The following is a 140,958-nucleotide window of genomic DNA, read 5'->3' as shown; positions in this document are numbered from 1 at the left end:
TGGGCTCCAGAGCGTATGGGCTCTGTAGTTGCAGCACACAGGCTCTCTAGTTGTGGCGCGTGCTCAGTAGTTGTGGTGCGCGGGCTTAGTTGCCCCGCGGCATGTGGGATCTTAGTTCCCCAACCAGGGATCGAACCTGCGTCTCCTGAATTGGAAGGTGGATTTTTAACCACTGGACCACCAGGGAAGTCCCCAGGCTTCAGGCTTTTTTGAAGTAGATTTATCTGTCTTTTTTACTGCTGAGTCGCCTGGCTATAGATTTGAGCCCCTATTGTGTGGCCAGGCCTATGCTGGGTTCTGCTCTAGGGGAGACGGGAAAAAGCTCTTTAGGAGATACAGCCTACCTTGTTTTCTGTGTCCTCCTGGATTAAGATCCTGCAAGAATGAGAAGAGGAAGAGCACTGAATAAGGAATCTAAAGATCTAGGTCCACGTCTTGTTACCTGACTGTGGGTGGGCAAGTCACTCTTCCTTTCTTGCTTGTTTCCTCTTCTGTAAAATGAGGGTATTAGGATGGATGGTGTACCTAACATTGGTTACTAGCACTGGCGCTAGAGTATGGAGCACTGGCTTCGCTACCTACCAGTGGCGTGGACTTGGGCAAGTGACTTCATCTCTTCCTTTTCTCACCTGTAAAACAGCACCAGTAATAGCATCCGTTTCAAAGGGTTGTTTTGAGAATGAAATGAAGTAACACACGTGGAATGCTCGGCACAGTGCTGAGCACATAGTAAATATTTGGTAAATGGTAGCAATTGCTACTGTTATGGCTACTCCACAGTTCAACGTTCTTGAATGCCTTTATACTGGGCCCTACGCCTACAGTGACAGCAATGAATACAACAGTGTTCCCAGGCTGAGTGTGCGGGGCAGACCTGTAAAGATGAACAATGTACAAGGTGGCAGGGTATGGCTGTTCATGGAGGAGAAGGTGGTGTTTGGGCTGGATTTTATTTTCCAGGTAGTTGGAGCAGCATGTGCAAAGGCACCATGACTTGTTAGGGGAAATACAAATAGTTCCATGTGGTTGGAGCAGAAGGCGGTGAGTGGTGGGGACAGGTGGGGTGAGTGGCTGGAGATAAAGAGGAATTTGAGGCCAGATCTGGCACAGGCTGAAGAGCCTGCGTCCTACAGGTTGTGGGCAGTTAGGGAAGAAGATTAAGCTAGCCAGGAAGGATCGAATTTGCATTTCAAAACCACAGCTCTCCAGGTGGTGGTAGAGGCTGGCCTGGGTGGAGGGGGAGGATGGTCCATCTGGAGTCCGGGCTCAAAGGGTGCTTATGTGCATGATGGAAGGGCCCAGTGGGATGGCTAGACACCTGGGACATGGAAGAAGCCCAGCTGATGGACTTCAGGCCAGCCTGAAAACAGGGAAGTGAAGAGGAGATGAGACGGACTCCTCCATGGGCCCCAGGCCTCCATTAACCTCCAAGGCTGCCTAATGAGTGGGAATCTGAAAAATGGAATTTAAGAGTCTCAGGTCTGCTGCTCAATGGACTCACTGTGTATTAATTTCCTAGGGCTGCTTAATGAAATACCACAATCTGGGTGTCTTAAAAAAGCAGAAATTTATTCTCTCGCGGTGTGGAGCTAGAAGTCAGAAAGCAGGGTGTCGGCAATGTTGGTTCCCTCTGAAAGCTCTGAGGTGGGGTGGCAAGGGCATCTGTTCTGTACCCCTCTCCTAGCTTCTGGTGGCGGCCAGTAATCCTTGGAGCTCCTTGGCTTGCAGCTGCATCTGCCTCTGTTGTCACATGGCTTTCTCCCCTTTCTCTGGTGTGTCTCTGTGTCATCTCCTCTTCTTCTAAGGACACCAGTCATCTTGGGTTTAGGACCCACCTGTATCCTGCATGACCTCATTTTATTTGAACTAATTGCTTCCACAAAGACTCTATTTCCAAATAAGGTCACATTCTGAGCGTCTGTGTAGACATGAATTTGGGGGGACACTATTCAACTCAGTACATACAGGAAGATGGAAAAGAGTGAAGGTCTCGGAGTCCCACAAGCCCAGGTCCCAATCCAGGCTTTGCAATGGAGCAGCCATGAGGCTTTTTCTCAGCCTCAGTGTCCTCTTCTCTGAAACGGGGACAGTAGCACCTGCAGTGCCGGGTTCAGGTGGTGAGACTCGGTCAAGGTAACAGATATGAGTGAGCCTAGTGAGGTGACGTACAGCAGGCACCCCGTAATGACTGCTTCTGCTTTGGCTCCCCCTTCTCTACACTTAGGAACCTGGACAAGCCACTTAAATCTTTTTTTTTTTTTTTAATTAATTAGTTTATTTGTTTTTGGCTGTGTTGGGTCTTCATTGCTATGCGCGGGCTTTCTCTAGTTGTGGCGAGCGGGGGCTACTCTTCGTTGCGGTGCGCAGCCTTCTCATTGCGGTGGCTTCTCTTGTTGCGGATCATGGGCTCTAGGCATGCGGGCTTCAGTAGTTGCGGCACATGGGCTCAGTAGTTGTGGCTTGCGGGCTCTAGAGCGCAGGCTCGGTAGTTGTGGTGCACGGGCTTAGTTGCTCCACGGCATGTGGGATCTTCCCGGACCAGGGCTCGAACCCGTGTCCCTTGCATTGGGAGGCAGATTCTTAACCACTGCGCCACCAGGGAAGTCACAAGCCACTTAAATCTTGCTTCACTTTCCTTATCTGCCAAATATGAATAATCATCGTCCAGCTCTACTTAACTCACCAGATTGTGAATCCCAGGGGATAATGAGAAAGCTCTTTGTAAACTGCTTTAGAGTTTGTGGCTGTGTTTTTAAATTATAATCGTCATCTTCATAATAACCCTTGGCCGTTGCCACATCCATGGCACTCTCAGCAGAGCCCAGCTCGGCACACTCCTCTTTTGAGGCAAGTCCTCTTTGCCCCTTTGTGCTCCAAGGTATCCTACCAGCAGGATAGCTGCTGTCAGAGGTGGGAGAACCTTAGAGAAGCTCCTCGTCCTCCGTTGCCCTCATTAGCCAGAGGAAGGAAACATGCTCTGAGGGAAGTGACGCCCCGCAGGTCACACAGCTGGTCAGTGGCAATTGGAACACCTCGTTTGTGGTTCCTGTTTAGAGTCTGAATGGTGCTTTTTCTCTAGCTGCAACTTCAGCCCCCGAAGCAGGACCTTGGGGCAGGTAGAGGCCTGGAGAGGGCTCTGCATGGGACCCGGAGGTGGGGACCCAGTGGGGAGAGTCCTGCTGAGTCAGGATCAGAATCCACAAGGGGGTCCCTGAGTCCTAAGTGAGCGAGTAGTGCCTCTGCAGGCTGAATGGGCCGGTGGTTTTGTTCTCAGCCTGGCTCTGGCCATCTCTGCCTGCTCCAGGGGAGGAGGCCGCCATGGGCAGGCAGCAGCCGCATGGGGAGCCAGAGCCTGGAGGTAACCCAAGGCTTCAATGTCCCTACTGACAGCCAGGGCGGTGCTTCTCAGCAGACTGTGTCCCTTTAAGCCTTGCCTTGGCGGGCCTAGGGAAGGCTCTGGAAAGGAGAGAAGGCTTATCCTGTCTTGGCAGTTTCCCTGAAGTCATCTTCCTTTCCCCCAAGCTGGGGAAGCCAGGCCGCTCCTCACCCTTGATTTTCCTTTCCCTTCCTCCCTCCTCTTCTCAGTTTTCTTTCTCTCCCTTCCCCTGCCTTCCCCTCCTCTCTCTCCCCATCATCTCTCCGGGTTAAAGTTCTAAAGATAAAGCCTCCAGACCCAGTTCAGGTGGGTGCTTTGGGGGTTGCTTGAGGCCACCTAAGAATTAGAAAGCCTAGAGTCTTCCTCGTCAGAGGCTCACTCTGGTGACTGATAAACAAGTGCTTACGTTTATTGGCTCACCATGTGCCAGGCCCCATGCTCAGTGCTTTATGTGCCTTATGTCTTTTAATCCTTGCAACTACCCAGTGAGGCAGAGATTACGGTCCCCATTTTATTAAAGGAGGCTAAATAACTTGCCCAAGGCCTACCCAGTCCTCAGCCAGCAAGTCGCACAGCTGGGATTTAAAGCCGGATCTAGCCAAAGCCCACAGGTGGTCTGGAGTCTTTCCTATACTGCCCCGGATGGAGCCTGTGAGAACGTTTAGGGGTCCACAGAGGGATGCACACTTGCTCAAATTTGGAGAACAGATTCTTGGCTCAGAGGGTGGGGTCTCCTGCTTCTTAAACCTATGCTGTCACCCCATCAGGGACTGGTCTTCCTACCAGGAAGGACAAGGCTCTGAGCCCCTCTGGTTCTAGGCAGCTGCCCACCTGTTGGAGAGATGCTGCATCAAGAGCAGGTAACAGGGCAGGACTGAAGGCATTTGGCTTTTTCTTTAGATGTTGTTTTGTCACTGGCCACCTTAGTTCTTCATTGATTATCTTGAGTCTCCCAATTAAATGAGCTTGTCATCTGCAAAGCATGATAGTTTTATCTCCTCAGAAGGGTGCTTGGGGGCTTGGAGGTCTTCTGTCAGGCTCGGTGATGGAGGGGAGGGAGGCAGAGGCTGCAGCCAGGAAATGGGGATTCAGGAGCAGAGTTGTGTTAGAAAGGAAAAGGAAGGGAGCCGGACCTGGCTGAGGGCCGGAGTGAGAGTCTGGAGAGAGGAAAAGAGCCTCTAGGCTGGGGTTGATAGGAACCCTCCTCCCACCCCAAGTGCAGCCCAGGAGTCCGGACTCCCTCCCAGGCAGGGCTGCTGATCTCAGAATGTCAATTCAGAATCTAGCCAGCTGCAGTCAGCTTGCTGGGCCTCCACTCACCCCCACCATGACCATGACCATGACCAGGGCCAGCTTGAGCAGCTGGCTCAACCAGAAGGGACCTTGATTAATGAGCAGTGGCTTTAAAACTTCTAGCCACGGAGCCCTCTCTGTGTTCAATCTGCGAACCAGCTAAAAGGAGAGCGGCTGAGCACCCCGTGGTGGGGGCCCTGGAATCAGCCTGTTTTAATAGGTTCCAGTCGAGGTGACTGGGACACAGAGGGTTCTCAGACTGCCCTCGGGGAACGCTGGTCTCAGATGTTTGTGAACTTCCGAAACGGCATGCACAATTCTCAGAGTGTTCCCTGTCCTCGGAAAAGGATCCACAGGCACCACGTGAGTCTTTTGAGTCACGACCCATAAAAGTTCAGAACTGCCGACTTCAGGGCTGTTTTGTTGAGTGGGAGCCTAATGACTGGAGAAAGGTCGCTGGGAGGTCATGGCAGAGTGAAGCATTGAAGGCAGATTTCTCCTGCCTCTCAGCACATGGCTGGTTCTGCTGCGAAGGGTCTGCAAACCAGTCTCTTCCCTTATCTGGGCCTCAGTTTTCCCAGCTGTAAAAATGAGGGTTGGACAGGATAAGCCCAAGGTCCCATGCAGCTTTGATCTGTAGTTCTGGAAGCCAGGTCTCCTGCTGCCCAATTCACAGTCTTTGCCCCTTTCCTTGTTTCCTCCCCAGCGTCACCCACTTCTGGTGGGACCACCTCCTCCCTTCAGCATCTCCCATCTTGAGAGAGTCTGTACAGAGCCTGGATTCTAGCCCCTTGAGCCCCTTCTGGCAGACCATGTGCCCAGGCACTCAGCCCTCTCTCCCTTTCCATGCCCGCTTACCAGAATGAATCAGCTGCCTGGGAATCTGGGGACGCTCATGGTGGCCTCTCTTCAGGGCCGGACACCTGGGACCAGTGCCAAGGGAAGGGGCTTGGAGAATGCATTTGCTGTGGCTCCTGGGACACACCCAGTGCTTACCTGTGTCTTTGCCCTAACTTCCTGGGTTCATCTCTGCCAGGAATGCCACACCCCGTCCTTCCTCAGTCACTGTTGAAATCCTGCCTGCCTTGTCAAGGCTCAGCTCAGATGCCAGCCTCTGTCCCCCAAAGCCTTGTGAGCCCTCCCGTCCCCAACCCCACAGGGAGATTTGTCTTTCTGTCCTCTGCATTCCCTTAGCACCTTATCTGGTCTCCTCTGGGGACAAGTTCTGCTTGCTCTTGGCTTTATCCTGGGACGTGGCTTGTCTCTCTTGCTAGATTGTGAGTTCCAGATGTCTCATGTAATATTCTGTGCTCCCAGCACCTAGCATAGGGCTTTGCACAGAGTAGGTACGCAACAGAAGGTTGTGAAGTTTTATTTACGGAATCTGCCTCTGGCCCTGGGCTGGGCTGGTTTCTGTGGGGCCCCCATGGCCCCATCACTGGCAGGTCACAGCTTCTCACATATCCCCTCCTTTATGTGTGGATTGGAGGAAGGCCAAGTAGGGCGGTGGATAAGAACTTAAATTCCAGTCTTATGACTCTGCCATCTCCTGGCTATGTGACCTTGGGCAAATCATTTCACCTCTCTGAGCCTCAGTTTCCTCAGTTGAAGACAAAGGGGTAGGAATGACAAGTCTACGGGGGGCTTGGGAGGATGAACTGAAATGATACATGTAAAATGCTGAGATCTGAGCATTGTAAAGAATAAATGGTCAATAAGCAATTATAATTCATTATTTTTCAGGTAATGGTTATTATCATCGTTGTTTTACCAGGCACCTACTGTGTTCTCACGGTGCTGGGGGGCAAGGGTGAGGGACAGAGAAAAATAATTGCGGGAGTTCCTGGTCTGCAGGGTCTTAAGGTCACATAGGGCTGGTAAGCCTCTCCTCCGGGGAGCAGTGTCTGGGAGAGATATGGCTGAGTGACTTGAGGAGTGAGTGATCAGTGTAGACTCCGTGCTGGAGGTTTGAGCTGGATGGGCAAGAAGCGGGAGGGGGCCGTGGGGAGCAAGGAGACAGGTATTCCCTGTGGAGATAAAGGAGGCGAGCGCCAGGCCGGGCATGGGAGAGTGGGGCGCATTCTTGGAGCGATGCGGGCAGGATGCAGGAAAGGGCGGGGTGGAAGCCGAGGCAGCTCTAGAATCTCCACTTAGAAGGGCCTTAGGGTCAGCACCTCAGATGGAGGGGGAGCTTCAAGCTTTGTTTCACCAGGAAGAAATTGGGGGAATGGTAGCTCATGATGCCGCTACTGAGAACGACAGAGAGAAGACTGGAAAGGTGGGGCAGAAATAAAAAGTTGGGGCTTTATGGTGGAGGTAGGAGAGCCCAGTGAGCCTGCAGGGCCTTTGTCCCTCTGCCCAGGCTTGAGCTGAGAATGCTCAGGGGTGAGCTGCAGCTCCGGGCCTCTGCAGGCCTGTCTCAGAGTCTTTCTCATAATATCAAGGCTGCCTGTTTCCCTGGCCAGGATCTGAACTCTGGTCTGTCTGAAGTTAAAACGCAAACTGATCCCAGAAATGTCAGAATCTCTAAATATCAGGAGAAGCGATCTCTTAATCCACGCCCCCTCACCTCCACATTACACAGATGGGAAGCAGAGGTCCAGAAGCGGGAGCCCCCGCCCAAGAACGCAGAGTGAACGGGCCACAGTGAGTTTAGCGCCAGCCTGGTGTAGGGCTTTTGTCATTTGTAGGCCTGGGTTAGGGGTTGGGGGAAGAGGGTGAGGAGGGGGCCCGAGGAGGGGGCCCAGGGAGGGGTGTAAATGACAAACAAATGCCAAATTAGGAGCTATCTGTTGCCAGGGTGTGTGTGTGTGATCCCAGGTGAGTGGGATGTGAGTGGGCTGGAGCCATCATCATCCCGGGCTTTCCTTCCCGGAAAGGAAAAGGGCCACATAGGTGGGATCCAGGGGAATATCGGGATGTGGGGGAGTTCAGGGGGTGGCCTGAGAAGAGGAGTCTGCTGCCAAGCAGCGAGGGACATGGCTGAATTACAGCGGCACAGAGCATCCCAGCCTCTTGGGCCTGGCCTTGTACAGCCCTGTAGGTGATACCGTAGTGTTATCCGTCACCCCTTGTTTATGGGGAAGAAGGAGGGCTGCAAAGGTCACAGCTAGGAAGAGCAGCATCAGGGCTGGGGGACTTCAAAGCCATTTCCCGGCATGTCCTGGGTGGCTCCCCTCCTGGTTCTCAGCCCAGCTTGGTCTCAGCAAGGACCCAGGACAAGTGAACTTTTGCCTTCCTTCATTTCTCCTCCATCACTCCACCCCCTTATTTGTTAATTAGAAATATTTATTGAGCACCTACTATGTGCCAGGCGCTGTCTGTGACCTTATAGAACTTATGCTGTCACGCCTTAGCTGCCCCACACTGGTAGGTTGGGACCGGAAGGAGGAGGTGGGTTGCTTCACTAACCACCCCTTTCTCCCTTCACACCAAGCCCTTCCCCTCTATCCCCTTCCAAGTCCACCTACCCCAGATGGGACTTTTTGCTGGAACTGCCTCCTGCTGAAATGGAAACCAATCAGAGTTAATTGTTAAACCTAATAACTGGTGAGAGTTTCACCTGGTTAGGCTGGAGGGAGGGGGCTGAGTGCTAGCTGTGCTCCCCAGGAGAGGGGTGGAGCTGCCCAGGTTTTTCTGGCCTATACCTGCCACCCTTTCCCTACTCTGGAATCTGCCGCCAGGGCCTGTTCCTCCCCTCCTCCCCGGGGGGGGGAGTGGGGGGTGGACTGCCTCTTGGATCCTTTCCCTTGACTCCAGCTGAGGTGACCCTGGGAGGTGAGTACAGGCTCTGGCCCTAGTCCAGGGGCCTCTGGGTGAGTGTTCTTGGGCGAGATGTGGGGGAGGGCCTGGCGCCGAGCCTCGGAGACCCAACCCAGAGGGCAGGCGGCCAGTGGACCTTGCTGGCTTTGCCTCCTGCTGGGTAAGGGTGGGGAGGGTTGGGAATCGTACCCCAGTGGCCTAAGCCCCGTGTGCAGGACCATCACCCAGTGCAGCCCATGCCACTTCCTTCCCTTTTCCCCTCTTCACTGGGTGTCCTGTTAGGGACCATTCTTTGCCATTTAGACTGGGACAGGAGGGAATTTAGTGGCAAAGGCTAGAAGCCTGAGCCCCAGACCGGGCCCCTGCCAAGCTTTAGGGACAGAGCTTAGGCTTCCAAGTCAGACAGGCTGTGGGTCAAACCTGGGGGACCTTGGAGTGGTGGCCCATCCCTCGGAGCCATAGTGCCATCTGAGCAATGGGTACTCTGTCCCTTTGTCACCAGCGCTGTAAGTATAAAGGCACCAGAGGTAAATATTAATATCAGGCTCCGTAGGGGGTTGGAATGAGTAGACACCATTCTGTTGACATTCAACTTTATTTTGGGAGGCCTAGCTCTGGCTTAGGGCCAAGGAGGCCACAAGTCCCGCCCTCTAGGACTTGACCGTTAGAGCTGCCCCATACAGTAGCCGCCAGCCACGTGAGACTACTGAGCACTTGAAATGTGGCTGGTGTCACCAAGGAACTGAATTTGTAATCTTATTTAATTTTAATTAATTTAAAAAGTAGAAAGAATACTCCAGTTATTGGAAAACTTCTATGTATGTCTGTGAACTTAGATTTGTACAAACACTTTTTCAACTGTAAAGGCGAAGAGACTCTAAATATCTGATGAAAATTTAGTGTCAGAATTGAGATGTGCTGTAAGTGTAAGGTGTACACTGGATTTAGAAGATTTAGTATGAAAAAAAAGATTGTAAAATATTTCAGTAATACTTTTGGATTTTTTCTTTTTTTGGGGGGGTGGGTCTCGAGGCTTGCGGGATCTTAGTTCCCCAACCAGGGACTGAACCCGGGCCCCCAGCAGTGGAAGCACAGAGTCCTAACCAGTGGACTGCCAGGGAATTCCCTCAATAATACTTTTGATATTGATTACATGTTAAATAAATATACTATTAAAATTAATTTCACCCATTCCTTTGTACTCTTTTAAATGTGGCTACTGGAAAATTTTAAATTACATATTTGGCTTGTATTATGTCTCGATTGGACAGCGCTGTTCTAGCCTAAGTTGAGTTGGACATATTTGAATAATCATACAAGAAAATAGAGCCTAGTTATTTGGGGAGGTTTGGGGGTGAAGGTGAAGTCGAGATATTCCCCCACTCACCACCCCCCATACCTGGGCCACACTCCATGGTGGAATGTTACGCAGAATAACTCCATAGCCTCAAGGATAAAATCAGGGCTTCTGGTGTCAGACGAAGAGCCCCTGTCTGGGTGGCCATGCTATGCACTTGCTCTGTGGGTGACCTTAGGCAAGTCACTGCACTTTGCTGAACCTTAGTCTATCATCTGTAAATCTAGATTAAGGGTGGGATTTATCTCGTTGATGGAGGGGATCACCTGAGATATAATCCAAGTGCACGCTTAGCACAGTGCCTGCACATTTGCACGGCCGAGTCTTAGCTGTGGCAGTGGTTACTACTACTCGTGGTTGTGGGAGTTGTTGCTACTGCTGTTGCATCTGTCAGCTTGGATTCAGTTATTCCATTTGTCCAAATGGGACATGGGTCAGAGGGAAAGGAGAAGTTAAAAGAGCTTGAGGGTGGGAGCTGCGATGGGGATTGCTTGCCTTTAGGGGAAGCTCCTTGGATCTTCTGGTTCTATAGGTGATCAGGCAAAGATGTGTGCCCATTTTATAGATGAGGAAGGTGAGGCCTGTTGAGGGGAAGTGACCTGGCTATATAGCCAGAACCTGAATGCAGGACTTCCCTTGCCTATTGTAGGAATATTGGAGCCAGCGTTAAGAGGCCCCCTCTGGGGCTCGTGAGAGCAGGGCCTGACCAGGAGTCTGGCGCTCATGAGAAATGGTTATGAATAGTCTTCTATAACTGCAAGGGATCTCGACACCATTCATTACAACTGTCTCATTCTTGAGTTGAAGAAACAGAGACCTGAGTGTGTGTATGTGTGTGTGACCTCCCTAGGATCAGCCAGCAAGTTGGTGGCCAAGCTGGAACTGTTTCTGTTTGTTTAGATCCAGCCCTCAGCTCGGCCCTGGCGGGACGGATGGCCCTGCTTGTCAGCCCCTCCTCTCCTGCCCAGTCCCCAGTGAGTGCTGAGAAAGAGGCTTTTGTTTCACCCGCTCCTTCTGGTTTCCTCTCAAGGTAGCTTCACCGCCACCCTTACTCCATCTGCCCAGATTTGCATTTGTCCCTGTTCCAGGTTTAAAGGGCCCCGAAATCTGAAGCTTCTCCACACACATCTACTTTCTGAATAGCCGTGGGGGAGACCAGGGGCTTTTTCATCAAGGAGGCCTAGGTTCAAATCCCTCTTCTACCATGAATTCCCTCTGTGGCTCTGGTCGAGTCACTTGTAATTTTTTCGTCTCAACGTCTTCATCTAAAAAAGAGGAACCCAGGGGCTTCCCGGTGGCGCAGTGGTTAAGAATCCGCCTGTCAATGCAGGGGACACAGGTTCGAGCCCTGGACCGGGAAGATCTCACATGCCGCGGAGCAACTAAGCCCGTGCGCCACAATTACGGAAGCCCGTGTGCCTAGAGCCCGTGCTCCGCAACAAGAGAAGCCACCGCAATGAGAAGCCCGCGCACTGCAACGAAGAGTAGCCCCCGCTCGCTGCAACTAGAGAAAAGCCCGCACGCAGCAACGAAGACCCAACGCAGCCAAAAATAAAATAAATAAAATAAATAAATTTTAAAAATAAATAAAAAAGAGGAACCCAAATGGTTAGCGTATAACCTGGCAGTTAAAAACCTGAGCTCTGGGTCTCACCCCTGTGCTGATTCTCTAATGATCTTCAGTGAGTCATTTCAACTCCCTGGGTCCCAGTGTTCACATCTGTAAATGGTGGCTCCTCCTGGATTGTTGTGTTAAGGAACTGTGCTGAGTTCTCCACATGTAGCATCTCATTTAATCCTCCCGTTAGCCCTGGAAGCAGACACTACGACTCCTGTTTTCCAGATGAGGAAACCGAGGCTCAGAGAAGTGAGGTGACTTGCCCCAGGCCACTTTGCTAGAGAGAGGTGGGGGCAGAATTCAAACCGGTCTGCGTGGCTGCAGAGCCCCAGCTTAAACCACTGTCCTGCACTGCCTCCCGGGTCCCTTGGTACCTGGCCCCCAGGGTGAGCCTGGGCTCTGGGAAACAGCGGATGGGGAACCAGGTTGTAAGCTGCTGGGTGATGGATGTTACAGCTGCAGTGGCAATGTCCTGAGGCCCCTGCCGGCCTCTGGAGCAGGGGCAGGAATAAGTTGCTCGGGCACACAGCTTCTGCTTCTGCTGTTCCAACCTCAGCCCAGGTGGTCTTCCTATTTGCTCAGTTCTTGTGTTCTATGTGAAGCGGAAATACTTCATCCCACCTGGAGATTACTGTTCTAAGTGTGTGACTCCAGGGACCCCGAGGTTTCTCCCTCCAACGATCCTGCCCACTGTGTACTAGGCCAGGCCTGCAGTTGGGGCTTAAAGATGATTGAAAAGGGGCTTAAGTACTCTGTGAGTGAATTAGACCAGAACAGAACATTAATGCTAAGAAGACCTTAGGGACCCCTGAGTCCAACCGTGTTTATTTTATTTCACTTTTTAATTTTTTTTTTAATTTATTTTTTGGCTGCGTTGGGCCTTTGTTGCTGCGGGCGGGCTTTCTCTAGTTGTGGCGAGCAGGGGATACTCTTCGTTGCGGTGCACGGGCTTCTCATTGCGGTGGCTTCTCTTGTTGCGGAGCATGGGCTCTAGGCGCGTGGGCTTCAGTAGTTGCAGCACGCGAGCTCAGTAGTTGCGGCATATGGGCCCTAGAGCACGCGGGCTTCAGTAGTTGTGGCACGCGGGCTCAGTAGTTGTGGCTCATGGGCTCTAGAGCGCAGGCTCAGTAGCTGTGGTGCACGGGCTTAGCTGCTCTGCAGCATGTGGGATCTTCCCAGACCAGGGATTGATCCCATGTCCTCTGCGCTGGCAGGCGGATTCTTAACCACTGTGCCACCAGGGAAGTCCCCAACCATGTTTATTTGACAGATGGGGAAACTGAGTTAAGGATAGGCCAGGTTGAGAGAACAATGGGTGTGTCTCGTCCTGGGTGCTGGAGACCAGGGGACTGACATGAAACAGGCGCCTGAGGGGTTGGCAGACCTCTCTCTCCCTCATCCCGCCAGATCTGGTCCACCGCCGAAGTCTGGAGATACCACCGCTCAAAGAGCTCTGGAATCCATCCACCTCATCCCAGCTCTGCTGTCCCCACCCCAGCCTGGGCCCTTGTCACATGTCCCCAGACAGCCACAACAGCCTCCTAACTCACATGCCTAAAGCTACTCTTGCCTGTTTCCAGTACATTCTCGACCCTACAGGTCAGTGGTTTCTCATTGCTCTTAGTCTCAAGACTGAATTCTTTACCTCGGCCTCCAAGGCCCTTCATGGCCTGGCCCCTCCTGGCCGCTCCAGTTTCATATTTGTTACTTTCCCTTTTGCTCTGCATAGTCACACAGGCCTTTCTGTGTAACAGGTTCAGCAACTTCCCAAAGGTTCCTCAGAGAGTCAAATGCCAGCCTCTCAGTTTCCAGCTCCACGCTGGGTCCACGAACTCAGTTCGGCGGTGCTAACACTTTCCTCCTTCCAGGTGCCTGACTGCCGTCCTTACCCCCAGGGAGCTGGTGTGGTCGCAGCAGGGGTGAGTGTTACAGAGGCTCAGCCTCATCTTGGCTCTTTTGCTCGGGTTGGACAAATTTGGTCTTTCAGCCCTCAGGCTGTTTTAATATATTTTACTGCTGGGGAGGCGAGAGGGTTTGTCTAGGCCACAGATTCCTGGTGGGTTTGAAAAAGCGGGACAGTGCTGAGGGTCATCTCTGGTTTTGGCTTGTTTTGAGGAGGGACTGCAATGGGTATTCATTAAGCACCTCTGTGTTAGGCAGCATGCTTTGCCCAAATTGCTGATCCATCCACCATGGCTGGGGACGGATGGCCTTGGACCTGGAAGCCGGATCTGCTGACTTGCAGACCTTGTTTTCTTTTGCTTAACCATTGTGAGGTCGTAGACTAGATTCAGAAGAGGGTGTTTTCATTCTGTTCTGCCACTGACTCCTGCGTGACCCGGGGCAGCCACCTCCCTCTCTGTTGGCCTCAGGGTCATATATACATTGTCAGGGCGGGGAGGTGGGGTCAGAGTAAATGAGTTGCTTTCAAACTTTCCAGCAGTGAAATCCCCTTTTCAAATGAACCCCAGAGAATCTCAGTGTACAAAACAGTAAAGGGGTGGGATTGCAGCTGTGGTCAAAGTTGCAGTGGGCCGGGGGACTCTAATTGGCTAACTCCTCAGCACCAGCAGCCCTCAGACAATGACGGAAACCCATCCTGGGCTCTGTGCAAGACACTTTGCAAACTGCTGGCCTGGGACATGTCAAAGCCCCTTTCCACCTCCCGGGTTCCGTGACACTGGCAGGGTGAGGGTGTGGAGAGGGAACCGGGCCAATGAAGTTATACTGATTGGGAAATTGCGAAGTATTATGCAAATGTCATTGTGGGGTTATTAGTAAAGCACAACTGCCAGGGCTGTGATGTTGTCATTCTAGAATCCTCTGGTTTTTACTTTTGATTAGATGTGAGGCACCTCTGTACCTAGGGGAACTCTCCTGTGTGTGTGCGTATGTGTGTGTGTGCGTACGTGTGTGTGTGTATGTGTAGGGAGCAGGGGCTATGGGCGTTGAGGTGGGGCTGAGCCAGGCCAGGGCAGGTAGAATAGATGCCAAACAGAGCTGGGAGCATGTTGCTCCTGGGGGTGGTAGGGACAGAGGTGCTTTAACGCCAGTTAAAAGGAGCGATTTGGCTCTTTCCTGCCAGCGCATGGGCCCCACAGAGATCTCTGGGCAGGAAGCACTGCGAACAAGTAATCCTCTGTCCACAGTCACGGAACAGCCAGGACAGAGGAGGTGGATTAGGAGTTCCCAGGAGGGGGCCTGCCAGGCTTTCCCTGACGTTTGGGCAAATGGGTGGGGAGAAGGGGAACTAAGTGTATGTGTACATGGTAGGGGGAAGGTCGCGGTTGGTTCATACATTTATTCCACAAGTTCCTTGAGCTTCTGGAGCCCTCCAAGGAGCCAGGCTCAGAGGCAGCTAACTCTGTAGGAGTCAGAGCTGAGAAAGGTGAGACTCTAGATATTAACCACCATCAGTCTACCGGAGGAGACAGGAAATGTGAGAGATGATAGATTTTCACAGGCAGCCTGGTGCAGTGGAGTTCATTTGGCCTGCGAGTCCAGAGCCCTGCATTCAAGTGCGTGCTCTGACACTGACTTGCTCTGTGGCCTCGGCCTCATCACTTCCCCTTTCTGGGCCTCAGTTTTCTTTTTTGGAGAATGGGGGTAGACACAGCAGTCTTGGTTACTTCTTAATACTCTTCTGAGTGTCCATTAGAATAAGGTATTTCAAATCTTTTGGGGCAGCAGAATCCTGATACGTATGCATTTGCAACAGAACTGCTGTGGTTGAATTGGCAGCAATTTACACAGAATCTTGTTGCCCTCCTTACTGCCCTTCGTTCTGTGGGTGTTTTTGGAGGTGCCTCTGCAGATTCCCAGGACTCCGGGAAGCAGTGTGTGAAGGCCATTGGGTCAGGATGATTCTTTAGAACATGCTTTGCGGACTGTCCTTTGCAGCCCAGATGACAGGGATTGTGCTGGAACACACAGGAGCAGTCATAATACTGCCTCTGCCCTGCCCTGCCCATGGCCAGCACAGACTATGTCTTGGTCAGAGCCTGTATAATTGGGCCTGGATTTTTCAGAAACAAGTGACAAAAACTCTATTCAAAGTGGCTTTGAACTTCAAAGTGGACTTCAGTGGATCCTGGGGCAGTTCAGAGAACTGAAGGATGAAGAATCAGATAGACTCTCCATCTCTCTCCCATCACAGCTTGTCTCTCCTCTCTGCCCTTATGAGGAACTGGCTGTCCACTGCCCCAGCTTAGCAACCCAAACAGAAAGAGGGAACTATTTTTCTTCTAGGATCTACATATCAACCCAAGGGAAGGACTCTGATTGGTTCAATCATTGTTGCTGGGGGATAGGGACATTCCCTATAGTGGCCAGGCCTGGGTCAAGTGTCTACCTGTGTAGCAAATGGAGGAGCAGAGCTAACACCAGAAGAAGGGGGAGTGGACAGAGCCATGAGAACATATGAACATGTTAGTGGAATCTTGGGTTATAGGAGAATGAATAGCTTATAGGCCTGCAAAGCGCCATAACTCCTCTCTTCAGTAATAGTAATACAAATATCAACAATGATAACAATAGGTAATGTTTACTGAATTACTCTCTCTATGCTGAGCATGGTCTATTGTTTTTCATGTATTATTTCATTTAATCCTCATGACAATCCTTTGGGTAGGTGCCATTACTCTCCCCATTTTATAGATGGGAAAACCGAGGCATAGCTAGTGAAGGTCACACATTGACTAAGAGGAGAAGCTGGGGTTCAAGTCCAAGGAGTCTGTCTTCAGAGCTCACGCTCTGATCACTATGTCTACTGCCTTCTGTCAGCAGTTCAAGTGGATCCTACATCTACTTGCATGCTGCTCCGTGACACAGAGCTCATGACCTGCAGAGACAGCCCAGGCCCAGGTTATTCTGCTCTGGGAGTAGAGAAAGCCTTCCTTATGTTGCACACAGATCCACCTCCATAGATATCCATTCATCCGTTGTGTGGCTCTGTGGTAGGCTTTTCAGGAGATGTAAAGAAAACTCATCTGTGGGACTTCCCTGGTGGCACAGTGGATAAGACTCCATGCTCCCAATGCAGGGGGCCTGGGTTCGATCCCTGGTCAGGGAACTAGATCCCACATGCTGCAACTAAGAGTTTGCATGCCACAACTAAGGAGCCTGTGGGCTGCAACTAAGGAGCCCACGTGCTGCAACTAAGGAGCCGGTGAGCTGCAACTAGGGACCCCGTGAGCCACAGCTAAGGAGCCCATCTGCTGCAACTAAGACCCGGTGCAACCAAATAAATATTTCTTTTTTAAAAAAAGTGCAGGTTATTAAAAAAAAAAAAAAAAGAAACAAAGAAAGAAAGAAAGGAAGGGAGGGAAGGAGGGAGGGAGGAAGGAAAGAAGGAAGGAAGAAAGAAAGAAAACTCATCTGTGAACTTGCCTGAAGGGTCACCATAACAAATAAGTCACGTTACTGAGCTCTCAAGCTGTGCCAGGCTCTGTGCTGAGCACTTAATGTGCATTGTCTCATTTAATTGCAACAACAGCTCTGTGGAGTAGGTATTATTATTGCCCCCATTTTCCAGAGGAAACTGAGGCTCAGAGAGGAGAAGTGACTCTTCCATGGTCAGGTGACTAATAAATGGCAAAGCTGGCCTTTGAGTTCAGGTTTGCCTAGCTCTGAGCCTGTGCCAGGAACCACTGCAATCACCTGTGCCCCCCAGAGGGGAATAAATAAATGTGTGCAGGTGTTGGCTGTGACACAGCCAACAGTGCACATTGCCACTGGAGAGGGACAGGAAACTGATGCTCAGAGAAACGGGGGGGCAGCGTGGGGCACAGCAGTCAAAATGTGCTTCCGGGAGGAGGGGACATTTGATCTAGGCCTTGGACGGAGCTGGATTGGGACGTTTGGTTCAGGGAGGGCTCTCCAGGAGGAGGGAGCTGCCTGGGAAAAGGCGTGGAAGGGAGAAGCAGGAGTGGTTCATTTTGGCCAGAACTAAAGAGCTGGGGTTGGGGAGGGTGACTAGCCCATCTTTCAGGCTTCCCAGAAAGACCCCTCCTTCCATACTATTCTCTTCAGAGATGTGAAGAAGTTTGATCGTCTCCAGCTGCGCACAGGTGCCCAGATCCTTCACCTTTTATCCCACATAGATGGTGGACAAGGGCATCTGGGCACCAACAGGTGTCAGTCCTTCATTCCTGGTGGCGAATGATGGGAAGAGTGCTCCCCTGTGGTCCATTGCCCAGGGGTCAGCCTTTCCTCCAGGCAACACAAGCTCAAGGAACCAGGATTGTTTCTAAGAGCCTTGGAGAGCGGTAGGATTCCCCATCCCCTCCCCAGCCAGCAGGCTGAAGCATGTACCTCTAACCCACGGAGAGGCCCCCTTTCCTTCCCCCCGCCCCTTCCACACACAGCGGATCTCATCTACCTTGTCAGGAGATGGATAACGCCCCCAGGGCCTGGGCTCTGTCCTGAAAGTGCCTTCAGATTTTTTCTTTAAATAACTCAGGTGGAAAATTGGGGGAAGAAGATGTCAGCACTGGGAGCCTCCCAGGTTTCACAGGATGGGAGAATGACAGGCATGTTTATTGAACTGGACTCACGGTGTGTCAGAGGCTTTATCACCCCCATTTTACAGAGGAGGAAAGTGACACAGGTACAGTTGTCACATGAAAGGTGACATCATTGTCTCTTGCAGGAGGGGTGGAGGTGGGGGAGACTCAACAGGGGAGCACCTCCCACCCCCAGCAGCCTCCTCCCTGCTCTTGCCCAGAAACTCCTCTCACAGTGGTGGCTCGGAAATGCTGACTCTGGCTCCCCTGTCTGTTGCCCAGCCTCTCTCCCACGTGGATACTGACCATTTCCCCTGGCTTGCTGCCTGCCTGAGAGCTAGAGGGGCTGTCTCGGGGACGGGGGGGCCAGGCTTCACAAATGTCATCCAGACAAGACGCAGATGTCCAGTATTCCTTCTGTGACCCCTCTTGTCTCTGGGATCCCTGGATTTCTCTGACCCTTCTTGGAGGGATTCCAGCATTTCTGTAGGGGGAAAAGAGGTAGAAAAGGGCAGGGGAATTTTTTTCTTGGGGCGGGTGGGGTGTTCTTCATCGCCATGGCTCTTATCACCTGGACCAGAATCAAAGTCCCTTATATTTTTCCTATAAGGGCTTTTCTATTCGTCATCTCATCAGATTTCCCCCATAATCCTGAGAGGTAAGGCAGGGAGGATAGAATTATCCCCATTTTGCGGAAGGGTTAACTGAGGCTCAGAGAAGGTAAGTGACTTCTCCAAGGTCACACAGCTAATGAGTGGCAGAGCAGAGCTAGAAGATAGAAACCAGTGTCTGGAATCCTGACCTTTCTTCCTGTTGCTAATGGCTACAAGGACAGCCCCCTTTCTGGCCCAGTATGTGGGGGTCATGTCCCCAGTTCAAACTTTCCCAAGCTTCCTAAGGCCTGCAGAATAAAGCTTCATCACCAGTTCTGAATTTGATCATCCCCTAACCCAGCCTGAGCCTACTGCTCTTGCCAATCTCGGCTGACATAAGAGGATGGCCTTTATCTTCTGATAAGGTGCATGAGATTAGACATTTGTTGGGGAGGATCCCTCTGTGGAATGTTGGAGGCACATGTTTCAGCCTGCTGCCCAGGGAGCAGATGGGGAAACTGAGGCCAGGGGCAGCACAATCGTTGCATTCAGGGCAGCTACAGAGGCAAGGCTGGGAAAAGGCTTGGGCTTGGGCTGGCCTGATATAATGGGCCCCTTTCCCAGAAAATCCACAACTTTGTTTCACTAAGTGGAACACAGTGTCCACTGAGTGTTTACATTTTGCTCCACTTCTGCCCCAGAGAAATTCTTCCAGGGGCACCCTGGCCTTCTGGCATCTGGGCCAAACCGGGGAGGAGCCCTGTGTTCCTAGGAGCGTTGGGGCTTGAAGCTCAGCACTTGCTAAGTATAAATGGGGTTCAGGCAGGAATTAGTGGTGATGGTTGCACAACTCTGTGAATACAGTGTGGGCACGTTCTCTACCTCCAGACCTCCCTGGATTGGGGGCAGCAAGAAGCAAAGGCGCTGAGACTGGCTTCCTGGGCTTTATGGGGGTCTGGGGCAACTGTGTTGGCCTCTAGAACTCTTTGCTGACCAAGTTAGTTTCCGCATTTTTAAGTTGGGGACTAAGACTCAGACTAGGAAAGTAATTGGCGTCAGTTGCTGGCCCTGGATGCAAAGGGGGTGGGGCAGCTAGCAGTGGAGTGGGGGGCAGCATTATAAAACTAGAAGAGCAGACACTGCTTTCTTCATATGTGTGTCTCACATATGAAGAAAGGTCTCAGGAAAGATCTGAATGAATGACCTGGGCAGGTCACTTTCCCTCTCCAGGCCTCAGTTTCCCCCTCGGGATCCACTCTCCACAGTCCTTTGTATTCCTGCTCTTCTATGATCAGTGAGTTGAGATACATGGTTGCCAAGTTTTCCTGGGGGTCAGTTGCCTCATTTGTCAAACAAGGACGACAAAATCAGCCAATCCTACCCATCTCAAGGGTTACTGCTGCAAGGGTCAGAGAAGTGACCATGTTGCTTTGGGCCACGTCAGGCTTTGGCAAATGGGGAGTTGCTTTAGCAAGGTGACATGCTCCCACAGGGCAGTGGAATGAGCTGGAGCTCCAGACTCAGACAGACTTGGGTGTAGTCTGTCCCTGCTCCACCACCTATGGTGTGAATTTGAATACTTCATTTCTCTATGCCTCAGTTTTACCATCTGTAAAATGGACACAATAATAATTCTTGCTTCAGGGGTTATGGAGCCCAAATGAGAGAAGTCAGGCAACCTGCCTGGGACAGATTCAAGTGTTTAATAACTGATAGATTTTGCTGTCAGTTTTTGGTGGCCATAATGATGATGATCATTGACCTTTAGAGATTGGGATTCTCTGGGGGCCAGCTGGGCTAGTGGTGGCAATGTTATTGTTATGAATAATCTCTTATGTCTCTTTGGCACTTTACAAAGCATGTTCACATGCATCACTGTATGTGGCTTTCAGAGCATTCCTTAAGAAGGCGTCACCATCTCCATTTTATTTATTTATTTATTTAAAATTTTATTTATTTTTGGCTGCGTTGGGTCTTCGTTGATGCATGCGGGCTTTCTCTAGTTGTGACGAGCGGGGGCTTCTCGTTGTGGTGGCTTCTCTTGTTGCGGAGCACGGGCTCTAGGCGCGCGGGCTTCAGTAGTTGTGGCTCATGGGCTCCAGAGCGCAGGCTCAGTAGTTGTGGCACACAGGCTTAGTTGCTCCGCGGCATGTGGGATCTTCCCGGACCAGGGCTTGAACCTGTGTACCCTGCATTGGCAGGCGGATTCTTAACCACTGCGCCACCAGGGAAGTCCACCATCTCCATTTTATAAATGCAGTTGTGAGTCTTAGGAGAAGTGGCGTGCCCCTGATTTTAGCTCAGGTCTTCATGCTTTGGGAGCTCAATTCCTGGCCAAATGTGCTACGGGGATCAGCTCTGGGTCTGGCAGCACCGACAGGGAAGTGGGGGACGATTGTTACTGACCCTCATTTTTACTGCATAAGTTTTGGAGAGTGAGGGAGCAAGTGACTGAATTAAATGACAGAGTGGCTGGCTTAGTGTCCTTGCCAAGTCACAGAAACACACACACAAGTCTTTTATTTTGGCCGTGCCGCGCAGCACGCGGGATCTTAGTTCTCCGACCAAGGATCGGACCTGTGCCCCCTGCAGTGGAAGTGCAGAGTCTTAACCACTGGACCGCCAGGGAAGTCCCTCCCCCACAGGTCTTTAAGTCCATACATTCAAGGTGATTGGGGGCAACCTGTCTCTCACTTTGGGGCCCAGGATTTCTGAAGCTGTGGGCCAGCAGTGTTCCTGCTTGTTCAATGCAGTCTGCCTGGATCCTCTTCCGTTTCTCGCTTCTGTTTCCGGCTCCCCACCCCCATCCCCAGGGCTGGGGCCTAGAAGTGGATTCTGCCTCCAGTCAATCCTCCACTGAGTCTTGATTTAGTCAACCGGTGTGCATGGAGTTCCTGCCGTACACCAGGCACTGCCCAACGTGCTAGGACACAGAGGCGAACAGAGCAGGTATACACGTGATCCGTATTGAGCGGCAGAACTTCGTAGCAGTCTCTGGCAGTTTCCAAGCAGTGGCGAGGACGGTGTCTCTCGACTCCTCCGTGGGATGCATGATTTTGAATTTGGGAAAATGTGCTGTGGGAGGAAGCAGGTGCTGGAAACCCTGGGCTGAGGGGTTCCCCCTCTGCCGTGGCCTTGCTGTGTGACCTTGGGCCGGTCCCTGCCTCTTTCTGGGCCTCCTCCTCCCTGTCTACCAAGGGAGGGGATTGGTTGAGATACGAGAACAGTCTCTGACGTTTGTGGGGCACCTGCCTGGCCCATGTGTCCCAGGCTCACAAAAGCCCAGACTGATGCCAGGGTCCCTTCCTGCCAAGCGGTTGGCTTCTGGGTCTTGCAGGTCTTGGGAGTGGTCTCTGAACTGGGTTCTGAGCACTTGGGAAAAGTTGATAGAATCATCAGCCCCCCAAATAGTCTGGCCTGTGGGCCCCGTGTCCCCGGCTGGCACTAGTGCTGACAGAACAGGTTCCGGCAAGGCAGCCCCTGACACAGAAGCCCTGTCCAGCAGGGGCCCTGCATACTGGTGGGTGTAACCTCTTATGCTTTCCTTTGGGCAGGAGGTGGTGAGAGGTGGAGTGGAGGTGGGGTGAGAGCAAAACTTAAAGGCTCCCTGAAACATGGAGTTGACCTAGCACCTCCAAGGGAAGGGTGGCGAGATTGAAGACTGAGAGGGCAGGTTTTCCCAAGTCCACACCGAGTGTCGAGTGCTGCAGAGCTACCTAGGAACACCGATCTCCTGCCCCCCTCCTCCAACAGTCACATCTTGTGCTCAGCTATTTCCTGGGTCTTGGTTACTGAGGTTGGGGTAGGGCAAGGGGTAGAGCGTGTGTGTCCCCAACAAAGCAGAGAGGGTGGCGGGACTTCATCCTGATGGCTGTGGTTGGGAGAGGAGAAGTGTTTGTGTGTCATTTTTGTCACATTTCCCTGCCTCCTGTCACGTCTCCCAGATAAGTTCCTGGGTCTCTTGCCCTGCTGGCACTGACAGCTGACATGTTGAGAGTCCAGAGGGGGAGGGGAAGCAGAGGGCAGGCCCTTGTGCCAGTTGGCGACAGGAGGCCTGGCAAGTCCCAGCTGTGCCTGATTCCGGGTGACGGAGCAGTTCAGCACTGAGTGCCCACACTGGCCCTGGGGCAGTGCCTGTGTGTCCTCCCTGCCCCTTAGCTCTTGGTGTCTGCAGCCTACTCACGCCCCTGTAGCTCTGGGCTCTGCCACCTACACCCCTGTAGTTCTGGGCTCTGCCCCTTGGCCTGGGCACAGGCACTGGTTTGGCAGGTTTTGCTGCACCCATGAACAGTGGGAGGGTTGGGAGCTGGAGCAGGGCCGGCTGGAGGAGGCAGTGCTGCCCTGTCCTTGCCTCCCTCCCCACCCACAAGGCCAGCCTCACCTCTGCCCCCTTTGCCATCTTTCTCAAGGGAGGCTGCACGGGGAGCTGGAAAGCAGAAGCTGCTCAGACTCCTAGTTCTTTTTTTTTTTTTTTTTAAATTTATTCATTTATTTATTTATTTTTGGCTGCATTGGGTCTTCGTTGCTGCGCGTGGGCTTTCTCTAGTTGTGGAGAGCGGGGGCTACTCTTCGTTGCGGTGCGCGGGCTTCTCACTGAAGTGGCTTCTCTTGTTGTGGGGCACGGGCTCTAGGTGCACGGGCTTCAGTAGCTGTGGCTCGCGGCCTCAGCAGTTGTGGCTCGCGGGCTCTAGAGCTCAGGCTCGGCAGTTGTGGCGCACGGGCTTAGTTGCTCCGCGGCATGTGGGATCTTCCCGGACCAGGGCTCGAACCCGTGTCTGCTGCATTGGCAGGCGGATTCTCAACCACTGTGCCACCAGCGAAGCCCTAGACTCCTAGTTCTGACTCTATCACTTACTCAGCATGTCACATCTCTTTCCCATCTTGGACCTTAGTGTCTTCATCTGTACAACAGGGTTTTCAGCTCAGTAATCCTCAAACAGCCACATACTATGATTCTAGTTCAAGCTCTGCCATGTTCTTTCCATCCTTAGGCAGGTCATAGCACACTGAGTGCCTCAGGTTCTGAGTGGGTAGAATGAGGGCCACAACCCTTGTCTGTTTCCTGGGGAAGGTGATAGGATCAGCCAACATCCTAGCAAGCAGCCCATCTCCATCTATAGTCCGGCCTGCCCTTATCTGGCTCAAGCAGAGGGAGAGAGTGTACCTAGACTGGGGACTTACTCCAGGGCGCCCACCACCCCGCCATCCTGAGCCCATAATTGCCTGGGAACCAGGCTTTCAGAGCTTCTCCATGGAGAGGTTGGGGGAGAATCTAGGGGGAAGGCCTTAGCACTTGCTGCCTCCACTTCCTCCTGACTTTTACATCAACTGGGGGTCCAGTTCCGGGGAAAGAGAGAAGGCAGGAAAAGTCCACCACTGCTGCAGCCCCGCTATGTGACACTGGGTACATTGCATCCTCTCGCTGGTCCACATCTATACAGATCATTATATCCTCAGAAAATTCAAATTATGACAATGTATAGGTCAGAAGAAGCAATAGGAGTTAAAGAAGACATTTCCAGCCTGGGAAGGGAGTAGAGAGAGAGAGAAGGAAAAGAGGATTAACATTTACAGTGCCAGTTACTTTGCATACATTACATACATTATCTGTATTCTCAAGTCTCCTTTCCAAGTGGCAGGCAGAGTGGTCTTTGTAAAATACAAATCAGACCATATCACTCAGGGTCTTTCCTCTCCTCCTAGAATAAACTCTTAACTCCTTACCATGGCTACAGGGCCCTGAATGAGCCTGTCTCTGCTTCCCCCTCTCCAGTCATGTATCTCCTCATTGGTCATTTATTTCTTCTCTCTGTTGATTTAACAAATTTTTCCCCACCTCAGGACCTTTACCTGTGCTGTTCTTTCTGCTTTGAATTCTCTTTCCCTGGCTCTTTGCAGTCTAGGATCCTTCTTATCCTTTACAGCTCAGCTTAGTTAGACACCTTCCTTGCCGGCCCCACTGCACTGCTCTCTACCTCTGCCTCGATTCCTCACAATGCTTACCACAATTTGTAACCATTTGTCTTTTATTTTTAACAGCACGTTCACTCCACATTGCATGGCACCTAGTAGATATTCAGTAAGTATTTGTTGGATGAATGAATGAATGAGTTGTAGGGAAATGAGATGCTAGTTAAGTGCCTGGCTCAGGGCATGGCTCTTAGTAGGTGCTCAGTAAATGGCAGCTTTTAATGAGAACCAACATGGCTGGGATGGTAAATACTCACCAATTTATTGTGGCTAGAGCACGCATGTATGGGGCCAGGGGATGCAGTGGGAAATTAAGGTTGAAAAGATGAGCCAGGGGACTTCTCTGGCTGTCCAGTGGTTAAGACTCTGTGCTTCCAATGTAGGGGGCACGGGTTCGATCCCTGGTTGGGGAACTAAGATCCCACGTGCCGTGCAGCATGGCCAAAAAAAAAAAAAAAAAAAAAGAAAAGATGAGCTGGTACCAGATCCTGGTGATCCCTTGATGCTAAGCCAGAGAGTTTGGACTTCCTGAAAGACATTGCTGGGAGTCACAGCTGGGCCGTTTATGGGAACTGTAGAGCTCTACTTCTGAGCTGGGGGCTCAGACTCTTTGTACTTGAAGAGGTGGTGCTGTGTGGTTGGGGGAGAGCAGGGTTGGAGGCAACCTCAGAGGAACAGGCTGGGCCCTCTCCGGAGGCTCTCTGAGGCAGGCTATTCCCAAAGCCCAGAAAGAAAGGGCACTACCGGGAACAAGCTGTGTTTTCTGATACCACGTTGCCACTGCACTGTTCCTGGGGGCGCAGAGGACTGGTGCCACCTAAGAGCCCAATGCTTGGACTTCTATTCTGGCTCCTCGCCTTATCAACCATGTGACTTCTGCCAGCTTCATTCACATCTCTGATCCCATTTCTTCAGCTGTAAACAGGCTGCGTCAAGTACCTGCCTCGTAGGGTCTTGGCGAGGATAAATGAGATGGTGCCTGCACAGGGCTTAGCAGAGAGCCTGGTGCATACTGAGCACTCAGTAAAGGTGAGCTATCTCCATCCAACAGTGGGGGGTTCAGAAAGGGCATTCCAGGCAAAGGGAACCACAAGTGCAAAGAAAAAAATGCACAGGCATGAAACAGGAGGGTGCTTTGGAGTGGTGGGAGTTTGCTGCGCACGCTGGGGATGACAAGAAAAGAAAAGTGGACCACAGGCCGGTCCAGGTCCTGCAGCACATGTGTACTGGGCCAGGAGCTGGAACTTGTCTGGAGGGCGATGAGGGCCACTGCAGGGTGTTAAATTGGGAATGGTGTGATCTGATTTCTGGTGGCGGGAGGATGGGTTGGAAGGGCAAGGCTGAGGCCTGGAGGCCAGTGGGCAAGCTGTTGGCGTGGCCCTCACCACTGTTGGCAAGCTGCAGTGGTGGGAAGTGATGGGCCTAAAATCGGGCATGTGGAAGGACAAAAGGGAACAGATGAGAGAGTGGGTGACAAGGGTGAGTGGATGGAGCACAGGGCCTGATGGGTGTGGGGCTGGGGTGGGGAGAGCAGCCGTATCCTGGATGGCTGCAGGGTTTCTTTCTTTCTTTTTTTTTTTTTTTTTTGTGGGATCTTAGTTCCCCGACCAGGGATTGAACCTGCACCCTCGGCAGTGAAAACACAGAATCCTAACCACTGGACCGCCAGGGAATTCCCTTTTCTATCTTTTTTTTCTTTTTTTTTTAGGGTTTCTTGATAGGTGCCTGAGGGATCGTAGAGCTGAAAGCACGGCTGGTGCATGTGGGTTTGGATGTCAATAGGTTGACTTTTCTGGGAATTGAGAAGCTTCCTAAAAAACCTTTTTTTTGTTCTGACTCTCTGTGTGGAAAATCTTTCTAAAATCTGAATGATTGACTCCTCCCTGAGTGACAAGAGAGCCTTCTGTGGGGATACTGCGCACACCTCGTCCCTGCTGGGCTAGGGACTCGGCAAGGGAAGGGGTGCTGGCTTGGCCTGTAGGTGGCCAAAGCTGGGGGTTTTATCTGGAAGCGGTTTTTCAGAGTCCATCCGTTTTCTTGTGATTTTCTTCCTTCTTCTCAAAGTGTGTACAAAGAGGTAATTCCGGGGAGTGGAATGATTTATGTATTCCAAGGCTCTGGACCAGCGGCCAGGCAAACTTTCAAAAGTGGTATAAGGGGGACTTCCCTGGCGGTCCAGTGGTTAGGACTCTGCGCTTCCACTGCAGGGGGCACGGGTTCAATCCCTGGTCAGGGAACTAAGATTTCGCAAGCTGTGCGGTGTGGCCAAAACAAACCGAAACAAAACTAAAAAATAAAACCCAAAAGTGGTGTAAGGTAAGCTCCTGCCTACGCCCTGCCCTCGGTAATTTTTTTGGTGAGTGTGGACTGGGAGCTGTCCTTCCAAAGAACCATAGGTCTTAGATTTTACACTTTACAGATGGAGGAAATGAGGCCCCAAGAGGAAGCGGATGAGACTTGCTCAGGTCCAGTTGTGAATGAATGCCGGAGCTGGGCCTGGACCGGGCGCCGCCCTTCCAGCTCCAGGCTCTCCTGTGGCTCTGCGGCTGGCACGGCCTCTCAGAGGAGGATGGGGCTGATGAGCTGACGGACATCCACACAGGCCCCCAGCCCAGCTCAGGGGCACACACCTGGTGAGAGAGGACCCCCGCAGACAGGGCAGGACTCAGCTCTTGTCCTAAGTCCCCAACTAAGAGGTCCATCCCTGCCCCTCCTCCTGATCTGAGATGGGTCCAGAGGCCTGGCTGGAGGTCGGAGGCTAAAACCAGAAGGATCGGGTTGGTTCCCTCCTTATGAGAAAAGGAGCAGAGAGCCCAGTCTGAATGGGGTGGAATACAGTCTGCATCCTACTTCAGCTGATTGCTGTGCTGAGCAGAGGCCTTTGTCTGCGTTGCCAGGGGAACCAAAGCTTCTGCCTCCTTCCGGGGCTGTGATTGGCTCCTGGTAGAGCTTGAGCTTTAGTGAATGGAGGGGCTTCCCTCCTGCCTACGTCTTCCATGGAGGTGAGAGACTAGAGCGAGGCTGCGGTCCCTGTGGAAGCACCGCATAGGTTTTTGTGCTCTGCTCCTTTAGCTCTAGCGGCGATGGGTCCCCTTGTTCGTTCACTCTTTCATTTATCCCAGGCAGCATCCGCTCCAGGCCCTTCATTCTTCCAGGTCTAGGAAAACTAACCTATGAGTCAGAGGACTTGGCAGAGCCACAGACTCACTCTTGGCCTTGGGCGGTTCCCTTCCCCTCCCTGGGCCTCAGTTTCCCTACTTGTAAAAACAAAGGCATTGGGCTAAACTCTCCGGTCCTTCCAGCTCTGACTTCCCTGACCATACAGCTCATATCTTCTCCTTTCTGACTTCCCATCCTCCCATCTGGCCTCTTGTTGAGCTCTGATCATGTTCTTTTTCGTAGGTGCCCATGCAAGATACAGGGCAGAATAGGGAGTTGCAACCAGCTCTTAGCATTGTTTCTTTTTTTTTTTTTTTCCCTAGGAAAGTTTTGTTCTCTGAAGCCTCTCCTAGAAGCCCCAAATCCTGCAGCCCCTCTTGTCTCATCCCTTTCACTTGGACTCAGGCTCGGGGTAATATGCCAAAGGAGTAGCCAACGATGGATGCCCATCTCTGCTCAGGGCGGGGCGGAGCAGCAGGCAGGGCAGAGCGGGCTGGGGCGGGCGGGGATGGTTGGAAAAGCCCTGGGGCTCAGCAGTCCTGGGTTCCAGGCCTAACTCAGCTACATGCTGGCTGGGTGACCTTGGTCGGGTTGCTCAGCTTCAGTTTCTGCATCTGGGACACAGGAGTGATAATGCCACCCTTGGGGTTTTGCAAAGGTTGAACGTGATGACATGCCTGCCCAACAGGAGGCACCGAGTCCCCTTCCCTGGTCTCTCCCCTAAAAAAGGTAGGGAGCTGGGGAAAGTCCAGACTGAGGAGGGCTGGGGGTGGCAGGGCCTGTGGTGCCACGTGGCAGACTGTAGCCGCTGCTGTTTCCTGGCAGTGCCAAAAAGCAGGGAGCAAAGTGTTGCCTTGGGCGGCTGATGTCTGAGTGGGGGAGGCCGCGTGTCAGAGCTAATGTTTGAATAACACTTTTAAGATCCTCCAGGGACCTCAGATAAGGATTTTTCAGATGAGCTGAAAATGGAGCAAAGTAATAAGGCTGAGCTCACTGGCAGGAAAGGGGGCAGCCTAATTGGTACTGGCCTTGTCTCGCCCAGCCATGCCCATCACCACAGGCTGACTGGGAGAGTGGCCTCTGCATCTGGACTGTGGGCTGCAGCAAGGAAGGTCAGTTTTCTCAGAACGAGGGCGTAATGGGTGACTCGGCCCTGCTTCTTGTTGACTCACTAGATTGATGGTCAGAGGTGGCTTCTTAGGTCACTGGTCTTCAGAGGCTGGTTTAACGTTTAGCTCTGTGACCCAGCCTCGCTCCACCACTGGCCTGTGGGAGCTGCCGCCTGGGCTGGGCTGCCGCCTGCCCTGGGTGTGGTGGGAGGCTGGGATGGGACAGTGAAGTGGGATATGCGCACTGCTGGGGGCCCTTCCCTCCTCTGCTCAGGTCTGCCGGGCTCTGTGGTGAGGTGGGTGGACAGAGGAAGGGGCTTCTCAGGCAAAGAAAGCAGGCTGGTGGTGTGACTCTGGGCATGCTGGGTCCCTGCTTACACCACGGAGGCCCAGCATCTACGGGATGGATCTCAAAGAGGCTGAGGAAAGGCCCAAGAAGTGACTGTGTGTGTGCGTGTGTGTGTGTGTGTGTGTGTGTGTGCAAATGCACCCACATATGTGCTTGTGTAGAATGTGGTCCCCACGGAAACAGGTGGCAGAACTGGTGAGTGGTTATGGACCAGGAGTGCCATGTCCTGAAGACAAAGAAACTCCTGACCGGGCTCTTCTACCTGAAGCCTCCTCTGCTTTGCTGGGCCTGGGCTGGGAGCGGATGGCCTTGGGGCGGCATGTCTCTGCTTCTCCTGGGTGCCTGGCTTCCACTGGAAGTGCTGCTCCTGGGACACTGGCCACTCTGAGACTCCTCAGTGGGGAACGTGTGCGGGTCGATGACTGATTCTTCCTGGTGCCTGGGTTGCCTTGTGAATGCTGTTGGGGACATAGGAATAAGCATCTGGTCACCAGCACCTCCCAGGTGCCTCCTGGGGATCCCCACTTCCTTCTCTTCCCTCATCTCCGGGATACCACTCCCTTCTTTCCAGCTTCCCCACTACCTCCCTGGCCGGCTCGAATTTGCCTGTTCCCCCTCCTCTCCTTGACTGCTCAGTGTGTGGCGTCCTCAGGGCTCCATTGCAGTTGTTTTTTGTTTTTTAATAATCCCTTTTTTAAAAAAAATGAGCAAAGTAATCACACTACAGAGATTTTGGAAAACAGGAAGAGGAAAAAAATGACTCCTGAGTATTGCTGAGAGTTTGGTTTCCTTCCAGCTCTTTTTTTACACAGTCATCGTCTTCCCCAGTTCATCTTCAGGGCTGTCCTGCGTTTTTCACTTAACGGTGGATGCGGAGCCACCTTCGGTGTCATTACAGAGGATTCCATTAAATACGTGATCCATTTACCCCTTTTCCTGTTGATGGATAGTCAGGTTGTTTCCAGTTTATTCTCTTGTAAATAACATGGCAATGAACATTGCCTAAAAGTGTTTTTTCTTTATTTCAGATGGTGTCTCTTAGGGTGGGGTCCCAGAAGGGGAATTCTGGGTCAAAGGCTGTGGATGCCTTTCAGGCGCTCAGTAAATCTTGCCCAACTGCTGTGCCACTTTACAGCCCCAGCGTCCAGGGTGATGGGACAGGAATTGCTCTGGATTCCTTTCAGGTCTGAAGAGCCTGTTCCTGGTGTCCAGCCCCTCATTCACTCTACGATGGGGGCAGAATAGGGCTGTGGAGTGAGGCTGCCTAGGTTCAGACCATGCTCCCCTCTTGACCTGCTTGAGTCTGTTTCCTCGCCTGTAAAATGGGCATGATGGGAGTGACCGCCTCGCAAGGTCATCGTGGGGCTTTATCAGTCCGTGGAAAGCGTGGAAGCACCCAGCCTGGCACTTGATAGATGCTGAGCCATGGTGACAGTGGCTCAGAGAGAGGAAGCTACCTAGTGACTCAGACTGAGCTGAGGCCAGCACTCAGGCTTCTGCCTTCCGGGAAGTCGCTTTCCCTGAAGCCAGCCTACCCCTGCAGATGGTCTGCCTTATGGGGCTCAGGGTCCCTTTGTTGGAGAATGTGGTCGAGGGGCTGAGTCCGAGTGTAGCTGTAAGGTAGCGTCTCCCTTTCCTCCCAGAACCATCCATTTTTCTGGAGTGCTGTTTCCACCAAAGGTGTCTCTCTGGCCTATTCCCTAGGGGTGATTCAGGGTATGTTCTGGTCCTAGGAATCTCCCTGGCTGGCCCTTGAGAAAATTTCATGGAGGGTTTCAATCTTGGAGGGAAAAGTGGGCTCCAAGGCTATATTAATTTTCTTTTTTTTTTTTAAGGGTTTTTTTTTTTTTTTGATGTGGACCATTTTTACAGTCTTTATTAAATTTGTTACAATATTGCTTCTGTTTTATGTTTTGGTTTTTTGGCCACAAGGCGTGTGGGATCTTAGCTCCCTGACCAGGGGTCCAACCCACACGCCCTGCATTGGAAGGCAAAGTCTTAACCATTGGACCGCCAGGGAAGTCCCAAGGCTATATTAATTTTCTATTGCTGTTGTAACAAATTGCCAGGGAAGTATTGGCTTAAAACAACCTGAATTTATTACCTTATAGTTCTGGAGGTCAGAAGTCTGAAAGTGGACCTTATGGGGCTAAAATCAAGGTGTTGACAGGGTTGTGTTCTTTGTAGAGGCTCCAGGGGTGAATCCGTACCTTGCCCTTTCCAGCTTCTAGAGGCCACCCACATTCCTTGGCTTGTGGCCCCCTTCTAGTAATGACATCATTCCAACCTCTGCTTCCATTGTCACACCTCCTTCTCCGACACTCACTCCACGGCTTCCTTCTTTTACTTATAAGGACCCTGTGGTTGCATTGGACCCACTTGGATAATCCAGGATAATCTACCCATCCCCAACTTATTAACCTAATCACATGTACAAAGTCCCTTCTGCTATGTGAAGTAATATATTCACAGATTCTAGGGATTAGGATGTGGTCATCATCGGGGGGCCATTATTCTGCCTACCACAGTGGCCAATTCTGGGGGCATCTCTGGATTAGTGGACCCCCAGGTACTGCTGGAATTGTACCACCAACCTCCACGATGGAGGAGAGGTCAGGGGAACCCAGATCTAATTATGGTGCAGTTGGGGAGGGGCCTAAGAGACCGTATCACCAGGTTCTCTGCGGTGGAGGCCCCTGAGGGGAAGCAGTGTACCCTGCTGCAATGTGACAAAGGTGTTCCACAACGTAAGCATCAGAGAATGTAGCCCCTGGCCTTCACTGATAGGTGTGGGCCTGCTGTGAGGCACAGGAAGCCAAGCAGCCCCATCCAAAAAGCGCCATCACTGCCATGTGTATATGTGTTTGTGTGTGTGGTTGGTCACTCATCTGCGTCTCTGCAGCAATACTCTTGGGAGGGGCCAAGGAACAACTCTTTAGAAAGGCTCTTTCTGTTCTTGTTCTAAGCAAAATAATTACACAAGTGACTAATTTTATCCCTAATCCCGTAATTACTTTATTATGTAACTGGTGAGAGGACTCCGAGCTGTGCCTATAGGGCCACTTTGGCTGCTGGCCAAGCTGGCCTGGTCCGGCAGCACGGAACCCCACCTTGCTTCTGCCCTGGGCCTTCCATGATGCCAGGGTTGCTGCTCTAGTTCCACTCTGGCTGAAGCCAGCTCTACTTTGGTATTTGGGGTCTAAAAGACCATCCTCCCTTTCCCCCAAATCCACACACAAACACAGCTGCCTGGAGAGTAAGAGCTTGTGCTTATGGAATTAAGTCCGTAGGAGTCAGGAGATCTGGGCTCTCATTCAGCGTTCTCATTAACTTGCTCCATGACCTTGAGCTAGTCATTTCCCTCTGCGTCTCGATTTATCTGTAAAATGGGGCCCTTGCCAGCTTTAACATTCCATGATTCCATGAGGGGAGCTGAGAGAGCAAGAGCTTTGAGACGGAGGTACCTTCTTGCTACCTGCTGGCAACATGCTCCAATCATAGCATTAAAGATCGCAGTACTGACAAGAGACATCATTTATTGAACAAGCACTGTACCAGGTCCTTTCTTAATATTTTTCTCATTCTATATTCAAATGACTGTACGAGGCAGGCTTTACAGAAGAGGAAATGGAAGCAATGATTTTATAGGGACTTACCCACCAGGAAGTGGCAGAGCTAGGACTGTAAGCTCTGCTCTTAGCTGCTGCCCTCCCATTCAGCTGGGAAGTGGTGGAGCGGGGGTTTGAACCCAGGTATGTCTGTCCCCAAAGTTCTTGCCTTTCCCATAAAGCCAACATCCCAGAGTTAGACTTATAGGGGTGACTAAACCTCTTGAAATTTGAATATTTAAACAAAGTTGACACAACAAAAAAATAGGGAAGGCAAAATAGGAAACTCCAGTAGACCAGGGAGACAGGCGCCTCAGGATTGTGTTCCAGCTTTGCCGCTGGCTCACATTATGGCCTCAAGCAGGTTCCCACTTATCTCCAGGCTTCAGTGTTCCCATCTGTATGACGAGGGGTGGAATTAGATGGTCTCCAGAGGCCTTCCTGGTGTTGAGGCTCTGCGACTGTAGGTCACCTGGTTCCGGAAGTTGCCGTGGGGTGGGGGTCAGCCCATGGTGTAGGCCAGCGGGTAGGTGAGTTGGCAGCCCTGGTAGTTTCTATTATGTCCAGTCCCGTGAGAACGGAGACTGCTCAGATTTCATCCCACTGGGCGTCTGCAGAGCCACTTAGGCAGGTCACGGAGTCAAGAACACAGTGGAGGAGGTCCTTTCCTGCTGCTCCTACATGGTTCCTGCCCAGCTTGGGCTCTTAGCGCTATCTGGGGTCTGGGTCTGGCCTCTGCATTGCTCCAAAGACTGCACTAGACTCAGCCAGGGACAGACAATGGCTGCAAGTCTGTGTGTGGTTTCTGTGGCGGGTGCCTAGAGGCCTAAGCATAATGAATAATAAAAGCTACTTTGTGTTTCTTAGGATGACCGCGTGCAAAGCACTTTTCTTGCGTTACTATGTTTGATTCTCTTAAAACCATATGACGTAGGTACTATGGTCATTCCCACTTAACAGTTAAGGAAACAGACACGCAGAAGGTTGAGTAATTTTCTCCACATCACACAGCTAGTGAAGGATAGAGTGGGATTCGGGATTCTGACTGTAGAACCCATGGTCTTGGTCTTATGTCCTGGTATCCCATGGGCTGAAGGAATGAGCATGAGGTTAGGTATCAGCTGGGTTTTAAATCCCTACTCTCTGTTCACCATCCATGTTTCCTTGGGTAAGTTACTTTATCTATCTGAATTTGCATTTCTTCCTCCATAAAACGTTAATACCTGCCTCTTAAGATTAAAGGTTACTGCGATGATGATGTAGGACAATGCCCAGCATGTGGTAGGTGGTCCGTAAAGGCCTTTTACCATTTGCCCCACTCTCTCCTTCCCACTTTCCTCTATTATACCAGAGGCTCTTGCCACCCTGGAGTGCTCCCCACATGTAGCACATAGCTCAAGGCCTTTGCACATGCTGCTCTGCTGCCTGGAAGTTGCCATCTCTACACGTTATTCCTTCCTTCAGTTCCTCTGGGCTTTGATCCTTCCCTGTTTCTCTGAGGATTCTGGGCAGCGGTAGAGGAATGAGGCTAGATTTTCCCACAGGCTTGTGCTTCAGTGATGACCAGAACCACCACGCGGTGGGGACAGAATTGAAGATAGAGAGCCGGCCCTGAGCATCCTGGAGGTGCAGGTCCCTACTGAAAATTCCTCCATTTATGCTCGACGGCTTTGCTAGGGTGTGCGTGCAAAGTGTGTGTTTCCTATTTGGGTCACCCCATTTCTGTATTACGATACTCTTCACTTTTTCAGTTCTTTCTCTAGCTTGGTCTCTTAGTCTTTTACTCTCTTTCTTGGTTTTCAGACTGGCACTTTTTGTTAAACATTTTTTATTGTGGTAAAATGCTCATAACTTAAAATTTACCATCTTAACCGTTTTTAAGAGTAGAGTTCAGCAGTGTTGGGTACGTTCATGTTGTTTTGCAGCCGTCATCACATCTCTCACCAGAACTTTTGTCCTGTAAAACTGAAACTCTCTACCCATCAAACAATAACTTTCTCTTCTTCTCTCCTCTCAGCTCCTGGTAACCACCATTCTACTTTCTGTATCTACGATTTTGACTACTCTACATATACCATACAAGTAGAATCATACAGTGTTTGTCCTTTGTGATTGGCTCATTTCACTTAACATAATGTCCTCAAGGTTCATCCATGTTGTAGCATGTGTCAGAATGTCCTTTTCTTTTCTTAAGGTCGAATATTCCATTGTATGTATATACTGCGTTTTGTTTATCCATTCATCTGTTGTCGGACACTTGTGTTGCTTCCACCTCTTGGCTATTATGAATAATACTATGAACAAGGATGTACAAACATCTCTTTGAGACCCTGCTTTCGATTCTTTTGGGTGAATTTACCCAGAAGTGGAATTGCTGGATTAGACGGTTAGCACTTACTTTGAAAGCCACTGTTTATTGTGTGCTTACTATGTGCCAGGAACTGGGTTAAGCACTTGACATGTCTTGCCTCATTCAGTGCCTACATTCACTCTGTATTGTGAATACAATACAGTGATAGAATTATCCGCAATTTGCAGCGGAGACAATAAAGGCTCAGAGAGGCCAAGTTATTTGCTCAGTCTCCTAGCTGGGCAGCACTGGAGCAGGGCTTGGAGCTCTGACCTGCCGCCAGTCCTTGACCATCGTGCTGTACTGCCTCCCAGTGGCGTCTTATTCTCCACCTGTCTGTCACATTTTCTGCCTCTGCTGTGTAGTTTCTCTCTGGTTCATGCTCACATTGTCATTCTCCTGCTTTGTGTGTGTTCACCCTCTCTGGAAACTTTGAGCAACTTGAGTAAAGCCCCTCTGATTGTTAGGAAGTTTTTGTGACTTGGAAACCTACAGAGAGAGGCCTGTAAATTGCTTTCTAATCATGGTTCTCTGTTTATAGCTGCCTCTCTCCCAGTGGCCTATGGGATCTCCTTCTGCGTCATGTGGTTGTGGATCCACAGAGAGCCTGCCTGGTAGGGTCAGTTCCCCCGGGGGCAGGGGCACTGTATCCCCCAAAGGGGCAGTGTGGGAAGGGAGAAGGCCCAGCCAGTCAGAGTGGGATTCTCCTGTCTCACTGGTTTCCTAGCAACAACACAGAGGAGGAGAATTTTATAGAAGGATGGAGGAAGAGAGGCTATGATGTGGGTTCCAGCACACTTGCCTTTTCCTGAACTTCAAAACAATCAGAGTGGACTTCCCTGGTGGTGCAGTGGCTAAGAATCCGCCTGCCAATGCAGGGCACATGGGTTCGAGCCCTGGTCCGGGAAGATCCCACATGCCGCAGAGCAACTAAGCCCATGCGCCACAACTACTGAGCTTGCGCTCTAGAGCCCGCGTGCCACAACTACTGAGCCTGCGTGCCACAGCTACTGAAGCCCGCGTGCCTAGAGCCTGTGCTCCGCAACAAGAGAAGCCACCGCAATGAGAAGCCAGCACACTGCAACGAGGAGTAGCCCCTGCTCACTACAACTAGAGAAAGCCCGCGCGCAGCAACGAAGACCCAATGCAGCCAAAAATAAATAAATAAATAAATTTATAAAATGGTATAGCCTGGTTAAAAAAAACAATCAGAGCAAAATATCCCCAAGTTTGGGTGATTTTACTGATTATCTAGTCCATCTAGACTTAAAATTTACATATTCATCATCCATCTTTCTATAGTCCTTTTAAAACTGTTTTATTATGGAAAATTTCAAACATGAAGAAGAGTACTAGAGAGAATATTATAATGAACTTCCATGAACCCATTGCTCAGCTTTGACAATTTTCAGTAAATAGTCACTGCTCATCTACCCAACAGTGTGGAATTGAAATAGTTTATTATTCACATTTCTAGCTCCATGCATCACACACAGTAGTTGCTCAGTAAATAAGTAAATGCTGGATGATTACAAATCCTTTCCCCTCTCTGGGTCTCAGTTTCCCTATCTGTGTGGTAAGAGGGTGGGACCAGATGATTTCTAAGATGCGGCGTGGTACGGTGGTCAGAGCATACGCTTTGGTGTTAGACACACTTGTTCAAATTTCGTTCATTCCTTAGCTGAGTGTCTTTAGGCAGATTACATCTCAGGTTCCTCATCTGTAAAATGGGGGTGCTAGCTCCTGCTTCTCAGGGGTGGTTTTGAGCACTGAATAAAGTAACTCTTTTGTGGCTAGTACTTATTACTGCTACTTTTAATATTAATATTCAGATGGGAAGATTCCATGTATTTCAAAAATGCAAAAGTAAATTGGAATTGACCAGAATTCAAACCCTAGGATTCAGCTTCTTTTTTTGTCCCAGTCAGCAGATAGTCAGGAGCTCAAGAAAAGGGCAGTACAGCCAGAGCCAGTGCCCCAAATGTGGAGCTGGGAGCAGGCCCAGAGTGGGGGCCATGCAGGCTGATGCCATCTCCTCCTCTCCCTGCCCCTACCACACATGGGTGCCACAACCCCTGTGAGAGGAGCCTGCTGGCTGCCCCCTCCCTCAGTGAGACAGGCCCAAGCTGGAGAGCACAGAGGTGGAGAGAGAGGCGCCACAGGATGTCTCGTTGCTAGGAGACCCGAGGAGGCAGCAAGGACCTGTTGCCAGAGCTGGAAGGGAATGATGGACTGGTGTGGAGATGCAGGGCATGTGGCCCCAGAGGGCTTTTGTGGGGTTCTGGGCAGGGGGTGGTGGTATAGCAACTGTGAGCTCAGCTGGGAGGAGGGGCTCTGTAGAATTCGGCTCCTTAGAAGTGGGCTCAGGGTAACCTGTTCAGTTCTTCCATTTAACTCCTTCTATGTCGAACTCAGACCTGCATTTGAATCCTGACTCACTCTGTGACCTTTGGCAAATGCTGTGCAGCTATACTTGCTGGGCCTCATCTGTACAATGGGTATAATAATGCCTGTCTCACAAACCTTTGGGAGGGTTCAGTGAAATGTGTATAATAAAGTGCTCTATGAAAAGGAAGACAATATAAATGTGAAGATTCACTACCACTCTTATCTTTATTATAATAATTATTATTTCTCTTACTGTAAAATGAGACACACTCTCTCTGGGATTGGACTCTCCCTGTCTGGATGAGATTCACGAACAGGGGGCCTTGGAGGAGGGGACTTCCCCTGTGGAGGCCTGTGTCAGGGGACTCTGGGGAATGGCTGGATGGGGCCCCCAGTTAGTGAAATCCCCGGGGGCAACTTGAGGAAGGCAGCAAAGTTCAAAGCCAGACGGAGACTTGATAAGAGTGGTGGCTGAAGGGGGGCGGGCTCTGCTGAGATTCCAGGAAGGGCTATGATTCTGGTTCAGGCCAGAACCTGTGAGTGAGGTGAGGGTTATGGGCCTTTCTTGTTGCCTCTCTCGTATAAATAATATATGTCCACACACATACACACAACAGAAAATAAACAATGAAATAAAACCAAACCCAAACAAGCACAAAAGAAATTCCGCTATCATAAAACAATCCCTGGGAACATTATGTTTTGAATATTTCCTTCCAAGTTTTCTTTTTTCTTTGTATGCATGCACATACTTTATAGAAATTGGGTCACATGTCCCATATGCTTTTAAAAACTCTGTATTATGTTATGAACATCATTACATAGAATCATATAGATCCATGACACTATATTTTAACAGCTATATAGTATTTCAGGATATGTGTTATCACTATTTATGTAAAATACCCACTATTTTTAGACGTTTATATTAATTCCAAATTTCCACTTCACTCTGGTATACAAGACTCCTGTATACAACAGACAAATGTTCTTATGGCTACATCTTGGAGTATATCCATTGGTCTCACAGATAAATTCATAGAAGAGGAATTTCTGGATGAAAAGGTATGCACATTTTTAAGGCTTATCATGCACTTTTGCAAAGTGCCCTCCAGAGGGGACTTCCCTGGCGGTCCAGTGGTTAGGACTCTGCACTCTCACTGCCAAGGGCCCCTTTCCTTCAGAAAGATGAAACCAGTTGATGGCTGCATTGACACTATCCAAGTCTGCCTGGTTAACTGGGTGCCCATTCATAACCAGATTGCAGTGGTGTGGGAGTGGGTGGCTTACAGATAGACTGGGGAGGGGAAGAGGTATCAACAGCCACTCTAAAAGGACTTGTGCAGAGAGAGGCCCCTGGTGGCCTGGTGGCATAGGCTGGGCTGGGCTGGGCTGGGCTGGGCTGGGAGAGGCTGTCGGTCTGGGTCGGCTGCACTGACTCAGGCTGGGCGTCTTGCCCCTGGTGTGATCCTGGGCTCATGCTGGTGTGATCAGCATGGTCACCAATCCAAGGCATTCGTTCCAGAAGCCAATGCAGCCTCTCTGGCCATGCTGACAGACGTGGACATTCGCGTAGTGGGTAGTGATTCATCGGAGCTGGTGGTGGCAGCGGGAGCTCTGACAGAGTGGAACTGCTCTCACCCGTCCTGTCACTCAGCCTCTAAAAATAGCCCTCACCTGTTCCAAGTGGCCGCACCACCAAGTATCTAGAGGTGCAGTCTCTTGGCTGTGGCTGTGCGAGGGAGGGCATGCGTGTGGCACTGTGTGTGTGTGTGTGTGTTTTGGGGGGTTGGAGGTGGCATCTTGCAGCGTCTTTAGTGATTGGCATCTGAGCCAAGGACTTGGGGTGGGGGAACAAGAGGCAGGCCAGACTCCTCCTCTTCTACCTTCTTGTGGTCGGGGACAATCTGTCTACTCTTTGGGAAGTGCCAGAGACAGCTGGTGGGGCAGGGGTGTCTTTCAGGACTATGTGCTCACTCTCTGCTGAGTCGGGGGGGGACAGTGTGGGGAGACTACCAAGGCCATATGACAAGGGCGGAGGTAGGCTCTTGGAGGGATGCATAGCATTTAGCCGATCAACAACTGAATCTTATGAAAGCCCATTTCACATCTCATCTTTCTGGTGAAATTTTTAACATAGGGTTCCTTTAAATTAGATACAAGTATAGCTGACTTCTTATCATGATGACTAGTGACCATCTAGCCAAGGTTTCTTAACCAAGTGTCCATGGACCCAAGGGGTGAGCTATGCATGGGTTTCATGCGGTTTCTTGATGCCTGAAATCATAATAAGGTGTGTGTGTGTGTGCACGCGCACGTGCATGTGTGTGTGTGTGTCTGGATGTGTGCCCATGTGCATTTTTCTGGGAGAAGCTCTGCAGTTTTTATCGCATTTTCCAAGGAAACCATGACCCATAAAAGGTTAAGAACACACTAGTCCAACACCCTCACATTAGAGGCAAGAAAATTGAATCCAAAGAGGAAAATGACTGCCCGAGATCTCACAGCCAAGATCAGAAACCAGGTTTATTGACACTGTCCTCCCTGGCTAGTTCCCCGAGTCAGGATTGAGCTACCTGCAGTAGACAGAACCCCAGGTACCATTTCCTATGCCCTTTTGGCTGGCGTGGATCCGAATGAACAGGCTTGAGGCTTTCAGTGGCAGCGGGCAGCTGGGTGCTCACCTCCAGACATCCTATTCCCAGGTGGTCTTGTAGGGGAAGACTCCTGGGGCATCTCCTGACCTGCTTCCTACCGGGACATCTTAGCTCAGGACATTAAATCTGCCCCTTTTGCCTTGACATTCTCCCCTGGTGGAAATGCTCCCTTGACACAGGAAGTGCCCCTGCCTTCCGGGAGAAGAACTGGCGCTCTGGGCCCGGAGAAAAGTAAATGGTGGGACGGGGAGTGGGCCTAGGAATATTGTATGATGGACAGGCAGGTAGAGACAGATGCTGGTCCATTGTCTGTGGGAGGAATTCAACTTTGTACCATAGGAGTATAGATGAAGTGGCCCATGAGGACTAAAAATAATTAACATTCATTGAGCACTTCCTATAGGCCAGGCACTCTTCTCAGACAAGTACATGTATTAACTCCTTTAATCCTTATAAGACTGAGGCACAAAGGAATTAAGCACAGCTAGTAAACAGCTGAGCCAAGACACGCAAGACATGGAGGCAGGTGTTCTGACTCCAGGTTGTAGAGTCTGGAACCAGAGTGGGCTCCTAGCCTCTATGCCGGGAGCACGCATCAGAATCAGGAGAGGGCTGATAAAAGCACAGGCTGCTGCTCTGAACCCCCAGTTTCTGACTTAGTAGATCTGGGATAGGGCCCGAGGATTTGCATACCAAGAAGTTCCTGGGTGATGCTGCTGTTCCAGGGACCACACTTTGAGAACCATGGCTCTCTGCTTTCCTGCTTCCTGATAGGAAGAGAGGAACCCAGGGAATAGACGTGGTTATTGATCTCACCTGGATTATTGCAATGCCTGCCCTGGGTCCAGGCCTCTCTTACCTCCAGGTACCTACCCTTTACCTGGGACAAATTAGTCTTCCTAAAGCCCAGCTCCGATCATGTCGCACCTCTGCTCAAAGTCTTCTGGATTCTCTGCTGTGTGTACCGGCGCTGTCCAGTAGAACTGTCTTTGGTGATGGAGATGTTCTACATCTGCACTGTCCAATATGGTAACCATCAACCACACGTGGCTATGACTTTTACATTTTATCCCATTTTAATTAATTTAAATGTAAATAGTCACGTGTGGCTACTTGCTGGACAGTGCAGGAAACCCTTGGTGTGCCATTTGAGGCTCCCATTGGCACTATATGCCATTCCAGCCCCAGCCTCAACCTTTGGCATCCTTGGTTCTGGGTCATTCAAGGCCAGTTTCCTGGGAATTCCCTGGCAGTCCAGTGGTTAGGACTTGGCGCTTTCACTGCCAGGGCCTGAGTTCAATCCCTGGTTGGAGAACTAAGATCCCGCAAGCCACGAGGTGTGGCCAAAAAAAAAAAAAAGGCCAGTTTCCTGAGTCTACCCTGTACTTCCCAACCCTGTGCCTCGTTTTATGCTACCTCCTCCATCTAGACTGTCCTTCTGGTCTGCCTTTAATGCTCAACCTAAATGCTACCTCTGCCTTGAAACTTTCTTTGACACCTGCTCCTCTCTCATTTCTTTCTCCTCTGAACTCCCAAAACATTTTTTCCCTTTCTGACAACCTTTAGTATTTTAACCTTCTATTGCGGTTGGCTGATATTGGTGTTTCCTCTCTTTCCTTAAACTTTCAGCTTCCGGAGAACGTGACCGTGTTTTCTAGCGAGCCCGCGCCCCCGACACAGGTCCCTCCAGGCACACAGAGGCACTCAATAAATCCCACAAACCTTTGCCCTGGTGCCTTGGGGAAACAGAGACGGATAACGTGCCCTTCCTGTCTTCAAGCTGCCACAGGCTCTCATGAGAGTCTGATTTGTGCCCAGAGAACCACTGAAGCCAATGGTTATTTTGGGCAGGAAGATAAAAGCCACAGAGGGCCCAGTTGGCCAGGAGAGTCCGGCAAGAGCCGCCCAAGCAGAAGGCTGGGTTTACATACACAGACGACTTCTCTGCCCAGCCTGGCCTGGTACGAGGAAATGGGAACATCCAGACGTGGCTGCCTGGCCATCTCATGAAGCTGGGGATTAACAGTGATGCAGCGGCTGGTCTAGCTGTCTGGGGCAGATGGGTGGATGAGGAGAGGATTGCAAAAACTGCAGAGCAGTACCAGCTTCTGGAAGTTGAATATTGGCTAGGTGGCACCTGGGCTGGGAATGTAAGTGCAAGAAAATGTTTGTAGTCTGAGCAGCGGACAGACAGCAGGTGAAATTTTGCTGGTCTGGCTTGGGGGTTTATGAGTTCTTTAGGACAGTCCCTATTGAAATGGAAAGATGGATGAAAAGAAAAAAAACAAAACCCAGCTTTCTAGCTTCAGACTCTAATACTAAGAGTATTTCACACCCCCAAAGTCTCTAGCATAGATTCATCTCTGGGACAAAAACATTAAAAAAAAAAAACCTTATTGAAGTTATAATATAAATGCAGAAAAGTACACAGATCATAAGTTTACTCATATTTATGTAACTACTTCCCAGACAGGAACTAAAACATGGCCAGCATCTTTAGAGTAAATTTGTGTTAAATCAAATGTATGCAGGATTAATGGTGGACAAACAAGCTCTCGAGTCAGGCAAACCTAGAATTGAATCCTGGCCCCCTACCTACTAGCAGTGTGACTTTGGACTAGTGGCTTACCTGCTGTGAGCTTCATTTCCTCCCCTGTAAAATCAAGGTGGAATATATAATCTCTGCCTTACAGAGAAGTACGAAATTAAAAACTGAAAATGTACGCATATTGCTAGACACAGTGCCAGCACGTAGAGGAGTCCCAAAGGCTCTCTGCGATGCTGATGTTGATTGATGGTGTCGCTGCAGCATCTTCTGGCACAGGGGACCACAGACAAACACACATAGCCTTTCTCCTGTTGCCTCCCACTGCTCCCAGCCTCAGTGTGATCCTCTCCAAGGTCTCTTCTGACTGCAAGAAATCTGTGATGCTGTGATGATGCAAACCTCAGCTGACACTTCAGGCACCCGATGGGAGGCTGGGTGGATGTCTGAATCCAGTGGGAACGTGGCCAGATCTTTTATGTTCAGGCCCCAGGAGTATGGCTCCCAGACATCTTAGGGGAGGGCTGATTTCCCAGGGACAGCAGGAGCATGGAGATCCATTAAGAAATGTAGCCGAGGTGGAGTCTGGGTCAGCAGGACTCAGCAGGGTCCTGGCATCCGGGGTGAACTCCTGACTCGGGCTTGCTCCCTGGCCTCTGGCTCTGAGAGTGCAGATGTGTCCCAAGGGACATACACCATGCACATATTTTGAGCTGGGCACTGAGGGGAGAAATTCACACATCCCAGGGCTAGAGGGCAGAGTGTAGGAGGGAGGGGAGAGGCCAAGAGGTTCCTCCTAGCTGGGAGGGGTTATTGTAAAGAGGAGGGGATCAGGAAGGACTTCCTGGAGGATGGCTGAAAGAATGACCGTGGGAAAGGGAAAGAGGGTCTCCCAGGGAGAGAAAAGAACCCCTGCAAAAGCAGAGAGGCCGTGCCAGCACCGCCATGCCCTGGGGGCCCAGAACCATTCAGTTTGACTGAGCTTCCCCGCAGGGACCCTGAGGATGAGGCTGAAGAGGCAGGTGAGGCCAGGCTGTGAAGGACTGCAGAGTCAGGCGGAGAGATTTGAGTTGCTTCATCAGAGAATGTGTGGCCACTGAAGGTTCTTCCCGCGAGGGAGCAGAGCGGGACCAGCTCCTCAGAATATGCACAGTCATCCGACCCACATTGTTTTTGGCCAAAGATAGTGGCCAAGTGTTCAAGCCACTAGAGTGGGCTGTGAGAGCCTCTGGGATGCGCAGCCCTGTGCAGGGGCCTGGCTGTGGGGGAAGTGCAAGGAGAGGGGGAGGGGGAGGAGCGATGGAAAGGAAGGGACAGGCAAGGTTCCCACCTTTGACAAATTCAGTCCTGTTGGAGAGGTCAGAGAGCCTCATCACAACTGAACCCCAAATTCAGAAGTAGAGACAAGAGATGTGTGGCCCAGCAGGCTAGAGAAGGGACAGACTGGGTGGCAGAGGCATGGAGGGTGAACTTCCTGGAGGAGAGGTGACCTTTGGAGGCTTTGGAGGGACTGAGGGTACCGCAGGGGCCTGCTAAGCCCTTCCTGGGTATTCTCTCATGTCATGGGAGCTTGAAGAGGTGGTGCTGATATTACCCCCATTGTACAGAGGTGGGAACTGAGGCTCAGAGAGGTTTAGGCCCTGCCCAAGGTCACACAGCTCCTGTACTATTTGTTTTTTGTTTTTTTTTTTAATTTTATTTATTTATTTATTTATTTATGGCTGTGTTGGGTCTTCGTTTCTGTGTGAGGGCTTTCTCTAGTTGCGGCAAGTGGGGACCACTCTTCATCGCGGTGCGCAGGCCTCTCACTATCGTGGCCTCTCCCGTTGCGGAGCACAGGCTCCAGACACGCAGGCTCAGCAATTGTGGCTCACGGGCTTAGTTGCTCCGCGGCATGTGGGATCTTCCCAGACCAGGGCTGGAACCCATGTCCCCTGCATTGGCAGGCAGACTCTCAACCACTGCGCCACCAGGGAAGCCCTCCTGTACTATTAATGTAACTCCCCTGTCCTTGCCCCTGACCCCCACCCCGGAGGTAACCACTGCCCCCAGGCTCTTCACCACACTAAGGATGGAAAAGTGCTTCGTGCTTTGTGACCCTCTGTGCAGCTTCATCATCATTCCAGGCCAGAGTATGACCGAAGGCAGGAGTGTGTAGTTCCCACGGTCTGGGCTGGAAGGTTTGAGAGGATGGCGAGGTCCCTGGGGACTGTAGTGCTTTGGGAGGCTTCTTGGAGGAGACTGAAGGAGAGGCGGTAGGGGCAGCTGGAGCCGGGAGGTCCCTGTCAGGTGGGCATGGCTGCCCATCCCTCCACCTGCTCCCTACACCCGGACACAGCTGCCCTGCAGGGCCTTCCAGAGAGCACCAAGGATCAGTGAGAACAGCCTTGTCAGGCAGAACTTCCCAGGCCCGTAGATCACGCTGATCTGGAAAGTTTGGCTCTGGTAACTTCCTCCACGAGCTGGCCCAGCTCTCAGCTCCTGGGGCTGCAGCACAGCCCACCCAGGCCTGGCCGCCCTCTGGGACCAGAGCCAGAGGCCCTGCAGCTCTCTTGCCCTGGCATACCTTCCTCCCCATGACCTTGCCTTTAACCCAGTTCAGTTTAGGTGTCCCCTCCTGCAGGAACCCTTTTCTGAGCCCCACGGGCTGGGCTAGGACCTCAGAGAATCTAAACCTGTGCTGACCAAAAGAAATATGTGAGCCGCACATGCGAGCCACATGTGTGATTTTAAATTTTCTGGTAGCCACGTGAAAAAAAAAAAAAGCCAAAAGAAACAGATAAAATTATTCTAATGATATATTTTATTAAACCTAATACATCCAAAATATTATAATTGCAATACAAAAGTTATTGAGATACAGTACAGTTCTTTTATTAAATCTTCAAAATCTAGGGACTTCCCTGGCGGTTCAGTGGTTAAGACTCCGAGCTTCCACTGCAGGGGGTGATAAGGGTTGAAGCTCAGCGCTTGACATCAGACAGATCTGGCAGTCACATCCTGGCCCTGCCATTTATTAGCTGGGTGAACTTTGGGAAGTCGTTAACCCCAAGCCTCAGTGACTCCAGCTATGAAAGGAGTTAATAATTTCCATGCCAGAGAATTGTTATAAGGATTAAACAAATGTGTCACTGGTGCCAGGCACAGAGCTAGTACTCAGAAAGTGGTGGTGATTCATCTTACTGTACCCTCTGACGTGCAGGTTTGTGTGCCTTTGTCCTCCACTGGACTGACGGTGAATTCAAGGACAGAGGCTACCCAATTCCTCTTGCCTTCCCCAGGCTCAGTGTGCACGTCACTGATTGCTGAATGAAAGAGTAAATCCTTGCACTATGAGTGCTTGCCACCCCACCCTGCCGACCCAGGAATCAAGGGGCCCCTGGTGTCTGGGAGTCGTGAGACCATTGACTACCTGGGGTAACCTTGGCAAGGTGCTGCTTTGCTCTGGGCCTTGGTTTCCTTATCTGAATGATAAAAGGGGAGGGGTGGGAGGGGCCTGCCGGAGTATTTTGTTTGGTCTCTGCCCCACCAGTGGCCTTGGGGGACTGTAGCGGACACCATGAGTTTTGCCTTCCCAGCCAAGGGAGAGAGCATCACTTCCATCCTATTCCTGGCTTTCCTGTATCCTAGCACTTTTGCGCCATCAAGTACCCTCCAGTTAAAATTTAAGAAGAAAGACTTTCTCCTGCTTCCCAGGCAGACCCGAGAGGGGATGAGGGGTCCTGTCCTTTCTCTTCTGCCAGCGTCTGCTAACCCATCACAGCAACTCAGCGACAGAAGTAGGGCAGGAAGAATTTCTCCCACTTTATAGGTGAGAAAACTGAAGCTCAGAGAGGTCAAATCATCTACCCAAGTAACATAGAAAGAAGTGGCAGAGCCAGGGCTGGAAGCCGAATTCAGAAGAGCCCCTCTTTACGGGGGGTGGGGTGGAGGCTCCTCATCCTTCACCTGGGGCCCTAGCATTTCTCCATGGGGGCATTCACAAGATGTGGTTCTGGGTTGGTCCTGTGCCTCAGTTTCCCTGCCCTGGGAATGAAGGCAGCCAAGTATCTGGGGTAGTGATTTCAACTGATGCCTACAGGGGGCCGTGTGTTCTTCAGAGAGTTCCCCCACCCCACCCCACCCCCGCCCCACCACAATCAGATTTCTCTGGACAATGTTATTGTGGGGTGAAGTGGAAGATGTCTGGTCCAGACAGTCAGTGTTATAGTGCAAGTGTGACCTTGGACAAGTCACTCACCGCTCTGGACCTCAGACTGCCTGTTTATAAAATGGCGGGGGGGGGGGTGACAGTATGTCACAAGATGTGAGGATGGAACATGAAAGTACTTTGCAAACTAGAAAGTGCTAATAGAAATGTTAGCCAATAATAATAATAGAAAGAGAAATAATGATAACAGTAAAAGAAGCCCAGTTTTCTGTGTGGTCCCACTGACCTGAAGGGAATTGGGCCCTTCGGCTATAAAACCAGAACGATGGCTGGGAATGTTCTGCCTTGGTTTTTGGAATGTAGCCTGGATTCTTCTGGGAAAGTGAGAGGCTCCATCTAGCTGAGGAGGGTGGGAAAGTGGTCCTGCCCCAGGGGAGGGAGGGGAAGGCTCCTGCCTGGGTAAAGAAAGGAAGGGGAGGACGGTTGAAGGAAGGAGAGTTGAACTAGGAGGAATGGAGGGCTCTGGCTTGGCAGCTCTGTCCTGCCCACAGGAACCCAGGGTTGGGAAAGGCAGCAAGCAGAGGAGGCTAAGAATCAACTTGGAATAAAAATACTTGAAGCAGGCAGTCAGAAATCTCTTAGCAGATGTGTGTATGAAACAATAAGTTCATCTGGTGTAACTCCTAAGTTTTACTGGTCCTTTCACTCATTCATTTGAATAAATGTGTGGTGAATTGAATTCAAGCAGAGCACCCCAGAGTGGCAAAGTGACTTGCCCAAGGCCATACTCCTGAGGGCCTGGGGAGTTCCTGGGAAGAACTGAATTTTGGAAGCTGGGGAACGAAAAGTCCAAAGGCAAAGGAGAACATCTACAAGGAAGTCCGCCCAGCAGGACTCTGGTCCTTCTGGGAATTGGCCCTGTGCTGGTTTGTCCGTCTTCCTGTCTCCTGTCTGGAGGGAGGGCATGTTCTCTAGGACTGGGAGGATCTGGTTTCCTTTGGCTCTCTGCTCTCTGACCACTCCTGAGCCTAGTGGGCAGCAGAGAGAGTGAAGGCACCGGAAGCTGTGTCTTGGGAACATCTGGTGAAGGAGTGCGTGACGTTTAACTTGGAGAAGAGAAGGCTTGATTTGGGGGTGGGGAGAAGGGACATGGTTGCTATCTTGGGTTCTCTGAGGGGCGCTGGGGAGAGGGCATAGCCTTGTTCTGTGGAGGCCCTAGGGTTGGTACTAGGATCTGGGGTGGAAGGTCACTGTGATGTAGCATCCACCTTGGGAGAGAGGAGTGGAGGGAGGGGGCTGCCTGTTGCTGGAGTGTGGGAGTTCAGATGGATACTGGTGAGGTGGACACTAAGGGACACAGCCCAGTGGTGAGGCTGACACTGAAGGAAATGCAGCCTGCCATGGGGAGGGGGTGGTGGTGCGGATGGCTTGGTTCACACCTGGGTGGCGTCCCAGCTTTGGGCCTCTGTGATTTCCAGTGTGGTGGATTCTGCAGTGCCTAGAACAGTGGCCGGCACATAGTAGGTCCTCAGGAATGATTTGAAGAAGGAAAGAATAGATGTGTATGCCTGGGATGGTGGCAGTGCTGGCTAGGGAGTAGGGGTCATGTGGGCTGCAAATGTGGACCCATGGGCAGAAATCTTTGGGGATCATGTTGTGGGTTACACAACCATCTTTCAGGACTTCCCCACAAACTGGGACCCGGAGAGATAGGTACATCCACCCTTTCTTTCACTGTTGGCAAAGTGAGGCCCAGAGCAGGAAAGCAGCGTGCCCAGAGGTACTGGTTGACCCATGACAGAGCTGGACTAGAAGCCAGGCCGTTGGAGGTCCTCGCTGTGGATCTCCTGAGTTGGTCTGGAGGGCTTTCTGAGACAGCACTGCTGGAGAGGAGCAGGGCTTCACTTGGTTTTGAGCCAGGACCTCAGTGCCACAGGCCAGCTGGCCACCCCCCAACCCCACCTTCCTGGAGCCTGGATGCACACCTGGCACATCCAGAAACATCTGTACACAGGCCCACTCCCCACTGTTACGCTTATGGTCATTGTCACCGAAGCACATATGAACAAATGCACACATACACACGCGGGATCCCAGGAGACATTTGCATGACCTCCTCCCCGGTGGGGGAGGAGCGCTGAGTCCCAGGGAAGTTCTGACCCGAGCTCTGAGCTGCCGGGGAGGTGAAGGTATTCGGCTGGGCTTGGTGGGCTGAGGCTGAGTCAGCCCTTCTGAGTCAGGGATCCTCTCCTCTTCCTCTCCCCTCCGCCCCCCCCTCCCCCGCCGAGCCCCCAACAGGGGTTGGCCCGAGCGGGGACAGGGGCTGTCCAAGGCCAGGGTGGGGTCAGCGGAGGCGCCGGACTTGGCTGCCGATGCACAGTCCCGCGGTGGTCCGGTAACTGCCGCTGTGGCAGCGCCCGGGAGGAGGTGGCCTGGGAGCCTGAGAGAGAGGGAGAGGGAGACCGGCAGGGAGGAGGCGGAGGCAGGGGCAGGGCCGCCGCGAGGGAGCAGGCAGGCGCGCGGCGGCTGCCCCAGGGCTGGGCGCAGAGGCCGGGCGGGGGCGGGGACTGGCCGCGCGACGGGCGCCAGGCCCGGGGCTGTAGGCACGGTGCCCAGCCCCCGGCGCACGCCGAGCCGCCGCCGCCGCTGCTGCAGTCGGCATCCATCAGCGGGCGGGGGTGTCGCGGACCAGGCTGCTCCGCAGAGCCCAACGCGGCCCGTCGCGCCCGCCCCGCCCCGCGGCCTGCCGGCCCGCAGGAGCCGAGGGGGCGCCCCCCGCCCAGCCTGCCCGAGATGGGGACCCCCAGGCCCAGGTAGGCACGTGCGGGGGATCAGGTGGCACGGGGGGCTAGGGGCTCGGTACCCGGAGGCCCAGCCTCCAGCCCTGGGGGAGGTCGGGACCGACCGGCAGGAACTGAGTTTGCAGGCTCTTGGCCCTCCGGCCAGTGCGGGGGAGGTCCTTGCAGTTCCTCCCTACCTCCCAGGTCTGCAGCCTCCCAGAGGCCTGGAGAGAGAGGTGGGCAGGCGAGGGGGCTGACGCTTGCTGTAGGGATGAACGATTGTGCTGGGTGCTGGGCTGGCCCGCTCCGTTCTCCGAGACCACTCCTGCCGCCTCCGTGGAGGCCGAGAGCGCTCTGGATATCTCCGTCCAGGCTTCCGATGCTGCAGGACAGTCTCTTGGCTGAAGATTGGGATGCTGGGGAGCTCTCGCCCTCACCTTCACCCTCTGGTTACAGTCTTTTCCCCACTCGGGGCTCACTTCCCATCCCACCTCCCTTCCGAGTCTCCCAAAGCTGGGGGGATAGAACTTAGCCCTAGGACCACTGAGGTTCTGGCCTGGTGTTGTCCTGACCAGAGGCTTCCCCTACCCGTTAGAGGGAGAGGACTTGTGGGTCCCAGTTGTGTCTGGCACCTTCACACTTGGGGACATCCAAGGGCCCAAGAGGCTGGGATCTTGGGGGCAGGCATGGTTGTGGTGGCGAGTGACTGCAGCCACCGGGGTACTTACCAGATGCTAAGGCCACTGTCTGGCAGAGCTATGGCTGGGGGTGGTCCATGGGGACCGTAGGAGGCTGGACAAGGACGAGGAAGGAGTACTGAGGATACTGGTCTCCTTTGTGGCACCGGCCGTGGTCCTTGCTTCCCAGCTCCCACCCCCACCCCCTCCCACTCCAGAGCTCTGAGAACGCATTGGTGAGGGAGAGACACTGCCATGCGTTCCTGCCTTCACTTCTGGATCCTCATATCGCCTCCTCTGCACCCAGAGGTGGGAGTGTAAGAGGGCCGGGTTTAGGACCTCTCTGAGGCCCTGTGGGGTTCAGCTGCTCCATCTCTCTGCCACCTCCCAGCATTAGGAGTCTTCCAGATTCAGTAGCAGCTGGGCCAGGTTGAGAGCTAGGGACGCGAATGATGCCCTCAGAAGCTCCTGGAAGAATCGGTGCTGTCTGTCCCGGACAAGGGTGTGGAGAAGAGAGGCGACTGTGTGCCCGCCTGCCCACCCATTCCTCCATATGGAGCCTGCGGCAGTGGCGGCCTGTGCCAGCCTCCTCTCTGAGCCACTGTGGCCCAGGGAGGCTCTGCCAACTCCGTGCAGAGATGAAGCTGGCTTCTGCTGACCAGTCTGAGGTCATGCCTGCCTGCTGACCCCATGTACCAGATTTGTGTGTGTGCACATGGTTCCTTGAGGGGCCCCTCAAGGCAGTCCTGGAGGAGATCAGTGCAGGGGGCATTATTCCTATTAAACCCTTCCTGGGCCACATGGCCGTTCCCTGGGCCCAGTTCTGTGAGCTTCATGGAAGACTGCTTCCCAGAACCAGCATGAGTGGAATGCTTGGTCCTGTAGTCCTCACTCAGTAAATATTGAAACGTTGAATGAGGCCTAGAGAGGAAGAATGACTTGTCCAAGGTCACAGGCAACTGGGTGAGAGAGCCAGCACTAATGTACCCAGCTCTTCTAACTGGTTTGGGGTTCTTGCAGCCCAAATGCCTGCTTCTCTGCTGCCGCGGCTGTTCCATACACAGGACTCTGATGGACTGGGCATTATAGCCTGGAGCCTGAGTCTACCTCTTAGGAGGGGCCTTACATTGGTCTCCCAGCCCTTGCCCCCAAAAGGTGAGAAGGAAAGGTCAGGCTGCCTCACAGATAATGGGCCAGGGCTGAGGCATAGGTGGCTGGTAGCCCTGGTCCCTCTTGGGAGTATCCAGAGCCAAGAGGATGCTGGTGCCCAGGCAAGTTCTGGGCCTGAGCGTGCGGGGGCAGTAGAGAGGGTCTCCTGACTAGGCTGGCTGAGGTAGGAGGTGCCTCTGTGTTCGCTCCAGCATGGGTGTCCTTGTGAGCCTCTTGGACTTCTGTGTCCCCATTTATAAAAAAAAGGATAATAATCTTTATCTGGAGTAATACCAATGATTACACAATCAGAGTGAGGACATTTACTGAGCACTTACTGTATGCCATGCACTGGGATGGTAAGTGCTTTGCATTATCTCACAGCAACGCTGACAAGTAGGTGCTATTATTATCTTCTTTTTACAGATGAGTAACTAAGGCTCAGAGAGATCGTGTTACCTGCCTGAGGTTACACAGCTGGAAAGTGTGTGGTTGAGTCCAGAACCCCTCTCTCTACCATGGCATTGTACCTGGGGCAGTGTCTGGGAATACCAGGTTGGTGTCCAGCAGAGCCAGACACCTGATGTGCCAGGGCTGGTCCAGGTGGAGAGGTCTACATGTTGGATCTTGCGAGGCAAGGGCGGCTCTGTGGCCCGAGTGCTCCTGTGGTCCTGAGGGGTAGGGGCAGAGAGGTACTGGCTGGGAGCCTGAGAGAGGGGTTGGCTGTGGCTTTCTGCTTCCCGGCCAGGATCCCCTGGAAGTGGGGAATGCTCTGGACTCCCTGCTCCCATTGGCTATGAGGGAAGACCGGTTGGCTCTGAGGCCGGTTGGCCCTGACACTCACCCCTGCCACATTTGATAGGAACCCAATGACCAGAAAATACAAGGGAGGGAATGCAGGGGCACCAGCTAGGACTGTGAAGAGGAGGCCCTGAGGGGAGGGGACGGGAGCGTGGGTGGGCGGGTGGGGGTGGGAGCACGCTGGAACCGCTTCCTTTGTGGGTGGGAGGCTTGTGGGTAAGAATAGTAGCAGCCAACATTTATCGAGCACTTACTACATGCCAGGTACCTGCTTTAAGGGCTTAACTCACACAATCTTCACAAAACCCTTTGAGGTAGGAATTCTTCTTCCTCCCATTTTACAGATTGAGGGAACTGAGGCTTAGCAAAGAAAAGACAGTTGCTCAAGGTCACACAGCTCGGTCGTTGGGGAGCCAGGATTCAAATCTAGGCAGTGTGAGTCAGAGCCACATTCCTGATGGCAATGCGAGCCGCCCACAGTTTCTTCTCAGAGGTCATACTCAGTTTTGTTCAATTTGAAAAATATTCCCTGAGTACCTCCTGCAGGTCGTATATGTCCTCTGGGGAAGCATCCTCTCCTCAAGGGTCGCCCAGTCTAGCCTAGAGAGACACGGACATGACACAGGGGAGGTAAAGGAGGTGCTATGGCCTATGTCAGCGTGGATTCCTATTCTGGTGATCAGCGGAGGCTTCAAGGAGATTGGGGCCTTTGTGCTGAGCACCAAAGGCCAAGTGGAATTTTGATAGCTGTGGGGGTAAGGGCACCCACTCCCCTGGATCAGAGGGGAGGGAAATAGGGGCGTCTTTGAAGAACGGGCAGTCTGGTGTGCATGCAGCAGATGGTGCAGGGAGCTGGGGGTGCTGGGAGGTGACTCAGAGAGTCAGCTTGTGTTTGGGTCTTTGTCAAAGCTCTGGAATCCGCCGGACCTGAGCTCTAGTCCCAGCTCCACTGTGTACTAGCCACGTGCCCTCAGGCTATCACTTAGCTGATCTGAGCCTTGGCTTCCTCATCTGTCAAATGTGGACAAACACACCTATCTGACTGAGACCACGTTAGGGTTGTTATGTAAAGGACCTAGAGCAGTGCTGGCACACCACAGGGGCTCAGCTAACATCAGTTCCCACCCCCTTTAGTCTCTCTCAAATGTCAGACTAAGGTGTTTCCACTTGACAAGGAGCCTGGAGGCTGCCAGAACCTTTGCGGGTGTTTGGTCTGCACGGGGCACGCGTTTGGGGCATGACAGAACCGTGTCTGGGAAGGTCCCTTTGGCAACTGTAAGGACCATAAGGAACGGGTGGGCTCGGCCTTGCAGGAAAAACATCTGCACTGTGGACCTTGAGGGCTGGCGAGGAAGGAAGGTGGAAACTGCACTGAGATGTCCCCTGGAGTGGTTGGGGGAGGAGCAGCTTGGGGTGGGGGGGCGTGCATTTGGTTTGCAGCCTCATGAGTTTAAGATGAAGGACTGGTCTCCCTTCAGTCATTCCGAAGGTTGTGCAGCGTCTTTGTGCATCTGGTTTTTTTTTTTTTTTTTTTGCATAATTTCCTTTGGATGAATCCCCATCAGACTTCTCCCATAATAGTAGCAAATTGGGACTAAGTGCCCGACAATAGGAAGATGATTGAGAACGTTTGGGAACATCCAGTGGATAAAATAATATGCAGCCGTGAACAGCCACAGAAATACTTATACTTTTTCATTCTATATGCTGACATCTTTCCGTGTCAGTGTATATGAAATCCATCTCAAAAATGTTCACAATAGATATGTAATACTTTTGTAATTCATTTTTCTTTTTTTAAAATTAATTAATTAATTTATTTATTTTTGGCTGTGTTGGGTCTTCATTGCTTCACGCAGGCTCTCCCCAGTTGCGGCGAGCGGGGGCCACTCTTCTTTGCAGTGTGCGGGCTTCTCATTGCGGTGGCTTCTCTTGTTGCGGAGCTCGGGCTCTAGGCCTGAGGGCTTCAGTATTTGTGGCACGTGGGCTCAGTAGTTGTGGCTCGTGGGCTCAGTTGTTGTGGCTTGCGGGCTCTAGAGCGCAGGCTCAGTAGTTGTGGTGTACGGGCTTAGTTGCTCCGCGGCATGTGAGATCCTCCTGGACCAGGGCTCGAACCCCTGTCCCCTGCATTGGCAGGCGGATGTCTAACCATTGCACCACCAGGGAAGCCCCTGTAATTCATTTTTCAATGGATAAATCCTAGTTCATTTGGCCATCAACAGGGGGTTGATGGACATGTAAAGTTGTTTCCAATTTTACTCTATTCTAAAAAACGCTGACAATGAACTTTCCTAGTGTTTAAACAAAATCAAGTGAGAGAGATTCAGAAACTGCGAGATCACGAAGCGTTGCCAGGGAAGGTCTGCTGCTTCTCCTGACTTCTTTCCCCTCCTTGCCTCCCTTCTCAGCGGAGCCCGGAACCCGAGGGGGCAAGGACACTGCTCCCAAGCCCATGTTTGTAACTTCAGTTCCGTGCTCCCTCTCACCAACTGCTGATTGGTGAGGTCCAAGGGAATGATGATAATAAACGCATCCTTTAGATTGTAAAGCACCCTGCATGTGGGAGGGGTTGATACTGCTGTCATTATTTCTACATCCAGAGCAACGGTAGCTTTGGTTACGTGGTTGACAGCAAGTCGGAGGTGGTGGGATGTAGCAGGATCGAGGGGGAAGAGCATGGGGCTGTGAGTCAGCAGACCTGGGTCCAAGTCCCGGCTCTACTCAAGCTGAGTAGCTGTGTGACCTTGGCCAGCTGAGCCTGCCTGGGGAATAAACCTACCTATCTCGTGTGACCCTTGTGGAGCTCAAAGGAGACGAAGCCTGGAAGGCAGCTAGCTCATTGTCCGGCTCTCAGAGGATGTCCCGCCAGAGGGAGGTCTCTGTCTGCCTTTGCAGTCGTCAGTGTGGTCCAAGCGGGAGGCACTTCTCCTTTCTGATGCTGTTACTCTGCAGTTCTGGGCAAGTCACGTGGTCCCCGGCCTACAACTGCACATCAGTCTGTGGCTCCGCGGTGGCACGTGAAACCTTTGGGCGAGAAGCCAGTGCTGACGGGTGGCAGCCTCTTCACACTGCTTGGTTTTATTTAATGCGGTGCCCATGGGTACCGCAGGCCTCTGACAAATTGCCGTCTCCCCACTGCCGTGTACGGACCTGAGCAGCAGTGGGAATGACTGCAGGCCCAGCTCCTGTTTCCACCCCTCTGACTCCATTAGGGGCCCGGCTGGGAGGGCGGCACAGTCCCCCTCCTCCCTCCTCACAGGCGGTCATTTCATTCATGTCCACCTGGAGATTGTCACTCAAGGAAGTGAATGTTCCGTACTGGGGAGATCCCGATGGCAAGTAACATCATCCCCAGAGGGGAAGAATAGCAGGCTCTCTCTCTCTCTCGCTCACGGCGTTTTTTCTTCTAATTCTTTTCTTCTTCTTTTCTGACTCCTCTAAGTAATACATGCTCATAGTAGAAAAATTGTGTAACCCAGAGAACCCCCTTTAAAAAGCCAAAAAAATTCCTGCTCTAAGGGAATGGTATTGTTAACATTTGAGCCTTTAGACTCAGAACTCAAGATGAGAATTTCTAATATTTCTTGAGCACTAACTGTGGGTTTTGGCATGTAAGTGCTTTACGGGCATGGTCCGATTCTGTTTTCATAGTAAACCTGTGAAGTGGGTAAGATTATCTTCGTGATTTTACAGATGAAGACACTGAGTCACAGCGAAGTTAAGGGAGTGTTCAAGGTCTCCAGTCTACTAGTTTATCCTTAACCACTAGACTAGACTGCCTCTTCCCAATTTCTCCTCCCCTCCCTCTCTAATTCGTATATCTATTTAGGGTCAGGTAGTGTATCAGTCAGATTCTGGCAGAAAACAGAATTCCACTCAGATGCTTCAACTTGGAGAAGTTAATAAAGCTGCGAGCAGGGTTAAGGGAACCCACAAGGGGTACCTGCAAACTCACAGTGACAGAAGCTATTACCTCCCTTTGGCCTGAATGAACAGAGGGAGGGAATAGTGTTATTACCAGAATTCAGCGATGGCTGGGCCTGTGCAAGGAGCTGTCCCAGAGGGGGTTCAGCCACCACCAGAACCACAGGGAGGGCAGTTGGGAAGATACACCCCTGTCCCTCTCTGCTTCCACCCTCTGACCTCCTGCCAGTGCCTCCCATTGGCCAAAGGCAACCAGAGGTTAGCAGGCAAGGGAGTTCAAAGGATAGTCCAAGGGCTCATCCTCCCGCTTCTTTGAGCAGGGCATGGTTCTCGGGGTGCAGATGAGGACCAACAGCCCAGGAGATGGTTGGAGAGGGACGGGGAAGATGTACTCCCTGGTTTCCCCAAAAGAAAGAAGGATTATCCTGGTAACTCTGATCATTGAAAACATCATTCAGAACAGAAGAATCTCACTTTCTGCCTAGCATTCTCTTTGTTTTGGTGTTTTCCACACCCTGTCCATTTCTTTCTCTCTCCACTCCTTCCTACCATTAGTTCCTACCTGGTTCAGCATTCCCACAAACACCTGGGTAGAAGTCGTCAGTGTCTCAGATTTAGAACAGAACCTTCCTGGCTAGGGAGTGATTGTTCATGACCATGGGCACTCGTGGCTGTGTGTGCCCTCATGCTGTTCCATTGCTATGTGTATGTATGCAAAGGCAGGCTTCCGGTACACATGTCGTAAACATCTGTGATATACTCTCCCTTGTCTTTAGCGTGACTGTAACTTTTGTATTTCAAAGTCCTTTTGTTCTCTGAAACATCCTTTCTCTACACAGCCCTGCTCTGAAGTGGGAGGACAGGAGCTCTCATCCTTATTTGACAAATGGGGAAACTGATGCTCAGAAAGGGGAAGTGACTCACCCAAGGCCCATCAGATAGGAAGTGGCAGAACTGAAACAAGAAACAGTGGTCCTGATTTTGAATTCAGCTCTTCCAAGTGTATTTGCCTTTCAATCTTGGGAAGTTTTTCCTTAGCCAGCTTCACCCCTGGGAGAAATTATTCAGCACGAACCCCCTGAGGCTGCTGAAATGTCATGTAGTGGGACGGACTTTGGAGCCAGAGAGACTTGGCACACCTTATGACCTTGGGCAAATCGGTAGACCTCTTTGGGTCTCTGTGTCCTCATCAGTAAAATCAGGCGGATAATAATCAGGAGTTTGGATGGAAAAGTCAGCTGCGTAAGGTCTGATAAGTTGTCAGGACAGGCTGGCTGGCTGGTAGCCAGAAAGGCTCCCGAGGTGAATGCAGCCCAGGTCTCTAGACTTGTCTCATTGGTGTTCCATCCACCCATCACCCATGTGTTTTTCCATTTATCCATCTACCCATCCATCTGACCCCAGACTCCCTGGGTTTGAATTCTGACACTGCTATTTACTGGCTGTGTGATCTTGGGCAAGTTACTTCACTTCTCAGTGCTTTAGTTTCTTCTTTTGTAAAATGGAGATATTAAGAGCACCTATTATAGGTTATTATGAAGATTAAATGAGTTAATTGATGTAAGATGCTTAGATCAGTGCCTGGTAAATAGCAAACTCTATAAATGTTAGCTTTATTATTGTTATTTATTAAGAACTGCGCTAAACCCTGGGGAAAATGACAAATGAGACAGATAAATTTTTTCTTTTTTTTTTTTTGGGCCACACTGCACAGCTTGTGGGATCTTAGTTCCCTGATCAGAGATCAAACTCAGGCCTCCTACAGTGGAAGCTCAGAGTCCTAACCACTGGACCGCCAGGGAATTCCTGAGATAGATAAATTTTTGTCTTTGTAGAGGAGGAATAGAAACAAGTAAGTAAGTCAGTCAATCAGTATAAGTTCCGTTTGTGAACTTATGAAAAAACCAAACCCGGCATGCTTGCTTCATGGGAACAGACTTTCTGTTTGAGGGGCGATGAAAAATTTTGGAAATAGATGGTAGTTGTTGTTGTACAACATTGTGAATGTAATTAATGCCCCTGAATTGTTACACTTAAAAGTGGTTAAAATGGCAAAAACAAAATAAAGCAAAACCGAAAAACCAGCTATAACCAAAAAAATAGAAGGAGGGACCCACTTTAGACAGAGTGATCAAGGAGCACATAGATTGAGATCTGAAAGGTGAGAGATGTCAAGAGACAGGGGACAAGCCCACTGTCCCTGCAGAGGGACCATTAAGGGCAACCCCCAAGACAGGGGCAAGCCTGGCGTGGCTGAGGTGCAGACAGAAAGCCAGTGTGACACCATCATCACAGTGATGGTGGCAATAGGGGTGGGGAAGTGGTGGGAGCTGAAGCAGGGGCTGTGTGCAGGGACCTGGAGCTTTGATAAAGAATTTCTGTTTTATTTTGATGGGAGATCATTGGAGGTTTTAAAGAGGGCATCCAATGGAGTTTTGAAGAAATCCCTGTGGCTGCTCTGTGGAGAATAAACCCTAAGAGGGCCCGAGTGGCTACAGGGAGGCCATGGAAGAGATAGGCCAGCCATGCAGGCAGGAGCTGAGAGTGGCTTGGACCTGGATGGAAGTGGGGATGGAGAAAAAGAACAAATCCAATTTACTGGGCTCAGAGATGCAGAGTCATGCTAACCCTGGTGGGACAGCTTGATGTATAAACCGGTCGATTCATTTTTAATGAGAGGTACAACTGCAGGCCAAGTGGATATTGCCTCTTCTGGGCAAGGACACCCTCTCCCTGCAGGCCACCGAGATGGAAAGCCACAGCGTCTGAAGGCTGCTTAGTGACCCCGGAAGGCAAACCCGGGGAGCCGGCCAGTGGTTGCAATGTTGAAGAGCATCAGAGGCTGACAGCCTGCTGAGCTGGCCCCAGAGGGGGCCAGGCAAGCATGCTGGGCCTCACTGGGCCCCTCTCTTCCAGACAGGGCTGGCGCAGGCACTGTCAGTATTTACTTCTCTGGCTGACCTTTCCCTTTTCTAATCCTGTGCATTTGGGTTTTCATATGTTAGTGTCATCAGTTAGGCTTTGCCGGCCTCTGTCTCCCTCTATCCATCTGTTCTGGGTGGGCACTTCTTTTTTGTTGTTTTTTTCCTGGCCGCGGCATGTGGGATCTTAGTTCCCCGACCAGGGATTCAACCCGTGTCCCCTGCAGTGGAAGCGTGGAGTCTTACCATTGGACCACCAAGGAAGTCCCTGGGTGGGCACTTCTAAACTCCTGCTTCGCAGACCACTCCCTACTCTGGCTTCCCATTACTGCTTGTAATTCTGGACCTTCTCAGGGTTGTTTTATTGGGTGCCCTCTTTATGTTATTTTCCTGAATCTCCATCACCCCCCCTGAGAGGGAGGGAGGACTATCTCTGTTTTATAGGTGAGGTGACCTTGGCTCAGAGGAGTGAAGTCACTTGCCCAAGGTCCCAGAGTGAGCTAGTGGTGGAGCCGGGCTCCGTGTCTAGGTCTGACTGACCTGGGTCTGCCCCCTGCCTTGCTGCCCTGCATGGAGGGGTCCGTGAGATGACTGTGTACGGAGTCCCGGACGCTGGGCCTGGCCCGCAGTGGCTCAGCAATGGGAGTCTTGCCCTTTCCAGCAGAGTAACACTTCTGACTCTTGCAAAGCTGCCAGCCCCCATCCCCCCACCCCACTCCTTCCCTTCTCCCTGACTGCAGCCTGTCCCTCCTGCCAGGCTGGGTGGAGCTCACCTTTATAGGCTTCTTGTTCCAAGAAGTCAAGATATCAAGGCTCCTCCCTGTTCTCCGCACAGCCCTACTTATTCCCACATCTGGGCGTTTGCCCACATAGTGACTCAGCCCAAATGCCTTCCCTGCCATCACCTGTCTAGATTCTCCCTTTTTTCAAAACCTAACTCCCTCACCCTGCACTCCCTACCCTATAAGTCTTCTTTGGGAACGCCAGGCCATACTCCTGATCACCAGGTCCTAGAATCTTCTAGAGGCTGAAATGTACACTGGCAAATCTAAGTCACATCCTGGGTGAGTATCATCCTCCCGTGTTGCAATGAGCTCCACAGGAACCAGCACATGTCCCTCTGGGTCCCCTACAGTGCCTGGCCGGCTTGGCCGCCCAGCGGGCTCCATCAGTCTGTGCTGACCTGGGCCTGGGCAGAACTGTGCCCATGTGACTGGTTGTGGCAGAAGCCAAGGCCAGGTTCTTGGCTCACTTTCTGTACCCCAGTGAGAGAACCATGCCATTATCCCTGGACTTGTGAGATAAAGAAGGATCTCATCATAGGTTTAAAAAATAATAATGTGATTTTTCTTTTTAATTCATAACTTTTTTTAGAGTTTAAACAGATTTTATTTATCTCTTTCTCATCCTGTCATACCAGGCCATGTGCATTGGAGAAATTTATTTTTTAACTTCTAGTTTTTTTAAATCATTCAAGAAATCTCCAAGTATAGTAGAAAAAATGAGAACTACAGTTAAACAGAAAGAAGAAAAAAATAATTTGTATACCTGCCTTCTAGAAACAACCATAGTTAATACTTTGCTGAAATTTCTGTAACTGTATGTGTGCATTAATCAAAATAGGGTCAATCTGTACAAACTGTTGTGTATCATGCTTTTTCACTCAGGTGAAAATTTTCCATGATTCCATGATTTAAAAAAAAAAAAATTATTTATTTGGCTGCATCGGGTCTTAGCTGCAGCACACGGGATCTTTCGTTGCAGCACATGGGCTTCTCTCTAGTTGTGGTGCACGGGCTCCAGAGCTCATGGGCTCAGCATTTGGGGCACCTGGGCTCTCCAGTTGTGGTGTGTGGGCTCTGCAGGGCGCAGGCTTAGTTGCCCTGCGGCATGTGGGATCTTAGTTCAGGTACTGAACCCACGTCCCCTTCATTGGAAGGTGGATTCTTAACCACTGGACCAACAGGGAAGTCCCTTCCATGATATATATATATATTTTAAAAATATATTTATTTATTTATTTTTGGCTGCATTGGGTCTTTGTTGCTGTGCGTGGACTTTCTCTAGTTGCAGCGAGAGGGGCTGCTCTTCGTTGCGGTGCACAGGCTTCTCATCGTGGTGGCTTCTCTTGTTGCGGAGCATGGGCTCTAGGCGCTCGGGCTTCAGTAGTTGCGGTACACGGGCTCAGTAGTTTTGGCTCGCAGGCTCTAGAGCGCAGGCTCAGTGGTTGTGGCACACGGGCTTAGTTGCTCTGCGGCATGTGGGATCTTCCTGGACCAGGGCTCAAACCCGTGTCCCCTGCATTGACAGGTGGATTCTTAACCACTGTGTCACCAGGGAAGTCCCACTCAAGCCTCTTTTGCTCTCTGGGTCTCACCTGTAAAAGAAGAGGAGAAGACTGAATTATCTCAGAAGGCTTCCAGCTCCTTTCCCCTGAGGTTCTCCCAGCACCAGGCAGTCATGCCAGCAGCCTCTGCTGGAGACCTGGGTGGTGAAAGACTGGGATATTTATTTGAGATTACTCTCCTGGCTATTTCCAAGAGGATGCAGGCCCAGGGAAGGTTCAGAGAGTACGGGCTGAAATCAGACTGAGGCAGAGGTGGGAGTAGATGTGCTGGAGTCTCTGGGGCTCCCTGGACCCATGAGGGGCCTGTGGATTCTGCTTCTCCCTGCACAAAACATACAGATTAGTCTATGGGTTCTGGTTTTTTTTTTTTTTTTGAAGCAAAATTAAGCAGGCATTTATTTTCAGCGTTCTTCCCTGTAGGCCTTATCTAGCATTATGGCTGATATCCTCCAGTGAGGGCTTAGAAGTAATCCAGAGCCAGGCAGATACGTCTCAGTTTGACACCACGAGGCTGTGAGACCCCCTGGAGCAGCTCTTCTTGCTTTGAGCTCTGGCACAGAGTCAGCACTTAGTGTCATATAAGCAACAGAGAGCCTTTATTTAACTGTGGCTTTAAATTATACCCTTAAAGCCCGGGGTAATGACGTGAGTGGAAAGCATTTTTGGGTGGGGATGAGGCAATGTGGACCAAGGTCTTCCCTTCCTCCTCATCTTGTTAACAGCGGCATCCGTAACAACAGACCCTCTCATTTGTGCTATGAGCTCCAGCTTACAAGGTGTTCTACTCATTATCCACGAGGTGGGAATTGAGGATGCTCGTGACCTCTCTAGGGCCCTAGAGATGTTGGGTGGCTGAGCGGGGTGCTCAGGGCCCCTGACTTTCTGTCCAGTGTCCCTTGCTTTGGGTGGGACTGGTGGCCCCTGGAAGGCAGGGGGAGAAACTGAAGAATAAAAAGGAACCGTGGGGCTGGGGCTTGGAGCATGTGCACAGCCCAGGGTGAATCCCGTGTCTGTCTGTCTAACTGCCCATCCAAGGCCCCAAGGTGGGTGGGGTGAGGGAGGGACCTGCCAAGTCTCATCTGGATCTTTCTCATTTAGTATGATGGATTCAGAGGAAGGCTCTAGACTCAGGGGTGAGGGTTCCTGCTCATTTCTCTGTTACCCGGTTTTAGCTCCAAACTTTTTTTTTTTTGAGGGGTTTGTTTTCACCAGTGGGGGTCAGAAATGGGTGCTTTTGCCTTCCTAAAAACAAACAAACAAACAAACAACTTGTGGGTTAAAAAAATGTAGATGTATTTTTAAAATTATACAAGTAATTCCAAAGTGTATGAAGTAAAAAATGAAGCTCCCTCTCTTATCCCACCGTGTGGAACTCTCTCTTTTTCCTCTATCTACTTCTGAATTATTAACCTCTCTTAACCGTTTGGTAAGTATCTTTTCAGATCTTTTACTACATGTGTACAAACACAAAGATGTATTGTTGAGGTTATTGGTATTTTTTTTTAATATAAAAATGGGACCATGCCATTCTTTCTTTCTCTCTCTCTTTCTTTCTCTCTCTCCTTTTCTCTCTTTGCAATTTGCTTATTCCAAAGAGCAGCTGGGCAACAGGTCCTTGACTCTCTGAAATCTCCTCACTTCCTGCTCTGAGGGGAAAATGATAAGAATAGTCGGTTGCAGAGATAATTTCTAAGTCCCTTGCTTTTTTGGATGAGTCCTAGTGAGACCAACCGACTGCCCATTTGTGGCAGATGTGGAGCCCGAGCCCAGTTCGCCTGACTTTGACATCATCAGGGCTATGCGTTTTTTAAGAGTACCTTCCTGTGTTATCCCTTTAAGTACATCCTGACAACATCCCTGTGAAGTCAGGGGGCAGGAATTATTGAGGCTTGGGGCATGAAGAGCCTTGTCCGACATCAGGGTTGGAAAGGCCGGGAGCACAGGGCTCTTTGGGTTGAGTTCCATTTATCCAACATTGATTGAGGGGCTACCGCGTGCCAGGTGCTGTAGTGGGAGAGACAGCCTGGCCAAGGGCCTGCCTGGAGGTGGTCACTGACTGTCCCTGGTGCTCTTGGCAGAGTGGGGCCGCCTGGAGAGACTCTCCTCGCCCTTAGGAAGGGCCCTGATTCCAGACCCAGGCCAAGAGCTTGGAGTCCCTGAGGAGCTATATGGGCACAAGGGTGGGTGGGGGTCTGTGACCTCGGCTGTTGCCACTGACCCCTCGCTTCTCATGACTCTGTCCCCATCCTCACTTCCTCTGTCTCTCCCTCCCTCCCTCCTCCTTCTCTCTGTGGCTCTTTGTCCATTTGTCTCCATCTGTCTCTCTGCATGTGTGGTTCCTGTCCCCCTCGCACCGTTCTGTCGCACCATTGCTGCCCCTCTCCCCCATCACATGCTCTCTCCTTCGTGCCAATGCAGGCGTGCTGGTCACCATGACAACAGAGACAGGCCCAGATTCTGAGGTGAAGAAGGCTCAGGAGGAGGCCCCGCAGCAGCCTGAGGCAGCCGCCGCAGCTACCACCCCTGTGACCCCCGCAGGCCACGGCCATCCCGAGGCCAACTCCAATGAGAAGCATCCAGCCCATCAGGACGCTCGGCCTGCTGAACAGGTGTGTGCCTGAGAGCACGGGATCCCTCTTCCTGCCCAGCCCGTCCTCCAGGAGGGAGGAAAGAAGGAAACTGAGATGTATTATTGACCCATTACATGCCAAGCACTGTGCAGGGGGCATAGTGTTCATTTTTATAATTAATTCTCTGAGACCTAAGAAGGTAACTGTTGATTTCCCCATTCTACACTTGGGGAAACAGAGCCTCAGCAGGATGAAGTGAGTTACCCAAAGTCACATTGCTATAAAGTGACAGAAGTGCAAGTCAAATCTAGATCTGATTTTGAAAATCGGTGTTCTTTCAACCTTATCTTCCTATCCCCCAAGGCTGTCCATTCTAGCGGGGCAAGCCCAGGGTGACTGCAGAGCAAAAATTCATCACCCTAAAAAGAGACAGGGGGCTTGGGGGTTCATCTAGCCATTGAATTCACACCTCCCCTAATTCACAACTGGACCAGAGAGGGCAGGGACTTTGCCAAGGTCATTGAGGATGTCAGTGACAGAGTTAGGACTAGTGGGCAGGGCTCTGACCTCCCTTCCCTCCACTAGATCAGTCCCAGCCTCATGCTAGACCCAGTGACAGACTGAGAAGGAGGAGACCATGTCCTGATCCCTCATGCACTGTTCTAGGCAGATAGGACAGCTCTGGCCTCTGGGTGTGGTTTTTGTGGGATGCTTCCGCCTGCAGGGGAGCAGTGGACCCCTCGTATGAGCCCACCCATTGTACGCAGAAGCTCTGGCTCTCTTCCTGCACACACCCACCATAGACCGTGGTCACCTGGGGGGAGTCTTAGAGGGCAGTGGCTCTCATTTTGGGGTCTGTCTGAGCCCCAGCTGCATCCTTATTGCATCTCATTTGGATGAAAGGCTATGGTTTCTAGCTCGCTGACTAAACCCTTCCCTTGGTTGGACCTGCAGAGCCTAGACATGGAGGAGAAGGACTACGGGGAGGCCGATGGCCTGTCAGAGAGGACCACGCCCAGCAAGGCCCAGAAATCACCCCAGAAGATTGCCAAGAAATACAAGAGTGCCGTCTGCCGAGTCACTCTGCTCGATGCCTCTGAGTATGAGTGTGAGGTGGAGGTAGGGAGCACCACAGGCCCCGTCCCTGGTCGACCGTCCTCAGAGCCAGGACAGGCCTCTGTGCGCATTCAGCCTGGGCCAAGCCAGAGGGCATCCACTCTTCATGGAGGCCTGGACCGACTGCCGCGTCCTGGGGAGATGACCCGGCCAGCCCTCCTGGGCACAGATGGTGGCACCGAGGCCCGCAGAGGGCTCTTCTGATTGCAGATAGTGTTAGGCGAGGCACAGGGCTGGTGCCAGGAAAGGGCTTCTCAGGGTGGCTGTACCTTGGCAAGGAGTCGCCGTTTCGGGGCTGATCTGTAGCCTGGTAGGACCTGGGCTCTTTCATCTCACCCAGCAGACGCTGAGGTTTCAACCAGAATCATTTTCATGTATATAACGGGTGTGGAGGAGGGTTCTCCCAGTGAAGCACCCTATCCAGGGCACCAGGACAAACTGGTCACTCGAGGCTTCCGTGGTGAGGTGTCCCCCAGGCATAGGGAGGTGGCCCATTGGAAGGATCCTCCCCCCAGGCTGTGGAGACACCCTGTGGCATGGCTCTGGCCCACAGTGGGTGGCTGGGCAGACATCTCCTCTCTGGGGTCAGCCATCCTGGCCCCACATGTAGTATCTCCCTTTCCTGTACGGGCTGGAACTCCCACCCGAATTCTGAGCTCTCACTCGCCCCCTTCGAGGTTCTGCCCCGGTCCAGGCACCATTCCTGGCCCGTCCAGGTGTATGGAAGAGTCCAGAGGGTGGCCTTACTGCTGAGAGTGACAGGACCCACCTCCCTTTCTCCCCTGATCCCTGGTCTTAACGGACCGACTTCTGAGGCCTGGGAGGCTGGCTCTGTCGTCTTTGCCGGGTTGGGTTTGTTTTTTTTTTTTAATGTTTATTTCTTCCATAGAAAGGTTGCAGGGTGGACACCTTGCCTACTCCTGGGCAAAACAGAGGGATATCTTCTCCCTCTTCCCTCCTGCCCACGGTGGCCCCAAGGTGCTGTTTCAGCTGCCCTAGAAGAGTGTAAGGGTTTGACCGAGGCCACTCTCTCTGAAGGTCTCCTCCAGGCTCAGGAATCCCTTGGTTTTCCAGCTACTCCCCACAGTCAGGCCTGGAGCCAGTCCCCGGTGCCCTACCCAGACCTTGCAGGGACCCCACCCGCTCCCTGGAGTCCACTGCCTCTTTGGGTAGTGACTGCTTCACACGCCCCCTGCCCCGTGATCTCTTTATTGATGCTTATCCTCACCCCTGTGGGTTTGGGGTACCCAGCCAGGTTCTGGGCTTTGTCTTCTGAATCCTCAGGCCCAGATGGTGTTCAGAGAGGTACCACGCCTTGCTGATGGGAGTTGGGGGGAGAAGGTGGCTCGAACGGTGCTGCTTGCAACTGAGGCTGATTTAGGCTCTGTGAGCCCCCTTGGAACCTCACTTGCGGCCTGGGTAGAGGTGATGCTCCCTTAGTGTAAGGGGAGGGGCCAGGGGAGGAGAGTCACGCTGTGACCCTGAGTCCCAGGCCCTCCCCTCCTCCCCTGCCCATGTCCCTCACAGGTCAGGTGGCTTGTCTCTTCCTCTCACACTCAAAACTCAGACTTTTGGTTTTCTGCTCCTTGGGTCCAACTTAGCCTGTTTCTCCTAATCACTGTACAGGAAGGAAAAATCAGTCACTCCCCCACCCCACTCTGGCTTTCCCCCAAGCAGGTCTGAGTTCTAGGAAGACCCCAGGAGGGCTTGGAAGAAGGCAGTTGATGGGCTAGGCATTAGTGTCCCCCCAAGATTCCTTAGGACTTGGAGAGCAGAGCCAGGTGGGTGGCAGGAGTGCTGGGATCCTCCCCAGATGCTGGAAACCTCTTGCGGGTTTTCACGTTGTCCTGGTGGAGCCTGGGGCATCTCCCCGCCCCACCCTGAGGTGTGTTCCGGCCTCACGGCAGCTCTGCTCTTCTCTTCAGAAACACGGCCGCGGCCAGGTGCTGTTTGACCTGGTCTGTGAGCACCTCAACCTCCTGGAGAAGGACTACTTTGGCCTGACCTTCTGTGATGCCGACAGCCAGAAGGTACCTGGGCTGGGGAGCGGGGCTGGCTGGAAGGCCTGCCCTGGGTTGGGGGGGGGGGTCTCTTCCCTTAGGCCCCCATTGGCCTGGCCACATCCCATGGCTTCCATCAGCCCTCAGCTCTTCATTAGGTACCTTCTGTCTGCACGCCTCCAGGGTTCAGCCTGCCCTGTCCATCCTCAGTTCTCTGTCTCCCCTGTGCCCCTGTCCTTCCTTGGGGGCCTTCAAGTCAGCCCCAGATGGGTATCTGGAGAGCCGTGGCATGGCTTCCTGCGGGAGCTGAGGCACTCACCCCCAGCCCCTCTTCCCCACCCTTGGGAAGCTCCTGTCTGAGTGTCCTTCTTCCCACCAATCCCACTGCAGCTGCATTACCCGTTCACCGTGCTGCCTCCAAGCAACGCCAGGCCCAGGGCCCCGGGTCCCAAACCCTGAGTGAAGCCAGGCCTCGTTCCCTCACCTCCCAGTCCCAGGGGAAGGGACCCAGACAGCTCAGCCAGGGAAGGGTGTTCCCAGCTAAGGGGCTGTTGGCAGGCCATTTCGGGACGTTTCTCTCTCCTAGCCCTACCCAAGTCCCCTCCTCCGTCTCCCTCTAAAGAACTCTATCTTCTCCTACAGAACTGGCTGGACCCCTCCAAGGAAATCAAGAAGCAGATCCGGAGTGAGTGACTTGCTGTGGTTGGAACTGGTAGTGGAAGGGCGGAGGGGGGGGCTCCAGGCCTTGAGGGCCCTAGTTGTGCTGCTCCTTCCTCCTTTGGGAAGTGCGTTCGGACCCGTGAGTTCGTTTGCTGTGTGTGGCAGATCTTGGGGAAGGCAGGGTATTGTTTTATAGATGAGGAGCCTGAGGCCTGCACAGGAGGAATGACCGTCTGGAGTCACCCAGCAGGTTAGCGGAGGGATCACAGCTGCCTTCAGGATGTCAGCCCTGGAAGGGACCTGCAGAGTCATCGAGGACAAGGGGACAAACCGATGGCCTCAAAACAGCCACCCTTCTGTCCAGGGCCAGGGCGGGCTTTGGTGGTCAGTGACCTTTGACTCAGATCAGATTCCTTGTCCCCACAGTACTCTAGGCCACTCTGCCAACTGAGAGGAGTGAACGTGTCCTGTGTTTAATGATGGGTGACTGAGGCCCAGAAAGAGGCAGTTATTTACCCAAGATCACAGAGTGAGGTATGGGCCACGCCAGGTCCTGAGCCCTGGCCTCCCAGCACCATCCTGCACTCTTTTCAAGGCCTGGGTCGAAGACAGATGAGCAGGACAAAAACCTGTCTTTTCTGGCCCAGAGGAAAAAAGGCATGTTGGGAGGGGCGGGGCAGCCTTCAAACGCCAGAAGGAGGAGGTAGGTGGCCTCAGCCAGGGGGCATGCAGTGAGTGGGGACTTGGAGCCTAGAGGCAGCGGTGCCTCCACTGGGGGCTCCTCCCCTTGGCTGTGCTTGGGCTTCCTGGTCCCCTGGCTGGAAAGCTATAGCCAAGCCTGTTGCCGTGACAGCAGGCAGCTGGGCCTTAGGGATGCCAGCTGACTATGCAGGAGGGGGCTTGAGGGATGCTTCCTGCAGCCTCCTGTCAGTTGGAGATAAAGAGGCAGGCTCACGGACAGAGCCCCCTTCTCTGGGGCCAACAGGGTCCTAGGCCTGGCCTTTATGCTGTCCCGAGGAACCCCAGCCCAGCTGGGAGGCCTGGCTCTCATGCCTGAAAGAATCAGAACGCACACCGTGGCTGAGAGTGTTTGAGAAGGACCAGGACCTTAGAAAAGAGAAGCTGCTGACAGAATCTTTGGGTCTCGGCTCCCTCCCCAGGGCAAGAGGTGATCGCCTTGGGTTATGAAGGAGCAGGGCTCCCTCCTTTATTTAGTAAAGCCACAGTCTCTGTTCCTACCCCTGCAGTTTCCACCCATTCACCCCAGTTCTGGCTTCTGGGGCCCCCACAGAGCAATTTTTTACCCACTTTCTTGATCTGTGACAACTCCAACCTTCTGTAGGTGGCACCTGAGTCCTTATGTCCTGGCCTTCAGAGTTGGGTATATTTCCTCCCAAATCTCAGTGCCCATCACCTAGGGCACTGGGGGCAAATCCTCCACCTCTCTGGATTCCCGCATCTCCCTAGCAAGTGGATTAGTGATTACTGCCTCACTAGGTGGGGATGAAGGTTCAGTGATGTGAGTGTGAACAACAGCCAGCACATAGTAGGTGCTTCACATAGTAGGAGGCAATCTGGTGTGACGGTTAAAAGGACAGACGCGGGAAGTAGATCGCCTGGATTTGAATCCTGACTCCATCACTACCTCTCGTGTTATTTAATTGCTCTGTGCCTCATCATCTGTAAAGTGGGGGTTACCCTTATCTTTAGGGTTGTTGTGAGGATTAAATGAGTTATTAGGTGTTCAACACCTAAAAGGTGCCTGCCCATAGTAACACCCAGTTTGTATTAGCCATTATTATTATTATTAATTATTACCATTATTCTCTCGCTCTCTTTTTTTCTTGGCTGTGCTGTGCGGCTTGTGGGATCTCAGCTCCCCGGCCAGGGATTGAACCCTGGCCATGGCGGTGAAAGCCCGGAATCCTAACAACTAGGCCACCAGGGAACTCCCCCATTATTATTCTTGAGACAGGGATTGTTTCCCCTTGAGGCTGCTGTTTCCAAGGAGTCAGCTGCAGTCAGGAGCCTAGGTTGTGGAGTCATATGATCAGAGGCTAGACCTGTTTTCTATCGCTGACTAGCTGGGTGATCCTGGGAGAATGACTTAACCTCTCAAAACCTTCATCTATTAAAAGGAAAGTCTACCTCAGGATCACTATAAAGATTAAATTCCAAAAACAGGTGTAAAGTTCTTAGCAAGCCAAGCGACCAGCACTTAGTAAGTGTTGGAGACATGACAGCTGTATGGTGAAGATGGCGATGCCCACAGGGACAAGGATGGTAGTGATGGCATGGCCTCCAGCCCTTCATGTCCACAGCCCTGCCCTGGATGGGCCTCTCTTTCTCACTTTGTCAGAGGTCCCTTTAGAGCATGGAGCCCAAAATGTCCCAGGGGTGGTCTGACCATTGTTCTGGATTATGGCCTTTCATCAAGGCCTCCTCCCTCCCCCCTCTTCTTAAGTGGTCATCCCTCTTCTTGGTTTGCAGAGCTTGTTTCCAGCTGAAACCTCAGCGTTTATTTTTCTCTACCTTGTAAATGTGTACCATTGATTTTTCATATCTAAACGTGGAGGTTAACATTTACCCCTGTGAAATGTTCTTTGTTGCTTTTAGCCCATTATATTTGCTTTTGGGTCTTGTTTATAATCCAATTCTGCCATCTGAGATGGAGTCAACATCATATAGGGCAGAGTTTTGCAACATGTTTTCTGAGAAACTTTAATCTGGAAGGATGCCCTGTGACAAATGGATGCAACAGGTCAAATGGATTTTGGAAACTCTTGAATGCATGTCCCCCTTCAAGAGGTGCAATGCACAGTAGCAGAGTGAGGGCTCTGAGAAGTCCAAAGTTAGGAAACCTGTTTAATGTGGTATTTTCTAGATTAATTATCTTCCCACTAATGTCCTGGGGCACAGACTTTGGTGTAGAGGGAAGAGCGTGGGCTCTGGATCCAGGTGGCCTGGGTCTGAACCTCAGCATTGCCACTTCCTAGCTTGTGACCTTGGACTGGCCACTTTACTGCCTGGGCCTCACCGTCCTCATTTACAAAATGGGGATGATCATAGGACTTACAGGGATGTTGTGAGGTTTAATGAAGCAATGTTTGTAAAGTAATTAACAGCATGCCTGGCATGCACCATTGTTTTCTTTCTTTCTACCTTCCTTCCCACTGCTAGTTCACAAGTCTGTTAATCTGGGCCTCAGTCTCCTCGTCTGTCAAGTGGGAATAATGTGCCAGGGTCTCTTACTGGATTGTCCTAAGATGATTGTTATGGGAAGACTGAAAAATTGCCCATGGCATGGTGCATCTGGGCCACCCACGGGGGAGATGGGGCCTCTCTGATCTCTCCCCCATCTTCTCCTCTCAGGCAGCCCCTGGAATTTTGCCTTCACAGTCAAGTTCTACCCCCCTGACCCTGCCCAGCTGACAGAAGACATCACAAGGTGAGGGCTGGGGAGGGATGGTGGTGGAGGGGGATGGACACAGAGCCCTGGGTGACACAAGGTGGTATATGGGTACATGACGGCAGGTGCAAACCCAGATGCCTACTGAGGCCAGGCAGACAGCATCAACAAGGGAAACCAACTCAGTGCAAGAGAAAGTGATGCAAACGGAGTGGTTGATGGTAACTGACCCTTGACTTCAGAGGGAGAGGTGTCACGGGGAACAGTGGGGCTCAGTGTGAATTCAAGAGGACAGATGCCGCTTAAAACAGTTGCTGTTCTGCTCGGGCAGTCACTGCCATGTGGGAATCAGGCCTGATAGTTGGAGTGAAGCTAGAGATTTGAGAGTAAAAACCACACTTTTTAAATATTGGCAACTAATTTAAACTCTTAAAAAGCATGGTGTGGGCCATCTCTGGGTAGGATAAACCAGACATGTCTGAAGGCTGATGTGCTGGCTGGACCACCAGGTTTTAACTTTGGGGATAGGAGGGATTAGAACACCGATGCCTTTGCAAGTGGGAGTTTGGTCCTGTGTGCTACTCTGTGCACGTGGCAGGCGTGTGGGAGTCAAATGAGGCATGTGACCACCCCAGGGAGGCAAGCCCAGGCTGCTGGGGTGAACGTGGATTGTAGGTGCAGGCCTTGTGCCTCAGTGCCAGTAGATAACAAGGCTTAAAGATTAGAAGGGGGTGCAAAGCATCTCTCAGGATGAGAGCTTCCATGGGGCTCATCCTGCCTCTGAAATCCAAAACAGGGAGGGGCCTTTCTCTTTATCTAAGCCCCTTCCAAAGAGATAGTCTTACTTTACAATATCCTGGGGCTGTGTCATCCGTGTGCTGGGCCCTAAACACCCACCAACCATAGGATGTGGCTTGGAGTTATTCCTACAGCAGGAGAGGGAGCTACTAAGCCATCCTCTGTCTCCCATTGGGTCCCTCCTTAATCTCTGCCATTTGCCAGGCAATGGGCCAAGGTCAAGATACCGACTCTGGCCTTGGGAGATAAAACAGATATCCCTGGAATAGATCAGACCTGAGGCCTTGGCCTCATTAGCCCTGCTCTAATTCCTGAGGTCAGCTTGGGGCCAAGGTGGCAGCAGCAGGGTCTAAACTTCATTCCCGAAAGGGCTGAGAGCTTTAGACCAATACAGCCCCCATCCCCTGGTCTTGCCCACTGGTGCCTCTCCTCTTTGTGCTGGTCCCTGGACATTGGGCCTCTAGGGACACCAGGAAGGAAGTTAGCCCTGCCCGATGTGGCTGGCCTCAGAGCATGGGGTGATAGTAGCAGCTGATTTAGTCAAAAATATTTAGAACCCAAATAAACTGGTCAGAATGACAAAGTGACTGAAATGAAAGACTGATCAGTGTGTTTGGTAATGATTTCTGAATTTGGAGACTTTTGAATGATATGCTTATAAGCCCACACTCGGTGCCTGTAATGTTTGAGCTGCTGCTGATTCTGAGCCTCTGCCTTGGCTCTGAGCACACACTGAGGCCGCATGTATTGTACTTTTGGCCAGAGCTTCAGTTCTGACTGCAAAATAATGTCGTAGAGCAGTAAAAACTATACTAAGTAAAAGCCACTTAAAAGGCAAAGAAACAAGTAATTGGAAAAAAAAATGGTGAAACATAGCAAAGTGGGCAAGGAGGTATTGCAGGCTGAGCATGAACTGGAATATTAAAAAAAAAATACACAGTAACTTAAAAAGCAATAAAAAGTGCTTTGAAATGGTTCTAAAAATTGTAAAATCATCCAAGTGTGCATGAAAGTTATAAAAAAAATCATGGCCTAGTGGTTGGAAATGTTTCTTTTAAACCAATTTGGACAATTCGTTTAAAGCTGGAGCCAAATAAAAAAGTTTTGAGAAAACATTGGCAAACAGTTTTGTCCAGACAGTGGAATATGGTGCAGAAGTTAAAATGAATAAAGTCAGGTCACGTATGCTGACATGGGAAGGGCTCTAAGGCACATAGTTGGGAGTGAAAAAGCAAGCTATGTGGTCAGATATAGCATTTGATAGCATTTACATGGTAAAAACACCCATGAACCAAAACCACATGCATTTTAAAAAATTTATTTTATTGAAGTATAGTTGATTTACAATGTTGTGTTAATTTCTGCTGTACAGAAAATGATTCAGTTATATATACATATATACATATTCTTTTTCATATTCTTTTCCATTATGGTTTATTATAGGATATTGAGTATCGTTCCCTGTGCTATACAGTAGGACCTTTTTGTTTATCCATTCTATATATAATAGTTTGAATCTGCTGATCCCAAACTCCCATTCCATCCCTCCCCCACCCCCTCCCCCCTTTGGCAACCACAAGTCTGTTTTCTATGTCTGTGAGTCTGTTTCTGTTTCATAGATAAGTTCATTTGTGTCATATTTTAGATTCCACATATAAGTGATATCATGTGGTATTTGTCCTTCTCTTTCTCACTTACTTCACTTAGTATGATAATCTCTAGTTGCATCCATGTTGCTGTAAATGGCAATATTTCATTCTTTTTATGGCTGAGTAATATTCCATTGTATATATGTACCACATCTTCCTTATCCACTCATCTGTCGATGGACATTTAGATTGCTTCCATGTCTTGGCTAATGTAAATAGTGCTGCTGTGAACATAGGGGTGCATGTATCTTTTCTTAATTACAGTTTTTTCCGGATATATGCCCAGGAGTGGGATTGCTGGATCATATGGCAACAGTATTTTTAGTCTTTTGAGGAACTTCCGTACTGTTTTCCATAGTGGCTGCACCAATTTACATTCCCACCAACAGTGTAGGAGGGTTCCCTTTTTTCCACACCCTCTCCAGCATTTGTTATTTGCAGACTTTTTAACGATGGCCATTCTGACCGGTGTGAGGTGGTACCTCATTGTAGTATTGATTTGCATTTCTCTAATATTTACTGATGATGAGCATCTTTTCATGTGCCTATTTGCCATCTATATGTCTTTTTGGAGAAATGTCTATTTAGGTCTTCTGCCCATTTTTTGATTGGGTTGTTTTGTTTTTTTCGTTATTGAGTTGTATGAGCTGTTTGTATATTTTGGTAATTAAGCCCTTGTTGGTTACATCATTTGCAAATATTTTCTCCCAGTCCGTAGGTTGTCTTTTTGTTTTGTTTATGGTTTCCTTTGCTGTGCAAAAGCTTGTAAGTTTGAAAAAAAAAAAAAAGCTTGTAAGTTTGATTAGGTTCCATTTGTTTACTTTTGATTTTATTTCTATTGCCTTGGGAGACTGACCTAAGAAAACGAATGTTTTGCCTATTTTCTCTTCTAGGAATTTTATGATGTCCTGTCATATATTTAAGTCTTTAAGCCATTTTGAGTTTATTTTTGTGTGCGGTGTGAGGGTGTGTTCTAACTTCATTGGTTTACATGCAGCTGTCCAACTTTCCCAACACCACTTGCTGAAGAGACTGTCTTTTCCCCATTGCATATTCTTGCCTCCTTTGTCGAAGATTAATTGACCATAGGTGTGTGGGTGTATTTCTGGGCTCTCTGTTCTGTTCCGTTGATCCATATGTCTGTTTTTGTGCCAATATCATGCTGTTTTGATTACTGTAGCTTTGTAGTATTGTCTGAAATCTGGGAGGGTTATGCGTCCTGCTTTGTTCTTTTTTTTAAAATAAATTTATTTATTTATTTATTTATTTTTGGCTGCATTGAGTCTTTGTTGTGGCGTGCGGGCTTCTCATTGCAGTGGCTTCTCTTGTTGCGGAGCACGGGCGGGCTTCTGTAGTTGTGGCTCACGGGCTGTAGAGTGCAGGCTCAGTAGTTGTGGCACATGGGCTTAGTTGCTCTGCGGCAGGTGGGATCTTCCCATACCAGGGCTCAAACCCGTGTCCCCTGCATTGGCAGGTGGATTCTTAACCACTGCGCCACCAGGGAAGTCCCTCCTGCTTTGTTCTTTTTCCTCAGGATTACTTTGGCAATTCTGGGTCTTTTATGGTTCCATATAAATTTTAGGATTATTTGTTCTAGTTCTGTGAAAAATGTCATGGGTAATTTGATAGGGATTGCATTAAATCTGTAGATTGTTTTGGATAGTATGGCCATTTTAACAATGTTAATTCTTCCAATCCAAGAGCACGGGATATCTTTCCATTTCTTTGAATCATCTTCAATTTCCTTTATTAATGTTTTATAGTTCTCAGCATATAAGTCTTTTACCTCCTTGGTCAGGTTTATTCCTAAGTATTTTATTTTATTTTTGGTGTTATTTTAAAAGGGATTTTTTCAGCAATAATGGAGCTTCTGCATGTAGAGGATTGCTAACTTGTTCCATGGTGGCAAGAAAGAAGTCTTTTTTTTTCTTGCTGTATAATGTTTCAGTTTTAATAATTTTGAAGCACTTGGATGCATTCAGAAATTAAAAATAAAAACCATAGATAAAAAAATAAAAGGGATTTTTTTTTTTTTTACATTTCCTTTCTGATATTTCATTGTTAAGTGTAAAGAAATGCAACCAATTTCTGTATGTTAATCTTGTATCCTGCTGTCTTGCTGAATTCATTTGTCAGTTCTAGCAGTTTTTGTGTGGCGTCCTTAGGGCTTTCTATATATAGTATCATGTCGTCTGTGTATAATGACAATTTTACCTCTTCCCTACCAATTTGGATACATTTTATTTCTTTTTCCTGACTGATTGCTGTAGCAAGGACTTGAAATACTATGTTGAATAGAAGTGGTGAGAGTGGGTATCCTTGTCTTGTTCCAGATTTTAGCGAGATGGCTTTCAACTTTCACTGTTGAGTATTATATTGGCTATGGGTTTGTCATAAGTAGCTTTTATTATGTTGAGATATGTTCCCTCTATACGCACTGTCATAAGAGTTTTTATCATGAATCGATGTTGAATTTTATCAAATGCTTTTTCTACATCCATGGAGATGATCATGTGAAAACCACATGCATTTCTATACGTCCATGGAGGAAAAAGGTCTAACACCACAGGGATAACAGGAGTGACCTCTGGGGGAGGGAGTTAGGACTGAGAATGGACATCAAGAGGAAATTTAGAATTATCTCTAAAGTTTACATGTTTCCCACAGTAAGAGTATATTAATAGTATAATTAAAAATACATCACATTTTAAAAAAATGGTTAAACCAGCAAAGCAGTCCTAATTTAGCTTGAAAATGAGTTAGAAATTGAAAATGTTCCTATAGTAGGAAAAATCCCTCAAACTTAGAAATGAACAAAAATGCTTAACGTTGCATGAAATGTTACATAACCATCTTCTAGGATACACCCAAAGTATTAACACACGACATGCCAGTGTCTGGGAACATTCCTCTTCTGCTGCGCTGAGCGTTGATCAGTTGGTGCTGATGGATCGGTGGGCAGCTGTGCTTGGGGGAATCTAGGGAGGGAGTGGCCCCCGTGCCCATGCCAGCTCTCCCCTATGTCCAGATACTACCTGTGCCTGCAGCTGCGGGCGGACATCATCACGGGCCGCCTGCCCTGCTCCTTCGTCACGCATGCCCTGCTGGGCTCCTATGCCGTGCAGGCTGAGCTGGGCGACTATGATGCCGAGGAACACGTGGGCAACTATGTCAGCGAGCTCCGCTTCGCCCCTAACCAGACCCGGGAGCTGGAAGAAAGGATCATGGAGCTGCACAAGACGTACAGGTGAGAGGGCCTCCGCCCAGGCCTCCCCTTGCTCCTTGCCCTGTTGGCTAGAACCTTCCTGGCTAGGCCACCGGATCGTATGCTGTAAGTACCCCACCCGGCTCTGCCGCTAACGTGAGGTGTGTCTGAGAGCACATCATCTCATCAGATGGGAATGATGGTAACTTGCTATGTGACCTTAAATGACCGCTTGGGACCCCAGGTTCTTAAGCTCTTGTACTGGTGTGGTAATTCCCTGTCCTTGGTCTCTTTAACTGCCAATTGGAGATGATAACAATGATTGTGTGTCCCTGGGTAAGTGTCCTGATGTCTCCGGGCATAAGGTTCAAAAGTTTACATTCTAAAGCCAGACCGTCTGGTTCACCTTTTGGCTCTGTCTCTTTCTAACCAGGGGATCTCGGCCTGGTCATTTCACTTCCCTGTGCTTTTAGTTTCCTCATTTGTTTAATGTGGGCACTAGTAAAACCTATGCTGTAGGGTCCTGGAGGGGCTAAATGGTGCCTATTAGAGACACACCGCATGGTGGCTATTATTGTTGCTCTGTGATTTGAGGGGCTGAGTAGTTGATAGTGCAGTGGAAAGCAGCTTGTGCCAGGAGTTAGAAGATAGTTAACTAGTTGTGTGATTATGGGCTGGCTATTTAACCCATCAGCCCCATTTTTTACCTGTATTCGTAAGGACTTAGATTTTCAGTGTTTCTCAGTATTCGGGGCAGGAGAATTCACTGTGCAGGATGTTTGGCATCTCTGGGCCCCAGGCATTAAATGCCCATAACACCCCCTCAGTCATTGTAACAACCAAAATGCATCCCCCATTTCCAAATCCCTGCCGTGAGGGTGATACCCGCTCCCTGGGGGGCACCCCTGGAACTAAATGGTCCTTTTACGCTGGAAGTACTGTGGACTCTTAAGTCCAGGCTTGTCAGGGAAACCCAATGTGATAAATGACGTGGAAGTGCATTGTAAACTGTAAAGTGCTATGCATGTGGGAGGGGGTATGGTGATATTATCTCATTGCTAATGAGGATGGAGGGAATGAGGAGGGTTGCGTCCTGGGGAGAGAGGCCATCTGGAGAGAGGCCCAGGGCCAGAGGTGGAGGGATCATGTACGGGGGAAAGAAAGCCTGCTGGGGTGTGATGGGACACGAGGTCTGGGTGGCAAATGTGTCTCTCAGAGGCTTGCACACCAACTCTGATTGGCTAGTAACGGCTGCTGTTATATTGTGTTGAGCAGGATACTGAAACCGTGCAGCCGGTTAGCAGTGTCTGCCTGGGCTCTTTGTCATCCCTGTTGTAGGCAGCAAGGTGTGTTAGGGATTCGCAAGAGTCCTAATAATTCAGAGAGGGAAGTTCAGATCAGTGTGGGCTGGAGAAATCCTAACGGCCATCCCTTCAGCTGTAACAGCTCTTTTGACTTAAAGCAGATTGACTTCCAGCGTCCAGGTATCCTGCACAAAAGCTCCCCGAGGTAGACAGAGCACAGGAAACTGAGGCTATGAGACAGATGTAAGCCAAGTGGCTGGGAACATGAACCATGGAGCCACATTGTCTGGATTCAAATCCTGACTTTGCTACTTAATAGCTGTGTGCCCTTAGGCAAGTTATTCAACCTCTCTGTGCCATAGTTTCCTCATCTATAAAGTGGGAATAGTGGTATCTACCTAATAGTCCTGTTATGAGGATTCAAATGAATTAACACATGCAAAGTGCTTGGAACAGTAACCAGCATGTAGTGCTCAATAAATGTTACTCAGTAAATGCTGTGAGAGCGTACGGTTTCCTGGCAGCCAAAGCAAAGAAGGAACTTGATGAATTACATAACTCTTCTTTTCAGAAAGGAGAGAGATTACTCCTTTCCTCAAGGGCGATTAAGTGGTTTCTGATACAAAATTCTGCGAAAAATAGCCTTTGTGGGTAATAATTCAGGAGCCCCTGGGTGATAATGATAAGCAATGTCATCCACAGTGATTTCACTGTCATGAAGAAACAGAATTTATGGCTCCCATTTAATCCAGTGGCAGAATGAGGCAAAAATCCAGATTCCCGGCTGAGGCCTTGAATGCTTCCTAGAGAAAATAAGACTGGACCTGAGCTTTGGCAGGAGATGAGAGTTCAGTGGACTGAAGCGGGGGCTAGGGGTGCTCTGTCTGGCACTGAGAGCAGAGGTGAGGGACCGGGGAGGCCCAGCCACACTCCTGCTCCAGAATGCTTGCCTTCCTGGAATCACAGGTTCCGATCGCGGTCATCTTCGGCTGGCAGGACTCAGGCCTTGGTCCTTCCACCGGCCACCAGAGATCACTTTCTTTCCCTTAGGGGCATGACCCCAGGAGAAGCAGAAATCCACTTCCTAGAGAACGCCAAGAAGCTTTCTATGTACGGAGTAGACCTGCACCATGCCAAGGTATTGCTGGGTGCCAGGGTTCCCCTAGGTTCTGGGGGGTGCACCCGAGGAACTACCAGGGCCTTCTGGAGGGCTTGGTGTGCCAGACTCTGTGTCACCTCCAACCTGAAGCCTTTTCTCTTCTCATTTCTCATAACTTGACGTTCCATAACCCTTTATTTCCCCATGACCCTTATTATTTTCTCCTTGTATTATATTTATTTATGAATCTGTCTGTGCCACCGCTAGATTGGGAGCTTCATGAGGGAAAGACATAGGCCTTAACTTATTTCTGTATCCTGAGCATATAGCATATGACCTAGTATGCATAGGTACCCCTAACTGTTTGCTGGGTGAATGAATGATTGAGTGATTGATAGAGAAAATGATTGAACAAATGAGTGGGTGAATAAAGGACAAAATGAATGAACAAATGGCTCTGTGAGGGATTAGTCAGTGGGGCTCCAGCATGGATGCTCAAACCCTGCTCCTGAGGGCTCATTACAAGCAGAGCTCAGAATGGGGTTCCGGGGTCATTCCACGGTCCCTTCTCACACAGGACTCTGAGGGCATCGACATCATGTTAGGAGTCTGTGCCAATGGCCTGCTCATCTACCGGGACCGGCTGAGGATCAACCGCTTCGCCTGGCCCAAGATTCTCAAGATCTCCTACAAGAGGAGTAACTTCTACATCAAGATACGGCCTGGGGAGGTGAGCCTGCCTTGGGAATCCCTTCTTCACCGGGATCAACTAAAATGGAGGGGACCCCGGCAGCTGGGCCTGGGTTTCTTCCTACCCAGGATACATGGATGGAGGTGCTGGGTGCTAGGTAGGGAGACAGTCCTCTTTTGCTGAGGCTCTCTACATAGACTTTGCACTTTAGGTATGTGCCTGCACACACACACACACACACACACACACACACACACACGGGAGTGTACGCATAAAGATAACCACATATATTCAGGTTATACAGATCAGGGAATGTATGTCCATGTCCCTGATTTGCTTACATGTGGTACTCATACGAAGATGCACACAGACACACGACTACACACACATGCAAACATGAATATGCCCACCCTCCACATCCCGCCCATCACAAAGTCCACTTGGTTCTGCCTCTAGAATAAGTGCGAGCCCGTCTGCTTCTGTCCCTCTGTCCACTGCACCAGCCACCATCTCTCCCCTCCATCCCTACACTGTCCTTCTCACTGGTCTCCCGGCCTCCACTGCCACTCCAGGCCATTTTCCTCATAGCTGCTGGAGAGAGCTTAAAAGTCCCTTGCATCAGTTCATGTCAAACCCACCCCACTCCCACTCCTCACTTGAACCTTCTGAGAGCTCTCCTTAGCTCTTGGACTCAAGTCCTAACTCTGTCTGGCCACCTGCCTCTCCCACGTGCCTCTGCCCCGCTGCCCCACGCCCACGGGCGCTCCAGCCCCTTCACCCTTCTCCGAGATCCTTGAATAAGCAAACTCTTTCCTGCCCGAGCCCTTTGCATTTGATGATCCCTCCACCTGAAATCCTCTGCCCCGCCTTCTCACATAGCTTTGGTTCCTTTCCCATCCTCCAGTTCTCTGCTCAGAGACCCCCTGTGTAGAGGGCGTTCCCTGATCACCCTTTCTAAAGTAGCACCCGCCCCCCCACCCCACCCCCCCACCCCCCCCACCCCGCCCCCGCGCCTGCGCAGGCATCCCCTGTCACATCACACATCTCTATCCATTCCTTTGTGCCCTTATCAGTATCTGAGACGAGCTTGTTTACCCATTTATCATCACCCCCCACCCCCGCCAAGAATCTTCTGTCTTCGTCACCCTGGTGTCCCTGTTGCTTAGCTCTGGACCTGTCACAGAGTAAGGGCTTAAACCAGCTGATTGATTAAATGAATGAATAAATGAACAAACAGGCCAGAGTCATACAGGCCTGAGAAAGAGGTTCAGAAAGGATGGACTGGTGGTGAGAGTGGGCCCAGGCCTTGCTTCTGACCCACCCTCCCTGGTTTTGCAGTATGAGCAGTTTGAGAGCACGATTGGCTTTAAGCTCCCAAATCACCGGTCGGCCAAGAGACTGTGGAAGGTCTGCATTGAGCATCATACGTTCTTCCGGTGAGCCTGCCCCTGGGGTGTGGTAACGGGCTGAGGCAGAGGCTGTGAGTGGATGTGGGTGACGTCTGTGTTTTGTCAGTAGGAGGAGCTAGTAGGGACTCTAGAAAAGCCCTCCTCCCCCTCTTTCCCCAAGTCTCTCACCTTCTGGACCACTTAGAGTTGTCGTAGCTGGTGGGACAGTGGGACGGAAGGCCAGCTGTGGTCCAGCCTTGGGCCTGGCATTGCGCGTCTGATCCTCTCTCCTTGCCTCCATCCCTCCCCTGCAGGCTGGTGTCCCCTGAGCCCCCACCCAAGGGCTTCCTGGTGATGGGCTCCAAATTTCGGTATAGTGGGAGGACGCAGGCACAGACCCGCCAGGCCAGCGCCCTCATCGACCGGCCCGCGCCCTTCTTTGAGCGTTCCTCCAGCAAACGGTACACCATGTCCCGCAGCCTTGACGGAGGTATGCCCCACGCTGGAGGTGGCGGGGAGATTGGCGTGTAGAGCGGGGTGGGAGCATGCCGGGTCCTGTAGAATGAGCAGTGGAGGCGGTGAACACATCACAGTTGACTTGCACCAGGCATGGTGGCCCCAGAGCACTGCTGCATCTGGTGACTCTCAGTGGGTTAGCCTAGCCTACGGTACCACTTCTGCTGGAATGTGACACTGATACTCTGGGCTTCTCACAACTTCCCTGAGTTGCGGCCTTTTGGGGTCCCAGGTTCAGCCATATGGTTTCCTGGGCCCCCTTCCCAAGAAGCTTAGCAATTCACAGCTTGTCACCGTTCTGGAATGGTATATCGTAACTGCAGTGTGGAGCTGGTGATGCCTTACTGGAGGCGAAGGAGTTGTTCCCAAGCATTTTTTTGGTTCCACTGGGCTCTGGGCTGATTGACATCTAACTGCCATGCAGTTAGATGTCAATCTAACTGGGGGCTCCACTGCCCCCATTTCTCTTGAGTTGATAAGTGCCCTGACTATTAATGAGAATTGGCCATACATTGCCCTGTATCAAGCAGACCAGGGCTTCTCAAAATGTGGCATCAGAACCAGCTGTGAGCTTGTAAACATGAGAAGTCCCAGGCCTTTACCTAATCCTACTAAATCAGCACCCTTTAGGGCCCAGAACTCTCCCAGGATATGCTCACGAGTTTATAGGAGATGGTCAGAAGCCACATGGGGCATTGGGAGTTAGGCAGAGTTAGGTCTCAGCCTTGACACTCACCAGTTGCTCCATGGATGCAGGAAGTGGTCCATAAATATTTGAATGGAAGGATGGGAGGCCTTGAGCAGCATAACTCCCCTGGGCCTATTTCTTCTTCTGCAAAATGAATAATACCTACTTCATTGTGTTATAGGGAGAACTAAACAAGTAATACCTCTACCACACCCAAAACAGTTCATGGCACATAGTAGGACCTTAATAAATTGTAGGACCACTAATAAATTATTATTGCTTTTAGGTTTGTAGGGGGTAGCTTGAAGGTAGGAGATGGGGACTTTGGTGGGGGACCAGCAGATGCTCCCAGAACATATTGGGGCTGGCCTCCAGGCAAGGCAACAAATATTTTCTTAGTGTTAGATGTGTGCCAGGCCTTGTGTTAGGTCCTGAGTACGGTTTTTAGAATAAGTATGGCCCTTTCCTTTGAGGAGCTCACAGAATAGTAGGTTTGTCAGCATTCAACGTGATTCAGCTGGTGGGAGAAGTGTTTACAGAATACAGAGCAGCCCTGTGGAGAGAGGGTGACAGCTGGGCTAGAGTCTTGAAGGATGCTTAAGTTTGCCAGGTGATCAGGAGAGTCTGATACGTTTCCAGTAGTATGGAGGTGAGTCCTGCCCCAGGACTCCCTGGCCGTGTTCGGAGGACATGCAGTTTTGCAAGGGTCCATTTGGGGCTCGGGAAGCTCCCTATTCTCCTTGAGTAGGTACAGTGCTGAGAGCTGAGATTTAAGCAAAGGGAAAGGAGGGCTGTGCTGTCCTTCTGTCCTCCCCTGAAGCTCCCATTACCATGCTGGGGGCTGAATGAAACCCAGATTGTTCAGGGCAGCAAAGATTGGCCCAGAACTGGTGAAGTTCATCATCTAGGAAGCCCGGACTCTAAGCCAGGAGGCCTGGGTCCTTGTCCTGATTCACTGAAAGGTTACCAGTGGGACCTTTCTCCTTTCGAGGTCTCAGTTTATCCTCTGTAAAATGGGGATAGTAATTCCCATCCTAGCCATCAACACAGAGTATTATGTGGATCTAATGAAATAATGTGCATAAATGGGCAGTTTGTCAAGTGATATATATGAATAAAAAGGATAATTATTCTTTAAAAAAAATCTATGCCAATCCCGAGGATAATCTGTGCTCTGAAGATTTTAATCCAGTATTTTCCAGCCATTTTTTCCACTGAGACACAAGCCCTGGGCATAGTCTGGGATTTGCCCAGTGTCTGATGTAAAGTCTGTAATTCCATCCCTTTCTTTCCTGTTCAGAAAAGGACTTTGGAATGCCAGTGAGTGAGAAAGATGTTATTGCAGGGATCCCCTTGATTTCTCCCTAATTTATAAAGAAGGTAAATCATGTGCAAACCTCAGGACTTTAACTTTCACTAATAAAAGCTAATCTCACAGTATCTGTGTATTGTTAAATAACGGTCAAGTGAGTATCTGCTACGACCACCACAACAAAAACAGTAACATTTGTGAGCCAACACTGATCGAATTGGCTCACTCTGAGCCAGCCACTGCTTCTCTGAGACACATTAGCTTCTCTGTTCCTCCTCCCAGTTGTCTGAATTAGGTACTGTTTGTAAATGAGGAAACTGAGGCCCAGAGACGTTGTATAACTTACCCAAGATCACACAGCCAAGAAGAGATGGATTTGAGATTTGAACCCAGGCTCGAGTGCTTTAGAAATCAGGGGAGGCCCTGGCGCTGGAGGTAGCTCTGGCTCTCACCACCTGAGTGACCTGGGGAAGGCCACTCCACTCCTCTGGGCACTGGCTCCTTATCCCCAGCGTGTTGAGGCTGTGGAGGTGTCTGCTCTACGCCAGGCGTGGCTGGGCGGGCGGTGGGTTGGCTTCTGGTCCCTGTGCCTGGGAGATGACTCACATGGCCGCCCGGCCGTCTCTGCCCACTTCAGCAGAGTTCTCTCGCCCAGCCTCGGTCAGTGAGAACCACGACGCAGGACCTGACAGTGACAAGCGGGAGGAGGATGGCGAGTCTGGGGGGCGGCGGTCAGAGGCTGAGGAGGGAGAGGTCAGGACCCCCACCAAGATCAAGGAGTTAAAGGTACGAGCCCGGCTTTCTTGTACCCTCTGACCTGGGGGTCAGGAGGCTGATCCTGGGTCTAGGCTCAGCCTTGGCCTTCAGGTGCCCCCAGCGGTGGCCAGGCACCCTTGCTGTGCGGCGCACCATGGACAGGGCCTTGCTCGTGGGCTGAGCTCAATACCTGGACTCCCCAGGTGGGGGTGGGGCACGCTGCCCACCCTGTACCCTTCCGCTCCTTTTGCCCTGCTTTCCTGGAGGGGCACTCTGTTCCCTGGTGGACTCTGGCCTCCTCTTGCTCACTCCTAATTTGCCCTTTTGCCTGTGATCTGGATCTGCACAGCCCCCTTTCCCCCATGATAGGGTGTCCCTGCAGGCCACAAGGGTGAGGTTCAAGTTCCTGCCAGCCGCCCCCATTTCCCACCAACCTGTGCGCACGCTCACGCAGGCCCGAGTGGCCTCAGACTCGCAGGTGTTCACTCACAGACGTGTACCCCCTCACCCATAGGGTTATGCACCCAGACGTGCAGACAACGTGCACACGCACACGGGCATGTGCACACATGGGGGTGGTGGGTTTCCATCATGCAGCCCCACCTTGGGAGCACAAGCCCCTGAACACACACTGACAGCAAGAAGCATGACTCTCCAGAACCCCACGTCCCATCTGCCGAGTGTGATGGGCGGCTTTGGCTCCAGCCCTCCCGCCCCCTTCTTCGCCTTCCTGGGCTCCCTGCTTCACGCCCGGCACCTTCTGATGACCTCACTGCCCTGCTGGTGGCCCACCCAGCTTCCCAGAGTGCTCTGGGCTACCTGCTGGACCAGGCCAGTCGCGGTATCTCTAATCCATTTGCTCTACTGACCCTGCTGGTTCCTTTTCCTCCTCCCACGTCCCGCTAGCCGGAGCAGGAAACCACGCCGAGACACAAGCAGGAGGTACTGCATGGGGCCTGTCCCCACCCACCCAGCCATTCACCCCCCAGCTCATTTGTCATCACCCCACCGTCCATCCCAGGCTCACATCCCAGCACCACCTCAACTGCAGCTTCTCTTCCGCTCCCGGCCATCCTCCTCCCTCACCCAACCCCACCCTCCATCACCCCCTCCCCATCTTAAGCTCATCGAGAGACTCCAGCCCCCCAACCACCCATGTTTCCCTCCCTCCCCACCTCTCCCTCCCTTTCCCAGCTTCATGCTCCGCCTCTCCAGACCACCCCGTGCTTGCTTCCCACCCCACTGACCATCCCCCACGGTGTCCCCCAGTTCTTCCAGGCCATTCTGTGCTTTCACTGAGCTCATCTCCACCCCCATCCCGCCCCCCACTCCCACCCCAAAGCCTTCCTTTGACTCCTCTCCTCCCTATACCACTGTCTTGTCATGCCTCCACATCTGTGTCCCCTGTGTCCCCCCCCCCCAAGCTTCTTTTTGTATCTATGGGCAACCAGATGTGGGAGTGGGGGGTGTGGGGAGGGAGGAGCCTCAGAGCACATCTGTCTTCTCAACCCCAGCTGCACCTCCCGCTCAACCCCAGGTGCACCTCCCGCGGGCGGGGCCCCTGCCGCTCCAGCTCTGCCAGGAAAGCCTCCCCCTCCTCCTCCTCCCATTTGCTGCTTCTCCCAACACCCTCATCCTGTGTTAACCACTTCTCCTTCCCTTTCACATAGTGTCCAACTCTTCCGTTGATACTTAACTGCAGGAGAAGTGGGTCTGTTCTTGGGCTGCTGAGGGAAAAGCCAGAGGCTGGGGTGTCAGAAAGGCCTGGCTTTTGGGTTTCAGCCCCAGTTCTGCCACTGACTCTTTGAGGGTCTTGGTAAAGTCCCCTCAGGCCCCCATCTGCACAGCAAGGCATTTGGACTAGGTTTCCCCCAGGCCCTTATCCTTCAAGGATCCACTGCTCCCTTCAGCCTTGGGGAACACCACATGCCCACAGGGCCAGTGCGGCAGGTTCAGGATGGAAGGTCACCAGCCACGTCCTAGGTCCATGGCGGCCCAAACCCACCCACCTGTGCACCCTCTATCAGGTTTGATTTCTCAGACAGACGTTGTCCTGAGACAGCTCTGCTCAGGAAGGGATGCAGGAGGTACAGACAGATGTCTGGAGGGAAAGCAGAGCCTCAGTGGCATCGGTTTCCTTCCTTAGTTAACTTAGGAGTCAATCATAGTGGATCCTTGGATGCCAGAGATGAGCCCAGGGGAACTCTAGCCTTGTCCAAGGGCAAGCTTGCCTTCCAAGTAGTTGTTCCAGAATACTGATCTGACTTTATAATAAGCTGAGGTTGTCTATTTCTTGTCCTGAGTCCTCAAACAGCTTTGCAGATAAGGGTCCTTGGGCTGCCAGCACACCTGCCCTGCCTCCAGAAGTAGGCAGACTACTGCTGGCTCCTGTGCAAAGGCTGGTCCTCGTTTGACCTAAGGGCTGATTACTGTCTCATGCTGTACTGCCCAGAGCTCCGACTTGGCAATTTAATAGGGACACTCCTATGACTCCGGCTGTACCTGGCTCGGTTCTTGTGCCCAGCCTTGGGACTTACCTCCCTTCTTCCTGGTCTCTAATTCTAATCTTCCTGAACACCCCACAGAGCCCTAGTTTCTCTGTCTGGCTGTATCTCACCCTGTCTGCCCTTGAGGAGTTGGTACCCACAAGGAATCTGGAAGATCCTGGGTGGTTGGGAAAGGTAGTGGCTCACAGCAGAGAGTGCTGAACATCGTCTCTGCCCCTGGTGTGGAAGGAGGGCACATGTCTCCGGACGTCCTTGGATTTAGAAGGGCCCTACGGGGCCTGAGCAATGGCACACGTTGGGCTAGGAGTGGCCTAGACTGAGGATCCTGCTAAGCACAGTGGTCCAAGTCATGGCCAGAGGTAGGGACCAGGATCCAGGAGGCCAAGGAGTGAGCCAGAGCAGCCCAGTGAACGGGATTGGTGATTTCTCACTGTGCTTTGGTTGTAACCAGAGGGAAGTCACCTCTGCGCCTTGTGAAACGAAAGGGAACTTACCCAGACCTGTGGGATTTGGGTTGACTTAGGTGTTCCAAGGCCAGAAGCCAGGCAGGGGAGAAGAAAAGATGGTACTTGGCCAGAAGTCTCCTCTTCTTAACCTTAAGTGCTTTTTGCTCTTCTCTTTAATCTTGAGTGGTTTGTGCACCTGTTGGGGCTAATCATCCCTGCCCTCCCTGGCTTGTGGGACGCTGTGAGGGTGAGACAGGGCCGTGGATGGGAATCACCTTGCTGATGTAGGGCGGTGATGGGGACCGTTACCATTTTCACCACGCCTTGCATCCTCTTCTTGGAGCTGTTCCTCTGATACCTGACTGTCCTCTCTGTGCACCCTAGTTCTTAGACAAGCCAGAGGATGTCTTGCTGAAGCACCAGGCCAGCATCAACGAGCTCAAGAGGACCTTGAAGGAACCCAACAGCAAACTGATCCACCGGGATCGAGACTGGGAGCGGGAACGCAGGCTGCCCTCCTCTCCCGCCTCCCCCTCCCCCAAGGGCACCCCTGAGAAGGTCAACGAGGTAGGTCTCACCCGAACCCCTCAACTGGGGCCTTGGGTAAAGCCGGTGGGGAAGGTTGCTATGTACTGACTTACCCTCCCCCTCCACGCCCCGTTGCTGCGTAAGGTGGTGATGGAGATAGGGCAGCAGGTTAAGCTGAGGAAGACACATTCACTCACTCTTGGAATCCTGGGCCCCAGGGACCACCTTGAAAAACTCAAAAGACTCACTGTAGCGTGGTGTATTTCCCTTCCATCAGCCAGAGTGTAATGGGGAAGGGGTGCTGGTTAGAAATGCAGGTTCTGGGGCCCCAACTCGGACCTACTGAATCGGAGTATTTGGAGGTAGAGCCCTGGAATCAATATTTTAAACAAGTGCCCCAGGTGTTTCTCACACACACTAAATTTTAAGAATCCTGGTAGTTCTGTCCAGTAACCGGACCCCTTTGTGCCTACTGTGAAAACACAGATGGGGGGAGTGTTCCTTCCTAGGAAGATCCTCAGAGCCCACCAGAAGGGAACAGATCCTCTAGGAAAGTTAGAGCTGTTCCCGGTGCTCCAGAAAAAGATCCCACATGACCTGTCTTTCAGAGTGGAAAGCATGGGGTGTTTTCTCACTGAAAAAGAGAAAGGTAGGATCTTGAGAATTCCTGTATTTATAATCCCAAGCTGGTATTTTTAGCACTGCTAAATCTTCGCACTCTTTACCCCCGTTTATATTAGGTGTTTTCTCTCCAGTGCTACTGCTTATTGGTCTTAAACCCTTCTGAGGTCTAGACTCACAGTGCCTGGGTTTGAATTCTGGCCCTGCTGCCTGCTAGCTGGATGACTCTGGGCTTGTTACTTAACCCCTCTGAGCCTCCGTTAGGTAGAGATAATAAAAGTACCTAGTTCCCAGGACTGTTGTGAGCATCCAATGAGATAAAGCATGGAGGGGCCAGCAGAGGACCTAGATGCTCAATGTGCGTTACTTATTGTTTCATTTGGAGAGCCTTGGGACTCTCACACAGAAGGTTAATTTCAAATCAGAATCCTTTTTAAAGTTCGGAAGGACCCTCGGAACCCAGTTGGTTCAAGGTAATCATTTTACACATGGGCACAGAAGCTCAGGAAGGGGAAGGACTTGATCAGTGTCATAGCTGATAGAAGAGGGGCCAGAATCTGATTTTCTTATGTCCCAGGCCACTGTATTTGCTATTAAATCACAGCTGCCTGGGAGCAAGACCAAATCATATGAAGACCAGGAGAGAGTCAATTGTGCCTGTGCTGCCCTTTAGAGCTTTGAAAATTGGTGATGCAGCTGTGATCTAATAAGTGAGCCTTTGATTGAATCAGCACTCCCGTGGCCTCGACATGCCGGGTAACAGAGGGCCTTGTCTAGCGAGGCTGCTGTGGTAGGTCCCTGGCTGGTGATTCACAACGTCAGGGATGCTATGGGGGCCGCTATGGCTGGTGCCATGGAAGGAGGGCAAACCTCTTCACCCACTGAGGGCTTCTGTGGTCACCGCTGGCACAATCAAGACACTGAAGACCCTGGATGGGGCCCATGAGGCTGGTCTAGTGATCCAGTTACACACCCCCCTCCTCCTGCCCTGAGAGACACTTGACCAGAGTGGCCTCTAGTCAGTCCTGAAGTGGATAAGGTGGGTGCAGAGGCTTCCAAAAGGGTCAGACTCCAGCAGAGAAAGGAAGGCTGGGCACTGGACAGCTGGACTCTGGGGAGTTGAGGTGCCTCTGAGGAGCCTGGCATGGGGGTGCCCCACCTGCTGGTGATAGCTGGAACTGCCAGAAGATGCATCTTATTAAAAGGTGGAGTCTCTTCCACCTCCCATCCCCCTACTGCCTCCCCGCAAGAAGTGTAGTCCATTGCTGGAGAGAAGTCTGGTCCAGGAGCTCACCTTGGAGCGATGGACCTTTTAACTGGCTTACAGGTCCCAGTGGCATTTAGAGGCTCTTGAAGATTTGGGAGATGAGAGGAGCTGCAGCCAAGGACTGGACTGGGTCCTTGGGTGAGTGACATCACCCCTCGGAAGCCTCACTGCCTTGTCAGTCCATCTAAAAGGGGACCAGAATTGCCACTCCACAGTGTTGTTGGGAAGGTCGAGTGAGATAATGGATATAAAAGCACTTTATAAACTGGAAAGTGCTGGACAGTCCTGGGGCCACTGCTGATGGTAGCTGGAATCCCTGATCCAAATATGGGCTCTCATGGCGTGGCTCCTTCCTGAACTAAGGATGCGGGAAACTAAGGAAAAGCTGGGCTATTCACGGACTCTGTGTGTGTGTCTCTCTCCTGCTTTCTCTCTCCCCCTCTCTGTCTCTCCTTCCCTTCCTCCCTCTTCCCCTCTCCTCCGGCCCTGGGCCTCCCCTGCAGTCCCAGAGGACCCAGGACACCTCTCAGCAGGACTTGGCACCTGAGCCTGGGACGGCCACAGGCTTGGAAGTGTTCACTCAGAAAAGCCTCGCAGCGTCTCCTGAGGTTACTGTCGTCACCTCCCCACCCACCCAGAACCACCCTAATAATCTTAAGAAAACCCTTTCTCTGGGCTGAGGGGGTGGGCCAGACTCTGCCCTGCAGGTGGGAGCAGTGGGTAGCTCACGTTGGCCCCGTGCTGTGACAAGTGAGCATCCCCCGTCCCAGGGGTTCACAGTGGGCCAGCCCGTCCCTCATCCATGGTTTCTTAGGAAGCATAGGACTGAAACCATTCAAGGAAGACAGAATGGTCTGAGTCGCCTTTGGCTTAAAAAGAGCAGGTAGAAATGACCTCTCAGGTCCCGCTGAGGCAGGTGACCTGGAGGCAGGTTCTGACTGCTAAGCTTGGGATCAGGGATCATGGCACCTAAATACTTCTGCTCTGAGGTCTTGCCTCTGTTCAGAAGCCTGAGTAAGGTCTAGCAGTGACTAATTAGCCCCTCCATCCCCTGCTTCCATTCTCTAAGCTCCCCTTGGAGTTTGGGTCTGTCAGGGTCCCCAGGCAGGCAAAAGTGGGCGTCTTTCACCAGGGGTGAAAACCCTTGGGGTTGTACAGATGTCGGTCAGGCAAGCATTCTAAATGAGGAGAGCATTGCTTCTCTGCCCAGGATGGCAGTAGGCCGAGGGTCCTCGGAACTTCCTGTGCCCCTGCGTGGATGCCGGGTGGAATCCAGGCCCAGGAGCAGGGGGCTGCATCCTCCCTCTTTGCTGGGACTTCATAGACCGTCGGGATTGGAAGGGACCGATTGATCATCTGGGTGAAAATTCCTTCTCCCTGATAACCAACCCTCCTCTGTTGGCATAGTGTGTATGAGGGCATATACCGTTCTCTATTCCCGGAGAAAAATTTTGTAGCTGCTAGAAATGTCCTGGAACTGTAAGAGAGCCGTGAGTCAGCTATATAAGTGGTACAACATAAATCACAGTTCTACTCTGAATTTTTCCTAAAGGTAAAAATAAAAACAAAACTAGGAGCACTCTTGAGAGAAGTTGGACAGGAGTCCACAGCATCCCAAGGTTAGGGAAGCAGTGATGGCTTGGAGCACAGAGGTTCGCGTAGAGCCAAGCACAGGTGCCCTTACCTGGGGTGTTGCGGGGTTGGGAGGGCAACGTGCGCCCTTCACCAGCATCCCTGAAAATTGTCCGTCCAGCCTCTTCCACAAGGGGGCTCTCCCTGTTCTTAACAGCAGTCCATTTTGTCTTCAGTCATCTGTTGGGAAGTTTCCGTATTGAATTATAACCTGCCCTTCTGAGTCACCTGCCTGTGGGCCTTGCTCTGCCCCCCGGCGCCTGTAGTTCCACCCTGCATCCTCCTCCAGGAAGGCCTGTCAGAGTTCAGCGTCCCCTCTGCCCCCCAGCTCCCACTTTCTTCCGCAGCTTCTCTCATGGTTTCTAGAGGGCTCCTTGTCCTGGACCCCTTCCTCTGGGGGTCTCCTGTAAATAGCAGGGCCCAAAATGTGACCCAGAGCTCCAGGTGGACCCTGAACAGCCCGGGGTCAGCAGAATCCTGGCTGGAGATTTTCTTCCTGTCAGCTTGTGTGGGAACAGAACTGGCCCCACTCCTGCTCCCAGCTCCCAGCTCCCGTTTCGTGGCCAGTCTTGCTGCAGTGGCTCCAGCTGACAGCAGGGGGTGCTCTGAGGAGGCACTAAAGGTCCCCTGGCTCAGTGGAAAGAATGGCCCGGCGGCTTCCCTGACATCATTTGTCCTGTGAATTGGGTCAGAGAGACAAAGCTTTCCGCTTTTTGTTCAGACTTTTTCTCTCTTCAGGATTTTTACTTGTTAGATGCAGAGCCTCTTCTTCCCTCTGGGAGCCTCAGTTTCCCCTTCTGAAATGAGGGTAACACGACCTGCTTCACAGGTCGCCATTTGGATTAAATTTAATAACCTCTCCAAAGGGCTGACACCGCCTGGCACACAGTAACTAAATATAAGTACATGTTTCCCTTTTTCTTACTGCAGAAACTTTCTGTTCTGTGCCAGCTCCCACCCCACTCAACCTAGTTTCTAAGCTTCTGGTTGCTAGAAACTAGTTTCTAGTTAGACGTGGGGCAGGAGTGTTCCACAAAGGGTCTCATGGACCATCTTTGGCCATCATTGCCGGGCTGATGATGTCAGTACAAGCTGAAATGGGAGCAGCTAAAGGCGCCTGCTTCCCAAGTAGAAGAGAAAGGAGGCTTTGTAGGCTCTCAAAGCTCTTCCCTCTGGGATGGTTCAAGTGTTGTTGTCCTGAAAGCTTAACAACCTGAAGTAGAATCTCAGAAACCCACGCAGATTTTGTCTGGCCCGCTCCCCTTCCTTTTCTCTCTCTTTCCTGTTGTCAAGATTCTCTTAATGAGGTTTGATTCCCTGACAATCATGGAGATTTCGCTAAAATGGAGCAGGGGGAGGGGTGGGGGAGGTCAGAGGGTTTATAATGCTCCCTTGATCCTTCAGAATCCTTCAGATCTTCTGGGATCTGACTGACTTCTCACCAAGTCATAACCTGAATTGGAGCCCAAGCACATGGGAACCTGCCCCCTGCTGTTGTCAGGAGCAGTTTTTGGCACATCTTACTGTGGAGCTTTTCACAGGACACAGAATCAGAGAACGGGTTCTAGGCCTGCTTGCCTTTGCCACTGGCTCACTCTCTGACCTTGGGCACGGTGCTTACTTTTGCCAGCCCTCAGTTTCCACGTCTGTGCCATGAGGGGCTTGGGTCAGAGCAGTGGTTTCAAAGGAGGGAGGCACTTCGGGGCACTAGGGCAGCCCAGACCTCCAACTTCCACAGGGGGACCCTGTATCTGTGTTACATATTGGATTGCCATCAAGATTTTGTGTGAAGAAAGTATTCTGTGGTTGCAAGAAGATTTAAATCCCATTGGTCTTCTTGCTTTTTTGGTGGTGTTGTTGTTCGCACCTTGCGGATTGCAGGATCTTAGTTCCCCAACCAGGGATCAAACTCGGGCCCCTGGCAGTGAAAGCACCGGGTCCTAACCACTGGACCACCAGGGAATTCCTGGCCTTCTTTCTTTTTTAACGATTCTAGAAGTCCATCCTTCCCTCCTAAGTGTTGCTTGAAAAACTCTAGGGGAGGTAGAGGGCTGTTTTGTTGATGGTTGACAGTGCTGTACTCTCAGTGCTTTTGACCAATGATGATGCTTGGATCTTTAGATCTTTTCCTTCTATGATATGTTCTGGTCAGTCCTCTTCCACTCTTTCTGTGGATTTTGTTAGAATTCTCCAAGAATAGGCCTTGGTATTTGTTTCTTTGGGAATGAACTCCACAAAGTTCAAGCTGTTTCAGCCATTGTAGTGACTGGCACTAACCTCTAGAGCTGGCCGTTTGGTATATTTTGGTCTAATCTCTTTCCTTCCAATTAGCTCTTGCAGAAAGGTCCAATTCCAGGCTGTGGCCTGTGAAACTTAACTCAGTGCCTCCCCGACAACTTGACATTAGATCGCAGTTGGGACCCATATTCCATTGGTTGTAAGTCAGCAAGGCTCTCAGGCATCAAAAATCAGGCATTCTTTTCCTGACTCGACTAACTGTGACCTTGAAAAAGTCACTGACCTTCTCTTGGCCTCAGTTTACCTATTTGCACAATTAGGAGATTGGACTGCAGGAAGTCTTAGGAGTTCTTTTGGCTCTAGCCTTCAAAGATTCCATGTGATGTAAGCTACTTTCCCCTCTGACACTGGCAGCTTTATTATTAAAAGAGGAAGAGTCCTGGACCATCTGTGGATTTCCATTCCCTGATGGTTAACACGGGGAGGGTATGAGACCGCATCCCATTTTACCCAGTTAGGGTGGTGGTTGAGGGCATCAGTAGATAATTTGTTGGGTGCCTTGATGGGAAGAGTAGCCTTGATGAGGCTGACCAGCATTGTCATGCCTTCCTCTCCCCAGCCAGTTGACCTTGACCGAGGGGGCAGGTTGACCTTGGTCCCTTCTTGCAGAGGGAAAAAGTGAACCCATTCTTCAGGTGCCTGATATTTCATGTTAACTCTTCTTGCTCCAATTAAAACGCAGGGTTCAGAGCATTGGGTATTTATAGAAAGAGAGTACCTTAGGCCAGAAGAACTCAGTCTCCTAAAAGTGACCACCACACAGCAGGAAGAAAGGGAGGCAGGCCTCGCAGACATGCTTGCTGACGGCAGACTCTCCAAGGTAGACGTCCTGGTGGACAAGTTCACCTTTGAAATGGCCACAGAAGAAAAGGTGGGAGCCAGAGGGGCAAACACCCAGCGACAAGGAAGAATGATCACGAGCCCTGAAGACTTCGAGTCAGTGTGGGGGGAATGCCCCTGGGTCAGGGAAGGCCCAGGAGGGGCTTCTCTGGCTGCAGGCTGCACGCTGGCAGGAACGCTCCCAGAGGGCTCCTGGTTCAGGGTGGACCCTGGGGAGGCAACCATCAGGAAGCAGCAGGCCTCCGGGGGTCAGCTGGAGAGCCCGGCGGAGCTGAGGCAGGAGCGGGAGGAGTTCCAGGCTCACGGAAGACCCGCCGCCCCGGCCACCGGCCCCGCAGAGGTGGATGTCCCCTCTCCAGCCTCCGACGCGGGAGGACTCCGGTCGTTTCTGCTGGACCCAGCCTACACAGAAGCCAGAGCCGACTCGAGCGATGAAACCGACACTTCCTTTGCAGAGAGAAGCTTCTATTTAAACTATGGAGAGAAAGAGTCTGAAGACCAAGTCCTCCCTCCGGCCCTGGAGGAGAGAGAAGAGCACTTAGATGCCCCACCTGGCTGCGAGACCGGGCGGAAGCTCTCGGAGGAGCTCACGGAGAGCTCAGAGCTGGACTCCTCCGGCCCATGGGGCTCTGCTGCCGCTGTCGGCAGAAACAAGCACCATGAGGGTGAAGCCCACTCAGCTTCCTCAGAGGGAGGGGCGGGGCCCCCCAGGAACCAAGGACCAGATGACCTGGAGGTCTTTGTCAAGCAGCTCGGAAAGGGACCTTCTCCAGGGCTGATGTTTGCTGAGGACTGGGACGAAGCCCGGTGGGAGATGGAAGGAGAGTCTACCCACCCAGCATCCTCAGTAGCTGCAGAGGAAGAGACCCCCCAGAGTGGAGATTTGATGGGAAAGGCTGCGAAAAGTCCCCCAGGAGAATGGAACCACTCACCTCACAGAGGAGGGGGCGTGCGTCCAGACCGCCAGGCCTGTGCCCTTCCGTGGGCCATCCCTCCTAGTGATGTCAGGAAGCCAGCCAAGCTGGACAGAGGCAACTTCCTGACCAGAGAGAGGGGACCAGTTCACACCCAAACAGGAGAACCTGTGACAGAGGACAGCAAGGCCCCAGTGTTTCTTCAGATGGAGGCGATCACCCCCCTCCCAACCTCGCCCCGTCCCTTTGCGGCTCAGACATCTCCAGAGGAAGCTTCTTCAAGCCCAGCCCCTTATGGGTCGGGGGAGCCTGTGCAGCTCAGGGACCGCTTTGGAGAACAGTCCCCTGTATTTCTCAAACATGCCCATCCTCCTAAAGAGAGCCCGGAGCCCAAGGACCGAGTAGGGCTGGCTGTGACCCCAGACGGAGGTGAGCGCAGGGCCCCTCCCATCGCCAGCAGGAAGCCCAGAGTTGTCCCTGAAGAAGCCCAGGGGTTGCTGTTCCCTTCAGGGAAGCAAAAGGAGATGACCTCTTTCCAGGCTGGGGGTCAAGAGGGCTCCCTGGAAGATATTAGCAAGACCTCTGTGGCCAACAAGATTCGTATCTTTGAGACCCACGGAGCTGAAACTCGCTGGGCGAGTCAGGGTGAAACCAGGGCCTTTGCTAACGAGTTGTCTTCGGAGGCCTCCGTGGGGCAGGTCGAGCAACAGCGGAGTAGGCGTTTAGACCTGGGATTTGCTCAGTTCCAGCCCCCAGGGGACTTTGCTGCCCCCAAAGCCACACATTCCTCCATGATGCCGCCAGCTACCAGACACTTCCGGGAGGGCATTTCTACCCCATCCCCCCGGGAAGGATGCATGGACGTCGAGCTCGTGTCCCCCAGTCCAGGCTGTGAAACTACACTGGAGGAAGCTACTGGGGGAACTGGCCACGTGAGCCCCCGCCCCCATGCTGCCCCCAGCCCGGGAGCTGACCGCATGCCGCGTAGCTCTTTAAAAGCATGTTTCTGTGGCCCCTCGTCATTACTGCCACCAGAGGCTGCTTGTCCATCCCTATGAGTTCTTTTCCCTAAACGGGCCTGAGCGTAGCCCAGGCGGAATGACGGTTTCATCTGCTTGGCCCATGTTAGCTTAGCCACACAGACCCTCGGCTTTTGGTGTGACCTGGTGCCCGGAGGGTCACACAGCGCCGGTGGAGAAAGTGGCACCCCCTCCAGCAAACTACACATTTGCTTTGCCTTGCTGCCCGCACCTGCTGGGTTCCTACCGTTTTGCTTGGCTTGTCCAACGATCTTCCTTCATCCTTTCCCTTCCCTGGTGCTCCTGCCTTGGGGAAGCTGACAGTCCAGAGGTTTCCATCCTTCACTTCTGGCTCCCTCTCGGTCCTAGTGCCAAGTTCCTTTCTGCCTCCTTAAGACTAACTGTCTTCTCTAATCCAGAGCAAACCCGGAGACGCGGTCAGGCAAGAGAAGCACGTTACCAGCTTAGCAGCGAATCCCCCAGGAAAGGGGGGGCACCTGAGATTCACCAGCCCCTCAGGCCCTCAGGTCTCTGCAGCCCCTCGGTGCCCTGATGACCTGGTCATCTTCGCCTGGCCAGGGTGCATCGCTGCCTTAGATTCCCCACCTGCTCTGGCAGCGCCTCTTGTGGCAGCTCAACTCTGGCTTGTCTGGAATGTGTCCTCACACCTCTCAACCTTCCAGAAACTGGCTAAATGGAGGCTTGTCTAGCAAGTGAATCTCTACGTGTACCGAGTCTCTAGAACCTGAAGCCAAGTACTTTAAAAATATTTGGTGGGGGTTAGATTGGTCTTCAAAAAGAATGTCATAAAACAGACAAAAATGTGTGTGGTGTTTAATCCCTGACAGGCCAGTTGAGAGGTATGTATGTCGGACAAGAGTTGCTGGTCCCCCTCCAGCACTTCCTTGGCCTGCTGTTGTCAATTACACTGATGGGACCAGAACCTCCACTCAGCGGAGCTCAGGGTTGAAGTGATGTAGCACCCAGCTCCCAGGAATTACCCCGTGTTGCTCCTCCCCCTAGATGATGCTGACCCCTCCCACAGAGACTCAGTGGAATTGACAAACCGTGTTGGCTTCCTCTTTGTTCCTCAAAGCTCTTGGCTCCAGCCTCTCTGCCTCCCTGTCCTGGGTGGTCCTGAATCCCTGGGTCTCCCTCCTTGGTTTTTGCCTCCTTGATGTCCGCCTGCACGGATGGGCCTGGGGTCCGGGCTCCCATCCCTGCCTTGTGCGCAGTGCCGCTTCTGATAAGCTCCCAGATCCAAACCTTGGATGGGGCCTCCTGTCCAGGACCAACTGGCAGGATGTGTGCTTTGTACTTGCTTCTGCCGTCAGCCGGAGACCCTCGGAAAGGAGTGTCCTCACTCTTGAGAAGTGTTCTTTTTCTTTTTTTTAAGCTTATTATGGTGTCAAAGAACCTTTCCGGGGGTGTTTTTCTTTTCCTGACCTGCACTTCCATTCGGGGCATCGAATGGCCCCGAGATTTCTTCTGTCATTCACCATCTTGATTTCTCTCTTTCTCTCTCTCTCCCCCCATCCCACACCCCCATTCCTTTGATTTTACCTGGCCATAGCGAGCAGGGCTGAGGGAGGGCTCCGAGGAGAAAGTCAAACCGCCACGGCCCAGGGCCCCAGAAAGTGACACGGGAGACGAGGACCAGGACCAGGAGAGGGACGCGGTGTTCCTGAAGGACAACCACCTGGCCATTGAGCGTAAGTGCTCCAGCATCACGGTCAGCTCCACGTCCAGCCTGGAGGCCGAGGTCGACTTCACGGTCATTGGCGACTACCACGGCAGCGCCTTCGAAGACTTCTCCCGCAGCCTGCCTGAGCTTGACCGAGACAAAAGTGACTCAGAAACCGAGGGCCTGGTGTTCTCCCGGGATCTCAGCAAACGGGGCCCGAGCCAGGACGACGAGTCTGGGGGCGTCGAGGACAGCCCGGACCGAGGGGCCTGCTCCACCCCGGATATGCCCCAGTTCGAGGTACAGTGGAGCATTGCGGGGACCCGGGCCCACCGGGCACTGCATGTTCAGAGGGCCCTGGGCCACGTGTGAGAAGACTGAGCCGCCAGCCTGAAGCTCTGTTCCGTGTTGCATGACCGCCCCTCCGCAGAACAGCATGGTTCTGTGCTCGCATGTTCGGCAGCTCGGTTTACCCCTAACGTGCACTCCCGGGCGCTTTAACCCTGTGATCCCATCTCTTGCCTGGGGTCAAGTGATGACAGGCAGTCTGGTCCTACTCGACTCCTCCTCCCCCTGTCTGTGTTGCATGGCACCTGCAGAGACCGTGTGCTTGTGGACTCACGGGGGTGCCTGCCGCCTGCTCTGAAAGCCAGATGGTGTTTTCTGATCCCGGCCCTGGCTCCTCTCCGCAGGGCCTGGGGTCTTGGGGTAGCGGTGGAAACTCCTAGAGAAGAGGAAACGTCATCACCTGGGGGACACAGGGGTAGACTGCGTCTGGGCGTCTCTGCTCCCTGTCCTTCTTTCAGAGGATCTTTGTTCACATTATTCCTTTGCTCTCCCACGTCTTCCAGCCCCAGCTACCTCCCACGTTCCAGGCATTGAAACAGGAGCTCATCTACTCTGGGCTTTCACTCCATGCTGTACCCTCTGGAGAAGGTGTCTCCTCCCTTTCTCTGCCTTGCAAACTTGTCACGTTCCAGGGCCAAGTTCAGATAGCACTTACCTAGCAAACGCTTTCCTGACAACCCTGGGCAGAAGTGTTGCTCCCTGCTCGGCCCCCTCGCTCTGCAATGCTTCTGCTTCCAGCGGTATCACAAGTAGTCAGGTTACTGGCTGACAGGTCTGCTTTCCTACCAGGTGGCAGCTCCACTAAGCTTGCACATTCCAGGCACTAATAATGATTAACTGAATGAATGGCTAGATCTCTGAGTTACAACCATCTAGAAGAATCTCCTCTTAACCACCCTCCCAACAAGCTAAATTTCATTCATTCATTCAGCTCACATATGTTAGCACCTGCTGTGTGTATAGCCATGAACTAGGTTCGATGGAGGACTCAGAAGAAACTAATCATTTAACATAAGACTTCTGGAGGAGGGGTTGGAAACTGGTGGCCCTGGGCCAAATCTGGCTAGCAGATGTGTTTTCTTTGACTTTGATTTAAAAATCAGGACATTGAATATAAAATCCAGGGATTTTTTTTTTTATATCATTAAAAAAAAAAAAATCAGATGATCCGGTCACTCAGGCCAAACCTGAGTGGACCCCATGTGCTCTCCAGTTCACCCCGGTCCTCAATAAGCCTGCCTCACTCGTTTACATCTCCTGCCTGGTCCCCCCCCACCCCCACCCCCGGGCCTCCAGGTGTGACTCCTTCTCTAAAGAACAGTTCAGAGAAAGCAGCTGGGAGGTGGTGGCATAACCACTGAAGTCATTCAGGACTATGTATATCAGGAAAATGCTGAGTGTGGGGCCCGGCACAGAGCATGTTAATTGAATGGTGAACGTTCTCTTAATGGTAGCCTGAAACCCAGCATGCAGCCACCACGAGGTGGTATGGCGGCAGGGTCACGGGCAGGCTGTCCGGGTGCTGCTGGTGGTTCTGGCTCCCCTCTTGGGCTGTTTGTCTGTGACATCACACCAGGCCTCTTTGGCCCTGGCCTTCGACCCCCTCTGGAGACTTGGTCAGCGGCAGTGGTGGGAGATAACCTGCTGACCCTACGCTGCAGTTGCCTGTGAGTAGGAGTCGTGCCGGGGCTTGAGATACAGAGTGTTCTTCCCTCATCTGCCTACAGCCCGTGAAAACGGAAACCATGACAGTCAGCAGCCTGGCTATCAGGAAGAAGATCGAGCCGGAGGCTGTACTGCAGACCAGAGTTGCCACTGTGGACACCACCCAGGTAACCTGTGCCTTCCTGTGCACGCTGAGCCTAGGTACTGGGCATATAAGGGTGGGGTCCCCATCATGGCCAAGCCCCTTGGCCAACTCTTGCTGCCTTGGCTCCCCCGGAGCCACCATTTTAACCCTGATGCTCTTCTGAGCTTCATTGTCCTCCCTGAGCTCCGGGTGTGGGTGGTGGGATGGGTTCTTATCCTGGCCAGACGACACCTCTTAAAGCCTCAGTGTTCCCATCTGTAAAATGGGGAGGGTCATGTCTCCCTCATCCTCCTGGGAGTGTTATAAGGACTAGCGGTTAGTGGATTAGACCATGGCTTTCAGATCGCTTGAAGGAGGTGGAGAGGTTTCTTAAGATATCCCAGGGGAAGAGGAGCGAGAACCCAATTCAGCTTGGGTCAGAGCAGCTCACATTGGGTCATTTTTTTGTGTGTGCATGGGGGTTCCACATCAGCTTGACAAAATGAACAAACTGAAAAAAAAGATAAAATGTCGTTTGTCTTAGCAAGATGAAACATACTCAGTCCCCTGGAGAAGCTGTTGTAAATAGACACAGGTGCATTACTTACAGTGCATTTCCTAAGTTCCTTTTGTGGCTTTTAAGCTTTGAAAATGGAGACTAAGGGTCTGATAGATGCCCTCTTGGTTCTTTCTGGCCAGAGGAACCGCAGTGCTGGGGACTTGTTTGCCCTGGAGACCAGTCTTTGTCTTAAGAACTAAGGAAAGATGTAAATCTACAAAATGTGGGCAACTCTGTCATTTCCAGAATCTTTTCTCTCACTTTTATAACATGCATAGAGGTTTATGAGGCTGCTAGTGCAGCTGTCAAGACTCTTGAGTTCTGACAAGCTGTGTGACCCCAGGGCATCTTACTCCCTCTCTGCTCTATTTTGTTTTAGTAACGTGTGTTGGTTTTGTTTTTATACAGAGAAATACAAAGAAAACTAAAAATGGCCCCAAATTTTACAGCTCAGTAACCCCTATTGACATCAAAACAAAATAACAACAAAATATTCACAGTTATGAAATTCAAACAGAACAAAATGAATTTTTTTCTTGTGAGTCCTCCCAGAAAAAAGATATATGCACATACCAACATATGTCCTTATATCTCTAGGTATTTAAATTTTTTACACAAAAGAGATCATTCTCTTTTACACTTTACCTTTTTTCTTTTTTAAATAAATTTATTTATTTATTTTATTTTTGGCTGCGTTGGGTCTTTGTTGCTGCGCACGGGCTTTCTCTAGTTGCGGCGAGAGGGGGCTACTCTTCGTTGTCGTGTGTGGGCTTCTCATCGCGGTGGCTTCTCTTGTTGCGGAGCACAAGCTCTATGTGCACGGACTTCAGTAGTTGAGGCATGTGGGCTCTAGCTGTGGCTCGAGGGCTCTAGAGCGCAGGCTCAGTAGGTGTGGTGCACAGGTTTAGCTGCTCCACGTCATGTGGGATCTTCCTGGACGAGGGATCGAACCCGTGTACCCTGCGTTGGCAGGCGGATTCTTAACCACTGCGCCACCAGGGAAGTCCCTACCTTTTTTTCTTATTACTTACCTTGGAGATCACTCCATCTTGGCACATGTGGCCCCACCTCACTCTCCTTGTTCCCCCTTAGGAGTGGATCCTGATTTAGCATGCCTTTATCACCCATCAATGGACCTGTGATGGTTTTTGTCTTTTGCAGTTAATGTTGAATGCTGCAGTGAACTTTTTTGTTCAGACTTCCTGGCGAAATTTTCAAAGTTTATGCCTGAAGGGTGAATCTCTAGCAATGGGCTCGCTCAGTCAAAGAATACAGGCATTGAAATTTGGATAGAATGTATCAGATTATCTGGGATTATTTTCCCTTTGTGAAATAAAATGATTGGAATGAGCTGGAGGACCTGTGAGGCCCCTTTGTAGTTTGGTCTGTGTGTGGACGTACCCCCTCCCCAAGTGCATGTTTGCTCACACTGCCTGTCACTTGGTACCTGGGGATGCCACGAGGCCAGGTGGCAGATGTTGCAGGCGTATCTGGCACTCTCTCTCTCTCTCTTCCCTCTCTAATAACTCCTCCTCTGGCCAGCAGGTTGATGGGACTGCCCCAGGGGGTAAGGAGTTCATAACAACTACTCCCTCCATCACCACGGAGACCATATCAACCACCATGGTAAGTAGGACTCGAGACCTCCCTCTCTGACCAGCCCCATTGCCCCTGAAACAGCCAGATAACAAGCTAACCTCGCCAGCTATGGCAGGAAGTCCTCATCCGCCCTCACAGCATCAGGTGTGGCACACACAGTCAAACTTTTATTGTCTGACACACGGTCAAACTTTTATTGACTGGCCACAGGACATCCAGTCAGACCTGTTTTGCAAACTGAATAATGTAGGAGGCGGCATCCCTGAGTCTCAGTCATCTGGACCATCTCAGCTACGGCAGGGATAAAGAGAGGATGGTACTATTTGATTAACTGACTGTCGGCAACACAGGAGGATTGTGCCTGAAAGTCCTCCCTGAGTGAGGTCCATCCTCCTGGCAGCCATGGCTCAGGATTTGGGACTGTGTCCTGAGGGACCCTGTGGTTCTGCTACCTATTTGCTGCCTGACCCATGAAGGAAGGTCTTTAGGTGTCCTCATCTGTAAAATGGGAGTACTCCCCATTCTGCCTGGTTCACAGGCTCTTAAGAGAGTTCAGTAACATCAGATTCTTCAAATGATGACACAGCACAGCTAGCATTCAGCCACAGGTTATGATACCATGCAGTGCGCTCATGGGGTAAAACCAGAGCTGTGAAGTGGATGCTCTTTTTTCCCACCCTTTACAGATGAGGAAAATGAAGTTCAGAGAGGTACAGTGACTTACCCAAGGTCACACAACCAATACGTGGTAGAGCCAGGTCAAACCCAGGCATTCTGATTCCGGAAGCCCCACTGTCCACCTCAACCACTCTGCTCCCTCATCCTGACCGTTGTGAACAGTGGCTGCGTGGGGCTGGGGCTGGGGCTGGGGCCAAGCAGGTATCAGTGCCTGGACCAGATCTGTCTTGAGCTGTGGGAGGTTGTTTTCAAATGCTTTCTCTTGCCAAACCCCTGCTATGCACATAGGAAGAAAATTACATTAATTTAGACTACCCAGCAGGAAGGTTTTGCGTAAACAAAGATTTTAAGAGAAATAAGCCCAAACCAGTTACCAGCTTGCACACTCTCCCCTGGTCACTCAGTTCCTCCTCTCCCCTCACCCCTTCACCACGTGGCATCAGGATGCTTATCGGGCTAAATGTAAATTCGTACCATGGTGAGCAGGCAGTCATATCATTCATTTACTCATCCATCCATCCATCCATTCATTTGTTCTAAAAACATTTCTTAATCTCTACTCTGCCCAGTATGGGGAGTTGAAGAAAAGATACTGCCTGTTAGAACTCATTCATCGAAATAATAATCACAGGCACATCGAATGGGCTGTGCCTTTGTCTTTAGGTCCTGGGCACACAGTGGTGAACAAGGTCCAGCTCTCCCACTTCCTGGCTGGATGACCTTGGGCAAGTTACCCAAACCTTTCCAGACCTCAGTTTCCACTTCTGGAAAATGGGGTGAGGGGAAATAATAGCATATCCCCCAAAGGGTTGATGTGAGGCTAAACTAAGGTAATCTATGCAAAGCCCTCCAAAGAGTGCCTGGCACATTACAAGAGGTCTGTAAATGTGAGTGGCCGTTATTTTTTCCTGCCTTTCCTAGGGGGCATAGGGTGTGGAGTGACACTGTAGGAGCTGGGGAAGGCTTTATCTAGGCGGTGACATCTGAGCTATTCTTTTTTTTTTTTTTTTTGAGCTATTCTTGAAGGATAAATTAGGGTGCAGTCACGGGAGGAGGTCTCCTAGGCTGTGGGAACAGCGGATGTAAAGGCAAGGATGTGAAGGAGCATAGCATTTAGGGAAAGGAAGTGGTCAGTGAGGCAAGATGTCAAGCGTGTGGAGGGGGAGCAGGGGGAGAAGAGGCTGGGAAGGAAGGCTGAGCCAGGGCTTGAAGGGCCTCGAATGCCATGTATGAAGTTCCAACTTCATCCTGGAGACCATGGAGAATCACTTCGACTTTTTAAGTAGGGGCATGATGTCATCAGATATGTGTTTCTGTGTTTTAGAAAGATTACTCTAGCAGCCCGTGTGGAACATGCCTGGAGCAAAAAATTCCTTCCCTTGGGGGCGTGGGTCCCTTTTTTTATTCTCCTTCCTTCCTTCCCCTCCTCCCTCCTTCCCTCCCTCCTTCCTTCCCTCCTTCCTTCCTTCAGCAAATATTTACTGAACACCCACGATGTGTGAAGTAGTGTGCCAGGCGCTGTGAATCCAGCTCTGCGGGAGACAGACAGCATCTCTGAGCCCACATTCTACTGGGAGAGACGGGAAGAGCAGGCAGGGAACTAGTTTAGGGGCGGGGGCAGGGCCAGGGTGCGAGGAGTTGGAGGCTGACCAGGAGGTCAGGGTTGAGGGTGCCTGGAGGGAGGAAAGTACAGGAGTGGGTCACTGGTAGAACGTTCAGGTGATAGGAGGAAAGACGGGCCGCGACGCCGCTCACCAGCCCCGCTGGTCTCCGAGCGAGCGCGGCCCTGGGAACCTGTTAGAGAGGAAATTCCCAGGCCCCGCCCCAGACCTACTGACTCAAAAGCTCCGGGGCGGGGCCCAGGGGTCTCTGTTTTCACAAGCCCTCCAGGTGACACCCCTCAAGTCTGAGAAGCGCTAATAGGAACAAGGAGCACAGAGGCGGGGGTGCTCTTTAGCGGCACCTGTGTGTCGGGGGTGGGAGGCAGCGAATTCCATTCGGGGTCTGATGAGTCTGAGGCGCCTGGGGGACGTTTCCAGGGGAAAGTGTCTAGGAGACATTGGTTTTCAAGTCTAGGGTTCAAGAAAGATCTGAGCTACAGATAAAGCGAGAGGAGACAGTGGCCTCGATGCGGCAGTGGAAGCCTTTAGTGGCTGAGGCGGCCCAGAGAGAGGCGGCGAGGAGGAGAGCCCGGAGTCCGCCGGAGGAAGGGCCGGGGCGGAGATAGCGGTGTCACCTTAGCCACGGAGAGGGGCTGCGCCTCCTAGAGGCAGGAGAGGGGACTGGCTGAAGATACAGGAGAGGCAGGCGGAGCAGCTGGCACCTTGTTCTGGAATGACCTGTGTCCCCATCAGTGTGAACGTGGAGGTGAGGCTTTTCCGGGAAAGAGGGGTCAATGGGAGAAGAAGAAGCTTGAGGGGAGAAGGGCCTGGAGGGACAATAGGATTCAAAGGGGCTAGTGGCTATTTCCTACCCTGGGAGAAAGGAAGCATTGAGCCCAGAAGGCTGCCCTTGTAAGGCCTGCTGCTGGGCCACATTCTGGGACTGCCTCTGAGAAAGTAAGTGCCTTGTGGATGGAATGCCAGGTAACCAGGTCACCGACAGCCTCAGCTGGAGGCAGGCCTCGGGGAAAGGTGGGGCGAAGACAGAGGGCTTCTGTCCTCACCCGTCCCCTGGCAGGCAGAGGTCCAGATCTAGTACCCTGCAGCCCACTGGGGAGCTGCAGTATGGACACAGCTTCTGGGCCCCTGGACAGACAAGGCTGAGCCCTGAGATGGGGCAGGAAGTAGGAGGTAGAGGCCGGCAGCTGGGCCCCTTCCAGATGTGGGCCAGTAAGTCTGGGACCAATTCCAGGAGTATCTAGCAGTTAGACTCCAAGGTAGGACCAGGAGAGCTGGCTCAAGGGCAAGTGTTCCAAGGGCAGAGTGGCATGGCAGAAGGAGTGCGTTGAATTTGGAGTCTGACCAACCTGGGTCTAAATCCAGGCTCTATCACTCACCTTCAGGAGGGCTTGAACAAGCCACTTAACATGCCCTGACCTTCCAGTTTCTCAACTATAAAACAAGAATATAAAAACAGTTTCCTATGGTTGTTCAGAGGCTTAAATGAGATCATGCATCCTTAACACAATACCTAGCACATAGCGAGTACTCAGAAAACAGTAGTTAGTATGTTCTTAGTAGCCAGCCTGTACTCCTATATTTACCTGACAGATTTCCGTTTGCAAAGCCCTTTCTCCTCTGTTATCTTCATAATGTCTCTGTGAGAGTGGGACAGGGGTCCCCTTTTTAAAAACTTTCTTAAGACTTTATTTTTTGAGAGCAGTTTTTCAGTTCGCAGCAAAATTGAGAGGAAGGTACAGAGATTTCCTGTAGACTCCCTGCCCCGGCACACACACAGCCCCTACCACCAACCCGTTATCAACACCCCTACCAGGATGGGACATTTGTTACCACTGATGAGCACACACTACAGGGGTCCCTTTATGTAGGTGAATCCATGAGGCCCGGAGAGCAGAAGTGGCTCCGTCCGGGTCACGTGGCTGGAACGTGGCAGGGCCAGGACCAGAACCTGGATGTCTCGACTCCTTTGTTAGTGCTTCCAGGGGGCAACACCGCGTCTTGTTCACCACAGTGTCCCTAACACCAGGCACTCAGTAAATGTTTGTTAAATGAGTGGGTAAGTGTGTAAGCATGTGTGTGAGCGAGCGAGGGATGAACAAGAGCAGACTGGACTGAACGATGCCTTCAGCTCTCTGCTTCTGACGTCACTATTCAATCTTGTGGCCGTGAGAGCTGCATGGCCACGTGCTCCAGCCATCCTGAGGGCCCGCCCACCTGAGACCTGGCCCTCTGAGCACTATTGTTTCCCCAGGAGAACAGTCTCAAGTCCGGGAAGGGGGCAGCTGCCATGATCCCAGGCCCACAGACGGTGGCCACGGAAATCCGTTCTCTTTCTCCGGTAAGTGGGCAGGGCCAGCCCAGGCTAGGGGACTCCAGGCAGAGAATGTGGACGCGGGTCCACAGGTGGCCTGCAGCAAGTACGACGTAGAGCGTGGGAGGCTGCCCCTTTAAGTGCAGCACCAGGAAATGGCATCACATTCAGATGCCCACAGGGCTCCCTGGTCCCCACCAGAGTCTCATCCATTGGTGGTGCCTGTGATGTGACAGCTGTTTTGCATCTGCTCTCCTTACTGACCAGGAGGAGCAATGGACTGGGAGTCCAGAAGCTTGGATTCTGGACCCAGCTCTGTTGGTGGCTGCCTCAATCGCCCAAGTCTGTCACTGTGAGGTCTCTTGCAGCTCCTGTGTTCTCCAAATCTGTTGTTTTCATCATTTAGTCCCAGAGAGAGCACATTCCCAGCCCTGACAGGGTGGGGGATTGGGAGGGCTCTGTTTCCACCTTGGATCCCTCTGTTCATTCTTCTAAGATGCCAGGATTCTTAAATTCTAGGGTCTTGTTAGGATTCTGGACCTCAGGGATCTCAGGTCCTAGGAATCTTAGATTCCAGGGTTTGAGGATTTCATGGGTCTAGCATTCTGAAGATTCCAGTATTCCTGAGTTCTTAGACTCAGTGGCTCAAAGCATCTTGGCTTCCAAACTTCACCTTCCTGGGACCCACCCCACCCACCCCGACTCCTCACTTGGTTTACCCCACCCCCGCCCCCCTCCTGCAGAGTCCAGTGTCCTCACCTGAGCCCCGGGTGGGGGGTGGTTATATTCTGCAGATCATCGGGAAAGATGTCCTCACCAGCACCTACGGCGCCACCGCGGAAACCCTCTCCACCTCCACCACCACCCATGTTACCAAAGTGAGTAGCAGCAGGATGTCGTATGCCCCCAGCCTGGCTGTGGGGCTCGGGAAGGTCATTGCCATGGCTCTGCCTTGTAACGTGGACAGAGAAGACCTGCGGCATTCCCAGTTCCTGGAATGCTGTGAGCTTTGTTCTGTGATAAGGGTCGTCCTAGGCGCCCACCTGCCCTTCAGTGTTGACAGCCAGGCTGGGGGTATGAGACCATCTCCTTGGAAGAAACTGTGAACCGTGGCGTTTGCGCCTTATAGATCCTAAGTGCTGGAGGGATTTAGAGGGGGGCGATTGAAGGAAGGCTCAAAGAATGAGGAAGGGTCTTCTGGAAAAAATGGGGTTTGTATAGGGTCTTGGGAAGCCAGGGCGGACTCGTGAGGGAGGATGCAGACGTTCTAAGCCACAGGGAAGATGGGAACAGAAACCGTGTGTTTGCTTATCCATTCACTGAGCAAATGTTAGTGAGCGTCAACCTCACGCTGGCCTCTGGGCTGAGGGCTGCTGGAGGGCTGCAAGCAATGCACACGGGGAAACAGGAGAAGCGGTCTCTGTCAGGAAGAAGCAGCACGTAGGGGACGTAACTGGGAAATTAGGTTGGACTGGAGGCAGGGGAAGCAGAATAGAGACAAAAGACAAATTCCAGGACAAATGTGACAACAGAGGGTCTGAGTCTGAGAGCCATTGGAAAGCCATCAAGGTTTTCAAGATGGGGAGTGACCCAGTGAAAAGGGGTTTAAGGAGAGGAGATTAGGTCCACCAGGATGTGCAGGCAGATGGGAGAAAGAAGAGAGAGAGTTATGGAGAGACTAGGGATGGAGGGCCTGGTGCAGGATGAGGGGAGGAAGAGGCAGGGCCAAAGAAGGGAGACATTCCTGGTGAGACAGCCATGACTTAGCCCATGAGGACAGAGGGCTGAGGACAGGCTGGCCAGCATGTCCATGCCTGAGTGGCCAGGGCCCAGGGCAGGGATGGAGGCCAGGGAGCCAGGATGGGTTGGAGGTTTTGCTCAAGCATCAAAGGAGGAGTCTGGTAGGCAGCGCTGGCCCTTGATGAGCAGAGACTGTCCCAGCCCTGCCCATTCCCATGCAGCACGGTCCCCAGAAAGCACCCACTCCTACCAAAAGCATCAGTGAGCAATGATGACGTCACTGAAAGCTTTATGGGAAGGTGTTCCATCACACACCCCACTGCATACAGCTCAGATAACTCTTCTTCCCAAAGTCCCTCCTAGCCCTGCCATCTGGGAGCCCCCCCCTCTTCTTTCTGTCCACTCCTGACCCCAGCTGGGGTTTCCCTTAGCCACCACCCGCCTTTAATATGCCAAGCAAGTAGGTCCTGCCCCATCTTCTACTTCTAAACTTGCACCCGAGCCCCATCCCTTCAGAAAACAGTGGCGGTTTCAAGCATACGTATAAGCATCATCAATGCAGTTTTCTAGTATTGTTTGAAGTCATTTAAAGTAGAACCTTGTCACCATTCACATTTCATTCATGTGTTCATTCAACAAATCCGCATTTAGCACCTGCCCTGGTCAGGTTGGACAGGGGAGTGGGGGAGGAGGGGATCCAGAGATGAACAAAGCACAGCCCCTGCCCTCATGGGCCCCAGCCTAGTGAGCAAGGCCAGGTCACACACACAACGTCAGAACAAGGCAGAGAGGCCCAGAACTGTGAGAGATACGAACTTGCCGCTCAGGGAGTACCGAGGCAGGAAGGAGGAAGGATCGCTCACCAGGGTCAGGGTGATAGCATTTGAACCGGGCTTGGAAGAGCTGGAGGGGACAGCTTGGTAGTTGGGGGAGTGGCGGCAGCCAGGCAAGATGTGCAGTCTGAAGTCCCAAAACCAGAAAAAGGAAAAAACCGAGGGAGCTAGGAGAGAAGGCGACTGCTGGTTCCAGCCTTGCCCTTGAGGGATGCTTTGGACCGGTCCCCTGTCGAGGCTGCTGCCCCAGCAGGACCCAAGGCTGACCTCACCTCCCTCTCCCTCTGCAGACTGTGAAAGGAGGATTTTCTGAGACGAGGATCGAGAAGCGGATCATCATCACAGGGGACGAAGATGTCGATCAAGACCAGGTATGGGGATGGGGAGCATGGCTCCCAGTGGCACTGCCCAGGCCCCAGGCCCTCCCGTACTGGTTTACCCGTGGATGGCTGCATTTGTGAGCAGAGATGTCCACTTCCTACTGACCCTGTCCAGAGGAGAAGCCCTCAAGGGAGGGGCACTGAGTGGGAGTCAGAAGGAGCCAGAAGACCTGAGCTGTGGCCTCTCCCCTTAACTCCTGGTCCTCAGCTGTGCGCTGGAGGGGCCTGTTGGTCTCCATGGCCTCTCCCGTATTCCACATGCTCTGACTCCTCACTTTGCCGTTCTTGTCCTCCAGGCCCTGGCTTTGGCCATCAAGGAGGCCAAACTGCAGCATCCTGACATGCTGGTAACCAAAGCTGTCGTATACAGAGAAACAGACCCATCCCCAGAGGAGAGGGACAAGAAGCCGCAGGTGAGGCTCGTGGGGCTCAGCAGCCGGGAGACGGAGGAGAGAACGAGGTCCTCCGAGGGGCATTTCCATTTGAGGACCCACCAAGAGGCTTGGCCCCCAGCACAGCTCTGACCTCCCCAACCGTCCTGGTTTGGGGCTCCAAGTGGAGAGGTAGCTCCCTCAGATACGACAAATCAGAGTGCAGAGAGGAAGGAAGTCTGGTTCCTTGGTTTCTTTGGGGTTTCAGGCTCCAGACCCAGAAAAGTAAATCCAGAAGTGGTCAGAAAAGGGGAGAGAGGATTGACAGTGGGTAGTGAGGTGGGACAGACAGAGACAAGCGTACCCTCACTGGCCATTGCCTGTAAGCTGGGAGTCAGAAAAAGTCCTGCCAGGCCCAGGGCCACATTCCTGTCCCTGACTCTCTGTCTCCATCACCGGTCACTGGACGTTGCCAGGGAGGAATTTTTTTTTTTTTTAATTGAAGTATAGTTGATTTACAATGTTGTGCCAACTTTATTTTATTTTTTAATTTTTTTAATTGAAGTATAGTTGATGCCAAGGAGGAATATGATGGCCAGAGCCCTCGATCCCATCTGTCTTGCTAGATTGGAAACCCTTCTCAGGCCACCTGAGGCGAGAACCTTAGGGACCCCAATCCTTACTCTTTCCACTGAAGGGCTATCAGTGCCTTCGTGAATAAGAGGAATGAGATGGTGCTGGAGCAGAGAGGTCTTTTAGCAGCTGAAATTGGGGGAAGCTGGGGGAAGGGTTCTGGCCCCTCTAGAAATTTACTGAATTTTGTCAGACCAATAATAACAAAATCTCACAGACATTGAATTGAGTGAAATAAGTCAAACACAAAAAGTACATACAATGTGAGTGCATTCATAGGAAGTTCAAAAACAGGCCAAACTAATCAGCGATGATCAAAGTCTGAATATTGGTTCCTTCTGGGATGTGACATTGACAGGGAAGAGCCACAAAGGGAACTTCTAGGGTGCTGGAAATGTCAGCGTCTTGAACTGGGGGAGTTGCATGGGTGTGTATATATGTAAAAATGAGTCAAGCTCCACACTTAGATTTGTATACTTTACTTACTTCACACCGTATACCTCAATGAAAAATAAATGCATTTCAAAGTCCCCCACAAACAGCAGGTCTCCCTTTTGTCCTCTTCCCTGATGAAGAAACCCAATGTTTTCTAGAAAGATACAGAATGTTTCTTTCTCATCCTTTGATTACCACCCCCTTCGTGTCAGAAGGAAAAGCACTGAACTTCCTGCAGTGATGGAAATGATTTTCTGTGTTGTGCAGTGTAGGAGCCACTAGCCGTACACGGCTGTTGAGCACTTGAAATTGGCTAATCTGAAATGAGATGTACCTTGAGGGTAAAATAGGTGCCGGACTTTAAAGATTACATATGGAAAAAGGAGTATAAAATCGCTCAATAATTTTTATATTGATTACATGTTAAATGATAATGTTTGGATATATTGGGTTAAGTAAAATACATTATTAAAATTAATCTCACCTGTTTCTTTTTACTATTTTTCATGTAAATTAAAACATTTGAATTTTAATTTAGAAATTAAAATTTTCTATATAGCTGGAAATTTTTAGAAAACCAGAAATACTAGAAAATTTAGAAAATACTGTCTAGAAAATCTATTATCTAAAAGATTTTAAATTCCGTCTGTGGCTTCATTTCTGTTGGATAGCACTGGTCTAGAAGATGTATAAACTGATCACGGGCAGAGCCTGCCTCCCAGCCTTCCTCAGACTTTCAAGTAAATTGTCACTCCTGTCCTCTCAGTTGCCCAGTTATTGTTGCTTTTTGTCCCCCAGATCTCAGAGTGGTAGAGTGTAGGTCACTTGCCAAGCTGGTGCTGGGCTGGCAGTATCACCTGGGGAACACAGATACTAGAAAACTATTGCCATAAAGTCGGACTTGGAAGTGCTGGGCCAGGACCTGGGAATCTTTATTTATACGTTGGTCCTTAGGAATTCCATGTGCAGCCAGGTGTAGGAGCCACTGATGCAAAGAGCTCTGTGCTGGGAATCAGGACCTGACTCCAATCCCAGCCATCCTGCTGACTTGGCTGTGTGGCCATTGGGGTCTCAGTTTCCTCATTTGCAAAAGAAAGAGATGGACAAGCCCCCTTCCAGTTATGTACAGTCCTCTGGCTGTTTGTTTGCTTTCCTAGCTTCTCATATCTTCTCCATTCCCCATCTCACTCCTCCTCATCTTTCCTGGGGCATCCCAGCCAGCCCCCCAGGCTCCTGCCTGCCCGCGTTCCCTGGCCATTTGGAGCTCTCGTCCCAGCCTCCACGTCCTGCCCACCCCATGCAGTCTTCTTTCACATCTGCCCACCTCACTGCTCCCTTTGAGGTCTCATTCCCTCCTCCTCGCCCCTCTTTTAGTCCTTTCTTTGCTGCCATTGTCCCACACATCACCACACACCCTCTCTCTCTCTCGGATCCTTCTGTAAAGGTCACCTTGTTATGTTGTCCTGGAGAAACAGAAGTTTCTCCCTTGCCTTTTCTGCCCACCTGCTTTCCCATTAGTTATCGCCAAGTAGGAACCACCTCTGACTTTTAATATAGTCAGACTCACTACTTCTGGGGGAGAGGTCTTCTCTGAATTAGAAAACTCTTTTTTAAAGTACTTGAAAAGTGTTGGTTTGATGGATGGATGCATCTTGGCACCCGGGATGATAGTCTTGACTCGAGTCTCAGTCCTGACCTTTATTAGCTGCGCAACTTTGAGCAAACAATTTAACCTTCTCGGCCTGTGTTTCCTCATCAGCCAACTGACAATGACAATGACATAGTAACAATTGCAGTAACTTATGGAGTGCTTACACTCTTCCAGGCACCTGGCTGTGCACTAGGCACAGTACTGTCACCTGCTCATTCATTTTACAAAGAAGGGAACTGAAGCTCTGAGATGTTAGGCGATTTGCTCACAGATTTGGAGCTGGGAACACAAAGAATTGGTTAGAGAGTCAAACCTCATCTGTTAGACTCCAAAGCTGCCTTATGGCCTTAATCTCCTGACCACGCTGACTGTTCGCAGTATCTATCTCATAGGGTTACTGAGATCATACATCTACAGTAGTAAGCACCGTGCCTGGCACATAGTAAGTGCTCAATAAGAGTTAATTATGACTATCATTACTATTAACACAAAGTAAGCTAACAAAATGCTGCCCGTTTGGACTCTGCTGTAATAAACAGAAGAATACATGATCATACAGTATTGTTTAGATGTCCCCGGTCCTTCTGAAGTGTCTATGGGCTTCAGAAGATATCCCACAAACCCAGAATCATGTTTACACTGAGTTTTGGGCAGGCACTTTATTAATCGATGAGGAAACTTAAGGTGAAGCCGGCACTGTAAGAAAAAATCCTCAGAAAGTAGCAGAATGGAGTATAAAGAACACACCTAGCTTTGGACTCAGAAAGTGTGCCCAGAGGAACCTGCCTGGGCCTCAGTTTTCTAATCTACAAAATGGAGTTAATCTATAAACTGGAGCTGCTGTAATAATTAAACAACATCTATGAGTGTCAGAGTCCTCTCAGGCTGCTGTAACAGAACACCGTAGACTGGGTGGCTTAAACAACACACACTTAATATCTCACAGTTATGGGGTCTGGGAAGTCCAAGGTCAAGGTGCCGGCCAGTCTGGTTCCTGGTGAGACCCTCTTCTGGTTTGCAGACAGCCATCTTCTCTGTGTCCTCACGTGGTGGAGAGCAGAGAGAGAAGTTATCTCTCTCACGTCTCTTTTTATAAGGGCACTCATCCTATTTATGAGTGCCTTCTAAAGGCCCCGCTTCCATATACCATCACCTTGAGGGTTAGGGCTTCAACATGTGAATTTCAGGGGGGGACATAAACATTCAGTCCATAGCAATGATGTACCAGGTGGTATCTCACATACAGAAGGTGCTCGGTGATGTGAAACTGCTTCCTTGTCCCAATAGTTTTGTCATGTTGAGGGGTTGATGAGAGCCCTGAGCAAGTCAGACCCTAAACTTCTATCACCAGCCTGGTGCACGCGGCCCTGTTTCCACGTGGGCATCCATCTTGCCAGTCTTCATCTTCTCTCCCCTGCCTGAATCCTCCAGGAACACCTGTCCCTGCTCCAGTAGATTTCTTTATGAAGTTCTTCCTCCTTGAAGTTCTTGCTGTGAGTGTGAAATCACACCCATCTTACAGTCTTCTCTTCTCTCCCTGCAACTCACAGGCCAGATGTGTGGCTTCTGCTCCATCTTTGTTCACTGGCCCGTCTCCTTCAGGCAAGACCTGTCTCCCAAACATTGCCAGCAAGAGGGCAGCATCCAGCCAGCTTCCCAGAGCTTTCTTACTTTCAAATTTTTAATTAAATGGGGGTGGGGATGACCTATTCCAAAGCAGGAGCCTAGGGTTCTCGTCTTGTTTCTGCCACCAACTTGCTAAGTCATTGAACCCTCTGGGCCTCAGTTTTCCCATTTGTCAAATGAGCTGAGAAGGATCAAATTTCTACAGCTCCGTTAGCACCTGACCATATGTAAGTGGCAAAGGACAGGGACAATATGCCACTTGTTAAATGGTTTGGGGTAGTTGCTGTGTGTCAGTCATGGTGTTGGCCCCTGGAAAGACAACAATAAGTAAAACACAGCCCTTGCCCTCAATGAGATCAAATAGTATGTGGTTAAGTTAACAACAATAGTAATAATAAGAACAGCCGGTATTTACTTGAATCCTCCCTACAACTTCGTGAGGTGGGACCCATTTTACAGAGGGAGCAACTAAGGTCTAAAGAGGTTAGGAAACTTGCCCAAGATGACAGAGCTAGTAGACTGTGGAATGGGATTTGAAACTAGGATTGTCTGATTTCAGAGCCCATGCGCCTTAACCACTAAGTTTTGGAGTCAAACCTGAGTTAGAATCCAGACTCCAGTTTCTTTACTTAAACACTCCTCTCTGGGATTTAACCCCCAAGACACAGCAGGCAGTGGCAAACAGAAGGGAAAGACAAAAACAGAAGATCTGCAATCACGACTAAACATTTCTTAGAACTGAGAGCAGATAGGAAGACAAAATGAAATGAGTATAATCTTAGCTTTCAGTGTTCAAGGAAACTTGGACAGATTTTCCAGCCAAAGTAAAAGACCACCTGCCTGGAAACAACCCAGCAAACATGCATGGCCTTTGGAGTCAGAGAGTCAGACAGAAGTGGCTTCAGTTCTCAGCGGCCACTTTCTTACAAGCTGTGTGGCCTTGGACAAGTCAGTCTATCTTCCTGAGTCATAATAAAGGGCACACAGTAAAGATAGGGAAAACAACCTCTTGCCATGTATTTAAAGATGAGTGACAAAAGTTACTAACTCTTCTTGTCCTCCTCCTTCCTTGGCATCTCCTCCCCGCAACGCCTCTGGCTTCAGGAATCCTGACCTCTGTGAAGAGTTGCTGGCGTTTCTGGTCCAACCCAAGCCAGAGAACCGTAAAGAAGGGGCCTTCATTCTGGATTCTCCAACTGAACACCGACGTCCCAGCTGCGACGTACTGTCCCTGATGAGAGACTGGGAAAGGAAAAGCATATATATATATAGATATATATAGATATAGATATATATACAGGAAACATCACGTCCTTGCACTGCTGCCGGGGCTGGCCGAGCATTCGGCCGACAGCAACGGCCAACATCTGAACGCCTACATTTCCTGTGCAGACAAATTGAAGAATTGGTAGGATTGTTCAGGAAAAAAAAAATTATAACAACAATAATCCCTTGCTCCGCCCCCCTCACCCCCTGCCGCGCCTGTCCCACCCCCCCTTGAAGCCCTGCGGAACAACCAAGGCAAGCCAGACCACGCTGATTGTAGAAGTACAATGCGACCCGGGTTCTACACGTTCCATTCAGTGGACGAGCATTCCATTTCTTTTTCTCCTGCGTCTGTTGCCCACTCAAATGCAAAGGAAAACACTTTTGCAGCCAAGCAAGAGAAGCTGCAGCAGCAAGACACGCCCTGTCAAACGTTTTCCAAGAAAGAGAGAAAATTCCCTGCTCGGAAAGGAGGAGGAGGAACACTAGATTCTTATTTTTTGGGTCTTGACACTGGGCTGCAAAATCCACCTTCCTTTCTTCCGCCTCCCCTCCCCGTCGACTGTCACACATCTTGTCAGTCATTTTCTGTCTGGGTTCCCTCGTCCCTCTCCCCCACCCCACCCCCGCCTCACCTTCTGTGTCCTGGTCCTGCTGAGGGCCACTGCAGATGACTCTCATTGGAAGCGAGAAAAAGCAAAGCAAAGCAAGAATGTGAAACCAAGCCACAGGAGGTGAAGTAGACATTGTATGTTATGGGTTCTCATTATGAAGGTGCAGCTCGTAGATTTGTATGGATGTGCTTTTAAGTTATGTATATTACATATAACAGGAAACAAATATTAAAATAAACAGTGCTGGTAAGTATGAAGCTGACATTTTAAAATTATAATTATCTGACTGTGATTGATGTATCCCAAGGTTCCTAGATCTCACCGAACCGACCCTGCCAAGGAGACCCGGACTCTGGCTGTGGGTCGCTCACAGTAGGAGCTGGTTCAGTGTAGAAATACAGTGTGTGGTGTTTGTAATTGATTGATGGGTGGGGAGGGGCGGGGCCCCCAGGTGGAGAGGCAGGGATTTTGGCAAGAAGGAAGCAACACGGGTGTGGTTCAAGATGCCTTCTTCCCCCTGGGCAGTAGCGACCGGGGGCTGGTTTGTGCTCAGGCGTGGGGTCCAGAGTTAGGATTCTGCTGCACAGGTCTCCCGGCTCAGTGCCCCCGCCTCCCTAGGAGGCTTGCCTCCTTTCTCAGTCTCTCTTTGTTTTGCCACGTCTTGCCTTTTCCTGACCGCATTGTGACAGCTAACTCCCATCCCGAGGGAGGTGACGTACCCAGCTGCCGCGGAAGACGGTGGCTTCCACCTGGCTGTCTGAACATCCCCAGCCCAGTCTTCTACTGTACCACTCCTGTATTCTGTCTGAATCATTCTCTGCTTCCTGGGCCAAAGCAGCCATGGTAGAGACTGAACACAGGGCAGGCCCTGATAGGTCAAAACCACACTCCCAAAGGCTTCGCCTGCCCCAGAGTAAGCTGAGGAGGATCTACGTATAAGACCCTGGCTTTAGAGACCTCGCCTTCAGTCGGCGTCTGCGCTCTGAGCCTGTGCCCTCGGAGTCCCAAAAATGGCCTTGAGACCACAGAAGCCCTTGGAGAAGACCCCCATCAAAAGCTTGGCATTGCCCTCTGGCACACGTGGGCTTTCCCAGGCTTTCCTGACACAAGCTGCTTCCCTGAGCTTAATGAGGCCCCTTCTGAGGGAGTTTTTCCCCACTGCCCTTTAATTTCTCAGTCCCATTTCATTTCCCCCATCCTGCTTCTAAAGCAGGCGATAAATTCACTCAACAAATATTTATTGAGTACTTACTTGTGCCAGGCACTGTAATTAGGCTCAAGGAGAAAGCGTGGGGGGAGCAGAGGACCTGGGAAGACCCCTGAGCCAGCCTTACATCTCTAAGCCCTCTGAGAACACTTCCGAATTCTCTCCAATTATCAGACATTGCCTAGGGATGTCCCAGAGAGGGGCTTGGCTTGCTTATTAGTTACCCCAGTGACACACATGCTTAGCTGCTTAACTGGTGCTGACCTGAGGCAGGACAAGAAACCAGAACAGTGTTTGCCTCTGTAGGCAGAAATGGGATGGAGAGAGGGTGGAGAGAGCCCCGCACCTGGGGCTCAGGTGGCACAGTCAGCCACATCCCCTCCAGGGCAGGCTGGTGGCCCACTCCGACTCCCCCCTGAGAGCGAAGGCACACTTTGAATGCACCAGGTTCTTTTTACGGTCCTGGGAGAGAAGCCACAGAGCCTCCTTCCTGTCCTCCTCAGCCTGAGAGCCCCCACTGTTTCTGGGCCAAGAGCTGGAGTGGCTCCACCCTCTCCGGGCCACCTGGAATTGGGCTCAGGCATCCCTGTCTTTGCAGGAACCAGGTGTCCTGAGCGCACAGGACATACCTCAGAGAGAGAATATTTGTTCTGGGTTCTGTGCCTGCCTTTAGACCCTAAGTGTGTGGCTTTAGGGCAGGGAAGATGTGACCAGGCTTAGCTTGTGGGCCAGCCAGGGTTTGTGGAGCTCTCCATCCCACAGATGTTCTGACCTTCCGCCGAGAGGCAGGCAGTGCCAGCAGGGAGGAGGGGAGCTGCAAAACTGAAATCTAGGTCACTGTTTCCTCCCCATCCTCCTCTTCATAGGGAATATAGACGTTTGTCTTGTCTGTCTTCAACCTACTTTTCCTTTTTACATTTCTCATCCTTTCTGTGCCACCTCTCCACCCAGGAGACCATGTAGCATGGTGGAAAAAGTCCTGGAGGGCAGTCAGGAGTTCTGGGTGGCCATCCTGGCTCAATCCCTAACTCACCACGTGCCATTGAGCTAGTCCCATTCCCGCTTCGGGGCCTCAGTTTCCTCACGTGCAAAACGAAGAGGATAAAGCAGAGGCTCTCCATGGCCTTTTGCCACTCTTCCAGCCTACAGATCTTTGTTTTCCCTTCTTTTGCTTTCTTGGGACCTTTTCCATCTGAGGGTATAGGAAGTGCCAAGACCTGTTTCAGTTTTTGAATCCTGCAAGCACATTCCAAGACTGGCCTGAAATTGCATGAACAACATCACTCTAAATATATACTTTTTTTTTTTTCCCAAAAGCACCTTCCCAACCAACTGCGATGCTGTCCTGGTCCTTTTTACTCTCACCCTTCTCTCCTCTCTTGTCCCCGCGCTCCCCCACCTCAGTGCTCCGTGCTGTATGCGTGTGCTCTCTGTTCTTGTATACTCAATAAAAGTGAAATAAATGTGTTTGATGCTGAACCACAAACTGCCTTGGCATCTCTCTCTCTGTCTCTGACCTAGGCTACCAGTACAAGTTGGCATTGTGGGAAGGGCTAAAGATGGGTGGAGAGATCCCAACTGGGACACTTTCATTCAAATATTTGCAGATCCCAATGTGGTCCAGGTCTTGGCTTTGGCTTTACACGTACAACAAGAAATAAGACAAAGCCCCTGACCTCCAGGAGCTCACAGGCTAGTGGAGGAAACTGATAATAAAACAGGCGAGCACTCAAAGATGATTCCAGAGTGGTCAGCACCAGGCAGGAAATGCATCAGGGAAGGGGATCGTCACTGAAGGAGACCACTTTAAATAAGGTGGCCAGTTATGGCCTCCCTGAGGACATGATTTTTGAGCTGAATGAAGAGAAAGATCGAGTAAGGTGAAGAACTTGGGTGAGAGCATTCTAGGTAGCAGGAAGAGTAGGCATGCGGACCCAGGACACAGAGGGCCTTGGTGTGTGGAGACACGCTTGAAAGAAGAGCACCGCCATTGGGGTCTTTTCCTACATCCTCATTCATGGGAGCCGAGTGGATAATGTATACAGCAAATGTTGCCATATCCCCATACATGCTACCCGTCCCGACGTTGACATCATTTTTCTTTCAATTGACTCTCTGTAGAAAAAAAAAAAAATTATTTAAAAAGGAAACTATATTACTTCCACAAATGAAAAACTAGCATCACTTGGCAAAGGAAGGAGGTCTTCATAAAAGTAAATGCAAGAATATTAAAATTTAAAAACCATAATCCATGTGAAACCTAAATGTGTCCCTTGGGCTACCTGAGGTGCATGTACCAGCACTTTGCTTTCATTCTACCAGACAACTCACCCCAAACCACCTTTCTTTACTACCCCAAATCTCACAAGCAAGAACCACTGCTAAGTCTTTGGTCCATTTTCTTCCAGTCTTTTCTCATGTATATGTATTTTATCAGAGTTGAAATCACCTTGTACATGCTGTTCTAAACACTTTTTTGGTGGGGAGGCTGTGACGCAAGGCATGCGGGATCTTAGTTCCCCAGCCAGGGATCGAACCTGGGCCCCCTGCAGGGGAAGCCCGGAGTTCTAACCACTGGACCACCAGGGAAGTCCCCCATTCTAAATACTTTTAAAAACTTAAATCCTGAGCATTTCCCTATAACTTCAAACACTAAATACTGTCTTTTCTTTTTAAAGGTAATTCATTAAATGCTACAAAATGCTATGCAGTGAAAAGCAATTCTTCAACTCTCTCCAGACTCCTGTCCATTGTCAGAGGCAGTTGCTTCCAGGAGTTTTGTGAATCCTTCCCTGAATTTTCCCTGTAGGTTTCCTTTAGTTATCTGTCACACCTGGGGTCCTGGAATAGGACAAGGTTTGCAAACATTGGGTTCCCACCCACCCTGGATCTGTGTCTCTGTCTCCCATAAATACAGAGTCAGCCTCCAAGTTGCTTAGGAATAACCTGGCTGATTCATTTAGATCAGTGACTCTTAACTTGTCTGTGTGTGTGTGTGCATGTGTGTGACTTTGTCCCTCAAGGAACATTTAGCAATGTTTGGAGATATTTTTGGTTGTCACAGCTGAGAGGTGCTACTAGCATACAGTGGGTAGAGACCAGGGATGCTGCTAAACATCCTACAACACACAAGACAGCAGCCCTACAACAAAGAATTATCCAGCCCGGAATCTCAGTAGTACCAAGGTTGAGAAACCTGGTCTGGGTGGACATGCAACCCACCAGCTGGGATTCCTGGGCTACCATCTACGGCTCCTGTGCCCATAGTTCAGTGTCCTGAAGTCTCAGAAGATGGTGAGTCCTGCTAGAATAGGGAGCTCTGAAAACAGACCAAGGAGCTCAGCACCTAAGGCTGGAAATGGGGAGGGTTGGGGAGGGAGCTGAGCTTCTTCATGCAGGAAATGGAACTGACATGACAGACAGATTGACATGCATGACTGTGACTGATGGAGGCCATCTCTGGGTAATCCAGCAGCAGCTCATTGTGATCAACCATGACTGCAGGGCCCGGTCTAGTCTGTAACCCACTAAGAGATGAATTTTGACTGAGACAGATTGGCATGCTCAGCTGTCACTGAGGGAGTGTGACAGGCAAGCTAAAGAGCAGCAGCATGGGGACAAGAACAGACAGTCACCAGTCAGACATTGGTTTGCCCCCTAGCCTGGCCACTCTGGCTGTGTAACCTCTTTGAGCCTCAGTTTTCTCTTCTGCACATTGGAATGCTAAGTCTGCTTAGTAGGGTTAGTGCAAGGATTAGAAATCATACTCCAAGTGGCCTGCCCTATGGATTTTGGACTTACCTAGGCAGCCCTCACAATCATGTAAGCCAATTTCTTGTAATAAAGCTCTTATATACCTCCTGTTGGCTCTGCCTCTTTGGTTGAACCCTGACTGATACAACCACCCAGCACAGGGCTAGGCTCCAAAATAGAAGCCATTAATTAATAAAGAATTACCGTCATTAATTAAATGCATAATATATGTATTGAGCTGGGCCTTTGTGCCTGGCTTTGTGCTAGGTTCCAGGAAAACGGTGGAGAACAAGACAGGCAGGTTTCCTCCCTCAAGGTGCGTTTACAGCCTGACTGAGATATCGTACTAGGCCTGCACTGTCAGAGGACACTAGGTTGTTATAGCTAGAGGGACTGATGTGGTGACTACTGCTGTGAGACTGGTTCTCTCTGGGCTGGGTTTCTGAAGCTCTCCTCTACAGCTGAGTATGGTTGGAATCTGGGACCGGGTGATAACGGGCCAGCTGTGACACTGTCACTCCGATAGAGATCGACTGACCCGGACCACGACTGAGCCTCTGTCTGTGGCTACTGGGCAGTCATGAACTTGACCCCAGCCTCAGAAACCATGACTGATTGAGACCGAAAAACCATGGCTGGTGGATGTGTTTCTGGAGCGGGATATAAAATGCATCGTTTGATGAAAGTTATTATCCACGGTTCAGAAGCGAAAACCAGTAACTAAAAGTAGCAAAAGGCAATGTTTGATGGTGCGGAACCTGCAGCCACGGGCCGTTTCTCCCGCGACCGAGAGATCCGCCCGGCCCCTTTTCCTGTTGCTCCAGTCCGGCGCCAGAGAGGGAGAACTTCCGGTGCGCTTCCGCGGTCCCTGAGCCTGAGGCAAGACCTAAGTCGGTGAGCGCGGCCTCCTGTGCTCTTTTAACTCCTCTGCTCTCGTTGTCTGTGTGGTCCGGCCACCCCTCTTCCCAGCTCGGGATCGCGGAGGGCCCTGCACTAGGGCACCTAGCGGGGGGAACTGGGACATCCCCGTCTGTGGGCCGGTGGTGGGACCCACCTGTCTCCACAGGCCTTGCTTCCTGAGAAACCGTCACCAGATACACCGTCGCCAGGACTTCCTGGGGCACCCGCGGTAACTTGCTTTTTTTCGTAACTTTAGAACTTGCGGGCCGGGGGCCTTAGCTCCGCCTGACGTGGTTCTGAGCTACTCCCTGTAACTTCGGCTAAGGTCTTTTCTCCGAACCGAGGCTTTGTTATCTACAAAATGGGTATCATGCTTTTATTAAACAAATGTTTACCAAGTGTCTAATATGTGCTGGAGATACAAAAGACCCACGTCTCCTGGAGATGACAGCCCTCTATTAACATTTGCAAAATTGCAGCTGTGATAAGTGACATGGAAAGATACAAGGCGCCCTGAGAGCGAATTACAGGAGAACTGACTTAGCCCCGGTCAAAGAAGCTTTACTGAGGAGTTGAATATTGAGCAGAGATCAGAAAAATGATTTGAGAAAGAGGGGAGGGAAGAGTTTTCTATCAGGGAAGCCTCCTGTTTGAGGGTCTGCAGGAGGTCAGTTTGGCTGCAACAGAGAGCGTGTGGGGGAAGCATGGTATGACACAAGCTGGAGGAGTTGCCAGGGACCAGACCACGCAGGCCTTCCTTGTAGGTCATGGTAGGAATTTAGTTTGCCAAGAGCCACATGAGAAGCCTCTCAGAGGATATTAAGTATGGGTGGTGACATGCTTAGATTAGTGCTTTGAGAAGGTCCCTCCAGCTACTGGATGGAGAAGGGATTGAAAGGGCGATCACTCTGTGGGTGAGGGATATGGTAGCTTAGATTAAGGAGGTGGTAGAGAGAAGTGGGTGGATGTGACTTTCTGCCTCCCAAGGCATCTTCTTTGTGCCAGGCCATGTGCCAGCTGCTGAAGATATAGTGAGGAGAATTACGATCTGGTGGAAATAGAAGGAAAGGAATGGCATTATCAAGGAGGGACATACAGATGCCACCAGGGAAGATGGCTAAGTGATGAGCAGTTATTCTAAATGCGATAGCTGTTCATCTAGCAAATATTTATTAAGTACCTTCTGAATTCAAGATTAGGAATAGGAAAATGATATAAATTATTCAGAGCAGTGGCTTTCAGACTTTTTTGATTGTGACCTACAGTAATAAATACATTTTATGTTGTGACCAAGAGTCCATACAAACACACAGAGCTTCAGAAAACAGTACTTAGCTTTAATATTTATGATGTACTCTGATTTTTAAAAATTCTGTCCTTTTATTTAAAAAAATTAATGCTGGTTGAGATCCCCTAAAATGATCTCTTGACCCATTAACAGGTTGTGACTTGAAGTTTGGAAAAATAATGCTGATTTAGAGTGAGAGTCATTTGTGGTGGGTACTGGGTTAAGACAATAAAATATGTCCTTAACATTTTTGGAAAAGGGTTGCTCTTCCTTTCCTCATGGTTTTATTTTGTTTTGTTTGTTTAAATAAAATGAGTAAAAAGGATTAAACAGGCAGCTGGTCCTTCTGTTTGTGAAGTTTTGGGGCCTTGTTTGTATGTCTGGCTAGACTGGAAGTGCCTAGAGGGCAGTAACTGTCTTACTCTGTGAATGTTTCCTTTAGTTCCTGGTGAAGATCCTGGCACAGTGCAGGCATTCCAGGGTTATTTGTTGAATTGAATAGATAGGTGTCTTGGGACTAGAGGGTTAGATAATTGTCCTGTTTAAATTAGTTCATGTTGGAACCATTCTTATAAATACAGAGGCAGTGTGTGTCTGCTCACAGAAGTTTTATCAGTGTGTCCTCATGGGTAGTTCAGAGGTAGACAAAATAGATGTTCTATGGTCTTTCTCTTCGGATCCAAGGCCAGCTGTGCCTCTTGGATCCCTTCCGGGTGAGCAGTGCAGAGCTGCTACTGACTGTGAACCCTTTGGGAAGTCGTTTCACTCCCTGGACTTCAGGTTTTTTATAAGTAAGAGAAGAAGAAGCGTGTGGTTGTGGTTGAAAAGCTCTTCACTGCCCAAACCTTTTGTGAATTTTAGATGCTGAGCACCCACTTTCCACCTTTGGTCCATTTCTGGGCCTTCCCCGAGGCTTATAGGAAACTGAGTGGGTGCTTCTCAACTCTTCTGGGGACTCTCCAGCAATAGGTTTTAGACAGAGTTATAGTTTAAGACAGTTTAGGCAGAGTTATAGTTTAGAATGGACCAGCCAAGCTTTCTCTGCCTTCATCCTCTGTTGTGAGAAGGAGATCTGAGAGTAGATCCTGAATGAACAGTGGAAAGAACACTGGCCTGGAGGGCAGGGTACCCAGGTTCTAATTGGGTCCTCTGTGACCTTGAACATGTCACTTTTCTTTAACTGATGTCTTTCCAGCTGTGAAGTGAGTGTTCTTGCTCATTAAACCAAAACACAAAACCCCTCTTCTCTTTGAGTCTTATTTTCTTCATCTGTAAAACAGTGCAGGGTTGTGGTGAAGATTAAGGGAGATAATTATGTCAGGGGTCTAGTTCAGTATCTAGCACATAGAGAATGTTCAGCAAATGAAGCATCCTTCCCCAGGTTCTGATTAACTCTGATATATTTCTTTTTCAGCTGTTCTGGAAAACTAGAAAAGTTTCCTTTTTGGTCACTCACCACTGGTCCCATGGCTGCCATGCAGATGGATCCTGAGCTTGCCAAACACCTCTTCTTTGAAGGGGCCACTGTGGTCATCCTGAATATGCCCAAGGGGACAGAGTTTGGCATTGACTACAACTCCTGGGAGGTGGGGCCCAAGTTCCGGGGTGTGAAGATGATCCCTCCGGGCATCCACTTCCTCCACTACAGCTCTGTGGACAAGGCCAATCCAAGGGAGGTGGGCCCCCGTATGGGCTTCTTCCTTAGCCTGCAGCAGCGGGGGCTGAAGGTCCTGCGCTGGGATGCAGTCCAGGAAGAGGTAGACCTGTCTCCAGCCCCAGAGGCTGTGGTGGAGGCCATGAGGGCCAACCTCCAGGAGCTGGACCAGTTCCTGGGACCTTACCCATATGCCACACTCAAGAAGTGGATCTCACTAACCAACTTCATCAGCGAGGCCACAGTGGAGAAGCTCCAGCCCGAGAGTCGGCACATCTGTGCCTTCTCAGAGGTGCTGCCTGTGCTCTCCATGAAGTACACCAAGGACCGGGTGGGGCAGAATCTACCCCTCTGCGGCACTGAGTGCAAAAGCTACCAGGAAGGCCTGGCCCGGCTGCCCGAGATGAAGCCCAGAGCCGGCACAGAGATCCGCTTCTCCGAGCTGCCCACACAGATGTTCCCGGCGGGTGCCACGCCGGCCGAGATAACCAGGCACAGCATGGACCTGAGCTATGCTCTGGAGACCGTGCTCAGCAAGCAGTTCCCCCAAAGCCCCCAGGACGTGCTAGGTGAGGAGGAACAAGGCTTTGAGAGTGGGCCAGGGGAGGTGTATATAGTAGGAGGGCTTGAGAACAAGGAGTACGTCTTGGATTATCTAATCCGGTGGTTCCTAAACCTGGCTAGGAGGCGGTCTTGCCCAGAATGCTTGTTAAAGATACAGATCCCCAGGTCTTACCCCTGGAGGCTGATTCAAGAGATCTGGATTGGGGCCCCAGCAATTTATCTCTCTGTCTACCTAACAGACAAGCACTGTAGGTGAACCTGATGCAGACAGTCCTGTGTTTGGGTGCTGATGGTGTGGCCCAGCCTCCCTGCCACCGCATCTTACAGATTGAGGTCCATAGAGGGAAAGGATTTGGCTGCTAAGTGGTGTAGTCAAAGTGAGACCAAAGCCCAGGGCTCCTGGTTCGCAGGCCCAGCGGTGTTCCTGGGGGCCTCCCACCTCCCCCCTCAGTTTGCTCCTGACTCTCTGAAGGCTTCATCCAGAACGGTGATTTTCTTTTTCTTTTTTGTTTTCAAAGGTCCAACTCTTTTTCTTTAATTTTTTAAAATTTTATTTTAAAAAAATTTTGGCTGCATCGGGTCTTAGTTGTGGCACGTGGGATCTTTCATTGCGGTGTGTGGGCTTCTCTCTAGCTGTGGCACACAGGCTCCAGAGTGTGCGGGCTCAGTAGTTGCGGTGCACGGGCTCTCCTCTAGTTGTGGGGCACAGGCTCCAGAGCACGTGGGCTCAGTAGTTGTGGCGCATGGGCTCAGTTGCCCTATGGCATGTGGGATCTTAGTTCCCCAACCAGGGATCGAACCCACGTGCCCTGCATTGGAAGGCGGATTCTTAACCACTGGACCACCAGGGAAGTCCCAGTGATTTTCTTTTAATTGTCATGGTTTTTATTGTTGTTTTCCCCCCTTATTACAAAAAAAAACATATATATATATATATATATATATATATATATATATATATATATAACATATATTCATCCTAGAAGAAAAACAAAAATAAAATTCCAAATCCCACCACCTAGGAATAACCATTTTTTTACACTTTGTGTACTTATTTTCCATCTTTTAGATATATATTTATATGTATTTCTCAGTTTAATATATTTTTGTGTTTCCTTTTAGTCTTTTTTTATTCAGTTATATGTGTTTTTATATATATGATATTTTTACAAAAACAAAACTACAGTATATTATTCTGTAATTTGCTTTAATATAAACATTTTTCCAGCTGAAATGGTCAGCTTCTCTTTAGTGGCTACTTATGTTCCATAGTAATTGAACCAACCCCTGTTGATGGATCTTTAAGATGTTCCTGTTTTCCCTATTATAAGTGTTGTCTAATGAATATCCTTGTGTGCCCTTCTGCATACATTTCGGGGTGAAATTGTTGGATCAGAGTGTGCATGTTGCCAGGAGAAGGTCATGCATCCTTGCCAGCTGGTGAGGCTGTTGCCCATCACCTTTGACATGGCATTTGATATGGCAGTTTAGCAAAGGTCTCTTCCTACTGGATAGTTGAAAAATGACATCTTGTTTCAATTTATGTTTCTTCGATTACTAGTGACAGCAAACATTTGTCACATCTTTAATAGCTGTTAATATTTTTTCTTTTATAAGTTGTCCAATATTTACATATTTTTCTATTGGAAGATCAGTGAGAATTTTGAATATAGGGCCTCTTACATAATAGGCTTAGCTGATAAAAAGGGACATTTTATGGGGTGTATCTATTTTCATTTAATAAGTAACACTTGAAATTCTGGCTTAAAAATAAACAGAAAAAAAACCCCAGAAATCCTGTCTTCTACCTCTTAAACATTTCAGTTCTTCAAAGTAATCTTGTGAAAAGGTCTGTTTCAGGGATTACTGTATCTTCATGACAGCCCTTTGAAATTATTTCTGATCTCATAATTTAATTTTAGTCTGAGCCAGAAATGTATGAATTTAAACAAATGCCCTAAATTCAGAGAATAAGCTCGTATTTTCACAAACTAACCAGGTAAAGCCAACTGAAGAAGCAAATCATTAACCTCTAGAAAAGGTTAAATTTTCTAACCTATAGAAAGTTTAACTATATATATTTTTTAAATTTTTATTTATTTATTTATTTATTTATGGCTGTGTTGGGTCTTCGTTTCTGTGTGAGGGCTTTCTCTAGTTGCGGCAAGCGGGGACCACTCTTCATCGCGGTGCGCGGGCCTCTCACTATCGTGGCCTCTCCCGTTGTGGAGCACAGGCTCCAGACGCGCAGGCTCAGCAATTGTGGCTCACGGGCTTAGTCGCTCCGCGGCATGTGGGATCTTCCCAGACCAGGGCTCGAACCCGTGTGCCCTGCATTGGCAGGCAGATTCTCAACCACTGCGCCACCAGGGAAGCCCAAGTTTAACTATATTTTGAAAATATTGATCAATTGTTCAAAATATCTAGACCAGGTAGCTATCCACACAAATCAAACTTGGTTCCACAAGCCTAGGAACAGAGAACTAGTTTTTCCAGGTCTCCAGAGGTGACAGATCAGACACCATGCGTTTAAAGAGGTATTTAGTGTTGAGTACATCTGTTCTTTTTATGGCCCACACGTAGATATACCACAGAAGCCCTCCTTAAATTTGAAGCCAGAGATAGCGTCTCTGATCAGCAACAGTTTATCTTGGCAACTAGAGACCCAGCTGCTTGCCCAAGGACAATGGCTTCTGGATTACCAGGTCTCTGTTTGAGACAGGGATCTGGTGGGAATGTGGGAATAATAACTAAGATTTCTTGAGTGATAACTTTGTGCCAGGCATTATGCTAAATGCTTTATATGTACTATATTGATTCATTTAATCTTCACTACAACCCTCAAATAAGGAAATTGAAGCATAAACAGATTAAGTAACGTGCCCAGAGTCACACAGCTGCGAAGTGGTGGAGCTGAGATTTGAACCTATGCGTTTTGGCTCCAGAACCCATGCTCTTAACCACAGGCTGCTCATAGAGATCAAATCACAGAGCCCTGTGATTAAACAAACAAAAATAATTTGGCTGGCTCGCTAACACTGGAACAAGTACTCATGAATTTTCTTGTTCAGGGAGGCTCTAGGACTGTTCCCACCCAATAGAAATCTGTTTTAGGGCTTCCCTGGTGGCGTAGTGGTTAAGAATCTGCCTGCCAACGCAGGGGACTTGGGTTCGAGCCCTGGTCCGGAAAGATCCCACATGCCACGGAGCGACTAAGCCTGCGAGCCACAACTACTGAAGCCACACTACTGAAGCTCGTGCGCCTAGAGCTGGTGCTCTGCAACAGGAGAAGCCACCACAATGAGAAGCCCACGCACCGCAACTAGAGAAAAGCCCGCGCACAGCAACGAAGACCCAACGCAGCCCAAAATAAATGAATAAAATAAATAAATTTTAAAAAGAAATCTGTTTTATCTTTCCATTGTTCAGTTGCTAAGCATTAGTTGTGTGACCTTGGGCAATTTGCTTGACCTCATCTATGAAATGAGGCAAATACCACCTTCCCTGATCACCTTGTGGAGTTGGGCTGAGGATTATGTGGTGTAATGCAGCATTTCCCTGACCCTGAAGCAGACCGTGTGCATCAGAATCACCCGGGAAGCTTGTTAGAGCTACAGATACTGAGGCCCCATCATCTGTCCTCAACCAGGATCTCTGGTTTATTTTTAACAAGTTCTCTTAGTATTTCACATGGGCAGCCAGTTTGGGGATCCACTTGGCATAATATCCATGGACACATTTTGTAAACTTGTTAAATGCTGGGCCAATACTATGTGTGCCTCTTCTCTTGCAGTCAGATATCACAGAAACCAGTTTGGTTTCTCATGGCTTGAGTTTATAGCAGTTGAGCAAACTTTTATTGAGCAGCTGCTAGGTGCAAAACCCTGTGCCAGGCTCTGGAAGAGTGACAAGGATAGAAAGCCACTTATTGCTGAGGCCCAGTGGAGCTGACGGCTTAGTAGTGTCAGCCAGTACTCCTCTCCCTCAGGATCATTTCTCCTCTCTGCACCTTTCAGGTGAACTCCAGTTTGCCTTTGTATGCTTCCTGCTGGGGAACGTGTACGAGGCATTCGAGCACTGGAAGCAGCTCCTGAACCTTCTGTGCCGGTCAGAAGAGGCCATGGTGAAGCACCACACCCTTTACGTCAACCTCATCTCCATCCTGTACCACCAGCTTGGCGAGATCCCCGCCGACTTCTTTGTGGACATTGTCTCCCAGGACAACTTCCTCACCAGCACCTTACAGGTGAGCAGGCTTTTGGCTGACACCCAAGTGGGTCAGAATTAAGGCCAGGGTGTGTGAAAGTACCCTTGGAGGCTTACCTTTTTGTTTTTTGCTGTTCTTTCCTGAGCCAGGTTGTCTTCATTTCAGTTTCCTAATAGTAGGCTGTTCCCTGGTTCTCTCTCTCCTACTTGATTATAAGCTCCTTAATTCCAGAGACCCTCTCTGTGTACCACCTTCTCCCCGCCTCGCCCCCCAAGGTGCCTAGCACTGGGGTACTTGGAATTTGAGTCAGCCCCACCCCTTGAGCAGCTTCGCTCAAAACAGTTTTTATTTCTGCCTCCCTGTAGCTGTAAGTTGCTGCAAACCAGTAGGACAGAGTTTTGAAGCTAGTTATTCCCGGGGAAACATCTGCAGCTCCTTAGATCTCATTTAGGCATTAAAGTAACTTTGATTTCCTGTTCAAACAAAATGTGCCAGTTTCTGCAGAGATTCTCTGACAGAAAAAGTGAAATTTGCTTTTAACTCAGCAATTAAATTTTCATTATGAGTGATAATTAGGGAAGAAGCTTCAAACAACTTACAATCTTCATCCTGTGCTATTTCCTCCCTTTGCAAACAGATTAGCTTCCTTTATGTTCTTGGGACAGCCTCTGTCACTCACATTGTGTAACTTTCTCAAGTATAGAAGAGGCAGAAGCTGTAGGCTGTCAGTTTCCATACTTTCTGTTTCATGACTTTTTTTTCTCACTGTGTATGAGACCCCCACAGGCCTGCTCCTTAAAAGGTGGCTATTCACTAACCCCCCACTCCCACCCATGGTAAGGGAAGGAATGAACAGTCATTAAATGCCTGTTGGCATTTGATAGGCACCATGCTTATCTCTTTATATGGGTTCCCTCATTTAATCTCTCTGGAGCACGTAAGACAGGGAGGATTATTCCCATTTTACGAATGAGAACACTGAGACTCAAAAAGATTAAATCATTAATATAAGGTCACACAGCTGGTAGGTGGCAGAGTCAGGATTTGTATCCAGGCCTGAGTCTTGGTTTAAGGCCTGTGCTTATGCCCCTACATACCGAATACAGTGTAGATCCCCCCTCCGAAAAGAGTCTTGATTGACGTTAGTGGACACACTATCAGGGGCCTGTTTCTCAGAGGTACAGAATACTTTTCTAAAACCAGCATACTGTTGGAAGAGTCTCTGTGATCAGGCAGCTGACGTAAACCTCTGAAGTTGAAGGACTTGTGTGGACCATGGGGATGAGTCAGTCAGGCTGATGGTTTGAGCCTGGTGTATTCCACTTCATGAGAGTTATAAAACTGCCCTTTTATTGGTTCTTGATATCACAGAGAAATTAAATCCCTTTAGCCTTCCTCTGCAGGGGAATTCGCCCCAGTTACTGGGTCATGGGTTGCAGAGCAGTAGGAGGCAGCAGCCTGCTAACTGGCCTCTGGCAGCGGGAATACGTGCTGCCCTTGTGATATGCGCTAGTGCTGTCGTGCAAACATACGAGGGCCACAGTGTGTCGTTGGCTGTCCAACCATTGTCAGCACGACCAGCAGCTGAGCTCTCATTGCTGAGGCTTTGTTGCCAGCAATGATTTACAAAGCAGAAAGGGCCCAGCTGGATTGCTCAATGTCCAGGTAGGGTGTGCAAAGCTGATGATTAGAAGAATTTTGTCTTTGGACTTTTCACCAAGAAAATTTGATGTCATTATTTGGAAAAATCCAGGACATGTGCCTTAAAAAAAATATATCAACACTTGTTTTTTAAGCATCCTTTCTTTATATACAACGTTCTCCTCTGAGTGTTGAGGAATATGTATATGCGTTAGCCTGTTTCTTAGAGGTACAGAACACTTTTCTAAAACCAGCATACTGTTGGAAGAGTCCATGTGATCAGGCAGCTGACATAAAACTCTGAAAGTTGAAGGACTTGTGCAGGAGCATCTCTTCATTGATTTAGCAGGTGTTTGCTGAGTACCTGTTGTATACAAGGCCCTGTTCTAGGATGGGAAATGTAGCTCTGGGCAAGACAGACAGAGTCCCTGACTTGGAGTTTAGATTTTGGTGGGAAAGTAAACAAATGAATTAACTAGATAACTCCAGGTAGCCCTAAGTGTTTTAGAAGGCAGTACCATTTTCTAACCCAGGCCTTTTGGTCTCATCTAGACTGCATCAGAGTTTATCAACTTCCATGTTTACCCCCATCAGTCCATCTGTCTCCCACACTGCCACCAAAATGCACCTCTGATCCTATTTCTCTGTGGTCCTCGTTGCCTAAAAAGTTAAAAGCCCAAACCTAGGTCATAATACCCATTCTGATCGGGCTCCTAATCTGTTCTCCAGCTTCTCCTTCCTTTCCCTGTTTTCCACCATCAACTCCAGCAGCAGTGGTCTCCTTGCAAGTTGCCAGACATGCCATGCTGTTCCATGCCTTCCTCTTTTCTTTAATTGTAAAAAATACGTAACATGAGATTTACCCTCTTAATTTTTTAAGTGTACAGTACAGTATGGTTAACTACAAGCAGAGAGGATCTCTAGAACTTTTTCATCTGACACGACTGAAACTTTATACCCATGTTTCATGTCTTCTTAACTGAACCTGATTTTCCCTCTGCCTGCTATGTACTTGTTCATCCTACAGGATGCCCTCTAGGCATCCCTCTCTGTGGTGCCATCCCTCTCTGTGGTGCCATTCCTGATATCTCCCTCCTTTCCATACTATTAGCCTACTTTGTACTTGTCACTATTATATTGCACAGGCTGTGCTTGCTGAAATGTATATATTGTCTGCCTGACTTCCCCACTGAGCCATGGGCTTTTACCAGAAGCCTATTTTTTGTTTTTTCTGGTTATCTTCAACAACTACTTGAGGCCTAGCACTGATCTCACTTTGTGTTATTGGGTGTTTTTAGTGCATAATTCCTGTGGCAGTGTGAACAGATGACCCTGCTATGACAGGTGTAAACAGTGAAGTCTGGTCAAAGGGCATTAGGAGCACCAGAGAGGGGTTGGTTGGTTCATTCAGGCTGGGGTTGAGATTTGAGGAGACAGAGGGTCAGGAATGGCGTTTTTGTGAAGGGGGGCATTTGACCATGAGCTTGAAGGATGACACAGATTTCAACAGGCAAAATGCGGAAAGGGTATTACAAAACTTTTCTCTTTTTTGATGGCAAGTTACACTGACGCCATCTTGGCAGTGAGATCCTGTCACCCCACACACAGGAACTCACTCCGGGTGTTTGTGAGTGAATGAATCAGCCCATAAAAGCCTTCCTTAGCCAGCCACCTGCTCTGCCCGCAGGTCATCAAGTAAGTGGAACCGGCTTTCTTACTTTGGAGTTTAAATGGCTGCTACCCATGGAGAGGGACTGGTATTTGTGTGTGAGCACTTAAAGACAGCCACATTAGCTTGTGTAAAATCAGCCACGTAATGCCCTCTGCCATTTGAGGCCCCTTTGAATAGATGCCACTGGTTTTTACAAATCCCATGGATTAGCTTGAATAAAAATTATTTGTTTTATAAAAATAGATACAGTTTTTTCTTTTATTTGAAGCAACTTGAGTCATCATAATTTGTTTAAAACCAATGAAAGGATAATCTGAATTTAATAGTATGTTATAAAGTGAATTATGTACAAAATAAGAATTCTTATTACTGATTGCATAGCATTTAGGCATATAGTCATGTAACCTGTTTTTTTTTTGAATACTTTTAGTCACAATAGGCCATATAGGCTCTCCAGCTTCATTTCTTGCCAGTATTCGAAATACTAGTGTCCATCTTTAACTCTCGAGGGAAAACACTAGCTCTGACAATGATGTCTGTAGTACCGGCATACCTTGGAGATATTGTGGGTTCGGTGCTGGGCTACCACAATAAAGTGAATATCACCAGAAGTGTGTCACATGAATTTTTTGGTTTCCCAGTGCATATGAAAGTCATGTTTACTCTATACATAGTCTATTAAGTGTGCAATAGCATTATGTCTTAAAAGAAAATACCTTAGTGAAGAAGCAGTTTATTGCTAAAAAATGCTAACCGTCATCTGTGCCCTCAGTGAGTTGTAATTTTTTTTTTTAACATCTTTATTGGACTATAATTTCCTTACAATGGTGTGTTAGTTTCTGCTTTATAACAAAGTGAATCAGCTATACATATACATATATCCCCATATCTCCTCCCTCTTGCATCTCCCTCCCACCCTCCCTATCCTACCCCTCTAGGTGGTCACAAAGCACTGAGCTGATCTCCCTGTGCTATGTGGCTGCTTCCCACTAGCTATCTACTTTACGTTTGGTAGTGTAATATGTCCATGCCACTCTCTCACTTCGTCCCAGCTTACCCTTCCCCCTCCCCGTGTCCTCAAGTCCATTCTCTGTGTCTGCATCTTTATTCCTTTCCTGCCCCAAGGTTCTTCAGAACCAATTTTTTTTTTTTTTTTTAGATTCCATATATATGTGTTAGCATATGGTATTTGCTTTTCGCTTTCTGACTTACTTCACTCTGTATGACAGACTCTAGGTCCATCCACCTCACTACAAATAACTCAATTTCGTTTCTTTTTATGGCTGAGTAATATTCCATTTTATATATGTGCCACATCTTCTTTATCCATTCATCTGTCGATGGACACTTAGGTTGCTTCCATGTCCTAGCTATTGTAAATAGAGCTGCAAGGAACATTGTGGTACATGACTCTTTTTGATTTATGGTTTTCTCAGGGTATATGCCCAGTAGGGGGATTTAGTTTTTTAAGGAACCTCCATACTGTTCTCCATAGTGGCTGTATCAATTTACATTCCCACCAACAGTGCAAGAGGGTTCCCTTTTCTCCACGCCCTCTCCAGCATTTATTGTCTGTAGCTTTTTTGATGATGGCCATTCTCACTGGTGTGAGGTGATACCTCACTGTAGTTTTGATTTGCATTTCTCTAATGATTAGTGATGTTGAGCATCCTTTCATGTGTTTGTTGGCAATCTGTATATCTTCTTTGGAGAAATGTCTATTTAGGTCTTCTGCCCATTTTTGGATTGGGTTGTTTGTTTTTTTGATATTGAGCTGCATGAGCTGCTTATAAATTTTGGAGATTAATCCTTTGTCAGTTGCTTCATTTGCAAATATTTTCTCCCATTCTGAGGGTTGTCTTTTCATCTTGTTTATGGTTTCCTTTGCTGTGCAAGAGCTTTTAAGTTTCATTAGGTCCCATTTGTTTATATTTGTTTTTATTTCCATTTCTCTACAAGGTGGGTCAAAAAGGATTTTTTGCTGTCATATGTCATATGTCATAGAGTGTTCTGCCTATGTTTTCCTCTAAGAGTTTGATAGTGTCTGGTTTCACATTTCGGTCTTTAATCCATTTTGAGTTTATTTTTGTGTATGGTGTTAGGGAGTGTTCTAATTTCATTCTTTTACATATAACTATCCAGTTTTCCCAGCACCACTTATTGAAGAGGCTGTCTTTTCTCCATTATATATTCTTGCCTCCTTCATCAAAAATAAGGTGACCATAGGTGCGTGGGTTTATCTCTGGGCTTTCTATCCTGTTCCATTGATCTGTATTTCTGTTTTTGTGCCAGTACCATACTATCTTGATTATTGTTGCTTTGTAGTATCCTCTGAAGTCCGGGAGCCTGGTTCCTCCAGCTCTGTTTTTCTTTCTCAAGATTGCTTTGGCTATTCGGGGTCTTTTGTGTTTCCATACAAATTGTGAAATTTTTTGTTCTAGTTCTGTGAAAAATGCCATTGGTAGTTTGATAGGGATTGCATTGAATCTTTGGGTAGTATAGTCATTTTCACAATGTTGATTCTTCCAATCCAAGAACATGGTATATCTCTCCATCTGTTGGTATCATCTTTAATTTCTTTCATCAGTGTCTTACAGTTTTCTGCATACCGGTCTTTTGTCTCCTTAGGTAGGTTTATTCCTAGGTATAGTCGTAATCTTTTTGGTTTGAAATATTTTGAGAATTACCAGAATATGACACAGACACAAAGTGAGCAAATGCTGTTGGGAAAATGGTGCTGATAGACTTGCTCAATGCAGGGTTGCCACAGACCTTCAATTTGTGAAAAATGCAATATCTGAGAAGTGCAATAAAACAACATATGCCTGTGTTTTTGTCATAACACCAGCTCTGATAAACTTCACCTACCTACTCCTACACCTCCTGCCATCAACTATCACTTCTGCACACTTACTGTGCATTATTTCCTTTAGCCCTCACAGCGATGCTAGAAGTTAAGTATATAATCCCATTTTACAGATGAGAAGACAGGAACAGGGAGGTCACATAATTTTGCCTGAGTTTGCCAGAGCTAGTGGATGGCAAGGCTACACTTTGATTCTAAAGCCCACTGTGGTGGGCTCCCATATATGATTAGAGCCCCAGATGAAACATCCCAAATTCTTTAAACTGACCTCAGAAAACATGATTCTGCTGCTATTCGCCTTCTTGGTAATTGTTGTGAAGTGATAGTCTTGCTTTTAACACCACTTTCTTCTTCTGCAAGTGGAAATAAAATGTACTACCTCTGGCTAGTTTCATTCTAAGTTGAATAATCATATGGGAATTGAAAAAATTAGGAAATTTCATCTTTTTGGTCTAGCCACAAAATAGGATAAGCAGTGACTCAGCTATCTACTGTGGTATTTTGAATTTCTCAAGGTGACCTGACTGAACTCAATTTATTTAACTGGGGTTTAAAAGAAAGCTTTCACATTTCTGACTAAAGTCTGATTTTACAATATATAGACTTAATGGTAAAAGTATTAATACCTTTTTTTTTTTAATTTGAAGAAAAATACCCAATGGGTGTGCTTTTAGTTCTAAAATGCAGATGTTTGTGAAATGTTATTATCCTATTTCAAAAGTATTTTAAAAATATCCAGGATTAATATTCGCATATTAAGATGATTCATTTCTCAGTGATTTTAAAAAGTTTACTTGTTTCACTTTAGTAAATAAAATAACCAGATCATTACTAAATTTATATAAGAAGGCATACAATTAATCTAAAAACAAGAATCAAAGTAAATTGTTGTTTGGAAACCAGATACTGTCTAAACATCTCTTCTGAATTGTGAATTTTTAAAATAACAAGTTTGTAAAGTATAGGGACAAAAATAGATCAATGGATGCCAGGGGCTAGGGGTCAAGGGGAGGATTTGATCCTTAAGGGGCAGTGTGAGGGAATATTTTTGGAGTGATGGAACGGTTCAGTATCCTGATTGTGATGGTATATGGGCCTTTAAACTCATAGACTGGATACCAAAAGAAAAAGCTATAAACAGATACCTGTCTTGATTACATCATATAGTGGTTGCATGGGTGTATACATTTATCAAAACGAGTTGACACTTAAAATGGATGAATTTAATTGTACGTAAATTATGCCTCAATAAAGTTGGTTTTTTAGAACAGACAACCTAGGCTGTGACCTGGGTCCTGGAGACCTGCAGAAGGGACAGTTCCAGAAGCACCTGGTCTCCAAGCCCCTTGGTTCCCCATAGGACACTGCTGAAAATATCAAGGATGTATTACGTCTGTGTCAAGACAAAAAGAAGGTCTTGGTAGGGAAGAAGGATTTCGATTTCCCTACTGGGACTGGATCTTGCTTGACATTTATCACTTGCTCAGCATTTATCACCATCCTTATCTGTACAATGGGAATAGTAATTTCTTATCCTACCTCCCAGTTTGTAGTAAAGATTAGACTGACAAGTTCTTTAAAAAGGACATAGCGCTTTTCATATTAGAAGCCTTATTTTTCAGACTGAAGGCTTCTGTTATACCTGCCTCTAGTTGATGTTACCCCCATGGCGATGTTGGAGAGGTGGGTGGGAAGGATGAATGACGAGTATGCACCCAGCCTGTTCCAGTCTCTCACTGCTGGCCATCCCTACATCTCATTCATATCCATTCAGGGAGCATCCTGTGGGCCCCAACTCTATGCCAGGCCCTGGGCGATCTGCTGTGTGGGTCACATTGATAATTAGGAAGTGACCCCTACTCGGAAGGGGTATTACCATTAATACTTGATCACTGTGATGCAAGCAGAGTGTGAGAAATGCCATAAGGGATGCTCAGGCACAGTACTGGGGGAACAGAGGTTGGAGCAGTTCCTTTCAGCTTGGGCTTTTATAAGAGAACTGTCACAAGGAGATGGCTTGTGAGCCGGTGGCATATTCAGGGGCCTGGTAAATAAGCCACGTCCTCCCCAGGACGAGTCCCTTATTCTGTCCAGCACCGTCATGTAATTATCGAGCAATCATTTGGTACAGGCACTGTGCAAAAGGGACCCAGAAATAGATTTTCATAGAACCTATGATCTTCTTTGTTCTTTTGTTCATTAAACATCCAATGGGTCCTTTTTGTATGGTAGACTCTGTGCCAGGGGAGTGGGATGCAGGTAGGAAAAGGAGTCTCTGCTTTGGAGTTGCTCCTTGTCTCTTGGGGAGCTCAATGGTAAATGGACGGTTACTGACTGAGAGTGAGGCTATGTCCCAGGTAACCCTGGGCACCGGGGGAGCACAGAGGAGCACCTGTTCTTTCTTTGGTCTGGGAAGACATCCCAAAGGAGGTGGCATCTGAACTGAGCTTGGGTCACTAGTAGAAATTAGTAGGTGAAGGAGGAGAAAGCAGGGGTGGAGAAGGGTGTTATAAGCAGAGGGAAAAGCCTGTGTGAGTAGAGGCACAGAAGAGGCAATGGAGCATGTTTGGGCAGCTGCTCAATGTGGCAGGAGAGGAAGGGCTGTGTAGAGAGTAGTACAATTTACCGTGTAAGGAGGGAGAACAGGAAGAGGCTTTTGCTAATTCAGCCAGCAGGCCCCCCCAGGACCTCTGGGGGCAGACCCATGGGTGCACAGGGCCTCCAGCGCTAATGCTGTTTGAAACAAGGCTTCTCTGCTTCCCATACCAGGCCCCTCCCCAGGGTTCAGCCGGCCTCACGTTCAATGCTCCAGAGAAAGCTCCATTAGCTGCCTATAGACAGGCCACCGGCTTCCCCACTGCCCTCTCACCACTGAGCTCACACAGCCCCTCTAATTAGTTATTGATCTGGTATTTTGTTGTAGCTGTGCTTCCTGCTCCTGTATTTAGTCGATTCCCAAGTAATGAAACCAAATTCTGTAACCCCCCACCTTCTGCTTCTGAACTCCCCTCCCCGTCACTTCTGTCCCTGCTACCACCCCAACAAAGTGTCTCCAAACAAAGACCACTGACCATGAGCCTCACTCCTCCTGCTAACAGAAAGACAGTGGAGAGGAGGGCAGGAGGGGGGTTGTCCTTGGAAGCAGCTGCAGAGTACACCTGTTACCTTTGTCAGGTCAAGGCCCCTGGAGCCCAGATTCCTTCCATGGTGGTCTATGGGCCAGCTGTGACACAAAGGTGATGTGAATCAAATTGCTGCTTTCACCCTCATGCCTCTGTGTCTGGGGTGGTCTTGCAGGGAGCCAACGGGTAGTCTGGGAAAAACTGCTCCTTCCTTTCTGGTAATTTTGACCCAGGCATTTAACTCCCCTCAGCCTCCATTTCCATAAAATAGGCATCCTAGTGTGTCTTCCCAGGGCCTTGTGAGGATCCACTGGACTACTCTATGAAACTTCTTTGAGAACAATAAAGTAGTGTGAGAAGGAGTAATGGGTTTGCTGTCATTCTTAGAGAAGCAGTTGAGATTCGGGACAATCTGGAATGGAGTTTCAGAGGTAGGGAAAATTACTCTGTTTGCCCCTGCCCATGTTTATATTAGACGAAACTGAATTTAAAAGAACATCAAAACAAGGGATTAGTATCCAGAATATATAAAGAACTTCGATGACTCAACAACACAAATAAAAAAAACCTGATCAAAAAAGGGCAAAGGGGGGCTTCCCTGGTGGCGCAGTGGTTGAGAATCTGCCTGCTAATGCAGGGGACACGGGTTCGAGCCCTGGTCTGGGAAGATCCCACATGCCGCAGAGCAGCTGGGCCTGTGAGCCACAATTACTGAGCCTGCTCGTCTGGAGCCTGTGCTCCACAACAAGAGAGGCCGCGATAGTGAGAGGCCCGCGCACCGCGATGAAGAGTGGCCTCCGCTTGCCGCAACTGGAGAGGGCCCTCGCACAGAAACGAAGACCCAACACAGCCATAAATAAATTAATTAATTAAAAAAAAAAAAAGTGGGACTCCTGATATTCATCCCACTTTAAAAAAAAAAAAAAAAGGGCAAAGGACTTGAATAGACTTTTCTCCAAGGAAGATATACACATGGCCAATAAATACATGAAAAGATATTCAGCATCACTAATCCTTAGGGAAATGCAAATCAAAACCACGAGACACCACTTCACACCCATTTGGGTAGCTATTGTAAACAAACAAACAAAAACAGAAAATAACAGATGCTGAAGAGATTGTAGAGAAATTGGAACCCTCGTTCATTGCTGATGGGAATGTAAAATGACACAGCCACTGTGGAAAACAGTATGGTGGTTCCTCAAAACATTAAACAGAATTACCTTATGATCTAGAAACCCCACTTCTGGGTATATACCCCGAAGAATTGAAAGCAATGACTCTATAAGAGATATTTTTATATCCGTGTTCATAGCAGCATTATTT

General features: G+C 50.2%; 3 protein-coding genes across 12 annotated transcripts in view; 2 read left to right on the top strand and 1 right to left on the bottom strand.

Annotated features, from left to right (window-relative positions):
- The window catches only part of LOC137750340 (uncharacterized), a 4,556-nt gene extending 3,901 nt beyond the window's left edge, over positions 1-655 (bottom strand). Inside the window, exon 1 of the mRNA XM_068524731.1 lies at positions 630-655. Within this exon, the coding sequence (XP_068380832.1) occupies positions 630-655 (26 nt within the window). The remainder of the gene's footprint in view (positions 1-629) is intronic.
- A 48,670-nt stretch (positions 656-49,325) lies between these two features.
- Positions 49,326-119,451, top strand: EPB41L1 (erythrocyte membrane protein band 4.1 like 1). Of its 9 annotated transcripts, XM_068525100.1 has the most exons (24): positions 49,326-49,600; positions 63,805-63,995; positions 64,911-65,075; positions 66,998-67,102; positions 67,715-67,757; positions 71,105-71,180; positions 76,617-76,835; positions 79,148-79,235; positions 79,774-79,926; positions 81,226-81,323; positions 81,590-81,765; positions 84,429-84,577; positions 87,885-88,067; positions 90,420-90,524; positions 94,529-96,532; positions 97,039-97,146; positions 98,193-98,603; positions 100,379-100,483; positions 102,542-102,625; positions 107,150-107,236; positions 108,004-108,087; positions 110,073-110,153; positions 110,459-110,575; positions 115,983-119,451. In XM_068525100.1, exons 2-24 carry the CDS (start codon positions 63,819-63,821, stop codon positions 115,989-115,991), a joined length of 4,827 nt encoding a protein of 1,608 aa, XP_068381201.1. In that variant the 5' UTR covers positions 49,326-49,600; positions 63,805-63,818; the 3' UTR covers positions 115,992-119,451. The 9 variants fall into 9 exon arrangements, with proteins under 9 accessions (XP_068381201.1, XP_068381204.1, XP_068381205.1 ...); XM_068525103.1 differs by lacking the exons at positions 90,420-90,524; positions 94,529-96,532; positions 97,039-97,146 and adding an exon at positions 51,820-51,948 and having other exon boundaries at positions 49,339-49,600; positions 84,432-84,577; XM_068525104.1 differs by lacking the exons at positions 90,420-90,524; positions 94,529-96,532; positions 97,039-97,146 and adding an exon at positions 51,820-51,948 and having other exon boundaries at positions 49,340-49,600; positions 84,432-84,577; positions 102,545-102,625.
- A 3,105-nt stretch (positions 119,452-122,556) lies between these two features.
- AAR2 (AAR2 splicing factor) overlaps positions 122,557-140,958 on the top strand; it is a 20,718-nt gene continuing 2,316 nt past the window's right edge. The window contains exons 1-3 of one of the 2 annotated variants that reach the window (XM_068524693.1): positions 122,557-122,612; positions 125,321-126,129; positions 130,141-130,370. In XM_068524693.1, coding sequence (XP_068380794.1) covers positions 125,373-126,129; positions 130,141-130,370 — 987 coding nt within the window. In that variant the 5' untranslated portion in view covers positions 122,557-122,612; positions 125,321-125,372. Of the gene's footprint in view, positions 122,848-125,320; positions 126,130-130,140; positions 130,371-140,958 lie in introns of both variants that reach the window. The other variant, XM_068524692.1, reaches the window with a different exon arrangement.

This window comes from Eschrichtius robustus, chromosome 16 (genome assembly GCF_028021215.1).
Source record: "Eschrichtius robustus isolate mEscRob2 chromosome 16, mEscRob2.pri, whole genome shotgun sequence".
NCBI lineage: Eukaryota > Metazoa > Chordata > Mammalia > Artiodactyla > Eschrichtiidae > Eschrichtius > Eschrichtius robustus.
The sequence above is the reverse complement of the archived record's forward strand: the minus strand, read 5'-3'. Positions and strand labels throughout refer to the sequence as shown.

Coding starts and splice junctions, on each gene's coding strand:
- EPB41L1 (XM_068525100.1), top strand. CDS start 63,819: ATGACAACAGAGACAGGCCCAGATTCTGAGGTGAAGAAGGCTCAGGAG. Junction 96,533..97,038: donor CTACTGGGGGAACTGGCCAC/GTGAGCCCCCGC, acceptor TCTCTAATCCAG/AGCAAACCCGGAGACGCGGT. Junction 97,147..98,192: donor CCAGCCCCTCAGGCCCTCAG/GTCTCTGCAGCC, acceptor ACCTGGCCATAG/CGAGCAGGGCTGAGGGAGGG.